Source organism: Watersipora subatra, chromosome 2 (assembly GCF_963576615.1).
Source record: "Watersipora subatra chromosome 2, tzWatSuba1.1, whole genome shotgun sequence".
NCBI classification, from domain to species: Eukaryota; Metazoa; Bryozoa; class Gymnolaemata; order Cheilostomatida; family Watersiporidae; genus Watersipora; species Watersipora subatra.
The window spans coordinates 8,993,064-9,137,242 of NC_088709.1; the positions used below are offsets into that span (position 1 = coordinate 8,993,064).

The window sequence follows — 144,179 nt, forward strand, 5'->3', positions numbered from 1 at the left end:
AACAATGTAACACCTGCAATAATCAAACGCTTTTGTATTCATGAACAATTGTATTAGCAATATGTACGTATTTGCGCAGCTATCACACTCTCTGTTTTGTCGAGACATCAGACAACCTAACATGACGAACCAGATTGTAGCGAAAGTTGTATATATGATAAATATAACGTTACACGCATTTCGTTTTTTTGCAAGTTTGGCGAGATATATTAACAGTAAAATCTTATTTGAAAACTCATCCGGCCTGACATTTTACATTATATGGAAATTTTTACGTAGTACGAAGCAAAACTTCACACAAATTATTTCCTTTATTTGGAATTTACGCTATGGAAGGTATACGGTAAAGGAGTGTCTACTGAATTTATCACGATTGTCTTTTGTATTTATACATATTGATGTTTGCTGTCATCTGGCTGAATACAAGTTAAATTGTTATTTTTTTATTCAAGAGTGGATTTAATTAATCAAAATAGCTTCTCAAGATCACTGCTTGGTAGGAACATAGATTTTAACCTTATCTAGTTTTATACTATTTTATTTAGATAAACTAATCTCTCTATTTATCGTCTGTCATGGAAGCTTTGCTAGTAAAAGCAGACCCAGAAACATATGCCCCGAGTAACAGTCTTTACCCAACTGGTAAGTAGAGAGTATAACCAAGCTATGTGTATGATTATTGTCTTTATGATTTTTAAATTGTGTAATCATCCTTTTATATCCATTTCCCCTTCATTCATTTAGTGTATAATTCTGTTAACCCATTTCATGTTCATTGATAATTTCTGTAGCCATGCTTACTTGTCCTCCCATTGGTCATTTTCACCATTCTCATATGTCATAGTCATGCTATCTTTGATCTTGCCATTTATTATGATTACTGTTTCTTTGATACCATATTTACTATAACTATGTTCCTTATAGTCTTGTCTGTCATAGTCATTTCTGTTATACCCTTGTCTGTATCATAACTACAAACCTTATTGTGATGCTTTAACCAGCGAGTTTACAGCAAACATTGGGGTAGCCCTATCGCCTAGTCTAATTATAATTCTGGTTGTAGATAATAAATTATCATTACGTTATATTTTAGATAATGAGGTTTTAGTAGAACCTGGAGATTCGTCAGTGAACATCTACAGCGATAGAGGTAATTATATTGGATGGATTTTTCATTGTTACCATGACAACTTATTATCCATGCAAACAGGATGGATTTTTATTATAATTCTCATATTCATTGTAGGAGTCACAGAAGTGAAAACCGAACCAGGATCTGATGGTTTTGCTGATAATCTCTACCCAACTAGTTAGTTGAAGATTTACCAAATAGTAGTGAAAACTGTTGTTTATTAAGTTCTTAAGTTATTATTAAGTTAAGTTAATATGATAATTATCAGTGTCTGGACAAGTAAAAGTTTGGTTCAGTGAAAGTTTGGAAGTGAAGTCCAAAGAAGTGAGGTTTGACTGTACTAAGTTACAAGGTTAATAATAATCACTATAAAATTTGTACAAGAAGCATGTCATTATCATTCTCTATTGATAGACTCTCTTCTTTATTGTAGTAGTTACAGGAGTGAAAACAGAACCAAGATCTGGTTGTGGTGTCGATAATCTCTACCCAACTGTTTAGTTAAAAATTTATCAAATAATAGTCACGACTGCTGGTGACTTTCTCTGATGTCAGATTCCTCCCAGTTCAATGAATATGATACATGTAATTATCACTGTCTGGTCAGCTGAAATTATTGGGAAGCGAAGTCTGAAGAAGTGGGTGTCGACTGTATTCAGTTACAAGGGTTAAGCTTAAGCACAATAAAATATTTCTAAAGTTTAAGGATTTTATTGGCTGAACACAGATTCATGAGAGCTGATAGAGTACGAGTCATTTGTAAGAAAGGTTTGACCTTTGACTGCAGGCAACGTACTGAGTTTTTAGTCACTTACAATTTATATCATAAATTTGTTTAGGATTATTTTATGCATAAGATTTATCGATGTATCTATATGTATCTAAGTTATTTATATTGTAGATATTGAACTTGAACTAGAACCAGAGAGTGGTTCAGTCAACATACACAGTGACGAAGGTAAATATGGCATCAATATAACGAATGTAATATCAGGTCCATCAGCCAGATGTTAAACACTTATGTAATCACATAGGTACTTTTCTTTTTACCATCAAATTTCTCTTAAGTTAGTCCAGACTTGGTTTTCTTTATCCAACTGGTTAGTTTAAGATTGATCAAATAATAGTGATAAGTGCTGTTGATTATCTCTGATGTCAGATGTCTTGGAGTTGAATATAGTACATGAAGTTACCTCCATCTCTTGTCTCACAAGCTGGTTTGTTATTAAAGCTTATGTACTTATTACAAAGTTATGTTCAAGCTCAATGAAGCTATACTGAAATTTTTTTGTGGATTTCATTGGTTGCACACTGACTCATTAGAGCTGGTTTTCCTAGTTGAAGCTTATTCACTCCTCTAATTCTAGATAAATACTCACTTATGAGATGGATAATCAATAATTATTCTTGTGCTAAACATTTGAGTACTGACTCAATTTTGCCAGTCTACAGTAATTAGGTTGTCGAGTCATCTCCTTTCATCGCAGCATTTGTATCAGCGAAGTTCTCAGTTGCTACCCATATCGGAAACTAGTTACTAGATACAATAAGCAAGCTGAATCTTTGAAAATAATATGTTCGAATGTATAGCGACAGCAACTGCATCTCTAAGTAAATACTGTATAGTCACGATATTTAGTCATTATTAGTACCAATTTGTAGACTAAAACTTACTGGTCACATTTGATTGGTTGATTCAAGTACTAAACAAATGGTTTTATGAGTTGACCAAAATAGTGAATTCAAAACGACCAAACCTTTGAAATTAACAACCCACCAATTCCGGCAAAAAGCTAATGCAGCCATTTTTGCACATGGTTGGCGGTCGGTGACCTCACCTGTGTTCACTCAGTAGCAGGAAGCATAACATCTTTTGACCCTTTGTTATCTTATTTAATTGAATTGAGTTGAGCTGCGCAAAAGTACCTGTCAATAAAGCTCTGATTACACTTTATAAATCTATCTATCAGACAAGACGGTTGACAACGTAGCTATGATGTATACAACATTATCTGCAAATCATGCTTTGTATTATCTTCAAATATATTATTTTATTATATAAGTTTTACAGTCCAAAATATTTTTATCTCAGCTTACACTTTTTATTAAAAACATCCATCCAAATTGTTGCCACTCACATTGTTTCAGCTTATATAATAAGACAAATAATCTACTGCAGAAAACTCAAACAAAATTTATCACGGTTTGTGCAGCACACATTCATGTCTCTTCTTTCTCATTTCTGGCAGTTTGAGGACCAACACGACTGCTCCGCATAATTTTCCTGTAACAATAAAACATGTAATAAATTTTGTTCATATATATGTCATTCCAACGCGTATCTACTGAAAGCTTTCAATTTGAGAGTTACATAGACTGCGAGTGTAATTTTAAAAATGAATAAAGCCAACAATTTGAAGCTTTGTTTCTAGGAGTTAAAAATGAGCATTGATCATTCAATTTTCCTCACTTTCTGCAAGTGAGAAGTCTACATAAATCTAATCTACTAGCTAAAACTGCCAAAGAAGATTTGAAGCAAATATTATAGCCCGACTAAATGATAAAAAAGTTATGACACGATGATTGGCGACAGCAAAGAGTTATAATTTTATTAATTAGTAAATGTATTCATGAGTACTAAAATTATTTCCTTTAGTATATTTAACAATTGTTCATCACTTTAAGTCAATATATTGCTAAATGGATTGTAAGATGTCATATTATCTCAAAGAAGAAGATTGCCAGAGTTGACCTTATGATTTTTACATTATGTAATCATCCTTTTATACCCATTTCCTCTTCATTTGTTTAATGTATAATTATATTAACCCATTTCATGTTCATTGATGTTTTCTGTAGCCATGATTACTTGTCCTTCCATTTGTCATTTTCCCCTTTTTATAACTCATAGACATGCTCTCTATGATCTTGCTATTTAATATTATTATTGTTTCCTTGGTAGTTAAAGATTTATCAAATAATAGTGATGAGTACTGTTTCTTAGCTCTGATGTCAGCTTCCTCCCAGGTAAATGAAGATGATAAATATTATTATTGCCTAGATAATTGAAAGTCTGAAAGTTGAGTCTAAAGAAGCGGGTGTCAATTGAATAAATAGATGATAGACTATCATCTATATTGTAGGAGCTGCAGAAATGAAAATAGAACCAGGATCTGATGGTGGTGCTGATAATCTCTACCCAACAGGTTAGTTAAAGATTTATCAAATAATAGTGATAAGTGCTGTTTCTTTGCTCTGATGTCAGGTTCCTACCAGTTTAATGAATATGATAATTACTATTGTCTGGACAATTAAAAGTCTAGGAAAGTGAAGTCCAAAGAAGTGAGGGTTGACTGTACTAAGTTAAAAAGGCTAAGATTAAGCACGATGAAATTTGTACAAGAAGCCTGTCATTACTATTCTTCATAGATAAGCTATCATCTTTATTGTAGGATCTGCAGAAATGAAAACAGAACCAGGATATGATGGAGGTGCTGATAATCTCTACCCAACTGGTTAGTAAAAGATATATCAAATAATAGTCACAACTGCTGGTGACTTTCTCCGATGTCAGATTCCTCCCAGTTCAATGAATATGATAATAACCTTTGTCTAGACAATTGAAAATATTGGGAATTAAAGTCTGAAGAAGTGGGTGTCGACTGTATTCAGTTACAAAGGTCAAGCATAAGCACAATGAAAGAATTCAGAAGTTTGAGGATTTTATTGGCTGAATACAGATTCATGAGAGCTGATAGAGTACGAGTAATTTGTAAGAAAGGTTTGAACTTTGACTGCAGGCAACATGCTGAGTTTTTAGTCACATACAATTTCTATCTTAAATTTGTTTAGGATAATTTTTATACATAAGATTTATCAATGTAGTGATGTGTACCTAAGTTATTTATATTGTAGATATTGAACTAAACCCAGAACCAGAGAGTGGTTCAGTCAGCATACACAGTGTTGAAGGTAAATATGGCATCAATATAATGAATGTAATATCATGTCCATCAGCCGGATGTTAAACACGTATGTAATCACATAGGTACATGTACTTCTCTTTTTATCATCACATTTCTCTTAAGTTAGTCCAGACTTGGTTTTCTCTATCCAACTGGTTAGTTAAAGATTCATAAAATAACAGTGATAACTGCTGTTGACTATCTTTGATGTCAGATGTGTTAGAATTGAATATGATACATGTACATGTACATGTAGTTACCTTCATCTATTGTCTCACAAGCTGGTTTGTTATTAACGATTAAGTAATTAATTACAAAGTTATGTTCAAGCTCAGTGATGTTATTTTGAAAATTTTGTGGATTTCATTGGTTGCAGACTGACTCATTAGAGCTTGTTTCCTACTTGGAGCTTATTCACTCTAATCCTAGTTAAATACTCACTTGTAGGATGGATAATAAATAATTATTTCTGTGCTAAACAAGTGTGTACAAAACATTTGCTGTGTAAATGTTTGAGCACCGACTCCATTTCTGTCAGTCTACGGTAATTTGGTGTTTGAGTTAACTTATTTCATCGCAGCCTTTTTATCAGCAAAGTTCTCAGTTGCTACCCACACCAGAAACTAGTTACTAGATAAAATAAGAAAGCTGCATCTTCTAAAACAGTATGTCCAAATATATGTCAAAAGCAACTGCATTCCTAAAAAAAATTATGTATAGTAAGTCATCTAGTCATTAGTAGTACCAATTTGTAGAATAAAATTTACTGGTCACATTCGATCGGTTGATTCAAGTACTAAAAATGGTTTCATGAGTTGACTGAAATAGTGAATGCAAAACATCAATTTATTTAAAATTAATCAACCCACCGATTCTGGCAAAGGGCTAATACAGTTTTTCTTGCACCTGGTTGGTGATTTGTGAACTCATCCATGTTCATTTAGTAGCAGAAAGCGTAAAGTTTTTAGAGCTTTTGTTATCTTGTTCGATGGAAATGAGTCGAGCTGCGCAAAAGTATCGGTCAATACAGCTCTGATTACGCTAGATTACATTAGACGGTTGACAACGGGGCTATGATGTATACAATATTATCTGCAAATCATGTTTTGTATTATATTCAACAATATTATTTTATTATAAAATTTTTACAAGCCACAATGTTTTCATTTCGGCATCAAATTTGAAAAAAATCACTAATCCAAGTTGTTGCCACTTACATAGTTTCAGCTTATATAATAAGACGAATTAATCTACTACTGCGAACTCAAACAAAACATATCATGGTTTGTGCAGTACACATTTGTGTCTCTTCCCCATTTATGGCAGTTTCCCGACTGACACAGCTGCTCCCCTAGTGAACCACATAAGCATCCTGTAACACTAAAACAAATGTAATAATTGTCATTTATATATATTTCGTTCTAACTCGTATCTACTAAAAGCTTTCAAATTGGGAGTTAAATAGATTGCTAGTGTAATTTTATAAATGAATAAATGTTTAACAAAAGCATAAGTATGTCAAGCCAACAATTTCAAGCTTTGTTTCTAGGAGTTAAAAATGTGCATTGATCATACAATTTTCCGCACTTTTTACATGTGAGAAGTCAGCATAAATCTAATCTTCTAGCTAAAACTGCCAAATAAGATATGAAGCAAATATTACAGCCCCGTGAGAAAATAAAAACAGTTATGACACGATGCTTGGCGATAGCAAAAAGTTATGATTTTATTGATTAGTAAATGTATTCATGAATACTAAAATTCTTACCTTTAGTATATTAACACTTGTTCATCAATCTTAGCCATTATATTGCTAGATGGATGCCATAAATTAATTAAGAAGCCTTCAACTTAACACTCAACGTCTTTTATTTTGTAGCAAAGACTCACTGTGCATCCGTATCATGCACGTGTGCGCAGGAAGTTACATTATAGTCTCAAACAAGAAAATATTATTTGATTCTAAACAAAAAAGTATATTTATAAAAGACTCAAAATGAAAAATAAATTGACCTTTATTCTCCTATCTTCTTCTGTAGCATAACACTGCTGACGCCTGTCAGCTCTAACCATACACTGTCTGTCCCAAACTTTGACCACCTGATGCTCAGAAAACTGTGAGTCTCCCTCGCTGGAACTGGAAGCATTGTTACAATTTTGTTGTTTGTCAATAAAACGTATCAATGCAGTAGTTCAATAAATTAACGAAGTCAATTATTCCAGTAAATGTCGCTGCGCGATGCAGTTATTGAGTAAAATCCCTATTTTCGAGATCACGAACAACGTGTGTTACGAGCGATAACATTTCTTATGATTTATGTGTACAATGTATATAAAAGTTTTGTGCTAATGATTGGCTAAAAAGAGATCTGATATTTATCGCTTGTGAACTCTTTTCACATGTATCAATCTATGCTTGAATTTTAGCGTTTTAAAAAACGATCTCATTCAAACACTTATATCTCTGGACAGGGTTAGTTTACCAAAACAAAAATTACATTAAATTGTAGCCGATGTTTTAACCTTTTATTGGTCTTAATTTCATTTGACTTTTTTGACATAATCACATCTTTAATATATCAACTTATATGACGGGGATAGATAAACCTGAGTATCACACAAAAGATTTCTTGTACCAAAATACATGTAGAGGTTGATATACTTACTTTACTGTATCAAAACTGTGGTTGTTGTAGCTTAAAGTAAGAAGTGTACAGAAATATCGATGTATTTAAATTTAGCCATGTAAAATATTCCTTTGTAATAAATATTTTACATCGGATAGTTGGCTTTGATAACATCAGTAGGTTTGGATATTTTTGCTGACCTCAGACCATAATTATGTTTGAGATTTTCCCCAAATTAGACATTTATGAAAAAAGTACTTCAAAAAATCTAAAAATTTAAAAAGTCTAAAAGATTCTGTCATAGTTGTTTTTTGGGTTTAAGAGAGACTTTTGTGACATGAAAATAGTTGGGTATGGTACTAGAGTGTTTGTGTGCCACAAAACTTATAATGTCCTGCAGCAGCAATGCTACAGCTTTCCGGTCTAGAAGTGCTAAGGAAAGTTTGCCAACTTTGTTAAACCGCTGCTCCAAGGCGAAAGTCATAATTGGCGTTTAGTTTTCGAAAAGGATTTTATGATTGGAGATTTTTTTTTGCATTTCATGTAAATATTGTGGACCAAAATCTTTACGAAGAGACCAAAATGTTCTACCCATAAGATCATTATCTACGACCACTGTAAAAACAAAGAGAAAGGTTCCCACAAAACAGGCATTATTTCAATGCAAGATGTGTAATAGTAGGTTTATTTCTCCCAGTCATCTAACAATTCACATGTGGACTCACACTCGAGAAAAACTGTTCCAATGTGAGATATGCATTAGTAAGTTTACTTGTCGTAGTAATCTAACCATGCACATGAGGACTCATACTGGAGAAAAACCATTCCAATATGAGATGTGCAGGACTTGCTTTACTCGTCGCGCTCAACTAACAAGTCGCATTAGGACTCACACTGGAGAGAAACCGTTTCAATGCAAGATTTGTGGTAGCAGCTTCAGTCAATACTCTACCCTAACAAGACACATAAAGACTCACACTGGAGAAAAGCCTTTTCAGTGTAAAGTGTGTGTTAGGAAGTTTACTTGCCGTAATGATCTAACTGTACACACAAGGATTCATACTGGAGAAAAAACAATTCCGATGTGAGATATGCAGTACTCGCTTTACGATTCGCAGTCATCTAACAAGTCACATGAAGACTCACACTGGAGAAAAGCCATTTTAATGTGATATATGCAGTACTCGCTTTATGAATCACAGTCATCTAACAAGTCACATGAGGACTCACACTGGAGAAAAGCCATTTCAAGTTGAGATGTGCAGTACTTGCTTTACTCGTAGCAGTCATCTAGCAAAACACATGATGACTCACACTGGAGAAGAGCCATTTCAGTTTAAGGAGTGTGTTAGCAAGTTTGCTCGCCAAAGGGATCTAACTGTACACATGAGCACTCATACTAAGGAAAAACCATTTCGATGTGAGATATGCAGTACTTGCTTTACGTGTCAATGTTCTCTAACTAGTCACATGATTACTCACACTGGAGAAAAGCGCATCTCAATTTTGGTCTTGAGATGCGCAGTAGTAGGTTCTCAGGTGGTAGGTTTTTCAAAACTATGTTGTTCAATAATTGACAAGCTTTCGTTAAGTCTGGTTGAACTAAAATTAACATGGCTGACAACTGCAGGTTTTTGAATATAAGATATTGGGGGGATTTTCTCAACCAAAGCCTCCGATGTCGGAAGCATCTGTTCAATTACTACTGTGATGAAATGTTTTTAGCTACGTGCGTAAAAAATTTTAGTTCAATCTTTTGCCGCTCTATGGTCATGTTTTCTGTTGTCATGTTCATTATGATATAATTCATTAAAACCATTTTTTACTGTCATGTTCTCTACATCTATGTCCTTAACCAGGTGTGTTCCTTGTAGTCATGTTTTATATGGCCAGAATCCCTTTATCCATGTTCTCTATAATAGTGATGTCTCCTATATTCGTGTTCCGTATAGCAATATCTTTATACAACCCCACAACCAAGTTCTCTATATACAAAATTTTACAACCATATTTTCCATAACCATCTTCTCTATGACTAGGTACTCCATCACTAAAATCTCTACAGTCAGTTGCTTTATAACCTCTCTATATTACCATGTTTTTGTATTCTTAATAGCAATCATCTCTGCAGCAATATTCACTTTTGTTATTTTTCTTATTACCTTGATATCTAAAGCTATTCTCTCTATAATCATGACCTCCATATCTCCATTCTTTTTTCAGTCAGTCCAACAAAAAGACACAGTTGGGATTAATAGAACTGCAAAAGTGATGAGAATCTTTGCATTTTGCTAGGTCTCATATAGTTAGTGTTTCATATTCTTCAAGCTCAACTTGTCTAGGTTTATTAGCAACCTGCTATTTCCATCTCACTGTTTGCTAGTATCTTGTAGAATGCTATGTTTTGGTATTTATATATATATGATATATAGTACTTTATTGGCAATAATTTCATTTCACAAATAGAAATGTTTTTTAAATTAGGCCATACAACAATAGTAAAACAAAAAAAGGGAAAAAAGGGAAAAAAGCAACAGTTAGCCATTTAAATTGAATAAATAGTCTGACAAATAGTGTTTAAAATGCCTTTCTCTGCTAAGAGAACGGATATTTGGTGGAAGATTGTTAAAGCAGCTGGCAATGACATTTTTAAAATGATTGTTTGTGATTGTATGCAATTTGTTCATATCACGTAAATTGAAATGAGTTAAGAAACTGTAATTGTCATGTAAAAAACGAGGACACAAACCAAGAAAAATCTTGAAACATTGAATTGAAGTAAAATAAATATTTAGCATAGGCAGAGTAAGAAGACGCAGAGATTTGGAAAGATCATTTGTTGGAATAATATATGCAGACATATGATGTAAATTTGCAATGAGTCGAAGTGCTCTTTATTGCAACAAAAATAAATCCTTAGTGACATATCTTGGAGCTAGATTATAATAAATGTGGATACCATAAATAATATGGCAAAATATAAACTGATAATAAAATGCAATAGCAGATTTTGAGTTCATGTATGGCCTGCAAAACTGGAGCAGAGTCAATGACTTTGTGACCTTACTACAAACAGTGTCGACATGATTATTCCAAGAGAGTCGATCTGTCAAAACAAATCCTAACAATTTTGTTTCATGTCTACAAGTGATGGATTGACTATTAAACTTAAGAGTAAAGCTGTTTCGAAGGTTTTCATCAGTATTATAAAGAAGAAAGTGTGATTTTTGTAAATTGATTGTCATATGATTTGTTGTACACCAGTTGCTGATAATTTTCATGATGAGATTGCAGTTCGTCTCAAGAAGTTGCACATCTTTGTGATAACTAACAAAAACAGTATCATCGGCGTAGGCAAAGCCTTTTGGAATGAGTCTAAGAAAATCATTTATATATATTAAAAATAATACTGGCACAATAAGTGACCTCTGTGGAACACCAACATTTATATCTAGTGTCAATGATTCCTTGTCATTCATGATGACCTTTTGGCGCCTTTTGTGAAAATAGGATTGAAGTATTTGCAACGATTTAGTTTTAAAACCAGCAAGTTCTAGTTTATGATATAATATTTTGTGATTGACACAGTCAAAAGCTTTGCTGAAATCCAAAAACATATCAAGCAAAACTTCTCACCTTTATGTTGATTTCAATCATGAAAACCGATTGTCTGTTATGGCCACTATCGAAACATAGATTTTATATACTTCATTTATAGTTTGCTTGTTTATTTAGGTACTCTTATATTTCCATTTAGTGTTTGTAATGATAGGTCTGCAAGTAAAATCGAACATGGTTTCAGGTTATTCTGGTGCCAGCTTGTTTCACTACTTAGTTGGACAGTTATCAAGCTTTCCCAATTCCTGTCATCAAAGGCTTTGCCATTAACCATTCAGTGTCTGATGTACATGTATTCTGGAACTGCGTCGCCTATGGCCTTGTTTTCTATAGCTATAATCCCTATGGTTACACTTACGATGGCAATGTTCATTACATCCATGTTCTTATACCCATGTCTCTATGACCAAATTCACAATAACCATGTTCTCTATATCAATGCTTTCCATGAATATGCCCTGTATAGTTGTAGTTTTCAGTGGCTAAAACCTCTTTTATCCATATTTTCTATGGCCATAGCTTCTAAAGTACAGGCCTTCATAGCCATGTTTTCAAGATCATGTTTTCTGTGACCGCAAGTTTTAGAATCTTGCTCTCCATGACCATATTCTCCATAGTTATGTTGTTTATAACACTGTTGCGTACATCGTGTTTGTAAATATATATACATATATATATATATATATATATATATATATAAATATATATAGCCAAAACGTAGACAGATACACATACAACGACAACAGAAAACATACATACTTTGAGAAATATATATATATCTCAGTGTTTGTGTTTTTGTAAACCCTGTGCGCAGTTATGACAATTAGAACCTAGCAATGAAAGATCTGCGCGACACTAGATTTGCCCTCCATTCCTAAAGATTTAGAGGCAGCGACCCTAACCATTATACTATGGCACCTGAGCAAAAATTGATTGTGAAGACGTTTACTATATCGGTTAAAATATTCACCCTTGAAGCGCTTGGGGTTACATGTAACGGAACAGTTAGTAAGCTGTCCGCAAACACGGAAATGTTATTGTTAATGGATAAATGTCTATCTGATTTTATCTCAAAATAAACTGGAGCATGCACATTGCACTTAGCAACGCTTTGGAAATGCATGGAAACCGGGAAGCAATTTACGCTTTACAAAAGGGGAGAAAACATCTGGGACGACGTCTCCTCTACCAAAGAAATTCGCTAAGGAGATAACCCTTCTAGTCGGTTTACCTTAAATTGTTTTGGTGGAAGATTCTCCTTTAACGCACATATATTACATAAGTATTGTTTCAGCTTATTCAGGTTCTTCAATATCTTGGCTTTCAAATAAGCCATGGTTTGACATGGCGAGACAGATATCGGTTAGTGTTTAATGGATTTCCCCAAAGCTCTACCGAAGAAATCTTGATGCGTATCTGCATTTATCTATTACAGTCTACTGTATAGCTGGTTATATCATTACAGTCTACTGTATAGCTGGTTATGTCATTACAGTCTACCATATAGCTGGTTATATCATTACAGTCTACCGTATAGCTGGTTATATCATTACAGTCTACCGTATAGCTGGTTATATCATTACAGTCTACTGTATAGCTGGTTATATCATTACAGTCTACCGTATAGCTGGTTATATCATTACAGTCTACCGTATAGCTGGTTATATCATTACAGTCTACCGTATAACTGGTTATATCATTACAGTCTACTGTATAGCTGGTTATATCATTACAGTCTACTGTATAGCTGGTTATATCATTACAGTCTACTGTATAGCTAGTTATATCATTACAGTCTACCGTATAGCTGGTTATATCATTACAGTCTACCGTATAGCTGGTTATATCATTACAGTCTACCGTATAGCTGGTTATATCATTACAGTCTACCGTATAGCTGGTTATATCATTACAGTCTACCGTATAGCTGGTTATATCATTACAGTCTACCGTATAGCTGGTTATATCATTACAGTCTACTGTATAGCTGGTTATATCATTACAGTCTACCGTATAGCTGGTTATATCATTACAGTCTACCGTATAGCTGGTTATATCATCACAGTCTACCGTATAGCTGGTTATATCATTACAGTCTACTGTATAGCTGGTTATATCATTACAGTCTACTGTATAGCTGGTTATATCATTACAGTCTACTGTATAGCTGGTTATATCATTACAGTCTACCGTATAGCTGGTTATATCATTACAGTCTACTGTATAGCTGGTTATATCATTACAGTCTACCGTATAGCTGGTTATATCATTACAGTCTACTGTATAGCTAGTTATATCATTACAGTCTACCGTATAGCTGGTTATATCATTACAGTCTACCGTATAGCTGGTTATATCATTACAGTCTACTGTATAGCTGGTTATATCATTACAGTCTACTGTATAGCTGGTTATATCATTACAGTCTACTGTATAGCTGGTTATATTATTACAGTCTACTGTATAGCTGGTTATATCATTACAGTCTACTGTATAGCTGGTTATATCATTACAGTCTACTGTATAGCTGGTTATATCATTACAGTCTACCGTATAGCTGGTTATATCATTACAGTCTACTTTATAGCTGGTTATATCATTACAGTCTACTGTATAGCTGGTTATATCATTACAGTCTACTGTATAGCTGGTTATATCCTTACAGTCTACCATATAGCTGGTTATATCATTACAGTCTACTGTATAGCTGGTTATATCATTACAGTCTACCGTATAGCTGGTTATATCATTACAGTCTACCGTATAGCTGGTTATATCATTACAGTCTACCGTATAGCTGGTTATATCATTACAGTCTACCGTATAGCTGGTTATATCATTACAGTCTACTGTATAGCTGGTTATATCATTACAGTCTACCGTATAGCTGGTTATATCATTACAGTCTACCGTATAGCTGGTTATATCATTACAGTCTACCGTATAGCTGGTTATATCATTACAGTCTACCGTATAGCTGGTTATATCATTACAGTCTACCGTATAGCTGGTTATATCATTACAGTCTACCGTATAGCTGGTTATATCATTACAGTCTACCGTATAGCTGGTTATATCATTACAGTCTACCGTATAGCTGGTTATATCATTACAGTCTACTGTATAACTGGTTATATCATTACAGTCTACTGTATAGCTGGTTATATCATTACAGTCTACTGTATAGCTGGTTATATCATTACAGTCTACTGTATAGCTGGTTATATCATTACAGTCTACTGTATAGCTGGTTATATCAATACAGTCTACTGTATAGCTGGTTATATCATTACAGTCTACTGTATAGCTGGTTATATCATTACAGTCTACCGTATAGCTGGTTATATCATTACAGTCTACCGTATAGCCTGTTATATCATTACAGTCTACTGTATAGCTGGTTATATCATGAAATCAATTTAATTGAGCACACGCTTATTATACCTGCTAATCTTTCATGGCTTCCCGTTTAACACTGCAACTAAAAATTGCGTGAAGCCAGACCAGGAGAGGATTGTGTGCCAATACATGAATAAAAGTGGTTAAGATCACAAAATCATCGCCAACTAGACTATTGCAATCAAGTTAAACCTGTCTAGGCACTGCTGGTGGTACAGTTTGAATTACACAAACATAAACACAGTACACAAAAATAAACTAAACCCAACTCATGTTACAGTTTGAATGTTATGAATGCTGTACATGTTGATTAAAAATTTTTTTTTTTCACATAAGAATTTTAAACAAGAATAAAGGAATAAGAGATAAGTAACTATAAGTAATAAAAAAATAATAATTTGCTATTATTTTGGTTGTGCTATGATCATGTGTTAATAACAAATTCACTGTTACAAAAGCCACAAGAATTCTTTAAGGACATTTTATTAATTCAGAAAGAGGTCGGTCTCTCAAAAAGAACGTAACTCGCCATAGATGTGAGACTAATATTTACATACACTTACGAAAATTTCTAACACGCTGATTTCTTCAAGTTTATTTTTGTTTCTGTTTGCGTTTCTAGCAGTTCTATGTTTTGGGAAATAAATCACAACTTTTTGACTTTTTCATAAGTTTGCATGAATCAGTATTTCTTGAGAATCTTACATTGAATTGTAACAAACCTGTAAATGCTCTTCTACTATGAACTAGCAAGCGTGATGAAGATAATTGACAGCATGTGTAGTACAATGCTACTGAAGAACCTTTCATTTTAGATTTTATTCGTCCATTTAGTTAACCTCAAAGTAGGATGAATTGCTAGCTAGCAACTATTACTGGCACAGTCTTCCCTCACAATTCCAGTGACATCTTGAAACCAAACTATTTACTGCAATCAGTTCAAGTCTAAGCATTTAAAGAGTTCTCTCCACCTTAAATTTGCTCATTCAAAGTATTAAACCATCTCGGTGCTGAAAAAACCCGGCAAGCTGGCATTTATATTTTGCATAATCAATCGCATCAATCACACATTTGTGTGATTGACGCAGCACTGGTTGAAAATTGCAAAAATGGGCACTCCAGTGGACATGCTTTCCCGAGTAAGCCTTAAGGCTTATCTCACAAATGAGTTGAGTTGATTTTCTGGTATTTTTTCAGTTACTGTAAAATTAAATTGACTCCGCACATCTAACCAGTAAGAATTGAATCGGCTCTTTACGGTTTGCATAGACGAATTGACACGATTCTCTGTTTTCAATAAGGAAAATGACTCTAGTTAAAGTGCCCCAATACCTCCATTTATTATGACTCTCTATTATTATTACTGTGCTGGCAGCACATCTATCGCAGCCAATGATATCCTAAGAACTTCAATCCATTATTTGATGTGCAGCAAAGTGAAAACGTTAGAGCAGTCCATTGCTGACAGTCACACACATTCCCACAAGACCTCGATATTACTGTGTATGTTTTATTGATTGATTAATATGTACTACAAGGTAATATATTATAGCTCTATAGTTTGCCTCGACACTAAAAATAAAATAACAGGTTTGAATAGTGGCTGCATTGGCTGGTTATGCCATTTTATTTGATAGCCTAGACAACGCTTCCCGGAAGATTTCAATTGTTTTATTGGAGAAAACTGAGAAACAGTGTGGAACAAAGAAAGGAAAGCAGTACTGCAGCAGGGTTCAATTTTATTCATGGTATTTTTAAAGTACGCATTTTGGTTTAATTTGTTAGAGAATGCCAAGCATAAACAACTTGCCCATTCTGTATCTAGACCAGCCATATACAGTCAAACATGGATAACTCGAACTTCACGGGACCGAGCAAAAGTTTTTGAGTTATCAGAGTGTTCAAGTTATCAGAGCAATGTCACAAGTCCATTTATTTATTTATTAGTAGATACATGTACATATACAAACTATAATATAAATCAAAAGCATAAATGGCTTGTTTCAAATTAAATGCTTCTAATATAAAGTTTAGAACTTTTTGATCAAAAAGTATAGAGATTTTTCTATCACTTGAGATTGGTTTGTTGTTTGAGGTGATGTTATTGCCAGGACGTTTTTTAGATTAAAATTGGCAAAACTTGATCGTTGTTGAAATACTCAGAAGAAAAGACATCTTTTTCTTTTGAGCGTTTTAACCAAGATCAATTTTACCGGGTTCTTTTTAAGTTTATGCGAAAATTACCTCACTTTTCTTTGCTTTCGAAGGGCCATCGCTAAGCAGATGTTTGGTAAAAATAAAGTTTCACTAAACCTTTAGAAAAGTCGTTGATAAAAATATTTTGCCGATGGTAGTAATAACGACGCCTATATTAATTACAAAAAGTTGAGGTTTACCTCAATGGCGTGGAATAAAGTGATTTTCTAAAGCGATAACAACCGTTTCGGTAGCCGTTGGGCAAAAAACTATTCGAGTTAACAGAGTCGAGGTTGAGTTATCTAAAGTAATTTATCATTATGTGGGAACGGACCAAAGAAACCGTTCGAGTTAACCATGTGCTCGAGCTATCCGAGGGCGAGTTATCCATGTTTGACTGTATCATAAGAAATTATTTTCTGAATGATATCAAATTTTCGTGTTATTATTTTATTTTTTTCTTACTGCTTAATTTGCTGTTGTCAGATAAGGTTCATGAAATTTATGTCGTAAAAATTGTATAAGAAACAAGAATGATAATAATATAAAGCTCTTCTGATAAGATTGAGAAAATTCTTTTAGACAAAACAGTTCTGCAGAGAGCTTAAAGTTTCAAAATATTCAAGTCGCTTGGCATGTTATCAAAACATGCTAAAAAACATTTCATGAACTTAACCCTGATGTCTAAAGCAGTTTAAGTAAAGGAAATGACAATGATTTTTTTTAACGATTTTTATGAGATTATTACAATATTTAATTCAAAGTTTGGATGAATATTGAAGTGTTATAGTCACACTAACAACATCGATGATGGGCAATATGTTGCTGTTATTATTTTTTCTAAATAGTTTTGTTTAATAGATTTTTTTTAAATCTATATAAATATCACAACTTCTTAATATTGTTAGTTACATGTTTTGAAATGTATATAAAATTGTACATTGTTTTTCTATTATTACTGTATTACTATATTAATAATATTAATTATTCTAATAATATCAGTGCATTTTACTTCTAATATTGCATTTCTCCTATTGCAGGGGGAGAGATATAAACATATTATATTTTAATTTCATTATTGCTGTTTGTTGTATATAATAATACCCACACCAAGTACATTACAGCTACCGTTGCAGTTATTTAGCTATTGCACTGCAGTGCCATTTGACTGCTAATATTGCATTTCTCAACCATCAGTACCCTTTGTTTTTTCCAAGATCACTTTGGTCGGGGGCTGTGTGACAGGGGAATTTCTAGTCATGTTATTATTTTATTTTTTTCTCTCTGCCTAATTTGATGTTGTCAGATATGGTTCCTGAAATTATGTCATAAAAAATCATATAAGAAACAAGAATGATAATAATATAAAGCTTTTCTGATAAGATTGAGAAACATCGTTTAGACAAAACAGTTCTGCAGAGAGCTTCAAGTTTCAAAATATTCAAGTTGTTTGGCATGTTATGAAACATTTTGCTGTCTACAAGAAAATTTTCTTCTAATCTAAAAAACATTTCATGAACTTAACCCAAAAGAATGACACTCAAATTACTTTCATCAAAAACTATATATTTGTTTTGAGAGCAAATGTAGTCATTGGCATTCAGACACACCTACTTATTGGTAGTTACAACAAACCTATATAGTTGTTTACAAGGTTATCTCAGAAATAAGTACAGTTGACACATACCCATAAACATGCCATGTAAGAAAACAGATTTTGGTAGAATATTTTTAGAACGAACAGTTCATTCAACTCACGTCTGACTAGAGCAGTACTAGTGAGATTCTCCATGCAAAACATCAATTTGTGCCACTGCTCTTTTGGTTATAAGGCAGGTTTGTTGATGACTGCATGTGATCTTCATTAATACACTAAATAGTCAACTAAATTTTCCATCACCTAAAAAACAGAAAAAGAACGACACTAGGTTATTACAATAAGAAGAGGGTCAAAGCAAATTAACTTGCAACTCTTGGTATTCACAATAAAATAGTTTATATCATTTATATAGCTTTAGCATAAAGATCTCCAGGAGACTTTTCTGATCAGCAAGCATTTTAGTCAAGCTTTCTTACCTATTCCATGTAACAACCATATACTAGCGGAATGCCTGGCCCCCAAGTGTATTACAAATCAGCTTGTGAACAGTGACAGGTAGTGTCATTGCCTGCCACTTGCAATTAGCTTGGCGCATTGAAAATGTATATTTGGGGTCAGCTAGTATCCTTACTGCTAAACTTACTAATAAGAGCCATGCTAACAAGCTTTAATCACGTTGCGTATTGCATAGCGGTGTTTTCACCCAGATATTCATTCTTATTGCCCAATGATTTCATCGACCTTGTGTAGCTCAATGGTTTAGATCCTCGTCTAGGACATGGAAGGTTCCAAGAGCAAATCTTATGCGATATGGATTCCTCATTCCAAGATTTGAATAGCTATAGCTATAGCTAGCTAGCTAGCTATAGCTGGACAAATTGAATTACACACGCATACACAGACACATCGGCTTTAGTAATACGTGTAATGGGTGATGAATTGTGTGGCACTGTGTGACGGTTAAAATCATTTCAAATCATTATGAAATTGCTCCCAATAGCTTAACAAATGCATTTTAAGTAATATCTCAACAAACCAGTGATCTTCTTTTACAATTAAAATCATACCTATTTTTGAGCTAATTCAAGTCAAAATAATACACAAATAATCTCAAACTAAACATGAATCGTTCACTACTACATGTATCTTGTATTCAGAAGAATGTTATAGTTTCCGTTTTATTTGATAATATGCTTGCAGATAGAGGCTTTCTGTTATGTTTTTATCAACAAAATAAAAGATTACTAACTAGCATACAGGTTGAACTTTTTTCCAGTGTGTATGAATGTGACTCCTGACCATTTTAGCTAGCTTTAATACACTTTGGACCGATGTGTTGACCCTCACGCATTTTTCTAGTTTGAGAAAGATCTCAACAAGCTAGAAAAATGTGTGAGGGTTAAATTTGGTCCAAAGTGTATTAAAACTAGCCGAAATTGTCAGGAGTCATTCACAATTGCTTGAAAAAAAATCTTCGACTTCTATCAGCTTGAAAATAATTTAAACTTAAAAAGAAAATCACTAGTTTGGAGAGATATTACTTAAAATGCACCTACTAAGCCATTGGAAGCAATTTTATGATGATCTGGCACGATTTTAGCCATCGCGCAGAATCAGATCTTTTTCACGGGTCATGCACTTTACTAAGCTCGCAGACACATTGGAGTATGTATCTTAAAGTTAAGCACAAAGGCTCTAAGTATAGACTTCCTCTGCTCTCACTTTACAGGATTATTACATAACCAGCTAAAACCAAGCAGCAAACAGGTGAATTTAGCAGGTTCTCGTATTTGAAAGATGATGTTTCTCACTCAGATGATTGAAAACTCCCAATGATACAAGTGCAAATATTCGCTGGTTAAAATTGTTATGAGGTTCTGATGTTAAATTTCTGGGAAGGTGCGCAAGCAGCACACTGGAGAGGCGGGGCGCAATGGAAAAAATCAAACATTATTGATTCACATGGGCTATTTTATAGCAATTTTATATACATGTAACTCAAGAGTATTATGAAGTATTATGTTAAGCATCGTTTGTTATAACAATACCATGAGTTGAATATATCAGAGTTTATCATCATTTTTCTAATACCTTTCAGAGGTCCCAATGCACCCCGATACTAGGGTGCAGTGGGACTAAATATTAAACAACTGTAGTAGCACTAAATAATAAACAAGTATATTTTAGATATTTTATTTTATTTAAACTATAAGTTGCACGGGTATATGCAGGCCTATGCATTTAAAGTTACATCTAAAGTTACATTAAAGTCTAGTTACATTTAAAGTTCACATCTAAACGTATTGAAATAAGTCAACACCAAATGAAAAATGTTTTGCCAGTCTCTGAGCCCCACCGCACTTAGCAGGCTGGGAATGATCATGATGACTTGGTCATCGTCAACTTTGCATCTTTCATCGGCAACTATGAAGTAGCACGTCCCAGTTTGTACTTTTAAGAATTTCACCTTTGAGATATTCTCGAGTAAATTTCTCTCTTGTACGATTTCAACATAGTGAACCAATCTCTTCTTTGAAGCATACCGTATCAACCCAAACCCCTCCAAAATCAATGCAATATTTTCTAGATTTATTTCTTCATAGTACTTTTCCGTCTCAGGCTTGCTATCATCATCAACCATCTGCATCGTATGGTTCAGAAGTTGGAAATCTCAATTTTATTTTTTGTTGTTGTTTAGTTTTTTGGATCCTTTAGCTAGACTAGTAAGCAGAATTACTGATTCGACACAATTTCTGCTGTTTCCTTTGGGAGATGGTGTCTTCAGAAAAGGATGAAGCTGCTCTGGTGTTACTGGTTGATCTCAATTAGCTATTAGTTTAAGGCATGTTTGGATCACCAGCTGAAGGCATTGTTTCCACTGCGCTATTGGATTGAGTTGCTGAATTTTTTCTGTCAGTCACCCTTACTACCAAAAGGTCTGCTTCTGTAAAAAAAACATCCAGGTTGTATTGCAACATTCCAATTTCTCTAAAACCTGCTGTTTGTATTCACAAATATTCTGGAAATGGGCCCTGTTTATTTGCATTCTTTGCTTTGGTAACATAACGGGAAAGTGTCAACTTTTTGAAATTGAGTCGGTAGCTGCTCCTTGCAATGTAGATTTTCCATCTAACAACAGTTGTACAACAGCTGTATTATGCTCATTTGTTTTTGATTGCGTGCCATGATACTCTGTAATAAAACTTTATAATATATTTCATGTATTTTTAAAGCAAATAGCAATTACTGCCCTCTGTTACTTATTGCTAAGGCCGATATGGCCTTGAAAGTGTACATAGTACAGTATTTCACTTTCCTTGCATTTCGGTAATTATAAACTAGCCATGCAAAAATTAAGATAGTTCATGTGGTGCATTGGGATGCTTGGGGTGCTCTGGGACATGAACCAATGCCGCCCGTTCCATAGTGCCTTGACAGTATTCAAAAGCCTCAAACTGTTCTTATGTAAAATCTTTACACGTGTACATGTCTAATTTAACATGAGTGTTCCCAGCTGAAGTTCAGAACGGTATGTTCTTCTCCCCATAAACTAACAATTCTCACTCTGCTGTACTTCTTTCATACTTATTAATCAAATTCAATTCAGCTTAAAAATTTACTTTTGCTAAAGAAAAGTGAATAAATACTCACCAAAATTTCCGCCTTCATGCAATGCGGACGAGTTTAATCTGGCGGAGCAGAGATGTCATTTCCTCATTTCGGTGAGTAGAAAAACAATTATACAAAGTGTTGAAGTTTGAATTTTGGTCCTGTCCCAATGCACCCCATGTCCCAAAGTGCCCCCGCTTTCCCTACATGCTTTACACTCCATTAAAAATTGTGTGCTTTAAAGTCTTTTAAAAAAAGAACTCCTTTTTAAAATTAAACCTTCAAACATGTTTACAGGCCAGATCCTTGCTTGCAGTGTTCATAGCGAACATAAAAATTCCAACTCCAGCATTTAGCTTCATTAATAACTATTTCATAGTAACCAATTATTAGTAAGTCTTAATAAAATGGCAAGTCAAAATGCTTTTCGATGCTTTCTTTTCGATTTTTTTTTAAGTGTTTTTAACTGAAGGGTCATGACTTTATTATAAGCAAAGAAATAAACCTCAACTGGTAACCATCATGGATGAGTAAAGCGTTCATGATACCAATAATTTTCCAGAGAATATTTCGTTAGTAATAGTTGATTAAGCAGATAGCATTGATGTGACTATAATAATATGTCCTAGACCTAGAATATATAATAATAGCTCATGGTTAAGGTTTGGTACTCTGGCAACCTATCATAACAAGAAGCTACTGTTTGTGGCACCCGAGGCTGAAGGTAATCATTCCCTATGTACAAGCAGTAAAATTAGTTGCTAACAATGGTTTCACAAATTCATTAAATTCCTACACATACATTTGCTTAGCTAGTGCACATTTCAACTATATCTCTATACTTTTTCAGTATGATGGTTGAAGTGTTTGCTTACCTCTTAACTAGTAGATTAATCGGACTACTTACACTATTGAGGTAAGTTAATTTTTCTTATTAACCAACTAGCTCTTAACAAATGCTTCTATATACTTCTATGAGTTATGGCTTGAGATAGTGTGGGAAGCCTCTACAACTGGGTTTGGTGTTGTGATGCCCCTATTTAAAGCTAAAGCTTGATGCCTTAAGTTTAGGGCTATTTTTTCATTAGAGGTGCAGCTGACTTTTTGATTTAGTAACAGGCAGGAAGGATTTGCGTGGATAGAGAATGTGAGTTACAACAAGAAGTAAATAGCATCACTTTCTTTGCATAGGTAATAAAAGTAAATTCTGAAAGGAACCTAGTTAGGGAGGTGCGATCACACCTGGCACAGAGCACTCAGTAGATGAGAATATATAGGCAAAGGTAGGAAAGCTGAGGCTCGACAAATTGAAAAATCAAATAAACATTCATTTTTACCATATTGGTGAGGCTGTATATATTGTATTAGCATACACTTCACATAATTACTTTTGCGAGTCGATTTACGCTTTTTTAAAGGTTTTTGCCATTGCTGTTTCTTTCTGTACACATGTAACACAAAAATATTGACCATAAATGTAAGGAAGATATTTGTGTAATGAAAGAATTATACAATTTTTGCACAGTATAGTTTTATTTTGTGTCGAAATCAAATTTAGATTTGCATCATCTGGTCTACCTTATATGTTTTAGTCTAGTCATATGCTGTCTACTGCGTAGTAGCTGTTGCATACCGTATATGCCTACACATTAGTCATTAGTCACGGATAGCTACTACGTGAGTTTCAAGTCTACCAGTGATATTTTTTATGTCACAAAAATCTCGGAACACTGGTGGCTTTAATTTTTTATCGTAGCTACAACATACTATGCACACATTGCTTTGCATTTTGACTAAATTATTATTAATAACCATTAAAAATTAATTTTTCAATGTTTTTGTTTAGTTTTTCAAGTGTGCAATAAAACATCATATCACAGCAATAACTATTATATTAATACAGCCATTCATAATAGTCTTACCTTTTGACAATGAGTGTGTAAGTTTTAGCAGAAGTAAGTATGATAGTGATTACAGATACTGTAAAGTTCACCGGAGTGACTTTGAAGACATCTGTAGAACACCTCAACAATCTCAAAATCTGCCAATCAGGTTTCTGAAAATGTTTATTTCAATAAGTCACGCACTCAGTCTTAAAAATGTTAACTCATACTGAAATTCTCGTCGACCAAAGTGCAAGATTTGTATTTTCTATAGTTCTACAAAACTTCCAAACGAAAATAACGCGAGACTGTAATAGTAGACTACTCTTTATTGTGAAACAGAATTCCTATGGATTTGTTATAATACTTAGGACTGAAAAAGTAGACGATAGCAAGTTCTAATTAGTAACTTCAACAAAACCTGTCAAATTCTGAACAGGTTTTTTCATTTTTAAAAAGAAATGAAACAAAAATAATTTAAAACTAGGTAATATATTGTGGCTGATCATTTAGATCCACAATGTACAAACTAAATATAAAGTACAGGATTGAGAAAGAGCAGCAGATGAAACAGGTTTCCATACCTTTGTTCAGGTTGCTTCTCAGTGTGAGAGTATTCATGGACTGCCATAGCTAATGATGAGCATTGAAAAATAGTTCTTACTGGCCTCCACACCTACTCACACTATTGAATCATTATAAATTTATGGATAGAAACGGAACTCTCTCTCCATTCAATTATAGACTTAGATAGCCCAAACTTTTAGGAAACAACAATATAAAACAAACAAAATAACAACAACAGGAATTGAATGATAAATTACTAAAATTAGTGATATTCAGTTGGTACTGATACTCTGCTTACCTTTCTAACTGTGAAGTACTGTTAAGAGATTACTACCAACAATGCGTCCGCATATATACATATGACACACATGGAAAACCATATTATGGTGCAGCAGACCCTTTAAACTGATGTACAGTAGGATTTCTGTCGAAGATGTGGTTGCGTCAAAAATGTTGATTTAATAAAATCCAACTGAAAACTGATCTTTAATTTTGAGTATCCTAAAGGATACTCAAAGTTAAAGATCAATATATGTATGTTAATACATATATTCTAAACTAACGGTAATAGTTTCAGTACTCTTGAATACATCTACTAATAAGTAAAATTATAACTTTTTGCTATCACGAATCATTGTTTCACAATTTTTTAATCGTTTCACAACTTAATTGTTATCGTTTCACCTAGCAATAACATTTGTTTAAAAAAAGATTTTGGCATTTTTAGCTTGTAAATTAGATTCATGATTAGAACTTATGTTCATTTATCACTTGTAGAAAGTGAGGAAAATCGATTGATCAATGCTCATCTTTAACTCTCAGAAACATAGCTTCGAATTGTTGGCTTTGCATATTTATGCTTTTGTTAAACATTTATTCATTTTGAAAATTACACTCGCAATCTATCAAACTCTCAAATTGAAAGCTTTCAGTAGATATCAATTAGAACGATGTATATATGAATGACATTTGTCATATTGTTACAGAATGTTTATGTGGTTCACTAGGGGAGCAGTCATGTCGGACTGGAAACTACCATAAATGGGAAAGAGAGACATGAATGTGTGCTGCACAAACCGTAATATGCTTTGCTTGAGTTTGCTGGTATAGATTAATTTGTCTTATTATATGCGCTGAAACTATGTGAATGGCCAAAACTTGGATAGACGGTTTTAATAAAAACTTCATGCTGCGACGAAGATTTTTAGGCTTGTGAAAATTATGTAATGAAATAATTATTGTTGAAGACAATGCAAAACATGATTTGTAGAACATATTGAATACATCATAGCCCTGTTACTATATGTGCTGAAATCTTTTCTGATAGATGAATTTATGAAATGTAATCAGAGCTGAGTGGCAGGTACTTCTGCATAGCTTGACTCATTTCCAACTGACCAGATAATCAGTTCAAAAAATTTGATGTTCCACCCTACTAAGTGAAAACAGGTGAGTCCACAAACCGCCAACCAGGTGCAAGAATGGCTTTAGTAATCCTTTGCCAGAATAGGTGGGTTCATTGATTTCAACAAAATTGACGCTGTTTTGCGTTTACTATTTCGGTCTACTCATAAAACCATTTTTTTATATGAGTTAACTAATTGAATGTGACCAGTAAATTTTTTCTATTAATTAATACATGATAATGACTAGATAACGTTTACTATACATGACTTTTGGGATCCAGTTGGTTTCGCCATATATTCGAACATGCTATAATTTTCCAAGATGGCAGCGCACTTATTTCGTTTGGTAGATAGTTTCCGGTGTGAGTATAGTAACTGGGAACTTAGCTTATACAAAGACCGCGATGAAATAAGTCAATTCGACAACCTAATTACCATAGACCGGTAGAATTATGGTCAGTACTCAGATGTTCACACAGCATTTAGAGAAAGCTAATATGACAAGTTTTTAATTTCCATTATTTGAGGCTTTTGAGACATTTGTAATATTGTATATGTAGCTAGATTTAAAATTTTACTTTAGCCAACATGAGCAATTTCAAAATAGAATATATGCCAATAAAGCCACGTAGGACTAAACTTTTATCGCATCAGCTGATGTGACTACAAGAGATCGAGACAGGTTGTATCACTCGTTACATCAATTTGGGTAAGTCTAGGCATGTTTTTTTGGCCTGAGCTTTTTTACCACAATCAATTTTTTTAGATTTTAATTTTCAAATATCTTGACAATGAAATTGCCTAACACAACAAACAACAACATGTCCACTGATAGACAAAAAAATACTTTCTTTTTAATATCAACTCAAAATATCGCAACCGCATCTTTAAAGTGATTATTGCTGTTTCTGGTACTACTTTTATCATACTGCTGTTTATAGGATTTAGCAGAATTGTACCACAATTGTACTGAGATTTTACTTTTTGGCCCACGCCCATCTCGCAGCAGGCCAATTTTTCTACACGGGTCATGTGGTTTCCTATAAATTTGCCACCTGCTTGGTCCAAAAGTTGTTTTCTCCAGTTCTTTTCGTACCTCAAAACATCTAGCTCCAAAACAATCCAACTGTTGGTAGAGCCATTGTAGAGTGTCCACTACTTGACTTTATTGTAATACTGTACAGATCGTTTATCACTATCTTATCATTTGTTTATGTCTGAGATGGCTTTCGATTCTATCAGTTAATGTTGCCTAACATCTAGCCATAGTAGGAAAAGAAAATACGATTTTACATAGATCTATAAAGTTTGCTGGTAGATTCATCAGGTTAAACCTGATCAATCGTTATCAGTGATCCTCACATCAATCCATTTATCATGACTGTCTTTGGTAATAATACTAGCTGATATTTGTTATCATCGGGCCGATCACAAGTTAAATTGTTGTCTCTTTATTTACAAGTGCATTTCATTTATAAAAATATTCTCCCAAAAATACTATGTTTTATGAACATGAATTTTCACCTAATTAACACTTTCCTTTCAGCTTGGTCTAACCATCTAGTCGTAACCTGACCATGTGACTCATATTTTCGGCCATATGGCACGAACAATTTCTACAATATTTTTCAACCATCACAGGTGACCAACAAGCCGTTCATGTTTATCAGAAGATGATATGTACTTCTTCGAGCTGAGGTTAAAAATTAAAGAAGTTTTTACGGTAGGCTTTGAGATATCAGGGCTCAAAGTGACAGCATTACGATGATAATGAAATAGACACGTAAGGACAATAGACATGGTTTTATTAAAGATGTGGTTGCGTCAAATTTGAGTTGATCTTAAAAGAAAGCAGTTTTTTCTCTATCAGTTGATATGTTGTTTGTTGTGTTAGGCAATCTCATTGCCAAGATATTTGAAGATTAAAATAAAAAAAAATTGATCGCGTTAAAGACGCACGGGCCAAAAAAACATGCCCAGACTTGCCCAAAATGATGTCACACGTGATTTATCTGTCAATATATTTCGTATTCACATCGGCTATTTGCGATAAAAGTCTAGTCTTTCGCGGCTCTATTGGCATATATTTTATTTGGCATTTGCTCATGTTGGTTAGAATAAAATTTTAAATCCCGCTGCAGATACCTTATTATGAATGTTTCAAAAACCTAAAATAACGAAATTTGAAAATTTGTCTTACTCACTTTCTCCAAATGCTGTGTAAACATTTGAGTACCGACTACCAATTCGACCGGTCTACGGTAATTCTGTCAAGCAAACTATGGAGAATAAGGTATTTGTATCAGCACGGTTCCGCCTCTACCCACACCAACGATATACAGCCTCCCAAAAGCTCCGCCCACATTATGTCTGTTGCCTATCTTTGGGGCGGGGCTGTATATCATTGCCTACACCGAAAACTAGTTTCTTACTGCCGTAAGTAAAATAAGCAAGCTGCGTCTTTGAAAAGAATATACATTGTACATAGGAATAGAGTTTTAAGGATGAGAAATCTGCTGCAAACTGGATTTGAACTCACATTCTCCAGTTCTGCTGACATCCATATACCGTATCCAATTCACTACAATATTCTGCAAATCATGTTTTGCATTATCTTCAACAATATTATTTTATTTAAATAATTTTTACAAGCAAAAGGATTTTCATCTCGGCATAAAGCTTTTATTAAAAATATTCATCAAGTCGTGGCCACTCACATAGTTTTAGCTGATACAATGAGACAAATTGATCTACTGCCGCAAACTCAAACAAAACATCATGGTTTATGCAGCACACATTCAAGTCTCTCTTTCCCCTTTATGGCAGTTTCCACATTGACAAAACTGCTTCGGCTGATGGGACGACATAAAAATTCTGTAATCAGTAAAACAAATGCAATACATATAGGTCATTCATAAATATGTCATTTTAAAGCGTACCTACTGAAAGCTTTCAAAATGGGAGTTTGATAGATTGCGAGTGTAATTTTAAAAACGAATAAATGTTTAACAAATGCACAAGTACGCAAAGCCAACGATTCGAAGCTTTGGTTCTGGAAGTTAAACATTTGCATTGATCAATCGTTTTCTTCACTTTCTACAAGTGAATAGTGAACAAGTGAAGTCTAATCATAAATCTAATTTACTAGATAAAACTGCCACAGAAAATTTGGAGCAAATGCAGCTAGATGAACCAATAAAAAATATAAAACGATGATTAGTGATAGCAAAAAGTTATAATTTGATTAATTAGTACATGTATTAATGAGTACTAAAATATTACCTTTAGTATATTCATCAATCTAAGCCATTGTATTGCAAGATGCTATGGATTAAAGAGAAGCCCTCAAGAACTGTACATACGTATCTCGCACGCGCAGGAAATTACATTTTAGCCTCAAACAGGGAAATATAATCTGAATGTAAAGTCAACAGGAAACTCTATAGGAGACTCAAAGTAAAAAATAAGTTGACCTCCATTCTCTGATCTTTTTTCGTAGAACTTTAACCACCTGATGCCCAGAAAACTCGGAGTCCCCTTCGCAGTAACTTCACAGCAAACTCAGAGTCACCTTCACAGTAACGTTACATTAATGTTTACGGTTGTTAGTCAATAAAACGTGTCGATCAATTAATTCATTAAAGTAACGATGTTAAAGATGTGGTTGCGTCAAAAAAGTTGACCCATAAAAGGCTAAAACATCAGCTACAATTTGATGTCATTTTTGTCTTTGTAGACCAACCCGTCCAGAGATATATGCGTTTGAATGAGTCCCTCTTTTAAAAAGCTCACAATCCAGCGGGTGCTTCTTTCGTGACGTCACAAGCAATATATCTGAAAAGAAACCACGAGCGATAAATATGCGGTCGCTACTTTAGCCAATCATCAGCGCGGAATTTTTATATAGGCCGTAATAAATGTTATCACTCAAAAAAGTGTTGTCTGTGATATCAAATTTAGGGATTTTACTCTATTACTAAATCGCATGGACATCGATATTTACTAAATTAATTTACATCGTTACTTTAATGAATTACTCGATCGACACGTTTTATTGGCGAACAACATACATTTAATTGTAAAATTGCTGTAAAGTTACTGCGAATGTGACTCAGTTTTCTTGGCATCAGGTAGTTAAAGTTCTACGGAAGAAGCTTGGAGAATGGAGGTCAATTTATCTTTTACTTTGGGTCTCCTATAGAGTTACCTGTTGAGTTTACATTCAGATTATGTTTCCCTGTTTGAGGCTAAAATGTAATTTCCTGCGCGTGCGAGATACGTATATACAGTGAGTTCTTGACGGCTTCTTTTTAATCTTTAGCATCTAGCTATGCAATGGCTTAGATTGATGAATATACTAAAGGTAATATTTTAGTACTCATTAATACATGTACTAATTAATAAAATTGTAACTTTTTGCTATCACTATTCATCGTTTTATGATTTTTTTATCGGTTCACCTAGCTACATTTGCTTCAAATTTTCTGTGGCAGCTTTATCTAGTAAATTAGATTTATGATTTGACATTAGATGTTCAATTTCACTTGTAGAAAGTGAAAACAATCGATTGATCAATGCAAATCTTTAATTTCCAGAACCAAAGCTTCGAATCGTTGGCTTGACGTACTTGTGCCTTTGTTAAACGTTTATTCGTTTTTGAAATTACACTCGCAATCTATTTAACTCCCAATTTGGAAGCTTTCAATAGATACGCTTTAGAATGACATATCTATGAATGGCATATATTTATTGCATTTGTTTTACTGATTACAGAATGTTTATGTCGTCCCACCAGCCGAAGCAGCTTTGTCAGTGTGGAAACTGCCATAAAGGAGAAAGAGAGACTTGAATGTCTGCTGCATAATAGAGTTGCCCCGTTTCTAATATCGGAATCGGTATTGGTGCCAATATGGGTGTTAAGTATCTGAATCGGTATCGGCCGATCTTTTCTTAAAAAATCGGAAATTTCAGATACTTTTTACAGATCAACTATTTAGCAGAAAACCATATTTTAGCCAGCTACACTAATGAAAAATCATCCGCTGCAAGTTCCTTATTGTTACCTAATGAATTCCGAGCCTGTCACACAATTTATTGCGTGTCTATAGCCTAATAAACATCCACACAGCTGAGGAATCTTTTGGTTTTAGTCAGGACGTAATCACAAAGTGTGGTATTTCCTAATTACAGCGATATGATTTATTGCAGCCAATCACGTATATAAGAACAATGATGAGATACAAAATGCGGTGTAATGTTTCTATTTACTAAAATTACGAAAGTAATTTGAGCAGTTGATGCATAAAGTTGTATATCTCTCTCTTGATCCTGACGATATGATGTATCGTTTGTATTGCATAAAATTGTAAGGTAATACCGAACAGGAATTGCGATCTGTATTTACGACATCACGGGTGGAGGAGATCAAGGACAAAAGAAGGAAGGGGATGTTTCCGGTGGAAGGAGATCGGCTGGAAATAAGGGAGGACCGGAGGCTACGACGAGAGCGGGATTATTCTGAGCGCGGTTCACGGAGGAGAAGCAACTGACATACGCATAGTCAAGTAAGATCATATAGCTTCATATGGTGTCAGAATATATCGAACCTACAAGCGTAATCGTGTAAAACGTTGCTGTTTGTGTGACGGTATTTTACAACGGCGAGCTCGACAAGGCACAGATTCTCTGGAAGCTGTTGCGTTGAGGCAAAGGATCGGATATTTGCTGAGATATCGCAGGAGTAGGTGTACTTTGTGTGGAGCAAAATTTTGTTGCCCTGTCTCTTAAAGACAGTATAGTGAATTATACTGTCACTCTCATATATTTTGTTGTTATCTAACTTGCTCCTTGTTAATCACGATCCATAGTATCTTCTTGATTGTGGTGTGCTGCCAATAAAACAGTATAGAGTATGTCTGCTAGTGGTAAAACCAAGCCTGAAAAGTTTGTAAAGCCCTTGAATTTTTCCTTGGGAAACCTGGCTACCGCTTGGAAAGTTTTTAAAGAGCAGTTTAATATATATGTGATTGTGAAGAAACTAAGAGAACTCACTGTAGACGAACAGATCGGTCACATGCTTATGGCCATGGGTAGTGACTCGGTACCAGTATACAATCGGTTCACCGTCGTGCCATCTGACAAAGACAAAAAGAAAACACTGGCCAACTGCATCAAATTTTTTGATGCGTATTTTGAGCCTGTTAAAAATGTTATTTTTGAGCGCTCAGTGTTTAATAAAATGACTCAGCAACCTGGCCAATCTCTTCACCAGTTCATAGTTAAACTCCAAGTTCAGAGTGAGAATTGTTACTACGGCGATATGCGAGATGACTTGGTAAGGGATAGAATAGTGGTGGGAGTGCGTGACATCGAGTTTCGCAAGTACCTGATTGATGTGCCTGATCTCACACTCAGGTTATGCATTCAAAAAGCGAAGCAATATGTATCAAATCAGGAGCATGTAACTGCAATGGCGTCTACGGCTGGTGTTCTGGGTCCCGGTAAAGAAGAGTATGCTGGGAATGTAGACTCGGTACAGCGATATAAACTCAAATCGTCTAAAAAAATGACTGACACTGAAGAAAAGAAGAGCAGTAACGCAAAGAACTAGCCATGCTCAAAATTTGGAAAGTGGAAGCATTTTGGGGGTCGTTGCCCGGCAGAAAGGTCAAGCTGCAACAAATGCAAGAAAAAGGTTACTGGGCAAAAATGTGCAAAGGAGCCCAGCAAGTATCTGCACTGGAGGAGAATGACGATGGAGTAGATAGTTTGTTTTTAGGAAGTTACCAATGACTAAGCCGCATAAACTACATTGACACCATTGACACCATCTCGGAAACAGAAAATGCCTGGTACATAGAGTTACAGATGAACTCAAAAAATGTGAGATTTAAAGTAGACTCGGGTGCGGCAGTTTCGGCTATTCCATTTAGTGTCTGCAATGCTTTTGGGTTGAAACTGACACCTACTACTCGAGAATTGTTCAGCGCGGGAAACACTAAGCTTACAGTACCTGGAGTGGCTATCGTTGAACTATCCCATGAAGGAAGACGCCACAAAGAGAGGGTTTACGTTGCTGAAGGGCTTGCTAGTCCTCTGTTAGGCAAATCAGCCATCAAACAGCTGGGCATTCTCAAAGTGTCTGAAATCGCAGAAGGTTCGTCAACAGGTTGGAAAGAGATGTTTCCGTCATTGTTCTCAGGCTTAGATACCATGAGATCCAGAGTTCATATTTGGCTGAAAGATGAAAGAACTCCTTTTGCTCAATCTACTCTCAGAAGAATAGCTGCAGCTCGGCGCCGGCCTTTACAAGAAGAGCTCCACCGGATGGAGAGGATTGGAGTTATCCAGAGGATAGAGGAGCCCACAGACTGGTGCGCTCCTTGTATAGTTGTGCCCAAAAAAGATGGGAAGATCAGAGTATGCATAGATTTTACCTGGCTGAATAAAGCAGTAAAAAAGGCTTATCACCCACTTCCAGCCACTGATGAGACAATAGCCAGTCTGGGTAAGTCGCAAGTGTTCTCGAAATTAGATGCAAACAGCCGGTATTGGCAGCTTCGGTTGGATGAAAGTTTGCAAAAACTGACTACTTTTATCACACCGTTTGGTAGGTTTTTCTGCAAGTGTTTACCATTTGGCATTTCATCGGCTCTTGAAATATTTTAAAGGGAAATGCAGAAGGCTCTGGAGGGCATTGAAGGTGTGTTATGTCAAATGGATGACATCTTAATTCATACGGAAACTGAAGTTGAATACGTCAGTAAAGTGAAAGAAGTGTTATCACGTCTGGCTTCTGCAGGCATTATTCTTAATGAAGAAAAGTGTGAGTTCTCTCGGACTCGTATCACCTTTTTGGGTCATGTAATAGACGAATCAGAGATACATGCAGATCCAGGAAAAGTATCAGCCATACAAGATTTCCCTATCCCTAAAAACAGGAAAGGCTTAAAGAGATTTCTTGGTATGGTCAATTATCTTGGTAAGTTTATGTCTACTGTACCTTAGCAGATGACACCATCAAGATGAGATCTCTCCTCAAGCTGAAAGATAATGATTGGTATTTGACGGCTGAAATGACCGAAGAGTTTGAGGTGCTGAAGCAAAAGATCTCCTCCGCCCATGAAGCAAAAGATCAGCTGGCATTACTCTAATGCCAGCTGATCTTTTGCATCTAATGAATAGAGCTTCAGCACCTGAGGTGCTGAAGCAAAAGATCTCCTCTTTTCCTTGCTAGTCCCATTTGATATGGAAGCCGAGACTTGGCTTTCCACCGATGCTTCCTCCTATGGTTTAGGAGCAGCGATTTTCCAGAAAACTGTTGATGGCTTCAAGCCTATAGCATTGGCACCGCCGGCCCTTACGGACACAGAAAAGTGGTATGCCCAAATAGAAAAGGAGGCTCTGGCCATGTGTTGGGCAGCAGAAAAGTTTTACTACTATCTAGCTGGCCGCGACTTCAAAATCGAAACGGACCACAAACCTCTGGTATCGATTATGGCGGAGAAAGAACTGTTCAAACTCCCCATTCGTGTTCAGAGATTTGGTTTGCGCATGATGCGGTTTTTGTATGATGTCACATACATCCCTGGAGAGAAGTTGATAGTTGCCGATGCTTTGAGCAGAGCCCCAGCAGGAACAGAAAAAAGTGTCAGAACCGGAGCCTTTACTCATTCAGGAAATGATGGAAGAGCTCCCGATCTCTCGAGCCAGAAGAGAGCTACTCGAAATTTCCCTCTCAACAGACCCCACAGCTAATCAATTAATGAGGTATATTCAAGAGGGTTGGCCAAACTACCGTGATCTGCTTCAATATCTAAAAAAGTACAATTCGTTCAAAGAGGAGTTGACTGTTGTGGGAGGATTGCTGTTTTATTACAACAGGTTGTATATTCCCTTGAGTGAACGAGAGAGGGTCCTGCAGGACATTCATAGGAATTCATAGGGGGCATCCGGGGGAGATCCGCTGCCTCAGAAGAGCCCAGAGTGCGATTTGGTGGCCAGGGATGTCTCAGGACATCAGAGAAATGGTTAAGCGCTGCAACACATGCATTCGCTTTAGGAAAGTACCCACTGAGCCATTGATTTCTACTCCTCTCCCAGAAAGACCCTGGTGGCAGCTTGCAATGGATTTCTGCACCATTGATGAGAGAGGTGATGAGTATTTGGTTATTAGTGACTATTATAGCCGATTCATGATTGCTGAAAAGTTTCCCCAAGCCACTGCTGCAGAGATGTGCAGAACTGTCAACAAAGTCATATGTACATTAGGGGTACCTCACATTATTGTAACAGACAACGGTCCACAGTTCATTTCTGAAAACTTCGCTCAACTAATGAAGAAATGGGACATTATTTATCAAACCAGTTCCCCTAGAAACCCCCAGGCAAATGGTCATGCAGAGAGAGTGGTGCAAACATTCAAGAAGCTTGTGGCAAAAAACGTTGAGATTGAATCTGCTATTATGTGCTATAATGACAGTCCTTTGCAAAATGGCTATACCCCTGCTCAGCTGCTCATGGGAAGAGGGTTGAATTCAATGGTATATCTCGTCAACAGTCCAGTAAATGTAAATAAGTTTGCGCTTATGAAGCTGACTACAGAGGTAGGCAGGCTCATACTTTCAATCAACGGCACAGGGCGGTTGAACGAGACCAAGTGCCTATCGGAACTCGGGTGGTTCTTAACGACCCCTCAGCCAAACCGTTGAGAGCTGTTGTGATGGCGTCCTCTGGCAGAGAAGTTGCGTTGAAGACTGACAATGGAGCCATGCTGCGCAGGAACAGAAAACTAGTGCAAGTTGATAAACCCATTGAGTCGTCCCCATCTGATGAGAGATGTATATCAAGAGAAGACAGCGCTCATCCTACACTGAACACTAGAAGTGAAGCGAGCACCAGTCAGGTAACCCTGGTAACCCTGTTACTTAGGAGAGAGAACTCGACAGATACTGGACCTCGGCAGTCGCCTGTGCCAAATGCACCTGCTTCCGCACCTATGCAGTTACAGACTCCTCAAGTGAATAGGACCGTTGAGCGGTCACCTCCCTCGAAAAACGGTTGTTCTCCGCAGACACCGACTGCGGCTCCCACTAGAAAGCGCAAAGAGAGTAAAGGGTCAACCGGTCTCAGTCTTCAGTCTCAGCCAGCACTCATCCCCGCTAATACTCATCGTCAGAGTGTACAGACCCATCAGACACGGGCCGGGAGAGTTGTAAAACCTCCAGATAAACTCAACCTTTAATAGGTTATTCTTTGTTTTGTAAATTTTGTCTGTCTCTATACTCACTGACTTTCATGTGGCTAACGTTGTTATTCTACTAATTTCGAGTTTTGTTTCTCCCCTCCCATGATGCGGCGACGTCTTTAAAGATTTGCATAAATCTTGAGGGGAAGGTGTAAGATAATACCAAACAGAAATTACGATTTGTATTTATGACATCACGGGTGGAGGAGATCAAGGACAAAAGAAGGAAGGGGATGTTTCCGGTAGAGGGAGATCGGCTGGAAAAAAGGGAGGACCGGAAGCTACGACGAGAGCGGGATTATTCTGGGCGCGGTTCACGGAGGAGGAGCAACTGACGTACGCATAATCAAGTAAGATCATATAGCTTCATAAAAATAACATTAGTGGCTTATCAGTATTTAGCCTGTTCTCCATAATCTGTGACAAGTGAGTCTTTTTTCAACACGACTGGCTACATTGTTAGCGATACAAAATGAAAACGCCTCACTGAGATAATTGAACCACTAACGGCAATTAAACGAAACATTTATTTGCTTTAAACAGGTACAGGCGCAGCAGTTCGTTCAGCAGTAGAAGAGAGACTTCATTATCACAGATAAAGCTGTACCACTAACAGTAATTATCATTATTAATAACACATTTCAAGAAACATGCACTGTTTTGTTACTAGAAGCACAGTATGGCAGAATGTGAATGTATATACATGTATATTTTTTCCATAAATACAAACAAATAATACATCAATATTTATATTTTCTTTGCATTATATTTATATTTGCATAATAAAATTAACAATTATCTATGCAACCCAAAAGATCTGAATCGGTATCTGAATCGGATTATTTTTCAATAAGAATCAGTATATCGGATCGGTATCTGAATCGGCTGGTGAAGTTAGAATCGGGGCATCTCTCTTGCATAAACCATGATGTTTTGTTTGAGTTTGTTGCAGTAGATGAATTTGTCTTATTGTATCAGCTAAAACTATCTGAGTGGCCACGACTTGATGAATATTTTTAATGAAAGCTTTATGCCGAGATAAAAATATTTTTGCTTGTAAAAATTATATAATAAAATAATATTGTTGAAGATAATGCAAAACATGATTTGCAGAATATTGTACTGAATTGGATATGGTATATGGATGTCCGCAAAACTGGAGAATGTAAGTTCACATCCAGTTTGCAGCAGACTTCTCATCCTTAAAACTCTATCCCTATGTATATTCTTTTCAAAGACGCAGCTTGCTTATTTTACTTCGGTAGTATTCGGTAAGAATACTAGTCATACTAGTCTTAATAATACCCATAATACCCATACTAGTCTTGAGAAACTAGTAGTCAGTGTAGGCAATGATATACAACCCGGCCCCAAGGATAGGCGACGGACATAATGTGGGCGGGACTTACAGGAGACTGTATATCGTTAGTATGGGTAGCGGCGGAACTGTGCTGATACAAATACCTTATTCTACATAGTTAGCTTGACAGAATTACCGTAGACCGGTAGAATTGGTAGTCGGTACCCAAATGTTTACTTAACATTTGGAGAATGTGGGTAGAACAAATTTTCAATATTCGTTATTTGAGGCCTTTGAAACATTCATAATAATGTATCTGTAGCTGGATTTAAAATTTTATTCTAGCCAACACGAGCAAATACAAAATAAGATATATGCCAATAGAGCCGCGTAGGACTAGACTTATCGCAAATAGCCGATGTGAATACGAGAGATAGAGACAGGTTGTATAACGTGTGACATCATTTTGGGCAAATCTGGGCACGTTTTTGTGGCCTGAGCGTTTTTACGGTGGTCAGATTTTTTCGATTTTAATCTTTAAATATCTTGGCAATGAGATCGCGTAACACAACAAACAACGTATCAACTGATAGAGAAAAAATGTTTTCTTTTAAGATCAATTCAAATTTGATGCAACCACATCTTTAATTATTAATAATATAATAATTAATAATTGTATGTTGATAAAACGATTTTCGTTCTGATTGATAGATGATATTAATCGGTGGTATATTTATCAATCAGTGTTAAGTGAAAACACTATTATTGTATTATTTTTACCATTTTTCTTACAATTTCTCTTCAACAATAAATGTTAGGCACCATCTCCATAACTGCAGACGTAATCTTCAGAAAGTGTAGACGTAACCTCCAGCATTGAAGGCGAAACTTCTTGTAGTTGAATCCTTTTGTAGGCGTAATCTCTGTAATCCGTCGCAACGAGTCAAACAATCACGCATGTTATTTTACGCTAAAGGGTGTGTTGAAACCTGGATAGTTTGTAGAAAAAATATTTTTGCTCGGAAAGCAAAGGTAGGAAAGCTAGTGCTTGACAAATTAAAAAAGTCGAATTAACAATTATATTTTAATAAAACCTAGAAATAGTATCTTACTTAGAAAAAAGAAATGTAGGAAAAGTTATGCTCGATAATTTGGAAAACCAAATTAATTTTATTCGTTTTAGTCCGTGTCCAGGAGTCTTCACGTGTTTGTCTTAGCGCTCAGGACATGGCATTTCTTTTGTACCACGATTTACACCCTTTCAAAATTCTAGTCATTGGTTTCTTTATATATAATACAAAAGCGTTGGCCAAATGTTCAGCGACATTTATGTTGGCATTTAGAAAAATAATCCATATAGATGTAGCATATATGAGAAGACCATTATATTAGTCGCTACAAATACTTCTCATTTGTTATTACAAAGATATATAAATTCATAGCGTATTATTAATAACCATGTATTGTCATAAAGTATTGGCTATAGAGGAATTTTACAAATTATGCACAGTAGGGGAAGGTGGGGGAGGTTGAGCCACATTTTCTATTTTTTAAGTTAATTTTTAAACTATTGAAACTATTCTCACAAAAATTTGAGATTAATGTACCCCACAATGTTTAGCAGCAGTGCGTCAAAGAAAAAACCTGTAAAATAATGCTTTTGGTTTTTACAATGATTTTAGTAAAGGTCTTCCCCTGGCTCTACCTGCCCCACACTTGGGGCAGGTAGAGCCATTCAATAATTTGTTATGGGGCAGGTCGAGCCACTCATATAAATGTAACCAAACAGTTGCAAACTTTAAATGATCCTGGAGAAGAACCTTATGCTGTCAATACAACAAGGTTGCTTATTACTAACATATTATTTTGGTAAATATTTTTAAAATATTGATAAAAAACTATTGTTACAGAATTAAAATATAATTTGTGTTAGAACTAGACTAAAATATTGCTATGTAATCACTTAACAAATGTTTGTTCGGAACTTTGCAATCAGTCATTTATTGAACATTGAAGCAACTAATATCTACTGAAAACATAACCTTGCTCACTAGTCAACTGGTTCTACCAACTCTAATAGGATTACCCAAGTCCATAACAATATCCTCTTTTCCAATGTTCTCATCCATGTCCTGTTTTTCAGGGTAGATAAAAAAGGCCACACTACCACTAGCTTTACGCATAAAGTTTATTTTGTACAGGTTGTTTTCTACACCGATAATAGCTCGACATAGTAGGTTTGAGTTTTTCTCCGGGTGGCATATTTCACTAGTACATGACTGTTTATAGTTCGTGTTTCCTTTGTCAGTTGAGTAGCTATATCATGAACTAGCTCGTCATCCATGCTGTCACTGTCTGTATCTAACATCTTTTTTGCTAGTTCTTCTGATGTGGATTCATGCCTTTGTTCTGTGATCTCGCCTTTGATAGAATTTTGTTTCTTCCTAATTTTCTGTTTATCAGAACCCCTCCTCTAGTCTGATTTTTTTCTGAGGTGTCAGTCAGTATTGCAGAACTTGTCTTTTTTTCTTTTACATCTAGATCGATTTCCGAGTCCTGCGGTAGGCAGAGGCATAATATGTTGGTGTATGACTTTTCTCTTAGAAGCTGAAGCCTGAATAGGAGTGTACTCTTGAGCGGAAGTAGTTTGTAGCGTATCATTATTAGTAACAGTAGCAGAGTCTCATGAAGACACTCGGAAATATGAAAAAAGGTGGTATGTAATTTCCACCTGCACTTATTGCTCAGCACAAAGTAGAAAGTTCGCCACGCTCATGGGATGCAATGGCTCCAACCTGTTTTTTACCCTTAGAGCTAATCACTTCAGCAAGCACCTGGACAGTTGCAATGCCTACTTCATCTAGATTATATATCTCCCAATTGGCTTGGGGGCAGGTTGAGCCTGGCTCAACCTGCCCCCAAGCCAATTGGCTCAACCTGCCCCTTATGCTCATGTTGAATTCAAATGCCAAAATAAATAAATATCTTTGGAAGTCGTTGGTAATTTAAGAAGAAATTAACATAAACATGCTGCTTCTAAATATATGTTAATGAGAAGATTGTAAACAAAAATGGGAAAAAAATACAGTCGGTTGATTATGGTAGACGAGAATTACTTTTTAGGGTGTTTTCCACTATTTTAGAAATATTTCATTTACCATGCATCTGATGCAATTGCCAATGGTTTTGAAATGGCTGACATTGAGTGTTGACCTTCTGGAAAAGAACACAACTTTTAATGTGTAATGGTTTTCAAAAAAATCACTATGGCTCAACCTGTCCTCCGGCTCAACCTACCCCACTCTCCCCTATAAATTTAATAAGTGTCAAAATCATGTTTAAATGACATTTATGGTCACATTTTATGCTATGGCTTAGTCACTTGATGTTCACTGGTGGTAGCTGTTGCATACATTAGGCCTACGTGTTAGTCAGTAGCCACAGATAGCTACTACGTGAGTTGCAAATGTACTTGTGATATCAGCATACGCAACAAAAATCGGTAAATGTGAGATAGTTTATATTGTTATTGTAGTTAAAACGTACTTTACCCACTGCTTTGTATTTTTTGATTAATATTTTTATTAAAAACAATTGAAAACACAATTATTTTGTTTTGTTGTTTAGTTTTATAATTTCCGCAATGATGTTTATCATGATAGACAACCGCTCATAGTAAACTTACTTATTTCAGAGATTTGTATGTAAATTATGTAAAACACTTTGACAAGAGAGCTTTGCCAATCAGATTTCTGACAGTTTTTTATTTCAAACAATAACATGGCAGTCTTGAGAAAGGTAACTCTTACTGAAATCGCTGTCTGACCAGGCACACAAAAATAGTCGTAAAAATGTGTACGCACTTTGTACACATCAAATGCAATACATAGACAGAGATATTGTGATAAGCCAACAAATCAATAATCGTACAGCACAATACATCATGAAATGTATGTTAATGAGTGTCAATATTGTCTAATGTGTAGGAATTCTTGCTCATATGAAAACAACTATAAAAATTCCTACGACAAGTAGCAATAATTGTATTTTGCTACAAAATCTTTTGACAAAAATAATGTGAGACTATTGATGCCATTATGTACAAAGCACAAAGTTATTTTTTTAGCTCAACCAACAGCTAATTAAATACTTATAATGATAGCCATGTATCGTAAAACCTCTAATTTAATGTCACCTTAATTTGAACGCCATCTTTATTTAACCACAACTACAGAAGAAGAGTTGAAAAATGGATTGCTATCCTTTAATTGAACATCATCACTATTTGACGGCCACTTTGACATTATTTCAACTTTACGAACCTATAATAGACATTGGTCAGCTGAGAAGTGGCCACGAAATCATACTAATAATAATTCAGTTACATCGATAGCAAAAGATTATCTTGTTGTCTCTGTTCGTATCAAAGTCTGTTTTCTAAATACAAAGATTTTTTTGTTAAAACCTTGAAGGCACTGTCATAGAAATAATTAATGACTGTCTCATGTCAATGTCAATCTAAAAAACGTCCTGGCAATAACATCACCTCAAACAACAAACCAATCTCAAGTGATAGAAAAATCCCTATACTTTTTGACAAAAACGTTTTAAACTTTACACTAGAAGCATTTAATTTGAAACAAGCTATTTGTGCTTTTGATTTATATTATAGTTTGTATATGTACATGTATCTACTAATAAATAAGTAAATACATGGACTTGTGACAGTGCTCTGATAACTTGAACGCTCTAATAATTCGAACACTTTCGCTCGGTCCCGTGATGTTCGAGTTATCCATGTTTGACTGTATATTTGTAGCATTTGATAGATTATTATTCCATCTACTACATAAACGGCAATCGTTGTCTGTCTGCTTGTGTGTGTGTGTGCGTGCGTGCGTGTGTGTGTTTGATTGAGTGTCCACCTTATAGAGTACCGTACTTTTTGGACTATTATCCGCTACTAGGTATCTAGGGTGCATTAACGGGAATCTCTGGTTAGTACACGCCTCTATGCATAACCTATTCATCGTTTGCCGTTCTCCCACAAAAATGACGTAATAATTACAACTCTATGGCTTTCTTTTAGCTTCATGACACGCGATGCTTTTTTGTCTTCGACTTATTAGGGCTGAATCGTTTTTGAAAAAACGATATCGAAAATAGACTCTCTCGATATTAGAATTGAGCGATCAAATTTTATTAACTCTATGAAACACGATGCCGTTTTTGTGAACCTCTATTTCTGGCTTTTCTTAAGGTTCAATTGCTAAATCGTTGTTAAGGTCACTACTTTTCACGCGGGCAATTGCATTATCTCGAGTAGGAATAGCATCCAGATTCTCTCACCTTCGATCAGATAAAGACACTACAATATTTTATTTTTTGCATAACATATCGTTGTACCAGTATCGCCGTATTCAGAGTTTTGATGGATAGCTGTTGGTGGAACAGTAACTTTTTTATACACACACTTCTTAGCAAGAATTGTTATTATTAATTCAACATATTCACAAATTTTATTTTGTTTTCTCAGTTCGTATTAACTGTATCATTACCGAATCATCTCATATTGTAATCGTAGTAAAACAGACTCAATTTAGCTATCACTTGCTAATTATTTCAATGTTACATCTAAACCTTTTATCGTCGTCTTATTCTTAAAATTTATTTGACCCGCACGAAACATTTTTCTCATGATATGAAGTTTGAAAGCTACAGTTGTTTGACAAAGTTTGATAAACTTTACAGTTGTTTTTATTTTATCTTTTTTTCAACTACACAAAACACTTCTTTCATGATATGTAGTTTGAAAGTTAGAATGGCAAATGTTGTTATATGTTAAATCAATTTTCTGTGCAAAGATTTGTTTACTACTCGAGCAAAGCCGGGTAGCGCAGCTAGGCTTGGGGCCGTGGCGTCTTTCGGGGATTCGCGGGAGACCTTTTTCGCCCTGAGTACAGCGAGAGTTGGCGAGTGCGAGGCGATTGATTGCAAAGCGATTGAATGCTAGACGATTGGTTGCGAGACGATTGGTTGCAAGTTCAAGGTGATTGATTGCAAGGCTAGTGCGAGGTGATTGATTGCAAGCCGAGTGCGAGGCGATTGAGTGTGAGGCGATTGAGTGCTAGGCGATTGATTGCGAGGCGAGTGGGAGGTGATTTCAAGGCGAGTGCGAGGCGATTGAGTGCGACGTGATTGATTGCGAGGCGAGTGGAAGGTGATTACAAGGCGAGTGCGAGGCGATTGATTGTGAGGCAATTAATTGCGAGGTGATTGATTGCAAGGCAAGTGCAAGGCGATTGATTGCAAGGCGAGTGCGAGGCGATTGATTGCGAGGCGATTGATTGCGAGGCGATTGATTGCGAGGCGATTGATTGCGAGGCGATTGATTGCGAGGTGATTGATTGCGAGGCGATTGATTGCGAGGCGATTGATTGCGAGGCGATTGATTGCGAGGCGATTGATTGTGAGGAGAGTGCAAGGCGATTGATTGCGAGGCGATTGATTGCAAGGCGATTGATTGCGAGGCGATTGATTGCGAGGCGATTGATTGTGAGGAGAGTGCAAGGCGATTGATTGCGAGGCGGGTGCAAGGTGATTGATTGCGAGTGCGAGGCAATTGAGTGCGAGGCGATTGAGTGCTAGGCGATTGATTGCTAGGCGATTGATTGCGAGGCGAGTGGGAGGTGATTGCAAGGCGAGTGCGAGGCGATTGATTGCAAGGCGATTGATTGCAAGAGCGAAGCGATTAATTGCGAGACCAGTGCAAGAACGCGATTGTCAACTGCTCGGCGGGTAAAGACTGGTCCGCCGAGGCGGGGGCTCAGCAGCAGAAACGCACGATCGTCAACTGCAAATATAGAGGGGGGTGAACGGATGCATGAATCTAGAGACATGAATCTAGAATATTTACTAGGTTTTACACACATCTAGCTGTAAGAAACATTGCAGATTTCCATTGTTCTCCCCAACATTGACATGTATATGTGCATGCATTCTCTGATCAGGATAACAGTTTCAGTAGACTGCATATTTGGAGTTGTTTTACAGTATGAAAGACAACTCTCAATGAACCTTATGCTGCATGTGAATCTGTTCCTGTAGACGAGTAATGCAGCTATAGTAACCTATAAATTTGCAGATTTGTAGCATATTATCTGTTAGCATCCATACAGTTATCTTAACTCGGTTTACAATGGGTCAATGCTCGTAACTCTTCTACTATTGCACATAAAAAGCAAGTTTTGGCTACAAGCTGTAACAAACATGTCAATGAGTGCAATGGGCTTTTATGCAACATCATTAGATGTATTGGTAGAACAAAAACATGCCTTCGAATTTAGAAGAAATGAAAAATGAAAGCTAAAACAAATTACTAAGCAGGTCACAGGCTATAATATAATTGCAGGTTAATTCCAAGCACTAGATATCAGTGGGTAGAAATATTTCTCAGTTTCCCATGCAATTTTATTTAGGCATCTTCGAAAAGTTGGAGGTGAGTTAGGAAATTTATTGCATACAGAAGGATTAATGTCTCACCGTATGGAGAAGAATGCAATATGTAGGCAACGCTCACCTCGCCCGTAAAAGAATATAATTTGTTTTTCAAAAATTCTGATGAATTATTGCAAACATACAACGTCAACCTCTATTTGAACGCCACCTCTATTTGATTGCCATGATAGGGGAAGGGTTGCAAAATATTGCATAATGGCATTCAAATATAAGTCTTGTGGTACCTACATGTGTACCTAAATGGAAAGTCCACTAGATTAAGTCTGACCAATTATCTTCATCCTCAAATCAATCTAAAGTAGGCGCTCCTACAATGTAAATTAATTCGTTCTAGGAACGTTTAAATTGTTGGGATTTTATGTTGTAAGCACAGTAAAATTCATGTAAAATGCGTAATCCGTTCCAAGATTTTTCCACACTTGCCCTTTTGGCATACAAAAAACTTGACCCTTTTTTTTAATTTGTTGGCTGTACCGTAACTGCAGCAATAGTAGTTTGCATTGACAACTTGTCTCCCTTTTATAATCAATCTCACTGGTTTTATAGACCATGATTATTGAAGTAGTTTTACAATAAGTCGATGGAGAGCACACATATTCGACGTTTGTTTACAACGATTCGCCAATTTTCTCTAAACAGCGAAGTTTACTCTGCAAAATAAAGCTAATAAAAAATGTTTTATATGTCCACAAAAAGCAAAGCAAACCAAAATAGTTCAAAAAAAGTGATCGTTCTTGCTCGTCGTTTATCTGTATCCAGAAGTCAAGGTTATAGGATAAACGAGAACTTTCGACGATACTCCAATGCGTGACAATCGGATTGGGGGACCGACAATGTAACACTTGCACCAATTGATCGCCTTTGTATTTATGAACATTTGTATTTGCATTATGTATGTATTTGCGCAGCTATCATACTCACTGTTTTGGCGACATATCCGACAATCTATCACGATGAACTAGATTGTTGCGAAAGTTATATATATAATAAAAATAACGTTACACACTCGTCGATTTTTCTTTTGCAAGTGCGGCGAGATAAATTAACGGTCAAATCAAATTTGAAAACTCATTCGGCTTGACACTTTGCGTTATCTGAAAGATTTTACATAGTAGGGAGCAAAAACTTCCCCTAAATTATTTACGTTATTTGGAATTTACGTTATAGAAGGTATACGTTATAGGAGGTATATGTTATAGGCGTGTCTACTGGATTTATCATGACTGTCTTTTGTAATTATATATGGATGTTTGCTGTCGTCTTGCTGAATACAAGTTAAATTGTTATCTCTTTATTTACAAGTGGGTGTCATTCATAAAAATAGTTTCCCAATATCACTGCGTGGTAGGAAAATTGATTTTAACCTCATCTGGTTTTATACTGTTTTTGTTTAGATAAACTCATCTCTCTATTTATCGTCTGTCATGAAAGCTTTGCTAGTAAAGGCGGAACCAGAAACATATGGTCCGAGTAACAGTCTGTATCCAACCGGTAAGTAGAGAGTTACCAAGCCATGTATATGATTATTGTCTTTATGATTTTTACATTGGGTAATCATCCTTTTATACCCATTTCCTTTTCATTCGAGTAATCTATAATTCCCTTTGCCCATTTCATGTTCATCGATGTTTTCTGTAGCCATGCTTACTTGTCCTCCCATTTGTAATTTTTCACTTTTTTATATGTCATAATGTCTATGATATTGCCATTTATTGTTATTATTGTTTCCGGTATACCGTATTTACTATAACTATGTCCCTTATTATAGTCTTGTTTGTTATAACTATTTCTGTTATAACCATGTGTGTATCATAGCTACAAACTTTATCACGATGCTTTAACCAGCCAGTTTAAAGCAAACATTGTTTTTGTAGCCCTTCTGGCTAGTCTAACTCTACAACTCTGTTTGTAGATAGTAAATGATCATTACTTTACATTTTAGATTTTGAGGTAAAGTTCGAACCTGGTGATTCATCAGTGAACACAGACAGCCATCAAGGTAACTGCATTGCCAAGATTTTTTTATTATATTATTAGAAAAACTTATTATCCATACAAAAAGCTCTTAATTATCATTCCCTTTAGATGAACTCTCATATTTATTGCAGGAACTGCAGAAGTGAAAATAGAACCAGGATCTGTAGGTGGAGGTGATAATCTCTACCCAACTGGTAAGTTTAAGATTTATTAAATAATAGTGATAACTGCAGTTGATTATCTGTGATATCAGGTTCCTCCCAGTTCAATGAATATGATAATTACCTTTGTCTAGACTATTTAAAATCTTGGAAAGTTAACTCTGAAGAAGTGGGTATCGGCTGTATTAAGAAAGAATTGTGAAATTTTATTTTATTGGCTAAACACAATTTCATGAGAGCTGATGGAGTATGAGTCATTTGTAATAAAGGTTTTACCTTTGACTGCAGGCAACACACTGAGTTTTTAGTCACATACAATTTCTATTGTAAATTTGTTTAGGATAATGTGTATACATAAGATTTATCAATATATCAATGTTTATCTTAGTTATTTATATTGTAGATATTGAACTTAATCCAGAACCAGAGAGTGGTTCAGTCAGCATACACAGTGATGAAGGTAACTATGGCAGTAGTATAATGCATGTGATATCAGGTCCTTCAACGGGATGTTAAACAGTTATGTAGTCAAATTCGTATTTGTCTTTTGCCGTCACATTTCTCTTAAGTTAGTCCCGACATGTTTTTTTCTACCCAACTGGTTAGTTAAAGTTTCCTCAAATAATAGTCATAACTGCTGTTGATTATCTCTGATGTCAGATGCCTTCGAGTTGAATATGATTCATGTAGTAACTTTCATTTGATGTTTCACAAACTGGTTTGTTATTAAAGGTTAAGTATTTATTACAAAGTTGTGGTCAAGCTCAATGAAGATATTTTGAAATTTATTTGTGGATTTCGTTGGTTGCACATAGACTCATTAGAGCTGGTTTCCCTACGTTTGAACATTTGAACATTTTGTAATAGCCAGTTTTTACATGAAAACTAATAGAAAGCGTTAAGCTTCTATTTACACTTTATTGAGTAATTCCCTTGCTTATCATGGACCTGTCATTCTCACAAATGTCCTTTTTAACATGATTGTTGGAAGGCGGTGAATTTTTTTAATTAGTCTTATTTTTAGCATAAAAGACGAGCTGATAGCTAAAATTAGAAGGTAACTAGATGCTTAAAATAACAAAATTGTATCTTTCCCTTTTTCACATGATCAAATTTGCCAGTCTGCTGCAAGTTGTTCAGCTCTGTCAGGCTGTATCCAATTCAATTTTATCGAAACATTTTTGAACTTAATTTTTTGTATGTTTAAATTCCTTTATTGGAAGCTATAGCAGTTTTTAAATTAAAATTTTTTAGTATACACTCATAAACCTCCTAGGTTTACCTAAGTAATAATATGTAAAAGCTGCTAGCAAATTCATTCTTGACAAAAGTCTTTAAAGATGTGTTTGCGTCAAATTTTAGTTGATTTCAACAGAACGGATTGATTTTCTTCTATCAGTTGATCTGTTGTCTTAGGCGATCTCATTGTCAAGATATTTGTCAATAAGAATAAAATCGACGTGATGTATATACAGTCATACATCAACTTACGAGCTTAATGCGTTCCGGGACTGAGCTCCGATGTCAATTCATTCACATGTTAGTGCAGTTTATTTATATGTAGAACAATTATATATATAGTGATTAGTTTCCATACTCTGAAAAACACAAACAAAAACACTTAAAACCACACATGCACACAACAACACACGCACACTACTTTTAATTCACATAATTCTGCACTAAAAAATTTGCATAAAAAACATGATGCAAATGTATAACCTGAGCAGTTGGAAAATACAGAGTGATGCTGTTCTCATAAAACACCTCCGACATACTTGGCCACTGACTCGCGTGCTCGTATCTCAAACATGGCTCGTATGTTAGTGCTAAAGCGTGCTTAAAAGATGGCTCGCATCTCCAGTTTCTCATATGTTGGGGCATTCGTAAGTTGAAGTATGACTGTAGTGACACAGTCTGTTTCTATCTCTCGTATTCACACTGGCTTTTGCGGTAAAATTCTAGCCGTACGCGGCTCTGTTGGCATGTATTTTCTTTTGTATTTGCTCATGGTTGCTAGGATAGCAGATACATTATTGTAAACGTCTCAAGTGCTTAAAATAAGGGAAATACAAACTTGTCATATTAGTTTCCTCTAAATTCTGTCTAAACATTTGAATACTGACTACAATTCTGCCAGTCTACAGTAAGTAGGTCATCGAGTTAACTATTTCATCGCGGATTTTGTATCAGCGAAATTCTCAGTTGCTACCCTTACCGGAAACTAGTTACTAGATGAAATAAGCAAGCCGCATCTTTGAAAAGAATATGTTCGAATATATGACGAAACCAGCTGCATCCCTAAAGAAAGTCATGTATAAACAACAGATCTAGTCATTATTAGTATCAATTCGTAGAAAAAAATGTACTGGTCACAATTGATTATTTGATTCAAGTACAAAACAAATAGTTTTATGAGTTGGCCGAACTAGTGAACGCAAAATGTCAATTTCTTTGAAATCAATCAACCTAGTGATTATGGCAAAAGTTAATAAAACCATTCTTGCACATGGTTGGCGGTTTGTGGACCCACCAGTTTTCACTTAGTAACGTGAGCATAAAATCTTTTGAGCTTTCATTACTTTGTTCAATGGAAATAAGTCGAGCTTAGCAAAAGTACCTGTCAATACAGCTCTGATTACACTTCATAAATCCATTTATCAGACAAGATTTCAGCAAAGATGGCAACAGGGCTATAATGTATTCAATATGTTTTGCAAGTCATGTTTTGCATTTGCTTCAGCAATATTATTTAATTTTTACAAGCCAAAACATTTTCATTTTTGCAGAAAGTTTTTATTAAAAATATCCATTTGAGTCATGGCCACTCACAGTTTCAGCTCATATAATAAGATAAATTAATCTACTGCAACAAACTCAAACAAAGCATATCATGGTTTGTGTAGCACACATTCGTGTCTCTCTTTCCCATTTATTGCAGTTTCCAGACTGACACAGCTGCTCTGCTGGTGGCACCACATAAACATCCTGTTATCGATGAAACAAGTGTAATAATTATGTCATTTATAGATATTTTGCTCTAACACGTATCTACTAAAATCTTTCGAATTGCGAGTGTAAATAGTAAGAAGTGAACTTAAATTTAATTTACTAGTTAAAACTGCCAAAGAAATTTTGAAGCAAGTATTATAGCTAGGTGAAATGATAAAAAAGTTATGAAATGATGATTGGTGATAGCAAAAAAGTTAAATGTATTCATGAGTAATAAAATTCTTACCTTTAGTATATTAACACTTGTTCATCAGTCTTAGCCATTATATTGCTAGATGCTATAGATTAATTAAGAAGCCGTCAATTTAACAATCAACATCGTTTATTTTGTAAGAGAAACTCACTGTGCATCCGTATCATGCACAAACAAGGAAATATAATCCGAATGTAAACGAAACAGTAAATCTATAGGAAACTCAAAGTTGAAGTTGAATTTTTTTCCATTCTCACATGTTCCTCTGTAGCATAACGCTGCTGATGCCTGTCAGCTCTAACAATAAGCTGTCTGCCCCAAAGTTTAACTACCTGATGCTTAGAAGACTTTGAGTCACCTTCACAGGAATTGGAAGCATTATTACCATTCTGTTGTTCGTCAATAAAAGGTGTTGATGCAGTAATTCAGTAAATTAATGATGTCAATTATTTCAGTAAACATTGATGTCAATGCGCTACTAGTTAGTGAGTAAAGTCCCTAACCTCCATATCACAGCAAACGTGTTTTACTAGCGATAACATTTGTTATGCCCTGTATAGAAATTTGGTGTTGATGATTGATTACAGAAAAGGTTTTATATTTATTGCTCGTGAACTCTTTTTCATATCCGTTCACCGTTTTGGGTAAAATATTAAACATATATATATTTGATATTTTACCCAAATTAAACATTTATGAAAAGAGCACTTCAAAAATCTTTTGTAGTTACTTTATGAGTTCGAATGAGACTTGTGTGACATGAAAATATTTGTGTGCGGTACTGCAGTTTCTGTGTGCCACAAAACTGTTGAAATGTTTTTGCAGTAGCAATGCTATAGCTTTCCTTTTCCGAAATGAAAATGAAAGTTTGTCATCTTTATTACGCCGCTGCTCTAAGGTAGAAGTCGTCGTTTTCTTGTCGGTTTCAAAAGGAATATTACATTTCATAAGTAAGATTTTTTGCATTTCAGGTGAATATTGTGGACCAAAGTCATTACAAAGAGACCAAAATGTTCTACCGATAAGATCATTATCTACGACCACTGTAAAGACAAAGAGAAAGATTCCCACTAATAAGACATCATTTCAATGTAAGATGTGTAGTAGTAGGTTTTCTTATCCCAGTCATCTAACAATTCACATGAGGATTCACACTGGTGAAAAACCATTTCAATGTGAGATATGCAGTACTTGCTTTACTCGTCGCAGTCATCTAACACAGCACATGAGTACTCACACTGGAGAGAAGCCATTTCAGTGTAAGGTGTGTGCTAGTAGGTTTGCTTCTCGTGGGAATCTAACAATACACATGAGGACTCATACCGGAGAAAAACCATTCCAATGTGAGATATGCAGTACTTGCTTTACTAGTCGGGCTCAACTAACAAGTCATACTAGGACTCACACAGGAGAGAAACCGTTTCAATGCAGGATTTGTGGTAGCCGCTTCAAGCAATACTCTAGCCTAACAAGACACATGAAGACTCACACTGGAAAAAAGCCATATCAATGTAAGATGTGTAGTAGTAGGTTTACCCGTCGCAGTTCTTTAATTCCACACATGAGGACTCATACTGGAGAAAAACCATTTCAATGTGAGATGTGCAGTGCTTGCTTTACACTCCGCTGTCATCTAACAAGACACATGATGTCTCATACTGGAGAAAAGCCATATCAGTGTAAGATATGCATTAGTAGGTTTTCTCGTCGTGATGATCTAACTGTACACATGAGGACTCATACTGGAGAGAAGCCATTTCAATGCAAGATTTGTGATAGCCGCTTTGCCTACCGCCATTGCCTAACACGACACATGATGACTCATACTGGAGAAGAGCGATTTCGGTGTAAGATGTGTGTTCTTTGGTTTACTCGGCAAAGTGATCTAGCTATGCACATAAGGACTCACACTCGCGAAAAACCATTCCAATGTGAGATATGCAGTTTTTGCTTTACTAGTCGCAGTCATCTAACAAGACACATGAAGACTCACACTGGAGAGAAGCCATTTCAGTGTGAGATGTGTGTTAGCAGGTTTACTCGTCGAAGTGATCTAACTGTACACATGAGGATTCATACTGGAGAGAAGCCATTCCAATGTGAGATATGCAGTACTTCCTTTACTCGTCGAAGTTCTCTAACAAATCACATGTGGACTCACACTGGCAAGAAGCCTTTTTAGGCTTAAGATGCGCAGTAGTAGGTTTACTCGTCGTAGTGACCTAACTTTACACATGAGTACTCATACTAAAGAAAAATCATTCCAATGTGAAATATGCAAAACTTGGTTTACTCGTCAAATTTATCTTACAAATCACATGAGGACTCACACTGGCGAGAAGGCATTTTGGGCTCAAGATGCGCAGTAGTAGGTTTACTCGTCGTAGTGATATAACTATGTACAACAGGATTCATACTAAAGAAAAACCATTCCGATGTGAGATATGCAGTACTTGTTTTACTCGTAGCAGTCATCTAATAAGACAGATAGGACCCATACTGGAAAAAAGCCGATTCAGTGTAAGATATGTGTTAGTAGATTACCTCATCTTAGTGATATAACTATACATACGAGGACGCATGCTGGAAAAAACCCAGTCTGGCGTAAGATATAAGTAGTAGGTTCACATGTGGTACTAATCTAACATGACACTTGGTGACACATACTGAAGGGAACTATTTTGATGCAATGTGTGCAGTAGTAGCGTTGCTCAACGCTGCCATTCAGCCAGATACACACATGATGACTCATATTCTAGAGGGACAATTTTATTTTAGGACACAGAATGTACATGTATGTATGTAATTGAATGCACACGTCTACTCTATTTATATATTCTACATAAGTATCATCATCTAATTTCGCTTTGCAAAAGTTGTTTTGTAAATTGTCTTTTTGTTGTGTGATTGCATATTGACTGATGATTAAATAGTCATTATCAAATATATACATATATAGTGACTATTAAGTCTTTTTAAACTGAGTTGTTCAATAATTGACAAGCTTTGGTTAAGTCTGGTTGTACCAAATTGAGGCGATTCTTTGGGCGATTCTCTCAACCAAAGCTTCCGAAGTCGGAAACATCGGTTCGATTACTACTGTAATTAGAACAGAATTTATGGAAATTATTTTGTTCACTGTCATGTTCTCTAGTTATATCCTTAGCAAGGTGTGTTCCTCATAGCCATGTTTTCTATAGCCAGGATATCTATATCCATGTTCTCTATAGCGATGTCCTCTATATCCGTTTTCCGTATAGAAATATATTTATACAACCACACAACCAAGTTTTCTATACACAAATCCTTATAACCATATTTTCCATAATCATCTAGGTTATGGAAATGGTTAACCATCATATAACTGAATTGAATAGTTATGGAAATGGTTAACCATCATATAACTAGGTACTTCATCGCTAATATCTCTACACTCAGTTGCTTCATAACCAGTCTCTATAACCATGGGTTTTGTATTATCATTAGCAATCATCTCTGCAGTGGCGCATCCACACTGTAAATCATAATGTGGCATATTTGTAACACCTAAGGGAATATATTATACTGTCACTAAATGTCTCACATTGGCCTCAATGGTGGCATGTATGTTCCCAATGTGGCATATCATTGTCCAATGTGGCATATCATTGTCCAATGTGGCATATCATTGTCCAATGAAAACAGTTATTAATACCAGATGTCGAATAACAAAGTTGCAATATCAAAGGTCATAGGTAGTTTAGCGAGTATGTAAACCATATTTCATAACAATTTCACTAGCCTGTGTAACCACACACTGATGCCATGATGTAGGATGCTCAAATAAACGCCCCCGCAAACGGTGATCGCCACATATTATCAAATAGACTGACACCATGGATTAAATACATGCTTTACAGGAAGGGGTTTATGAACACTCCAAACAATTTCAAGTGAGGTCAACTGCAGTAAAACTAACTGCAGGCTACTGGATAGAAATGGTTGCCATGGAGAACTAAGCTGAAACAAATATAGTAATTTGAATATACTCTATGGTTTATTCTTTTGGTATATACAAAATAAAATAATGATAGATCTTTTCCAAAATTAATCAAAACAGTGGTAAAATTTGACCTACAATTAAACTTTGATAAAAATAACAACAAGAGTTCAGCTTTCTAACCCAATCACAAATCAAACTTATACATAATTGATTAAATAGCCACCAAAGATTATCCAGCTTATAATGTCATGTCAGAACAAAGAATAATGATCAATAATGACTAGTTGACTTGATCAGGCTGAAGATATACTTACGAACCGAGACAAAAAACAAGAAAACATGGTATTTATAATAATATGATTTGATTAAAATTATTAACTCTTCTCTTCAATTTACATGCTCGTTTTACTTAGTGTTGCCATATGTGATTTGATAATATGTGAAAGTTTCCAATTATTAGAACAGTACTGACTGATTGACTCGAAAACCTATACTGCCTATGAAGCATATCTAGTTTACTGTTAGCTAAACGTTGTAGATATCTAAGAAATTGCAAGCCTTTTTGTTGTTAGGTATGGCACCATGCATACCAAAGAAGAATGCGAGAAGATAGAAGTAGACTTCTGAAGTATTTACATATTCCAAGTGTAGTACATGGTGCTACATTAACTGGGCAGCTATGAGTTCACTGTATGAGGTGTATTTACTAAGCTGCTGCTTGTTCACATATATAGCACATTCATCTACAACAATGGTGAGAGATGGTCCGAATTTCTAGAAAATAAAATAGTTGGCTATGTATTTCATATGCGTGAGTGCAGTTGATTCAAAGTCACACGCTTGAACAGGCCCAAACTTATCTCAGGACAAGTGGGGGCCTGTCCAAGCTAATTAATCACTAGGTAATGGTTACTTGGTTATCCTATGGTATTCAAATCACCACCAAAGACCGTAAAATCATCGCTAATCAGAGATGTTTATTGGTATACCTTGCAAAATATGCCAAATGGTACAATCAGCCTACCGGTACAGTGCAGAGCAATTTAGAAGCAGTGTGAAGCTGGACAGTCCAAGGGGGCAATTTCAAGTCAATTTTAATAGACTAGGATGTTTTCAGAATTGTTCAGGGTTTTATACTAGATTTGAGTCAACTTACCTCCTTGTTGGTAAGGGAGTAGAATCTGTGAGGTTTTATTCTCAGAGCCAGAGGCAGGTATAAGAAAGCCTTCAATACTTCTTCCTCGAAAAAAGAGTATAGTTTATCACATCAGGCATGTGAAAATTTGCGTCGGTGTTAGAGCTTTTAGATTATGGTATATATATGGACTATGTTCACCGATATTTTGATTGAATTTAGTATGGCCTATTCCATAGCCAAACAATTGATGCTGTGAATACCAGAAAGCTTTAAGAAACAAAAATTGTGAGGGTATTTCAGGGTTTGGGTATTGTGTGGGACAAAAGGTTTTTGTTTTGCTGTGACACAACTAAAATCATGCAGATGAAACCTCTAATATGTTGTTTTGACACCAACAGTGGTTCAATCAAAAGCCTTTGGTCGCTATAACTCGATGCAATACATAGTATAACACAACTACATAATATGATTTGGTGGTAAGTTTTGAAGGAAGCTTTTGATGACTTGCCTGGGGAAGTAGCTTGCATCTTTCTTCCAATTAGATAGACAGGGCAGACAGATTTTTTCTGATTGTGTAAGTAATGTCCAGAGTAGGAACGTTCAGGGATGCATAAAATGCTTTAATCACTTCTCTCCACTCCTGAGTGAGCTGAAATAATCCATAATCATACATATACTTTATGCAAAAAGAAATGATAAATCACAAGGGCTAATTGAGATTGAGGCAGCCAATTGAAATTGATAGGAATTTTAAATGTAACCTTTGAGATTGCAACAGCAGATCACAGTAAGGCAGGACAATCAAAAACACCAGAACATGGGGCACAACTCCTACAGGCTGTGTAACGCATATGTATGTTAATATTATTTAGTAAGAAGGTATACTATTACTCCTTTCCCATGGTTGCGAATGAATGGTATCAATTCTGATACAACACTGCACTGGCTGTCAGTTAGTGAAAAGGATTCCTGTTTAATTCAAATATTCGTGCATGTACACTATCCACTTACATAATGCTGGTCTTTGAGGAACGACCAGTGATCAAAAGCTTCAGACGCTGTCCCACTCATCCTCTCCTTCCTAGAACTTCTCAGCATAGCCTTTGTTTGTTAACCAGCATCGAATGCTTTAGAACTAACATCTTGTGACTCAAGCTATTGTACAAAAAAGAATGTATGCAAAAGTCAATCTAATGTGGGGTGAGGTGAGCATTTATACTGGCTGATGCATACAATGTACATATGCATAAATGACTAGGTCAAAGTATGTGTACTATCATGATGTAAACCTCTGGGTTAATTGCTTCATATGATTGCTACTATTGATTCATGGCTGAAATATTGATGATCAAGATCACAAAACAGAAAGCAGAGCAGATAACATAAATAAATTCTCTTAAAATCAGAAATAGGATGAACCCAAAATTTTAGATAAGTAGTTATACTAGACAGGTACACGCCTGGTAATCACTCTATTGCCTTCACACAGTGTTGAACCCAGTGTTATAAATCCACAGTATAATTCAGTGTTTTTAATTTCCTCTGTAATGATCTTTATTCACTAAGAGGTGAAGTGTTAATATATCAGTATATGCAGTAAGGTTACGGAAATTGGTTACCAGATTGGTTACCAGCTGGTTTAAAGATATTAAAAATAAAAACAAACACTCCTTCATTACTTTCGACGTTTGTGACTTCTACCCATCTATAACACCAAAACTCTTACAAAAAGCACTAACTTTTGCCTCAAAATAAGCCAAAATCAGCAATGATGAACGACATATAATAATGCACACAAAAAATTCTTATCTCAGCCATAGCAATGCCACCTGGATTAAAAAGGACTCTGCCAACATGTTTGACGTGACGATGGGTAGTTTTGACAGGGCTGAGACTTGTGAACTCGTGGGAACTTACATCTTATCTCTACTACCAGATAAACTAAAAAGTAATACTGGACTCTATCGTGATGACGAACTAGCAATATCTAATGACACACCTAAATATGTCGAAAACATGAAAAGACGATTTGCAATATATTTAAAGCAAACAATTGGAAAATAACAATCGAAGCTAACATGAAAATTGTCAACTTTTTAGACGTGACTCTTGACTTAATCAAAGGCTCATTTGGCCCATACACCAAGCCTAACAACACTATTTTATATGTACATAGACTGAGCAACCACCCCTTTTGCATAATTAAAAACTTACCACTTAACATTAATAAAAGACTGAACAGACTTTCTTCTAGCAAACACAGTTTTGACAAAGCGGAACAACCATACCAGACAGCTCTGACATACAGTAGATACAACCATATACTTACTTTTGAAAATACAACTTCAACAAACAAAAGAAAAAAAAACTAGACAACGACATGTGCTACCCGGCGTTGCCTGGGTAATAAAAAAGTCTGGACAAACAATTGATTTGTATTTAACATATAACAACATGTACCATTCTAACTTTCAAAGTACATAACATGAGAGAAGTGTCTTGTGTAGTTGAAATAAATTAAGAGAAAAATGAAAACAACCGTTAAGGTTTAAAAGCTTTGTCAAACAACTGTAACTTTCAAGCTATTAGCCTGGCACATTGCCAATGGAAAGTTCCAGTAAGTTACTAGGCTTCTAATGACGGTTTTCCATGACATTGCATCAGCATTGTTGTCCAGCTGCAGGTATTCTAATAATAGCTGTAGCCAGAATGCAGACGGACATACGACACACGAACATACTTTGAGAGAGATATATATATATATAGAAGTAGTAACAACAATAGACCCAGAAGAGTAATTTTATTTTATCACAGACCACATAACATAGGCTTACATGTTATAACAACTTTACCATTGATTTTAAAAAAGACTGATTTCACGTTTTTTGCTAGAAGTGTAGGCCCACACAAATATATTTTGTATAAGGTAATTTTTAAATTAAAAAGAAATGTTAAGGATTTTATCAATTAATTTATAATTATTTAATGTAATAAATATAAGAATGAATGAGATCATGCTTTTACGTGTGTGCTAATTAATATTTTGTGTATTATCACTACCGAGTCTTAGCGAAAGTTCATTCAGATTATAGGACTGCCACACTAAATGTAGGCAATGGTGTAGGACGATGCCTGATTCTTGAATGAGGTGTAGTTACATACGTTTGCATAATGATCAAAACAGCATAGCTAAACTTGTTGCCGGTAAACAGGCACACCAAAGAACTATACTATATCGTTGCATCATACATTATTAATAAAAACAAATAACATTATCGACAAACAAAATATACGCAGTGATATCGACCTTTGTGAAAATGTCAAACGTGTGTGGCTGGCATGGATGGACTTCATGTAGGATAAACTGATTGGTCTCATTGGACATCACTATCCATCATTGATTTTCAGTCATCATAGTAATAAACAACTAATCATAGATGATACTGAGAAAATAAATGAAAAGAAGCATTGACCCGAGGCTTTTTGCTCATTTAAAGATGCAAACTCGAGTCGATACGTCTGTGATGAGAGTAAAGAATCAATTAAATTTTTACTCTTGTAGTAAGATGTGCCGAGCCATTCCATTCTGCACCAAGTAAAAGATACCGCAGAATCAATTCAATTCAGCTCGCTTGTAAACTCAGGCATGATCGAGAAAACGTGTTAGCACAGGTGCTGAAGAAAACTCGTGAGTGTGAGGTGGAGACAGCTCTTACTTCCAGCACATCTGCTCTAGACCCAATGCTCCATGCAATACAGCCTGTTGAACGTAATAGGAGGGAGCTGAAACAAACTCGTTTGTACTTTACTGAACTCAACCAAATGCGCTCAGCCCAATGCTGCTTACGATACAACCTGCTGAAACTAACAGCAGAGAGCTGAAACCAACTTAATTGTACTCTGCTGAAATCATCAGTGTGCTGAACCTAAAAGTGCCTGCAACACAACCTGCTGAAACCATCATGAGGTAGCTGCACCCAAGACACTTGTGCTCTGCTGAACCCAACAGAGTGCGCTGTACCCCATGCTGCCAATGATACAACCTGCTGAAACCAACAGGAGGGAGCTGAACCCAACACACTTGTGCTCTGTTGAAACCAACAAAGTGCACTGCTGTGCAATGCACTGCTGTCGATGATACAACCAGCTATAATCCAACCGAAGGGAGCACAACTCTTGTAAAAACAATAGCTCTTCAGTTGTCTAATCCTTTGTTGCAATCTTGTCTGAGCTTGATGCTAGTCTGTTATTAACGGTTAGAAATAATATTTCTCCAAACGAACAAATAATTTTATTATAGCATTAGTAGTACGCCTTCTTGAGAGCAAAACACATGCTGACTTGCTTAAAGGTTGACTTGCAACAAAATTCACATGACCGTTATTTGATATGAAAAGATTCACCATGTCTTACTATGTTGTGTTGTAGGTGCAAAATATGTGAAAAGGTGATTACAAGCTCTTAAAAGCTCAAAAACGAACAGAAAATCGCGGCCACACAAGACCGCCGTAGTTTGGATTCCTTTTCCAAAATGGCTCAAATGTGATGTAGTTGTGAGAGATGGTTTCTGTTTACACTTTCTTGCAACCTTATTCGTCGAAATATTTTCACAAATATACTTCACGCATTCAACAAAACTATGTCTATTGTTCTTATGCGTCTGTTTCATCGTCATTGTAATGCTGTCACTTTTAGCACTGATATCTTATAACTTACTGTAAAAAATCGTTAAACATTTTAACCTTAGCTCGATAGAGTACACATATCATTGTCTGATAATCATGATGAGCCTATTGGTCACCTGTGATAATCGAAAAGTGCTGCAAAAATTATTTGCGATGTATTGGGTCACATTATCAGAGAACGACTTGACGATTGAATAATGCCGAAACAAAACTTTAAAGTAGCGATCATCTATATTTGAAACGGGGTCTTCAGTAAAACTCGAAGTGTTTGTCATAAACTAGCACTACAAAAAGTTTTATAGTGAGCTTTGTATTGGCCTTTCAATTCACGTGAGAACATAGGTGACAAGACGATAACCAAATGTCGTGGTTACGTCATCAAAATAAAGAGATTCAAATCTACGGCCGCTTTGTGTTTTTGAGCTTTTAAGAGCTTGTAATCACATTTCCACATATTTGGCACTTACAACACAACAGAGTAACATGATGAATCGTTTGATACTAAATAACTGTAATGTGAATTTTGTTGCAAGTCAACTTTTAAGAAATTGCAGCAGTATTTATATTACCTAAGCGGGTGGCCTATAGATGTACAGTTATTGTTCAAACTGGCCAATCACACCGCTTTTCCAATGGCTGATTTTGTAGAAAGATTTCAGCCTAAACTATAAAAAACTTATTGAGAAACAACTAGCCATGGCAGCGCAATAATATATACTCTAACAAAAATTCCATTATTTTTTACATATATTCTGTACAGAACGATACTCTTGGGAAACAGTAGGACATTACTTGACAACAAAAAATACTAAATGCAAAAGATTATTTTAAGAAACATACGAACAAAAACGAGAAAATAATACTTAAATGACATTCACATATAGTACATAATTGGAACAGAAGCGTACAATATTCTGACAAGCAATTATGAACATAAGTAAATTCTTTGAACATGCAAATTGTAAAAGTAAATTTGTTGAAAATGTTCATTGCGTACAAATTTATTTTAAATCTAAATAAATCCCGTCTCTCACCTCTTCTAGGTCAACCTCTATGGCAGAATTCATTTTTTCCATGTATTTGTATTTCTCAAAGTTTGTCTGTATTTCTGTGTATCTGTCATTGTGTATGTCAAGCTGTAGCTACTAGAATCTTGGAATTACAATTCAGCATTCTGATGAATGTGAACTCACAGAGATTGTGTTCACAGTTTTCATAACCACAAGTTCTACCATTGAGCTACACAACGCATAGTGATCTAACACATTATCATATACCGTATGCACACGTTAAATGACATTTTATTCCTCTAGGAATTTTCTCTATTTCCAAACTCTATGAGTTCTATTAAATCTATAAAACACATTACTTTTTTACGTTTCCGTGAACTTCTATATCCAGCTTTTCGTAAGGCTCAATTGCTAAATTGCGGTAAAGGTAACTACTTTCCCCGCAGACAACTGTATTAACTCCGTAGGAATAATCCCTACATTCTCTCACAATTCGGTCAGACAAAGACAGTACGATATCTCATTTTTACATGTGTGCCGGTATCGAGAGGTACCAGTATCGTCGTATTCAGAGTTTCGTTGGTTAGCTTCTGGTGAAACAGTAATCTTTGTTGTACACATTTTAACGCAATAATTGTTATAATTAATTCAACATATTCAGACTTTTTTTTGCCAGTAATAATTGTATCATTACCAAATCATCTCTTATTGTAATTGTAGCAAAACAGACTTAATGTAGCTATTACTTGCTAATTACATCCCATTTACAATTAAACCCTATTACAGCAATTTTTTTATTTATTTGACCTGCACGAAACATTTTCCTCATGATAGGTAGTTTGAAAGTTAGAATGGCAAATATTGTTATCTGTTAAATACAAATAAATTTTCTGTTTAAAGACTTTAATTAGTTGGGCAACGCCGGATTGTACGACTATTACAGAATATATTAGCTTGGTCGCCTTGTCTTCTCATCAGTCAATAGTAAGTAAATGCTCATGAAGTTGCTCCCCCATGGCACTTTAATAGCCCAACCCTTATTTCATCATTTGCTCGCTAGATTATCATTAGCCGATTGTTTAGGTTTGCTACAGGGTAGCTGTTGGGTATTACGCATATGTGTCTTTGCACCACTGGTTCCGTGAGCTAAGTCGTATGTGTTATTGTTGTTTTTTCTGTTATCGAAGATTGCGGAAGAAACGAGGATACCGGCCTCTTCCGGTTGATGTTCTAAAACTGTGATACGCATGCAATCATATTGTAGCAGCAATTTACATAGTACCCCAAGTAAGGAAGCAACTTTAAAACTCACAGAAATCAATACACCACACTATGGAGCAACTGTTAGCCCAAAAATTGCCGGCGGATGGCCCTAACCTTCCTGAAGAATGGCAGATATTTAAACAAGGTTTTGAACTCTTTCTCACGGCAACATAGAAGGACAACGCTGAGAACAAAATCAAGACGGCGTACCTATTGAAAACTATAGGTCGCAGAGACAATCAAATAATTATACAATTGTTTTAATTGGACTAACGCTACTGATAAATTAATTTACAGCTGTCATAAAGAGATTTGATGACTACTACAAACCGAAAATCAATCTCATAGCCAAGAACACACTCATTGCTGACATGCAAACAGGGGAATAAGATGATAGACAAATTCCTCTCTGAACTATGCGCTATTGCAAGACTATGTGACTTAAAGGAGCTAAATGACAGACTACTGCTGCAAGCACTCATATTAGGTATCGACAATGACAAGATAAGAAAGAAACTTTTTGATTTAAATGACACCGACTTAGACAGAGCTGTCGAATTATGTAGACATGAGGAGATGACCGCTATTGACTACAAACTTATGGTTGCGAAGTTAGAACCATCAACAGAACAGCCTAACTTGGCCAAACGTAGACCACCCTACCGCAACACCGCTGAGAGTAAGACTGACAAGCCCAGACTGACGGACACTTCTCGCTTCTGTAAATCAAACACCACACAAGACCGTCAATGAACTCAAGCTGTAAAATTTGTGGAGATGGTCACCCGCCGCGGTCATGTCCAGAATATGGCAAGACGTGTAACTATTGTAAGAACTTCGACCACTTTTCTGCCTACCGCAGATCTGGGAGGCATTCATCCAACCACATTGACGACCAAGCAGAGACCGCCAATCATGTGACTTAGAATTACTCATCAGACGATGACGCCGAATTACACAATGTAAGTGCTATATTTATATCAGTACGAGACCGGAAACTACTAGCCGCTCTTACGACCACACCGACTGAAACTGATTCTGAGTGCAGACTGGAATTTTAACTGGACACAGACCCTACTTGCAATACCCTAAATTCAAGTGACTATGACAAACTGGGCAGACCAAGAATAGAGCCCACTAAGACAATTCTGACTTTGTATGACCATAGCACTTGTACTCCTTTAGGCTGGACACATTTCCTAATACAAAACAAACAGGGACAGTACATGACTCTGAAGTTTCTAGCTGTTAAAACAAGGCGGCACAGTTTTCTATCGTGGAAGGCGTGCCAAGAACTCAACCAACTTCGATTGGTAACAAATGACAATCAAGAGAATGTTAACTCAACGACTATTGACAAACACATTAACGCATTACTGATGGACTTTGATGACATTATTACTGGACTTGGAAGACTCAAACAAGAGTATAAAATCAGAAAAAGGAAAATATAAGTACTTAAAGATACCGTTCAGAATTTCTTCAGCGCCAGAGGAATCTCAAAGACGACTGACGAAGGCTCTTGCAGGACTAGATGGCATAATGGTAGTTGCTGACGACATTCTTATCTATGGGACCACCAGAAAACAACATGACTGTAATTTACAAGCCCTATTTGAACGTGTACGGCTCACTGAACTCAAACTCAACAAATCCAAATTCTGTCAAGATGAACTACCATACACTGGACACCTACTCACAATAGCAGGGCTTCGACAAGATCCTAACGAAGTGGGTGCTATCAGTAGAATGAAACCACCTCAACCCAGCAAGGCGTGAAACGTTTTCTAGGGCATGTGACATATATGTTTAAACTCATCAACAACTTGGCTGCTGAATCTGAACCTCTGCGACGTTTACTCAAACATGACCACAGACATGACTTTTAGTGGACTGATGACCAAACAAATGCTTTTAACCGACTTAACCCTTTGAACCCTAATGGTTGGTTTCCAGCCTTTACGTGGCTTTTTTTACAAAAACTGTTTCTAACTAACGACTTAAATTAATCAAATTAACTTTTACACAGGAGGTTAAACCAGAAATTTCAGTTCCATTTTGACAGTTTTCTAATATCTCTACGGATTTTCTTTGCTTTCATAACAAATTTTATTAGAATAGCATCGCAAAAAAATTGATACGACTCATCTGTTGGTAAGTCATACATAATTTTGATGCAAATAAAGAATTTTATGAAACTAATTATAATTTTCTTATGTACGATGTACGCGGTATAACTAAATATGAGTTGTCATCCCATGATGCACATGACTCTCAGTTCGGTGTACATAATATCCAGTAAAACGCATAGTTTAGCAAGTATAACAGAGAGTACAGCTGAGTACACGCTGCCTTGATGCATATTCCACTGATGCAAACAAATGGACTAGAAATACAGGATGGCTAAACTATATAAATGTATGCAACATAAAAGTTAATAAAACAGTAGTTACTACTGAATCAGGGCATCAAATAACAGGTAATACACGATACTAGTCCGGCGTGAACAAACAATAAAATTTTGTGTTAAAACATATTGAAGATATGCCAGTTATTCGCATACATGTGTACATTGGAAAGCATAACAGGAAAACATATGTTTAGCTATGCGTAATGGATTTTTCCATACCATAATATGCTGGAGATGGCCTACTATAATAATTGTCATCTTCTGGAGTCAACTTCTTACACCATGACTCGTAAGCTTCTAGTACAGCTGGACTCAGTCTAATAAGTTGCTGACTAATGGCCTGATAGTGAGAGCTAATCTCTTTAAGATAATATAAAATGGTCTCATTTACCATCTGAATACCATAATACATTCCAGATATATGCTCTTGTCGACAATGTTCGTAATCTTTGGCTGGAACTACATTAAATACACCATAACTAGTATGGTGTGTTTTATAGCGCTTCAGTTACTTGATTTTATAATACATAAGCTGAGCATCTAGTGAGACAGCAAGAAAATCCACAGGGTTTTCTGTAAGCTCTTTGCCATTCCAATTGGTAGCTTCATGATCTTCTGTTGTCGTGAAACACTTCACTGCTCCTTCTCTGGTGGATTCTTCCTTGGCTATTACACAAATAAATAAATATAAAACTTTACAGACTACTTTCCAAGGTTTTGATCTAGTTAACCCTTTGCTTACAAAATCCGTAAAAGCCCAGAATACGAGCATTGTCTCAGCAAACGGATCCCGGAATAATTCGGCCTTCGATAGACCTTTTTTAAAATACATTATTTATTAAAAAAACAGCATTAAAATGAGTAATTTGATCAATTTCTGTTGGCTTTGTAATACTGTTTTGAGGTTATAAATAATCCCTAATACGCAAGCGCAAGCAATACACTTTGCAAAGATGTGATCTTTCATGGAAATCTATTCATCATGAACGCACGCGGTTGTTTAAGCTCTGCTAAAAAAGTTTGTTTAGAGGAAGACATCGACTGGTTTGGAAGTGAAGAAAAGGATATCAGGTCGAAAGAATGTGGGGTAGACGATGAAAGTGAAAAATAAGATCAACAGGGTGAATTGGATTGCAAAAGTGAGAGTGAAACGGCCGGCGATGAAACCGGGAGTATTTACGGATTTCAAAGAGGAGCTGACTTAAAACAAAAAAGTTACATTTTGCTGACAGCTTGGCACGAGTAAGTTTGAATTTTTAAACAGGTAAGTATTTTTAGTATGTAAAGCTTTTTATAACATCGGCTATTATAAATGTTATGTTTAACGAAACGAATAAATATGGCCTCCAAAAACATTTTGATGCTTCGGAGCCTGTTGATGGTAAAGATATTTGGCGAGTTATTTATTTAGTTTTGCATATACATATTTTCAAAAAGCCTACTCTGTTGTCTTACTGGTCCACAATCTTTTTTTAACTACACTGATTTTTAATAAAATTAAAAATATAAAATAAATAGAAGCAAGTTTATTTTCTACCGTGCATTTTGCTGACAATTTTGAACATCCTGCTAGCAATAGATTTTTCAAGTTAGAAGATGTTTTTGCCATGATATGCGACCGGTTATATTCTGTTTCGCTGCCTGGTAAATTCATATCTATAGAGGAAAGCTTGCTGGCTTGGAAAGGACGACTTGGACAACCAGTTTCTTTGCAAACTCTTGCAAACATATGACACCGTGCATATGCTTATCATAAACCATTCTCACAGAGTTATTGCTTTCAAAAATGTATTTGTTATCAATGTTTTATGATAGAAAGGTGGCAACATTGACACATCAAAATGTTGATAGAAATATTCACAGACGAATAACTTTGCAGGGACGATTTACAGGGAATAAATGACTGCCTGTTGAGAAAATTCTAAGCTTTCAAATAGATATTCATTTATAGCTCTACTCCAATTTGCATGTAAGTTATAGCGAAGTTTAGGCGACATTGTCAGGCCTCCATTTTTCGCTGGTCTTTTGGGTCATGCACTGAGAACTTCGAGTGGCGCTCCCGCAATGCATCGGAGCTCATAACTCCAATTTCAATGCTCTTTGACGACCAATTTTTTTGCAAATTGTTTAGAACCTATGAATTCGTGCAAGTAAAATTTATAAAACATTGTCAATTACCTTTATCAACTAGGAAAATACAATTGAAAATGGTTTAAAAAAAATTAATAGCTTCAACAAATTGAGACTTGCTGAAAAGCATTTGCAAGCTATCTGCATAAAAAAATATCAACTTGTAGAAAAATTTCTCAGCTTTCCTATGCATATTAATTTATGTAACTATCAGAATTGTGATGTAAGTTACTGCAGTTTTTATGCAGTCATGCCGAAGGCTCAAATTGCCCTAGTAATTGCCTCCGTACGCTAGTATTTTCCCGGTCGTAAGCGCGCCGTAGCCAAAGGGTTAAGAACATGCATTAGATATATATAAAGCAGGTAATGTCTGTAGATACCAACACTACACTATTTAAAAATATCAGAATAGTATTCTCATGCGCTAGATTGGTGAACACAGTAAAATAATTTTTATGTATTAACATGACACAAATATAAAATTTGTTAGCCCGTATGTGGCTTACCCCTTCAACCTACCTGCTTCAATAGAGAGCTTGATATCCGCCAATGCTCGACCACCTTCTTAACATAAATAAAGACAACTGGTTAAAAACGAAAGTCAATGCAAAAATGTAAAAAAGTTGTTAGTTCAGGTAGAGGAAATTAAACCAAATAAGTGAGGAAGTATCTTAAAGGTTGACTTGCAACAAAATTCACATTACAGTTATTTGGTATCAAAAGATTCGACATGTTTCACTCTGTTGTATTGTAGGTGTCAAATACGTGGAAATGTGATTACCAGCTCTTAAAAGCTAAAAAACGAAAAGCCGCCGTAGATTGGAATCTGTTTATTTATCTGACGTAGTCATTCCAGTTTGGTTATCGTCACGTATGTTCTCACGTGAATTAAAAGGCCAATAAAAAGCTTAATGTAAAACTTATTGTAGCACTAGTTTATGACAAACACTTCGTGTTTTACCGAAGACCCCGTATCAAATATAGATGCTCGCTACTTTACAGTTCTCTTTCGGAATTATTAAATCGTAAAGTCGTAATCTGATCACGTGACCCAATACTTCGCAAATAATTTTTGAAGCTCTTTTCGATTATCACAGGTAACCAACAGGCTCGTCATGATTATCAGACAATGATATGTACTCCTTCGAGGTAAGGTTAAAACGTTTAACGAATTTTTACGGTAAGTTATAAGATATCAGTGCTAAAAGTGACAGCATTACAATGACGATAAAACAGACGCGTAAAAACAATAGACATGGTTTAATTGAATGCGTGAAGTGTATTTGTGAAAATATTTCGACGAATGAGGTTGCATGAAAGTGTAAACAGAAACCATCATGTAACAACTCCGTCCCATTTGAGCCATTTTGGAAAGCGAATCCAAACTATGGCTGTCTCGTGAGGCTGCGATAAACTGTTCGTTTTTGAGCTTTCAAGAGCTCGTAATCACATTTCCACGTATTTGACACCTACAACACAACAGGGTAAGACATGGTGAATCTTTTGATACCAAATAATTGTAATGTGAATTTTGTTGCAAGTCAACCTTTAACATCTATTTACATACAAGATAGACAGATGTGCTAAACCTGCTGGGAATAGTTATTGTTTCACATACCTTTATACTTGCCAATAATTCTTTACGGTATGTGGAAGGATTTTAAAACATATCACCATCTTTTCTATTTTCTAGCTCAAATGATTCAACATATCATTGCGCATGCTGAAAATATTAATAACATTATAAAAATGGAGATTCTTAGAATTAATCTTTAATAAGTTTACAACAACAAAAATGTGCCAAATATCTAGAAAGTTCAAGATTATTGCATAACCCCCTACAAGGAATCACACTAATTTTGCTAAAAAAACATTGTGGTTAACAGTGAAGATTGACAAAATAGGACCAGGTTCCTTAGTAATAGTTAATGTGTAGACAAATAATCCAACCAGACATTTTCTACTGATAATTGTTGAAGTCTTGATACCTTTACGAATGAGAGTGTCACTCACCTTGATAACATACAGTCCACAGCTTCATCTTGGTAACATACAGTCCACAGCTTACACAATATTTCTGTTGCATAGCCGCCATCTCACTATCTGTCACAGCATAATCAGCAAACCTCTCATCAACAGAAATAAGCTTCCTGCAAATATTGTTGCTAAAAAGGAGTTTTTGGATTAAACTATTTATGCTAGAATGCAAAGGCAATAACTGTTGCTTTTTGTAAGATTTACCGACAAACCTAGTGAAGAATTTCATGCTTACCTTTTGTCAATGGTCTGTTGTCCTTTGTAAGAAAGAGAGTCCATTGAATGAATTTTTCTAAGTTTCCTATCTACCAGCTGCAAACAGAGTACCATATACAACTTGTATATAAAGCAATGCAAGCTACTGCAAGTTGCATGTTATAGATACACGCAGAGCAAGTATTCCTGTGCCTACAAAACAGTTATCTTATTCAAGTTACACGCTATATAAAAGATGTGTTGTTTTAAATTTTTAAAACAATTATAATAACTATGCACAGCCATGCAACACTAATTGTTTTCAAAATTAATATCTTGACATAGTCTTTCAGTATAAATGTGCAGCATAAGAATACTAACCAGTAGGGAGTAGTGACTTCGGTCAGAATCATGTCTTGGTACTATAACAATGTCAGCAGGCTGGTCTAATGCGTTAGTGAGACTATCATGATTTAGTAGAACATGAAACTGGCAATAAACATTTGATAAATATAAAAAAAGTTAACGAATAATACAATATGGCAAAATCTTTTCTGCTCCGTTAAGCGCTGCATAATAAGTTTATAAAATATAGATTTTGTTGATGTAGCAAAATTATTATAAAATTAATCCCATGATGAACTTTTACCGCTGATTAAATAAAATAGAGATATTTTGACAGCCTCACATCACATCAACTTTAGATCACAACCTCAGAAAGACATTCCTTGATTGTTGATTTCGACTTGGAAATCGCCAGTTTTATGCCAACATCTACCACCTAAAGTAAGTAAAATAAAATCTAAAACTTGGTCCAATATTTCGAAGGAAAATTACAATTAGAAATTTAACAGACTCCAATAGAAGACACTTTTGCAACACAAACTGTCATCAAGAACATAGTTGCTTATAAAACATCTGTTTAGGATCTAATTTTAGCAGCGTAACATTTTATTAAGAGCAGTAAACCTTTTTGGTATTTTTTCAATGTTTTATGTTTTTATCACTCTTTTATATACATGTATATACCTTACATTTCTAGTATCTAGAATAAATTTAGGCATTTCCAGCACCAGCAAAACACCAGTAACCATTTTTTAATGCCAGTAATCATTCTCAATTTTCAAGAAGAGTTTTGACTGCAAGCATGCAGCACGACACTGGCCCTACGATGCGAGAGGAAACTAGCACCCTAAAAACTCTCGTGAGAGAAATCAAGAAAGCGCGATTGTGCCGCGATATATGACATTATCAAAACCAAAGCCGTATAGCTTCAGAGTCCTGCATCAAGAACCGGAAACAACAATGCTGTTTCCAAACAAACCCGATCGACATACTGATCTCTGATGGAATATTTTTACCTCGCTCTCAACATCTCACTTTTTTGCATTTATTTTATTTCTTTACAAAAAGAGTTGTAGTTTCTTGTAGAAAAGTTTGTCTTCTTTCAAATGGTGTATGATACAACAATCAACTTTAAATTAACTGCCAATGAGAGTAATATTTGTTGGTTAATGCTGCGGCCTCTCCATTATAACTTATATAAAAATAGAGCCCCCATAAACGCTTCCGCCGGCCACGAAACTCTGTGAAACTAATCAACTATATACTACTATACTATAATACAGCTCTGATCTAAACAAGGAAGTAGCTTTGTTGATATTTGGTACTCTGTCTTCCAAGCTTCAGTTCATGATTAAGCAGTTGTTTATAGAAAAATGCAATGTCGCTGCAGATTATGTAAATTTTGGTATCTGATCATCTTTTTTTCTTAGTGCCAAGAACAAAAGTTAACTCAGTTTTTGTGTTTACCATTGAATGGAGTGAACTTGTACTCTCACTTGGGGTGGTAAGCTATAAAAATGCCTTTGGCTTGGCTGATCTAATAAGGATTTATTTACAGTGATGAGTAGCAGCGCTGCTATACAACTTGTGCAGAATTTTTACATGCCACAACTCACACATCCGCATTTCATCATGTAACTTTTGAAATAGATCAGTTGTAATAGTAAGTAACAATATTAAACCAATAATTCTTGATCAAATCAAGTCAGCTGTGACCTATATAAACAATTTTTGGCGCAAATGCAGGCATCGACTCATCAAGAGGCTCAGTTTTATCATCAAGCTGTATCAATAAATATAAGTTGGACAATTGGCCACGCTGTGTCTTTATATATTTTTACAAATCCCAAACGCATCGTAATCCTCACTATTACTACAGCATAAATTAGTAGAGTTTGACTAACAATGTCTGGTGTTAACCATTAAAAAGATTCATGTTTGCGCCGCATCCAGGAATCATGTCTGCTTTATGATGTGACGGATTAGGGGATAAAATGTGAGATTAAGTTTGAAAACACTTACAATGTATATCCAGAATGTTCATTGTATTCTTTCAATAAGTTTTAATATATAAAAACCTTATTTGGAAATACTCAGTAAGATGCTATTCAGACTGTACGAAGATGAAGTCTCACACCTAACACACCTAAAATAATAAAGCAAAATAATGCAAAGGGGTGAGCTTCCATGTCATATATGGGAGATGCTGGAACATTTTCTGATGTAGTAATGGTATCTTCTTGAGCCACTGACAACTGATCATCATTCAGTGTGTCATAAGATTTACTACAATAATAATAAAAGAAAGTGTAACAACAGAAAGTATCCAAAAGTGTTAACTAAAAATGAGACTTGAGATGTACTCACATGCATCTTATCAACAATAATGAAAAGTAATTCCAAAAACTGATAAATAAAATTGATTGAATGATAAAAGATTTAAGGAGATGGTTTTTTAGATTTATAATATTTTACACCTATGTTCCATTCAAACATGTGGATCGGACAGCTGTGAATAAAAATGCATGGTCGACTGACATTATCACAGAGCTTTGGACGTGTAAACAAGAAACTATTATCATTCATAAGACATCATCGTTTATAAATTCTGGTGAGTACAGTTAATAAAAAGCGCAAATATCAAAAAGCAATTTTCATCTTTTTGGACCATTAAAGAACCACCTGAAAGGCAAGCACTTCCCTACTGGTGTAGCCGTCATGGAAGCTGTGCGCGAATGGTTTAGAACCCAGCTGCCAAAATTTTATTCTGCAGGAATTGAGAAACTTCCGGAAAGGTGGAACAATGGCATAGAAAAAGAAGGGGATTATGTTGAAAAGTGAACGAAAAATTGTAGCTATATCTTATTGTAATAAAATGTTATGACAAAATTCCCACTACTTATTGACTGACCCTCGTACATAAAAAACTGTAAGGTCATTATTGCAGCAGAACTTACTATACTTGAGGAACGCTTAATGGGAATATCAAGAAGTCCGACACAAGACATCTCCCATGTAACTCAACTTACCCTACTCTAAAATTACGTCCAATAACAGAAATTGAACTAATCCACCTCATGTACCCCTTGCTACTCACATGCTTTATTATTGCTGATGAAGTTGCAGGTCATTTCCTTCTGTGTCTCAGCTCTGTCCTGCCATGGGCAATATCAAAAAGTCTGTTACAAATTGATATCTCAAATTTTGTGATCAGATACTCAGTCAAATGTGTTACATATTAGCTGTGCAGTCAGCTTTCTTTTAGCTGTGCTATAATCGCATAATTTTCTAATAACCCATAGCTATAGGCTTGCTAACTAAGTCAGTTCCTTTATGTGCTTCTTACCTGTTAGCTGTGTTTTCTGTGATACAAGACTTATCGTGATAATACAATACAACAACTACAATACAACAACTGGTGTCAGGAACTAGAGGTGGAACGAGACACGAGACGTCTCGAGTATCGACCTGTCTCGTCTCGTATCGGTCTCGTCTCGACTTAACTATTGCCAAACTCGAGACAGGAAATAGAACTAGAGCGCCTGCGCACGGTTGTTAAAACATGGTTTCTTGCGGTAGCAACAACTCCATATATTGTAATGGATTGCGGGCAACTGCCTTTAAAGTTATACCCAGTCCGTTACTACCTGTTGCTACTGATTATGTTGGCCACTGAGTCTAATCATGTAGTCCGGACAACGGCCCTGTTATTTTTTAGTTCGGTTCTGTGTCCTTAAAACAGATACCGGGTTGTATGTAATTACTCTTCGAATAATCCAATTTAATAAATTAGACTTTTGCGGGTAAAATGTCTGTATTTTATCGTATCGTGTCTAAACACCAACTGCCCTTCATAAAATTCGGGCCTCTTTTACGTATATACTACCAATCGCGGGTAAAACTTGCCCGGACACAGAGAAACGAACGAAAGGCCGTGTCGACCATAGTCCGTGTTCGGTTAACAATGACATTTTGTTAGCTCAATATAAGAATATACATGTGCATGTATACAGTAATTAATATAATTTCATGAGTACAATTTAAATATAATTCACATACTACAGCTAATACACAAACAAAACTTAACATTAATGAAACGATAAGAATGAAAGTGTTATCGTGTGTTCTTTTAGTTGCGGTATTTCTTTGTAGAGCGACGGCTATCGGTTTCATTACACATTACATTAAAAAGTAAGAACTATTCAATAGATGGTAAAAATATACATGTACAAAGCAATATGTTTATAATAATTATGATCAATCAAGCTCAAAATTCTTAGAATATATAACTTCGGTATTTTAGAGCTGTTTGTGACACTTTTGTTTACAAAAACTACATGCATATCACTTTTAAAATGTTGTATTTAAATCGTTTACACCAGGTGAAAATTCAATCTAATAATAGTTTTATTAATTTTATATATACCAAGTAGCTAGTACTTGTGTAGTGAAATCATCACCAAATGCTCATTATTTTACTGTCTCGTATCTCGAGTCTCGAATTTTTACAAGACAGTGTCTCGAGTCTCGTCTCGAGCTTAAAAAACCTGTCTCGTTCCACCTCTATCAGGAACAAACATTGTGTACTCACAGCCAGCATTCTTCTATTGTCTCGCTATGGATCCTAACATAAAAGCTTTGATCGATGCTATGCAGAAACAGCAACAACAGTTCCAGCAGAAAAACGCTGATCTACAAAAGCAGTTTATCTCCTTGTTTGAAGCTGCCAAGAGTGATAGTGCTGCATCAATAGTAGTAGCTGTCGCCATACTCAAGTTTGAAGCATACGACAGTGGTAAAGAAAAATGGAACCAGTACCTTCAACGTTTCAATCAGCACTTTAATGTGTATCAGGTGGTAGATGACAGTCAGAAACGAGCATGCTTACTATCTTGGGTAGGAGCTGAGACATACGACTTGTTGTCAAACTTATTTGGCGCAGAGGATATTACAAGCAAGTCATTTAATGAGTTGTCGGAGAAACTTAATGAACACTTTGCAGATACCATACATATTCAGGCAGCAAGATTTGAATTTTCTCAATGTAAGATGAAGACTGGTCAGTCCTATGTTGATTAGGCTGCAGAACTTCATGGACTCGCACGGCACTGTGCTTTCACGTGCAAAAGCACAGGCTGTGGCACTAGTTATGTTGATGAACAAATTTGTGACATAATCATTAAAGAGACGCCACATGCTGATGTACGTCGCCAGTGTCTACTTGATGCTGATCCCTCTCTTAATGATGTTCTTAAGAAGGCTGCAGCATTCATCAAGACAACGGAGGCCGATAAAATTCTCAAGGGGGAGACAACTTCTCCAGCTATTGAAGACACAGTAAACAAAATGTCAGGTCAGTACAAGCAAAGATCACGCCGAGGTCAACAAACCATTGGAAAGCAACAAGCTAATGCACATATCACAGGTATGTTGAAGTCTTGCCCTACCTGTTACATTAAACATGACAGAAAAAATTGTCCCTGCAGAGCATTTGTCTGCAGGAAATGTGAGGTCAAAGGTCACATTGAGGCTGTCTGTATGGCTAAGACAGCAGCACAAAGTCAAACAGAACAGTCTGCTAGGACAGTTGAAAACTCTGTGTTAAGTGTGCTCACTGATGCAAATGAACCTTATCATTCAGTACATGCAGTTTTAGATAATCTTTTCCAACGAGTCAATAGAAATGTTTGGATCAAAATTGTTGTCAATAGTCATGATGCAATGTTTCAATGGGACACAGGGGCTACTTGCTCTATAGTTGATTTGCAAGGCTACCAAAGTCTTGGATCACCCCACCTCTTACCTATCAGTACCCATCTTAAAGCGTATGGGCAGAGTGAGTTACAGATTAAAGGACAATGTTCAGTTAGTGTGAAGGTAGGAGATGTGGAAAAACAAAATTTCCAACTTTTTGTTGTAAACACAACACAAGGCTCAAACCTTTTTGGTCGAGATTTGAGTGACAAATTCGGTCTCTCGCAGCAGGGGCTAGCTATATTGACACAGGGTAGTTGTGATGTTACCTGTACTGTCACAGGAAGTAACCCTATTGGATTTAGGAACTAAATCGCTGCACTCTCTTCTAAGTACTCTGATGTCTTTAAGACAGGTCTTGGCTGATGTAAAAAGGTAAAAGTACCAGTACGCTTGAAACCAGGAAGCAGACCAAGCTTTTCTAAACCTCGTGTAGCGCCATTCTCTAGACGCCAAGCTGTAAAAAAAGAGCTAGATCGATTAGTTAAAGCTGGTGTTTTGGAACATGTGGACTTTAGTGATTATGCTGCTCCAATAGTAGCAGTTTCCAAACCAAATGGAAAAGTGCGTAAATGTGGTGATTTCAAGATGTTGAACCAACAAATATCAATTGATCAACACCCATTACCAAGCCTTGAAGAGTTGCTAGAGAAGTTGAGAGGCGGGGTACACTTTTCCAAGATAGACCTGGCAGATGCCTACTTGCAACTAGAGTTAGATGATAATGCAAAGAAGTTGTGTGTCATCAACACTCAATGTGGTTTGTTTCGCTACAACAGGATGTGTTTTGAATTGGCATCAAGCCCTGCACAGTTTCAGCGACGCATGGACTCAATGATTGCTGACTTACCTGGAGTTGCAGCATACTTGGATGATCTGATTGTCACTGGTAGCAGTAAGAGTGAGCACTGGTCTAACCTCGACAAACTCTTAGGTAGACTACAGGAGTATGGGCTCCGCATACAGAGAGAGAAATGCGAGTTCTTTAAAAATGCTGTTGAATACCTAGGTCACATAATAGACAAGAACGGCAAGACTCCCTCAAATTCTGCAATAGAGGCTATCGAACAGCTTCCACGACCACAGAACTTACAACAGCTACAGGAGTTTTTGGGCAAGATCAACTACTCAGGCTCATACATTGCTGACCTGTCTAGCAAAGCAGCCCCCCTCTACAAGTTTCTTCATGAAAATGTCGAGTTTGACTGGACTGACGAGTGTGACAAGGCCTTCCATGTTCTTAAATAAAGTGTCATCAAGGCAACCAAACTTACCCATTTTGACCAGAGTAAACCGCTGGTTCTAGCAACAGACGCATCTAACTATGGAATTGGGGCAGTACTCCTACAAGAGGAAAATGGAGCTGAAAGACCACTAGCACATGCATCAAAGACATTGAGCGTGCACCAAAAGAATTACTCACAGATAGAGAAAGAAGCGCTTTCTATCATCTATGGAGTGACTAAGTTTAAACAGTATCTATATGGGAGACGTTTTACGCTCATTACTGATCATAAACCCCTGGTTGCCATGTTTTCACCAGAAAAGAATATCTCCGTTTTAACAGCTCAGCGACTGCAGAGATGGGCCCTCACACTGATGGCTTATCAGTATGACATCAAGTACAAACCTACAGCACAGCACGGCAATGCAGATGGCTTGTCCAGGTTACCTATAGGGGCAGACGCGAAGTTTGACCATGATGAAGAGAAGGAGAGCATTGAGGTCTCACACACTATACAAGAGGAGCTTGATCACGGTCCCCTTGACGATGAGGCTGTTAAACAAAAAACCATGAAAGACACATCACTACAGATAGTGAAAGAGGGGATACTAAATAGCCTTTGGCCCAATAAGCTTACAGCTAGCTATGAACATTTGCAGCCATATTGGAATATGAGGAGTCTCTTTTTGTTCATGGGGAGGCTGTGCTTTTGCAACGTGATGACACTACTAGAGTTGTCATTTCACAGGCTCTGAAGAGTAAAGTGTTAGACTTGCTGCATACATCACACTGGGGTGTAGAAAGAGTAAAACAGCTCGCTCGACGATACGCATGGTGGCCTAGCATCAATGCAGACATAGAACAGCTAATCAAAGCTTGTGAACCTTGCCGAATCTGTGCTAATGACCCAGCCAAGACTTACCAAAGTTGGCCGTCCACCCAACTATCATGGGAACGAATTCATTTGGATTATGCAGGACCTTTTAAAGGTCAGATGTGGTTGGTTTGTGTAGATGCACATTCCCGATATCTGTACGTTGCTATGCTAGATGTAGGAAAAACTACTTCTAAGGACACAATTGCCATGCTATGACAGATCTTTGTACATGAAGGTCTTCCTCGGACTATTGTTACGGATAACGGCCCACAATTCGTGTCAAGGGAATTTGACCAGTTCTGCACCATGCATGGCATTACACATATAACATCTCCCGCATTCCATCCTGCATCAAATGGAGAAGCGGAGAGATTTGTCCAGACTCTTAAGCAATCTGTAGAGAAGAATTGTGCAGGAGGGGAGAAAATCAAGATTGCCCTACAACTGTTTTTAACTACTTACAGATGTTTGCCCCATCCCTCTTTGAACAGGAAATCACCTGCTGAAGTTCTACATGGACGACAGCCGAGAAATACTCTGACCTTGCTGAAACCAATTCAGAACAAGAAAACTCTTTCACCAGGTCAAGCATCTTCTACATCATCACGGTATGAAGTAGACTATTTGGTTTATGCAAGGAACTATAGCTCTGGACCTAAGTGGATACCTGGAACAATAATTAACAATCTGGGTAACATACTGTATGCTGTGCGAACAGACCGTGGTGTATGGAGACGACATACCAATCAGCTACAAGCTAGACTTCAAGTTAATGATACATCGACCAAAGACAATATCATCACAGCTTCAAATGATCTTAACATCCAACCTGCCCAATCTGTACCTGATGAGAGGCCAGTACAAAGACCCAGATATCCTACTCATAATAGAAGACGACCTGATTACTATGACAGTTCTAAGTTCTAACAAGGTCATGACTAACCATAAACTCAGAATAGTGAGGGAGATGTGTTACATATTAGCTGTGCAGTCAGCTTTCTTTTAGCTGTGCTATAATCGCATAACTGTCTAATAACCCATAGCTATGGGCTTGCTAACTAAGTCAGTTCCTTTATGTGCTTCTTACCTGTTAGCTGTGTTTTCTGTGATACAAGACTTATCATGATAATACAATACAACAACTACAATACAACAAAATGGACATAATTAAACGCTCTAGCTCGATGAAGAACTGTGTCCTTGAGACGTTTGAATGCTGCCTCTACAAAATTGTTAGTGTTGTTACCTTAAAAGTTGACTGTATCTCAAAACATAGCATAAAAATATGTTTAATTTTTTAAACTTAGCTTGAACGATTGCTTATCATCCTCTGATAAAAATAATGAGCCTTTTGGTCCGCTATGATGGTCGAAAAATGCTGTTTAAGGTGTTCGCGCCATATGGCGGGAATTGTAAGTCACATGATCAGATAATGTTAGTTTCAGTTCAAGTTTGATCTATCGCAAATAACAGATAGGCTTTCTCGTATTAAACTTGTAAATTTCAATTCGTCATAATCTCTAACGCGCCACATCGTGTTTGTGCAGCTGGCAAGCTGAGAAGCACCTTTTTTCTTGGCCAAGAGCAGAGAAAAGACCAGACCTTCACCGGGCGTGGAGCAACTGGGTGAAGCTGGATGTGACAAACTTTATTTATTCGCCTGCTTACTCTTACCTTTGATTTCGCCATTTCAAAGACGACATGTTTTCTAACATGTTTGCATACTTCATGTCACCAAAGCACGTGAGTAATTTATTTTATGAACCACTTGTATTAGTAGTAGTAACTCTTGTTATTTTTCTAGTATTCTCCTAATACTACTGTATTAATCTATATTTAATATTATAATATTAATGTCATTTAATTGTAATATGATATTATTAGTATTTTATCTTTTTAATTACGTGTATTATTTTTATTATAATAACAAAACTAATTCATACTGCATATATATCTGTAAAACGTAATATATTAATCTATAATTGATAAAATAATGTTGTTTCACGATTAATTTCGCCAAATTTCTTAACCCCACTCACTTATAGATATGTTATATAAAATAGTTAATGTCATTTTGTGGTATCATCGTTAATAGCATATTAATATTATTAGTTATTGTTATTAGTATTAGATGAAGAGTTTGTGCCAACCACTGAAGACTGGGAAGAGTTTGAGCGCTATGTTGGCCAGCGTCAAACGCTCTCCAATTACATGTAAGATAGAGCTGAACTAAACCAAACTTGACAAAATATAAAAAATATCCATAGAGTTAGTACTCACATTTTATGTTTACAATATCATGGATTCTGATAAGGTTTTGTAAAATCTGAGTCATGATTGCATGGCTATAAATTTATTCTTTTTCTGATCAAGCAAATATGATATAATAACAGGAAATGATGTTGTACAAGTCTTATTGCAAGTCAACTATTGTGTTATGATTTCAGACCTGAATCCTCCTTCAAAGTGGAGAAAATAAAAGTAAGTGTGACAGCACTCAAGCGACTATTTCACTGCCACGCCTGAGCCCTCCCCTGCTCATTCACGATGGTGCGAGAAAGCGGATGGATAGAGTTCAAGGTTACATGTGCCTCATGTCACCAATCGTACACTTGAGAAACAACTGCCAGGGTGACAGAGCTCACGTCATCAACCCCCTGCTGGCAGCTGCATCACTCTTTTCTGGCGGATGCCTTACGCAGAACCTCCGTTTCTATCGCTCCTGAACATCGCGATACCAAGCCACAGCGTTTGCCTCTACCAACAAAGAGAATACTTACATGGAGTGAGTGTTAATATCTACCCATAACCTTGGAAAATGTGAGTAAAAGCTTGGCAAACTAATTGAATAACGACATTTAGAAACAATTTTTTTCTTGAAATGAAAATATCACATTCTTCAAACGAAATATATTATAATTTAAAATTCTGATTCTTGATCATATTATAGCACAAAAAGGGGAAGAGGATTCTGCATTCTTAGACTAATGATAATGATACAAATTAATCTTGTATAATGAAGTTTTACAATATTTTACAGTGTATTGCTGAGCAGTCCACCCTGCATAACGAGGGATTGATGACAGCAATCGAGGGGGAGCTTGATTTGGCAGGTGACAGTAGATGCGATAGTCCGTGGCATTGCGCACTATACCGGCCTACACTATGATGGATCAGAGCTGCGGTTTAATAGTCAGCAGCCATCTTGTCAAGGTGAAACTTTGACAGTTTTTACTTCACAGCCTGACAAAAACCCAAATTTTTAGTAGTTATCAATACATAAACATGAAGTTGCTGATCTAGCTAAATAATTCATTCAAATAATGTGAAAGTGATTGTTGGTCGTAACTTTCTTTACTTTGCAGTCAACGGAGACCACCAGCTCTAACGCCATGGAGCTGGAAGGCTTCAAGCGATGCCAGTCCGATCTAATTTCCCACGGCCTGAGAGTGAGGTCCATTACAACGGATGTTGTTACAGAGGTTGTGTGCATACCACAAGCTTGTGTTTTGGCTTATGCCACAAATTCGTCGCGGTGAGCGGCGGCCTCTACCTGCCTGCTTGGTGTCTAAGATTCGGGCTCTTTTCCCACCAACAGATGATAAAGAAGAGTTTGCAGACTATGTGTTCAAGGACTTCTGCTATGGCGATGAAGAGACTCAACGACTTTGATTGAGAATTCTAGATCAACTCTATATCATAGGTGTTACCCATTTTTATTGCATTGTCATTTTATTATTTTACTTTTATTCAGGCTAAGCCACATGGTGACTACACACCATGTAGCTAACAAACTAATTTTTGTTAGTAAATTGCTGTTACATTGCTTCCATATTTAAAATCACATTATTAATGTGCATAAATCTGCCATCACTGATTTTATAAAATAAAAACAAATACATAGAGGAGTGCATATTGGTTTCACCGCTTACCAAAGTCGTTGAGTCTTAAAGTCGTTGAGAAGCCCTTAAAGACGTAGTCTGCAAACTTTTTCTTCATTATCCGTTGGTGGGAAAAGAGCCCGAATCTTAGACACCAAGCAGGCAGGTAGTGGTCGTCGCTCACCGCGACGAATTTGCGGCATAAGCCAAAACACAAGATTGCGGTATGCACACAACCTTTTCCGAGCATTTAGCGATGGCTCTCCTAATGGGAATAGATTATCTACCAAAACAATTATTGAAAAACAATAATTGCTGATCATCAAAATAATCTCGATCATTATATAATAAAATCATAAAACTAATACACTCTATACTGTAGTAAGTGCACAAGCCAAATATAACAGTTCTCCTTCTGTTCCACAAGTTCAGAATATGTGTGTTCAACCGATGCATTAAATGTGTAACACAAGAATTGTAGATAATGCTTGACACATTAGCATAGCTTTGGTGTTGTTGGCATCAAATGAAAATCCTACTCACTATGATATCGCAGGTAATTATTCCACCCCAACTCAAGGGGTGCAGGCGCCAAAAGTTTGTCCACACCAGGATGCATACACAGGCATTCATGCTCCCCGCGGTCATGGAGACAATGTGCAAACTCAGCATCATGGCAGCACAAACATTTAGGAAGACATGGCATGTCGTGACAGCGCTTGCAGACACACCACTCTGTAGCCGATGGTATTAGCTCCTAAAGAAATGAACAGATATGTCTACGCAACCATAGCTAATACATCAGATCGATGTTATCCAACAGTGTATCAGTGCAACGCTAGATTTAAATATTAAAACTGTTAATGTTGTCATTCGAGAAAAATCTGTAATTATTTTTTTGCAATATGACGCGATAATTATCATCATTAAAATCATATACATGTATAAAATAATAATATTCGTTCTATCACTCTCAAGCTAAAACTATTACTACTAGCTAGCTTGGCACATAAGAGCTGGCTAGTGACGGTGCTTACTTGCTGGGAGGTTTGATTCTGTTGAGGATCTTCTTCAGATAGAGCGTCAGGCTCGAAATGCCAGGGTCTTAACTCTTCAGAATTTGACATTTTTTATGATCGCAACTCGGACATGTACGCGTATGTTGAATGTCGGACGGAATGACCAAGCTGAAACCGTAAAGTAGCGAGCATCTATATTTGATACGGGGTCCTAGGTAAAACCCGAAGAGTTTGTCATAAACTATTGCTACGATAAGTTTAATATTGAGCTCTGTATTGGCCTTTCAATTCATGCGAGAACATCACGTGACAAGACAACAACCAAAATCCGCGGATACGTCATCGAAATCAAGAGATTCTAATCTACGGCGGCTTTTTGTTTTTGAGCTTTTAAGAGCTTTTAATCACATTTCCACATATTTGGCACCTACAACACAACAGAGTAAGACATGGCGAATCTTTTGATACCAAATAACTGTAATGTGAATTTTGTTGCAAGTCAACCTTTAAAGATCGAACATAGATGTTAGATATAAAAGAAATAATTCGGCAACACAGGCCAACATAAAATCATACAAGAAGCAATATATAATAAAGTTATAAGGCCATACAATTCAGGCTTAAATGAGTATAAACTAGACAAATGAAAGGACAATAACATTTCATGCAATTTCTTCTCATACATAATATCAATTGCAGACTCATGCCAAGCATTGAACTTTGTGGTATACACTATATGTATGACATGCAATGCAACACCACATTCAATTGACCGTAGCCCATGTATACACCTAAAAAGCTAAGAAGGTGAAGAGCAGAAGCAAGGAACAGTGAACAGTGAATTACTTGCAACAAGCTTATTTTAATAGCCACAACTTGGATGATGGGATGATTGGCCTGTCCGCAAGTTTGACAACATCCTCTTCAACAGTCATTTTCAAATGTCTTAAAGCTGAGATCGGAGAATGTCCATAAACAAAAAGCTGTTCTAGTGCTCAAGTGGTTTCTTCAGAGACACGATTCTTTCCATATGAAGCAGCAGAAGCTGTTTGAGGGTTTTGGGCCAAATTGAACTTCACCACTGCTTCACTAGATCCCCTTGAAACAGAAAATATTTATTTCTATTAACTAATCTGATGAATTCAGTTCAACAGTCGCTTAACAAGTTACAAAATTCTTTTAGAGGCATGGAATCAGGGGTAACAATGTTTTATTTAATTGTTATGTTACTGATTGATTTTGATAACCGATTTTGGTTTGAAATACAGGCATCACCTCAAAATGTATAAATCCTAAAGCAATTAATAAGAGAGACTCGCTATATTCTATTTTACATGTTTCCCTTTGGCTTTAAATTTATTGTGGGCGTGGCTGGACAACCAGTGTTTTTTATGTTGGAAAATTTTCGCTTCCTCTTCTGCTTATTTTTGCAGCTATGCTTGTTTTGATACTGTGTTTGATGCTGACAAACAGCTCCAAGCTGAAAAAGGTAAGTAATTTATTAGATCCACAGAGTGCAAACATGACAGTGTATACTATACTTTCACCAATCCCATGCCCTTGAGGTTCTTCTTTCACAACTGTATAGTGTGTCGGACTCGGGTCTTGTGCCCGTCTTGTGTCTTTCGAGTGTGGTGAGGTTAGAAAACGATTGAATCTGTTCTTGAGTCACAACCAGCGCTTCTGGTTCTACTTTGAAAGCTGGTGATAAACCTGGTTTAACAACACTAGAGTATTTCAATTCCTATTATACTTGTGCTAACTTACACGAAACAGGAGTCTTTCTGTAGGCTTCCTGATTTCCTTTATGCGCCATCTGTTGTTTGCCTGAAACGAAGTCTTCTAAGCCAAGATATCAGATTTTGATTTTAGTTCCTTCACAGAGAAGACAAAGGTCGTCTTGGAGGTTATTCGGACCACCTCGTGCTTTAGAAGATGGTAAGCAAAACCTTCAGGTAGGATATTCTAAGAACCAAAAGTATCATCAAATACCTTCATTGGTGAACACATCACAATCATACTCAGACCATGATTGATAGCAAAGATACACTATATATACACGTACATGTAGTTGCTTCATCATTACTAGTTTGACCAATGTAATGAGTAGCTGGCGGCAAATTCCCACCAACCTCTCCCAACATAATGTAATGGGGCAAATGAAAAGCATGAGTTTTAGGGGATTTTGACAAACCAGGTGTCACATTAAAGCAAGGTACGTTCTAAAAGATGAGCTCATTTATGAAGCGCCACATGTAATTTGGACAGAGTAGGCTTGATATAAAAGACTGATTCATAATATAATATGCTTGGCAGGCATATGATATTTATTCTGTGAAGCAATTGTTTGAGAAAAGGTTTTCCTTGGCTTGTATTTGGTATGAGCAAGCAGAGGAGAGTTCATTATTCAGTTAGATAACACAAAATGCAAGTAGAGTAAGTAGTTTGTGATTGATTTTGTTACAATGTAGTTTTATACAAAATTAAAAATCAAATGATTATATCTCTGCTCTAATCTTCCTCTGACTTAACTAAAATTGGCCATGCGAACACTAACTCAGAATATTCATCATTAAGTATTTTTGAAATTTGATGCTTTCCATATTTTTACTGTACTCATTCTTGTTGACTAGTATAATATGTATATATGTTATAAACATGTGTAAGTTAGTCATTGCACACAAAATACTACGTTGGCAGACCTTACTATAATAGTTCTAGTACAGCTTAGCTTCTTTGACTTGTTTATTCGAAGTTAATAATTTTTTATTGTAACATTACTATGAAAGATTTTCTATGTAGTATAATATGCCCTTTTAGTGTTCAGTTTTTATTATGGAAAAATGTTCAATTTTTATGTTGTACTTCATACTTCTTGCACGTTTGGTTAAAATCATTGTTCGAAAATAAATTTGCTGTTGTCCATTAATTTGCATAAAACAAGCCTGTTTATAATTTTTATGAACAGAAAAATTGGCAAGTGATGGTATTATAAATATAATTATCATTGTGAATACATTAAATTGTTTCTTTGGCCGCCCAAAGTTGTGAAATTGCAAGTTAACACAATTTAGTTGAGACATTCTAGTGCAGATAATAGGAGTTACTTACTAAAAAGTAGCTGAAAACCTGTAAATATAAAGTTGTCACTTTTACAATTGCTATGTGAGTTAGAGCAAAACCTGAGCTTTCTTGTGGTATACTTGATAGTGCTCTAAGGTTACCCAAAGTAGTTTTATTAACTGATAAACAAAGACAGGTAATAGTCCATTGTAACTCTATATAAAAGTAGGCGTGGCTGATGTTTGTTTGGAACTTTCGATGCGTTTGTATAGGCTCCGTTGGTGACGTAACTCTCCCTATACGACACTGGCCCTCGCATGCCGCTCGCTTTAGAAATGCAAAAAAAGAAACAAATATTGCCCGCTAGAGCAGGACGTTTAACACTGATGTCAAAGGTTTTTTAAAAGCCATACAAAACTATTTTCTTACGTCCTTGGTACTACTGATAACATATAATCGCCAACACAGCTACACAGTTTTCAAACCGAGTTAGGAACTGCGGTCTAAAAACTCACAAATTGTTATCTTTTTAGATCTGACCGATTGTTGGAAGGTATGCTCAGCCCGTTTGTTTGGAAGCTACGTTTATCTGTTTCTGGATTTGATCGCGCAACTTTTCTAAACACCGAACGGCTACCACTTGTCGTCGCAACGAGTCAAATAATCACGCATGTTATTTTATGCTAAAGGGTGTGTTGAAACGTGGTTAGCTTGTAAAAAAAGTATTTTTGTCCGGAAAGCAAAGGTAAGAAAGCTAGTGCTTGACGAATTGAAAAGATCAAATTAACAATTAATTTTAATAAATTTTATAAAATAATAGTATTTTTCTTGAAAAAGAAATGTAGGACAAATAATGCTCGATCAGTTGGAAAACTAAATTAGTTTTTATCCGTTTTACTCCGTGTCGAGGAGCCTACACATGTTTGTATTAGCACTCAAGACGCGGATTTTTTGCACTACAATGTACACCTTTTCAAAGTTCTAGTCATTGGTTTCTTTCAATATAATACAAAAGCATTGGCCAAAAGTTCAGCCATTTTTATGTTGGCATTTAGAAAGATAATTCATATAGATGTAGCATATGAGAAGACCATTATATTAGTCGCTACAAATACTTCTCATTCGCTATTACAAAGATATATAAATTCATTGCGTATTATTAATAACCTTATATTGTAATAAAATATCAGTTATAAAGGAATTTTACAAATTATGCACAGTGTAAATTTAATAAGTGTCAAAATCAAGTTTAAAATGACATTTATGGTCGCATTTTATGCTATGGCTTAGTCACTTGCTGTTCACTGGTGGTAGCTGTTGCATACGTTAGGCCAATGTGTTATTCAGTAGCCACAGATAGCTACTAAGTGAGTTGCAAATGTACTTGTGGTTTCAGCATACACAACGAAATCGGTAAATGTGAGCTAGTTTATATTGTTATTGCAGTTAAAATGTACTCTACCCACTGGTTTGTATTTTTTGACTAATATTTTTATTAAAACAATTAAAAATTCAATTGTTATGTTTTGATGTTTAGTTTTAGGCTATAGTTGCCGCAATAATGTTTATCATGATAGACAGCCGCTCATAGTAAACTTACATTTCAGTGATGTGTATGTAAATTGTGTAAAACACTTTGACAAGAGAGCTCTGCCAATCAGATTTATGACAGTTTTTATTTCAAACAATAACATGGTCAGTCTTGAGAAGGTTAACTCTAACTAAAATCACTGTCTGACCAGGCACACAAAAATAGTTGTAAAATGTGTACGAACTTATTACACATGATATGCATTACACAGACAGAGATATTGTGATAAACCAACGAATCAATAATCATACAACACAATACATCATAAAATGTATGCTAATTAGAGGCAATATCGTCTAATGTGTGGGAATTCTTGCTCATAGGAAAACGACTATAAAAATTCATACGACAGGTAACGATATTTGTATTTTTTTTACAAATTCTCCGGACAAAAAGAATGTGAGACTATTAATGCCATTAATTACAAAGCACAAAGTTACTTTTTTAGCTCAGCCAACATCAAATTAGATACTTTAGTAGGGCAGGAACAAAAACTTATCTTTCAGCTTTTTCTTTCGGTGGGTGCGCTACTCAAACACAGACGTTTCATAGTCAGAAATTTATGCTGAATTCAATTATAATGTTCCTACACTTATGTGTTCGCCCATTTATGAGTTAGAGAGCACTTTTGAAATGGGAGGGAGCAACTCCAAACTGCTTGGAAACCCTTACATATCAAACAAAGACAACGATTATATATTCTTGAAAATTAATAAATGCTTATATTTGAGATTAGATGGGTCAACTCTCAGCATTTCTTAACCTATGCCAAGGATGCAGCAAGACTGCTTGTTTCATTGTCTTGATCAGTCTGTGAATGAAACCCTAGTCAGAGTGACTAAACTTCAATATGAGACGTCCAAACAGTATTCAAACAGATGGTTGATATTGGAAGAAGAGAGCATTCAATGTGAAATTGCTCGAAAAGTGCTAAGTATTGAGAACTTTGATGAGAGTTCAGACTTGTTGTCATTATGCTTGTTATAAAAAGTATTGTAACAAACTCGTTAGGAAAAGAGCTGAGGAAGACATGAGAAAAAAGAGAAAGAATTTGATACCGCAGAAGAGGTGAGACTAGATTTTTATTACTTTACAAATTCATGATAATTACTCCATGACGATGGTACTTTGTGGGAGAAAAAGAAAACATTTTTATTTTTGTCTGCACATTTAGTCAGCAGCAAAACTGACTCTTTGCAGTTTTCATGATATGTTTTCGTCTACAGTTTGGACATAAATGTATAGATAAATTACATGTATGGTCCTTCCTTGGTTTTTTGCATATGACCACACAAACTATGTTAGATATAGCACGCTGTGCTATGCAGAGATCTGAAGTACTACTAGTATCTACTAATCTGAAGTAACACAGCATAGCGAGGCTCTTATGAAGAAGGGGTATTTTACTTATCAATCAAGACATCACTGTGCTTGCACTCAGTGTGATCACATCACTGTGATCACATTCAGCTCTATTACTTGTGATCAATCTATTGAGCAAACAGTTAAAAAAGACTCAAAGTTTCACGGTGGAATCATAGGGTTTATCAGGAGTCATCTGCCTCTCATCGCTGGACTCTATCTCATCTGGAACAAACAGTTGTACATACAGACATGAAGAAGATGCTAGTGCTTGGTGATTCGGATGCAGCAAGTTATGAGATGCGTGAAAAAGCATGGAAGGCTGATGAGGAAATGAGGGAAGTCATGAAAGACTCATGACAGCAAAGATAAATTTGTTTGCATTTCAAACCACCATGTTAGTACATATTACCAGTGGTACAAAAGCCACCTTTGAAGTGAAGCAGGATCTTAAAATAGCAAATGTGATAGGAGAGAAACAGCTTTCAGAATTTGTCCAGAAGAGGTTAAGCACCCAAGAGATTGATTTCAATGCATCCATCAAGTCAAACAAGCTCAAAACTTTCACCACATTTCCATCAGCTAAGAAGAAATCAAAAGAAAAAGTCCTAGAGTGTTCGCACAGACTGTTTAAGAATTTGTTAGTGATCAGCTAACAGCGTAACTTGGATTTAAGGAAAACATTATCATTCTCTCTTGGCAACATCAGCTGGTCCCTGGCTAACTCTGAAAGCTCTATATTAAAGACTGCTAAGTCGACTCTGATGGCTGCTGTTGAGAAGGATGTTGATGGTCAACCATCAATCTATGTTAACCAGGATCAGCTACCAGTCTTTGACGCTGTTGTGGTTAATGCTATGGCCGAACTTCAGACCTTGAAAGCTCCTCCAACTTTTGGCTTAGTTGCAAATCAGCTTGTGCAACAGATAGTTAGTATTGCAAGCATGTATCACACATGTCATGTTGATTTTGTTTGTGACACATACCCTGATATCAACACTCAAGGAGTGAGAGAAGTTGTAGAGGTGTTAAAGGAAGACAGAAAGTTGTTGTGTTTTCTCCGAACTAATCAGTGCCAAAATGGTCTGAATTTTAGCAGATGGCTCAAACGAGACAGCCCTAGTGAAATTTTTAAAGGATATATAGAGCACGTCAACTGTGAAGCAGAGACTAGATCTCGTAACAGCTTTTTTTCAAGAATGCCACATGATCACTGTATACTACACTATACACTCTCAAGCCATAACCTTGATGGGTCAATCGCTGTAAGCCAAATAGATAGTTTGACACTAGACCACGAGGAGGCAGGTACGAGCATGTTATCACACATCGCAAAGATAATGGAAAATAAACCCAGCTCAAAAGTTTTAGTCAAGTGCCTGTACACAGATGCTTTCCTAAGCTGTCTATCTCTAGGGGATGAGCTGTCATCACAGAAACTCATTTACAGCTGTGGTAAGAATCAGTTCAGAAACGTAAACAGGCTGTCTGTCTACCGTCCTCACACCCGAACGATGCAAAGCACTGCTCGGGCTCCATGCTCTAAGTGGATGCGACAGTGGAGGCGCATTCTATTCCAAAGGGAAGATAACTTTCTTCAAGCTGCTGAAGAACATTCCTGAGTTCTGTAACACTGGAATTAATGGGAACAGATTTTGAAGTTGATGGTGCAATAAGAGAATCTATTGAGACATTCATCTGCAGATGTTATGATGAAGAGCCAAGTTCCATCAATGAAGCATGGTATAATATATTTTGCTCACCGTCTCGCACATCACAATCAAACCTACTACCCACACTAGATGAGGTAAATCTCCATATATCTAGGGCTGCCTATAAGGCCGCGATATTGAGAAGAGCCAAGCAAATCATCATCAATGCCCAATCCTCCAGCAACATGGATGGTTTGTGGAAGGTGGGAAGCTTCAAGCTAGATAGATGACACAACAACCAGCACCTCCTGATGTGCTCATGGACATGTTTTGTCAATGCAAAACTGTGTGCTAGTCTCGTTGCTGTCAGTGCAACAATACAGATCTCAAGTGTACAAACATGTGCAGATGCAGCTGCTGTAGCAATAGAAATAAAGAGGATGGAGATGAAAGTAGTGATGCAGAAGACTCAGATTACTGTGAGTTAGAAGGTTAGTATTCAAGTGGTATTGTATCCAAAGGTGTGCTTCATGTTTGATAATAATACATATGTGTCATACCGTATAAAAGACTAATTGCATTTTCACTTGCATAATAAAGTACACGGTTCAACATAATAAGCATTAATGATGATTATATGTATACTAAAATATTATATTTACATGATCTGAGTCTTTAAAAATATTTTTCATTTTGTTTTGCAGATCTGTAATGATATAGGAGTTGCGGAATATCAAGGACAAACTGTAAAGCTGCCACAATATCAACCAATCTGGGAATAAATAATATTATATAATACAATTCTAATATTATTCTACTATTTGAAGAATAAATATTTTAGTGTTATCAGAATTGATTCCAACTTAGATTATTGCTAATTATTTAGTATTTATATGCCATTTTCATTATCAATTGTTGGTAGAACCACATAAAACATTACAGATATTTATTTAATCAAAATAATATAATACTTAAATTGCTCAAAAATGAACAATCTGAGAGGCGTAGAAACCAGATACAGTCAAACATGGATAACTCGCCCTCGGATAGCTCGAACACATGGTTAACTCGAACGGTTTCTTTGGTCTGTTCCTACGTAATGATTAACTGCTTTAGATAACTCGACTTCAACTTGGTTAACTTGAACAGTTTTTGCCCAATGGCTACCGAAAGGGTTGGTATCGCTTTAGAAAATCACTTTATTCCAAGCCATAGAGGTGAACATCAATTTTTCGTAATTGATAGGCGTCGTTATTACTACCATCGGCAAAATATTTTTGTCAACGACTTTTTTAAGGGTTTGGTGAAATTTGATTTTTCACAAACATCTGCTTAGCGATGGCCCTTCGGAAGCAAGGGAAAGTGAGGTAACCGTCGCATAAACTTCAAGATAAATCGGCAAAATTGATCTTGGTCAAAACGCTAAAAAAAAGTCTTTTTTTCTGAGCATTTCAACAACGATCAAGTTTTGCCAATTTTAATCTAAAAAACGTCTTGATAATAACATCACCTCAAACAACAAATCAATCTCAAATGTTAGAAAAATCTCTATACTTTTTGATGAAAAGGTTTTAAACTTTACATTAGAAGCATTTAATTTGAAACAAGCCATTTATGCTTTTGATTTATATTATAGTTTGTTTATGTACATGTATCTACTAATAAATAAATAAATACATGGACTTGTGACAGTGCTCTGATAACTTGAACGCTCTGATAACTCGAACACTTCCGCTTGGTCCCGTGAAGTTCGAGTTATCCATGTGTGACTGTATTTGAAATCAGCTCGAAATTCTGATGTAGAAGTCACTTTTATCACATAGCCCACCTTCAAAAGAAATAAATCACTTTTTGACAGCTTTTTCATGCCCTCCTGCTCTACTACTTATAACAATAACCATGTATCGTAAAACCTCTAATTTAATGTCACCTTTATTTGAACGCTATCTCTATTTAACCACCACTACAGGAGAAGAGTTGAGAAATGGAGTGCTATCCTTTAATTGAACATCACCACTATTTGACGGCCACTTTGACATTATTTCAACTTTACGAACCTATAATAGACATTGGTCAGCTGAGAAGTGGCCACGAAATCATACTAATAATAATTCAGTTACATCGACAGCAAAAGATTATCTTGTTGTCTCTGTTCGTATCAAAGTCTGTTTTCTAAATACAAAGCTTTTTTTGTTAAAACCTTGAAAGCACTGTCATAGAAATAATTAATGACTGTCTCATGTCAATGTCAATCTAAAAAACGTCCTGGCAATAACATCACCTCAAACAAACCAATCTCAAGTGATAGAAAAATCCCTATACTTTTTGACAAAAACGTTTTAAACTTTACATTAGAAGCATTTAATTTGAAACAAGCTATTTGTGCTTTTGATTTATATTATAGTTTGTATATGTACATGTATCTACTAATAAATAAGTAAATACATGGACTTGTGACAGTGCTCTGATAACTTGAACGCTCTGATAATTCGAACACTTTTGCTTGGTCCCATGATGTTCGAGTTATCCATGTTTGACTGTATATTTGTAGCATTTGATAGATTATTATTCCATCTACTACATAAACGGCAATCGTTGTCTGTCTGCCTGTGTGTGTGCGTGCGTGCGTGCGTGTGTGCGCGTGTGTATGCGTGTGTGCGTGCGTGCGTGTGTGTTTGTGTTTGATTGAGTGTCCACCTTATAGAGTACCGTACTTTGCCGACTATTATCCGCTACTAGGTATCTAGGGCTCATTAACGGGAATCTCCGGTTAGTACACGCCTCTATGCATAACCTATTCATCGTTTGCCGTTCTCCCACAAAAATGACGTAATAATTACAACTCTATGGCTTTCTTTTAGCTTCATGACACGCGATGCTTTTTTGTCTTTGACTTATTAGGGCTGAATCGTTTTTGGAAAAACGATATCGAAAATAGACTCTCTCGATATTAGAATTGAGCGATCAAATTTTATTAACTTTATGAAACACGATGCCGTTTTTGTGAACCTCTATTTCTGGATTTTCTTAAGGTTCAATTGCTAAATCGTTGTTAAGGTCACTACTTTTCACGCGGGCAATTGCATTATCTCGAGTAGGAATAGCATCCAGATTCTCTCACCTTCGATCAGATAAAGACACTACAATATTTTATTTTTTGCATAACATATCGTCGTACCAGTATCGCCGTATTCAGAGTTTTGATGGATAGCTGTTGGTGGAACAGTAACTTTTTTATACACACACTTCTTTGCAAGAATTGTTATTATTAATTCAACATATTCACAAATTTTATTTTGTTTTCTCAGTTCGTATTAACTGTATTATTACCGAATCATCTCATATTGTAATCGTAGTAAAACAGACTCAATTTAGCTATCACTTGCTAATTATATCAATGTTACATCTAAACCTTTTATCGTCGTCTTAATCTTAAAATTTATTTGACCCGCACGAAACATTTTTCTCATGATATGAAGTTTGAAAGCTACAGTTGTTTGACAAAGTTTGATAAACTTTACAGTTGTTTTTATTTTCTCTTTTTTTCAACTACACAAAACATTTCTTTCATGATATGTAGTTTGAAAGTTGGAATGGCAAATGTTGTTACATGTTAAATCAATTTTCTGTGCAAAGATTGGTTTACTACTCGGGCAAAGCCGGGTAGCGCAGCTAGGCTTGGGGCCGTGGCGTCTTTCGGGGATTCGCGGGAGACCTTTTTCGCCCTGAGTACAGCGAGAGTTGGCGAGTGCGAGGCGATTGATTGCAAAGCGATTGAATGCTAGACGATTGGTTGCGAGACGATTGGTTGCAAGTGCAAGGTGATTGATTGCAAGGCGAGTGCGAGGTGATTGATTGCAAGGCGAGTGCGAGGCGATTGAGTGTGAGGCGATTGAGTGCTAGGCGATTGATTGCGAGGCGAGTGGGAGGTGATTTCAAGGCGAGTGCGAGGCGATTGAGTGCGAGGTGATTGATTGCGAGGCGAGTGGAAGGTGATTATAAGGCGAGTGCGAGGTGATTGATTGCAAGGCGAGTGCGAGGTGATTGATTGCAAAGCGAGTGCGAGGCGATTGATTGCAAGGCGAGTGCGAGGTGACTGATTACGAGGCGATAAATTGTGAGGCGATTGATTGCGAGGCGATTGATTGCGAGGCGATTGATTGCGAGGAGAGTGCAAGGCGATTGATTGCGAGGCGGGTGCGAGGTGATTGATTGCGAGTGCGAGGCAATTGAGTGTGAGGCAATTGAGTGCGAGGCGATTGAGTGCTAGGCGATTGATCGCTAGGCGATTGATTGCGAGGCGAGTGGGAGGTGATTGCAAGGCGAGTGCGAGGCGATTGATTGCAAGGTGATTGATTGCGAGAGCGAAGCGATTAATTGCAAGACCAGTGCAAGAACGCGATTGTCAACTGCTCGGCGGGTAAAGACTGGTCAGCCGATGCGGGGGCTCAGCAGCAGAAGCGCACGATCGTCAACTGCAAATATAGACGGGGGTGAACGGATGCATGAATCTAGAGACATGAATCTAGAATATTTACTAGGTTTTACACACATCTAGCTGTAAGAAACATTGCAGATTTCCATTGTTCTCCCCAACATTGACATGTATATGTGCATGCATTCTCTGATCAGGATAACAGTTTCAGTAGACTGCATATTTGGAGTTGTTTTACAGTATGAAAGACAACTTTCAATGAACCTTATGTTGCATGTGAATCTGTTCCGGTAGACGGGTAATGCAGCTATAGTAACCTATAAATTTGCAGATTTGTAGCATTTTATCTGTTAGCATCCATACAGTTATCTTAACTCGGTTTACAATGGGTCAATGCTCGTAACTCTTCTTCTATTGCACATGAAAAGCAAGTTTTGGCTACAAGCTGTAACAAACATGTCAATGAGTGCAATGGGCTTTTATGCAACATCATTAGATGTATTGGTAGAACAAAAACATGCCTTCGAATTTAGAAGAAATGAAAAATGAAAGCTAAAACAAATTACTAAGCAGGTCACAGGCTATAATATAATTGCAGGTTAATTCCAAGCACTAGATATCAATGGGTAGAAATATTTCTCAGTTTCCCATGCAATTTTATTTAGGCATCTTCCAAAAGTTGGAGGTGAGTTAGGAAATTTATTGCATACAGAAGGATTAATGTCTCACCGTATGGAGAAGAATGCAATATGTAGGCAACGCTCACCTCGCCCGTAAAAGAATATAATTTGTTTTTCAAAAATTCTGATGAATTATTGCAAACATACAACGTCAACCTCTATTTGAACGCCACCTCTATTTGATTGCCATGATAGGGGAAGGGTTGCAAAATATTGCATAATGGCATTCAAATATAAGTTTTGTGGTACCTACATGTACCTAAATGGAAAGTCCACTAGATTAAGTCTGACCAATCATCTTCATCCTCAAATCAATCTAAAGTAGGCGCTCCTACAATGTAAATTAATTCGTTCTAGGAACGTTTACATTGTAGGGATTTTATGTTGTAAGCACAGTAAAATTCATGTAAAATGCGTAATCCGTTCCAAGATTTTTCCACACTTGCCCTTTTGGCATACAAAAAAAACTTGACCCTTTTTTTTAATTTGTTGGCTGTACTGTAACTGCAGCAATAATAGTTTGCATTGACAACTTGTCTCCCTTTTATAATCAATCTCACTGGTTTTATAGACCATGATTATTGAAGTAGTTTTACAATAAGTCGATGGAGAGCACACATATTCGACGTTTGTTTACAACGATTCGCCAATTTTCTCTAAACAGCGAAGTTTACTCTGCAAAATAAAGCTAATAAAAAATATTTTATATGTCCACAAAAAGCAAAGCAAACCAAAATAGTTCAAAAAAAGTTATCGTTCTTGCTCGTCGTTTATCTGTATCCAAAAGTCAAGATTATAGGATAAACGAGAACTTTCGACGATACTCCAATGCGTGACAATCGGATTGGGGGACCGACAGTGTAACACTTGCACCAATTGATCGCCTTTGTATTTATGAACATTTGTATTTGCATTATGTATGTATTTGCGCAGCTATCATACTCACTGTTTTGGCGACATATCCGACAATCTATCACGATGAACTAGATTGTTGTGAAAGTTATATATATAATAAAAATAACGTTACACACTCGTCGATTTTTCTTTTGCAAGTGCGGCGAGATAAATTAACGGTCAAATCAAATTTGAAAACTCGTTCGGCTTGACACTTTGCGTTATCTGAAAGATTTTACATAGTAGGGAGCAAAAACTTCTCCTAAATTATTTATGTTATTTGGAATTTACGTTATAGAATGTATACGTTATAGGAGGTATATGTTATAGGCGTGTCTACTGGATTTATCATGACTGTCTTTTGTAATTATATATAGATGTTTGCTGTCGTCTTGCTGAATACAAGTTAAATTGTTATCTCTTTATTTACAAGTGGGTGTCATTCATAAAAATAGTTTCCCAATATCACTGCGTGGTAGGAAAATTGATTTTAACCTCATCTGGTTTTATACTGTTTTTGTTTAGATAAACTCATCTCTCTATTTATCGTCTGTCATGAAAGCTTTGCTAGTAAAGGCGGAACCAGAAACATATGGTCCGAGTAACAGTCTCTATCCAACCGGTAAGTAGAGAGTTACCAAGCCATGTATATGATTATTGTCTTTATGAATTTTACATTGGGTAATCATCCTTTTATACCCATTTCCTTTTCATTCGAGTAATCTATAATTCCCTTTGCCCATTTCATGTTCATCGATGTTTTCTGTAGCAATGCTTACTTGTCCTCCCATTTGTAATTTTTCACTTTTTTATATGTCATAATGTCTATGATATTGCCTTTTATTGTTATTACTGTTTTCAGTATACCGTATTTACTATAACTATGTCCCTTATTATAGTCTTGTTTGTTATAACTATTTCTGTTATAACCATGTGTGTATCATAGCTACAAACTTTATCACGATGCTTTAACCAGCCAGTTTAAAGCAAACATTGTTTTTGTAGCCCTTCTGGCTAGTCTAACTCTACAACTCTGTAGATAGTAAATGATCATTACTTTACATTTTAGATTTTGAGGTTAAGTTCGAACCTGGTGATTCATCAGTGAACACAGACAGCCATCAAGGTAACTGCATTGCCAAGATTTTGTTATTATATTATTAGAAAAACTTATTATCCATACAAAAAGCTCGTAATTATCATTCCCTTTAGATGAACTCTCATATTTATTGCAGGAACTGCAGAAGTGAAAATAGAACCAGGATCTGTTGGAGGTGCTGATAATCTCTACCCAACTGGTAAGTTTAAGATTTATTAAATAATAGTGATAATTGCAGTTGATTATCTGTGATATCAGGTTCCTCCCAGTTCAATGAATATGATAATTACCTTTGTCTAGACTATTTAAAATCTTGGAAAGTTAACTCTGAAGAAGTGGGTATCGGCTGTATTAAGAAAGAATTATGAAATTTTATTTTATTGGCTAAACACAATTTCATGAGAGCTGATGGAGTATGAGTCATTTGTAATAAAGGTTTGACCTTTGACTGCAGGCAACACACTGAGTTTTCAGTCACATACAATTTCTATTGTAAATTTGTTCAGGATAATGTGTATACATAAGATTTATCAATATATCAATGTGTATCTTAGTTATTTATATTGTAGATATTGAACTTAATCCAGAACCAGAGAGTGGTTCAGTCAGCATACACAGTGATGAAGGTAACTATGGCAGTAGTATAATGCATGTGATATTAGGTCCTTCAACGGGATGTTAAACAGTTATGTAGTCAAATTCGTATTTGTCTTTTGCCGTCACATTTCTCTTAAGTTAGTCCCGACATGTTTTTTTCTACCCAACTGGTTAGTTAAAGTTTCCTCAAATAATAGTCATAACTGCTGTTGATTATCTCTGATGTCAGATGCCTTCGAGTTGAATATGATTCATGTAGTAACTTTCATTTGTTGTTTCACAAACTGGTTTGTTATTAAAGGTTAAGTATTTATTACAAAGTTGTGGTCAAGCTCAATGAAGATATTTTGAAATTTATTTGTGGATTTCGTTGGTTGCACATAGACTCATTAGAGCTGGTTTCCCTACGTTTGAACATTTTATTATAACCAGTTTTCACAGGAAGATGAATAGAAAGTGTTAAAGGTTGACTTGCAATAAAATTCACATTATAGTTATTTGATATCAAAGATTCACTATGTCTGTTGTTTTGTAGGTACCAAATGCGTGGAATTGTGATTACAAGCTCTTAAAAGCTCAAAAACGAAAAGCCGCTGTAGATTGGAATCTGTTTATTTCTCTGACGTAGTCATTACAGTTTGGGTATCGTCTTGTCATGTGATGTTTTCACTTGAATTGAAAGGCCAATAAAAAGCTCAATATAAAACTTCTCGTAGCTCTAGTTTATGACAAACACTTCGGGTTTTACCGAAGACCCAAAATCAAATATAGATGCTCGCTACTTTACAGTTTTGTTTCGGCATTATTCAATCGTCAAGTCGTAATCTGATCATGTAACCCAATACTTCGCAAATAACTTTTGCTGCACTTTTCGATTATCACAGGTGACCAACAGCTCGTCATGATTATTAGACAATGATGTGTACTCCTTCGAGCTAAGGTTAAAAAGTTTAACGATGTTTTACGGTAAGTTATAAGATACCAGTGCTAAAAGTGACATCGTTAGAATGATGATAAAACAGACGCGTGAGAACAATAACATGTTTTTATTGAATGCGTAAAGTATGTTTATGAAAATATTTACAAAAACCATCATGTAACAACTACGTCCCATTTGAGCCATTTTGGAAAGCGAATCCTTCGGCGGTCTCGTGTGGCTGCGATTAACTGTTCGTTTTTTAGCTTTTAAGAGCTTGTAATCACATTCCCACATATTTTGCACCTACAACACAACAGAGTAAGACATGGTGAATCTTATGATACCAAATAACTCTAATGTGAATTTTGTTGCAAGTCAACCTTTAAGCTTCTGTTTACACTTTATTGAGTAATTCCCTTGCTCATCATGGACTTGTCATTCTCACAAATGTCCTTTTTAATATGATTGTTGGAGGGCGGTGAATTAGTTTAATCATTCTAATTTTTGAGCATAAAAGACGAGCTAGATAGCTCAAGTTGGCAAAATTGTATTTCTATCAGCTTTTTAACAGGATCAAATTTGCCCGTCTGGTGCAAGTTGGTCAGCTCTAGGCTGTATCCAATTAAATTTTATCAAAACATTTTTTGAACTTCATTTTTTGTATGTTTAAATTTCATTATTGGAAGCCTTAGCAGTTTTTAAATGAAAAATTAAAAAGATTTTAGTATACACTCATAAACCTCCTAGGTTTACCTCAGTAATAATATGTAAAAGCTGCTAGCAAATGCCTTCTTGACAAAACTCTTTAAAGATGTGATCGCGTCAAATTTTAGTTGATTTCAACAAAAAGGATTGATTTTCTTCTATCAGTTGATTTGTTGCTTTAGGCGATCTCATTGCCAAGATATTTGTCAATAAGATTAAAATCAATGATATGTATGTACAGTCATACATCAACTTACGAGCTTAATGCGTTCCGGGACTGAGCTCCTATGTCGATTTATTCGCATGTTAGTGCAATTTATTTATATATAGAACAATTATATATATAGTGATTAGTTTCCATACTCTGAAAAACTCAAACAAAAACACTTAAAACCGCACATGCACACAACAACACACGCACACTACTTTTAATTCACACAATTCTGCACTGAAAAATGCGCACAAAAAACACGATGCCAATGTATAACCTGAGCAGTTGGAAAATACAGAGGAATGCTGTTCTCATAAAACACCTCTGACATACTTGGCCACTGACTCGCGTGCTCGTATCTCAAATATGGCTCGTACGTTAGTCCTAAAACATGCTTAAAAGGTGGCTCACATCTTCAATTTCTCCCATGTTGGGGCACTCGTAAGTTGGAGAATGACTGTAGTGAAACGGTATGTTTTTATCTCTCGTATTCACACTGGCTTTTATGTTAAAAGTCTAGTCCTACGTTGCTCTGTTGGCATGTATTTTGTTTTGTATTTGCCCATGATTGCTAGGATAGCATTTTTAATCTAGCTACAGCTACATTATTATAAACGGCTCAAGCGCTTAAAGAATAGAGAAAGCATAATATTAATATGCTTTATTATTTATCTTGAAGTGTTGACTGATCTTCTAAAAAAAGAATCACGGCGATTGACCAACCAGAAGCTGAGATATAGCCAGCCAAACACAGGTCTACCAAAAACATAAGTGTTTTGGTAATCATCAATATATGACGTATGAAATCGACTTATGTTTCATTGGTCAATTAAGCCAACTAATGCGCTGTCCTATAACAATCAGGGCATTTTAATTGGTTTAATCCCTGGAAGTATAGAACAATCAAATTGGGCCTAACAATCATTGCTCTGAGAATTCCGAACCAGTCCCTCTGACGTGTAGATTAGTTATAGCATAAAATAATTGCACGCATCTATTATTCAGCAACATTCCGCTATCTTGCTAGTTCAGCTCAGTTTTGTTGTTCTCCTACTTAGCTTCCCTATTCAAACTCATATTTAGCGTTGTTCAGATTTTTTTAACTAATAAATGGAATCAATTAAATCAATCATCAATCTCGGTTATCATTTGGAATTTTCTACAAGTTATATTAGTTACATCATTTATTCTATACGCAGTTATATTATTATTTTGTATAATATGCATTATGATTATTATATTAATCATAAAAAATAATCATAGATAAGATAATAGATCAATAAAAAAATCAAAAGTTATCGTTTTCTTTTCTGACAGCAAGCGCAGCACAGTCAAGTTATTCTTTTTAAGATTATGGCTGTAGTGAACTTACAGTTTGTTAATAGTGACGATAATCATGAAAATCAACTGAATGCTGCAGTAGATACACAGTAGAAAAATGATGAGTGAACAAAAATTCACATTCCCATTTTTTATTCTAAATAAACTGCAATCGCGGGTGTCGCATATAGACTATACAAGCGCCGTTCGTTGAACAGAGGATCTTCGGAGCATATCCGTGGAGATCGAGTTAAAATTTGAAGCACAATAGTCAAAATCTGCTCATCTGTTTTGAAAAACCATGGCGAGGGGTTGTGGGCAAATGCCTTTACCACACAATTTTTGCTTGATTTTCCTGAGAAACCAGAGCTAGTCTGTAAATTATTTACTATCGCAAGAAGCGTTTCACATCTCGAAGCCAAAACAATCATTATACGTAACGGCGGTAAGGGTGCGCAACTCCGGCACATGAACATTAAGTCGATTTTGTATGTCACAGTTTTCGGGATTTTCGAAGGGTTTTCCTCTGATTCTTTATTAGATAGACCTGTGTTTGGCTGGCTATATCTCAGCTTCTAGTGGGTCAATCTCCTTGATTGTTTTTTTAGAACGTCAGTCAACATCTCAAAATAACTAATAAGGCATAATAATATTACGCTTTCTCTATTCTTTAAAGTAAGAGAAAATCCAAACTTGTCATATTAGTTTTCACTAAATGCTATGTAAACATTTGAATTCTGACTACGATTCTGCCAGTCTACAGTAAATAGGTCGTCGAGTTAACTTATTTCATCGCGGCCTTTGTATCAGTGAAGTTCTCAGTTGCTACCCACACCAGAACCTAGTTACTAAATGAAATAAGCAAGCCGCATCTTTGAAAAGAATATATTCAAGTATATGGCGAAACTAACTGCATCCCTAAAGAAAGTCATGTATAAACAACATGATCTAGTCATTATTAGTATCACTTTGTAGAAAAAAATGTACTGGTCACAATTGATTATTTGATTCAAGTACAAAACAATAGTTTTATGAGTTGGCCGAACTAGTGAACGCAAAACGTCAATTTCTTTGAAATCAATCAACCCACCGATTATGGCAAAGGTTAATAAAACCATCCTTGCGCCTGGTTGGCGGTTTGCAGGCCCACCAGTTTTCACTTAGTAACGTGAGCATAAAATCTTTTGAGCTTTCATTACTTTGTTCAATGGAAATGAGTCGAGCTTAGCAAAAGTACCTGTCAATACAGCTCTGATTACACTTCATAAATCCATCTATCAGACAAGATTTCAGCACAGATGGCAACAAGGCTATGATGTATTCAATATGTTTTGCAAGTCATGTTGTGCATTTGCTTCGGCAATATTATTTAATTATTTAGTTTTTACAAGCCAAAACATTTTCATTTTTGCAGAAAGTTTTTATTAAAAATATCCATTTGAGTCATGGCCACTCACAGTTTCAGCTCATATAATAAGATAAATTAATCTACTGCAACAAACTCAAACAAAGCATATCATGGTTTGTGTAGCACACATTCGTGTCTCTCTTTCCCATTTATTGCAGTTTCCAGACTGACACAGCTGCTCCGCTGGTGGCACCACATAAACATCCTGTTATCAATGAAATAAGTGTAATAATTATGTCATTTTTAGATATTTTGCTCTAACACGTATCTACTAAAAGCTTTCAAATTGGGAGTTAGGTAGATTGCGAGTGTAATAAGTAAGAAGTGAACTTAAATCTAAGTTACTAGTTAAAACTGCCAAAGAAATATTGAAGCAAGTATTATAGCTAGGTGAAATTATAAAAAAGTTATGAAACGATGATTGGTGATAGCAAAAGTTTAAATGTATTCATGAGTACTAAAACTCTTACCTTTAGTATATTAGCACTTGTTCATCAGTCTTAGCCATTATATTGCTAGATGCTATACCCTAGGACACTTATGTATTCGCCTCATCTAACTTTCACATTTTCGCGGAGTCATTCTCTCGCGAAAATTTCATGTTCGAAACTAAACTATCAAAACGAACGAGTGAAAACGCGAAATTAAATAGCTTTGTTGGCAGCAACCGATCAAATCGCATTATCGACCTCGCCAAAGCCATTCTACCTGTGGTTCACTATTGCAAACTAGTCCCAAATTGAAATTTTTTTCTTATTGGTGAACCAGGCCTGTATTTCCTGGGGCGGCTGGCTGGCTGAGCCGCCCCAACTTTTTAGGAACTTTCCGCGGCTAAGTACAGTCAAACTCGGATAACTCGCCCTCGGATAAAATGTAACATTCCATCTCAAACACAATGTTAACTCGAACGAATTTGTTTGGTCCGTTCCCACACAATGATAAATTGCTTCAGATAACTCGACCTCAACTTCATTTATTCGAAGATTTATTTGCCCAACGGTTACGGAGACGGTTTTTATCGCTGTGGAATATCACTTTATTCCAAGCCATAGAAACAAACATCAACTTTTAGTAGTTCTAGGCGTCATTTTTATCATCATCAGTGGCAAAATATTCTTGTAAACGACCTTTATAAAGGTTTGCAAAATATCAAGTTTGACGAAACATCCGCTTGGCCAGGTGCCATCGAAGGCGTTGAAACCTCTGGATGAACTTAAAATAAAATCGACAAAATTGATCTTTGTTAAAACGCTCAAAAAAAGATGTCTTTTTTCTAAGCGTTTTAACTGCGGTCAAGTTTTGCCTATTTTAATTTTAAAACGTCTCGTCAGTCACATCACCTAAAACAAAACAAATCTCAAAAAATAGAAAAATGTTGACAGTTTTCAATAAAAAATTTTAAAACTTCACACGAGAGGCCTGGCTGAGGCCTTACATAAGAAAACCTGTTGGGGGCTTACACCACCCCCCTCCCCTCAACACCCCCAGGTGTTCATAACTAGTCACCTAACATTAGCCGCCCCAACTTTCGACCAGTGAATACAGGCCTGCGGTGAACTGAACCTGAGGAATCTAATTATGTTTGTTCCACTGCATTTATTTTCACATCACTATATTTTCGCACTCATCAGAGCTGCGAAATTAAGTTGCAGCGGAATTTGATTATGTATGCTACTCACAAAACTAAATACTAGCGAAATATAAGTGTCCTAGGGTAGATTAATTAAGAAGCCGTCAATTTAACAATCAACATCGTTTATTTTGTAGCAGAAACTCACTGTGCATCCGTATCATGCACGGATGCACAGGAAGTTACATTATAGTCTCAAACAGGGAAATATAATCCGAATGTAAACGAAACAGTAAATCTATAGGAAACTCAAAGTTGAATTTTTTTCCATTCTCACATGTTCCTCTGTAGCATAACGCTGCTGATGCCTGTCAGCTCTAACAATAAGCTGTTTGCCCCAAAGTTTAACTACCTGATGCTTAGAAGACTTTGAGTCACCTTCACAGGACTTGGAAGCATTATTACCATTCTGTTGTTCGTCAATAAAACATGTCGATGCAGTAATTCAGTAAATTAATGATGTCAATTATTTCAGTAAACATTGATGTCAATGCGCTACTAGTTAGTGAGTAAAGCCCTAATTTCGAGATCATAGACAACGCGTTTTACTAGCGATAACATTTATTATGCCCTATATAGAAATTTTGTGTTGATGATTGGTTACAGAAAAGATCTTATATTTATTGCTCGTGAACTCTTTTCATATACGTTCACCATATGCGTCACGAATAAAGCACTCCCTCAAATCTAAGCGCTCTAAAAAGTAATCTCAGTCAAACGCATATATTTCTGGACAAGGTTAATTTACAAAAAGTGACAAAAATGATATCAAATTGTAGCTGATGTTTTAACCTTTAATTAATCTCAGTATTATTCGATAGACTTTTTTGACGCAGTCACATCTTTAACATATAATTTTACATGATAAGAACAGATGAACCTGAGTATCACACAATTGGTTTTAAAGGTATAGTACGTTTCGATATTTTTACTGAACTCAGACCATATATGGTCTGAGTTCAGCAATTTGGGTAAAATATCAAACATATATGTTTGATATTTTACCCAAATTAGACATTATAAAAAGAGCATTTCAAAAAATATTTTATAGTTACTTCATGACTTCAAATGAGACTTGTGTGACATGAAAATATTTGTGTGTGGTACTACAGTTTCTGTGTGCCACAAAGCTGTTGAGATGTTTTGCAGTAGCAATGCTATAGCTTTCCTGTTCCGAAGTGAGATTGAAAGTTTGTCATCTTGATTACGCTGCTGCTCTGAGGTTGAAGTCGTAGTTTTCTTGTTTTCAAAAGGAATTTTTCATTTCATAAGTAAGATTTTTTGCATTTTAGGTGAATATTGTGGACCAAAATCATTACAAAAAGACCAAAACGTTCTGCCAATAATATCATTATCTATGACCACTGTGAAGACAAAGAGAAAGGTTCCCACTAAACAGGCATTATTTCAATGTAACATGTGTAATAGTAGGTTTTCTTATCCCAGTCATTTAACAATTCACATGAGGATTCACACTGGAGAAAAACCATTCCAATGTGAGATGTGCAGTACTTGCTTTACTCGTCGCAGTCATCTAATGAGGCATATGACAACTCACACTGGAGAAAAGCCATTTCAGTGTAAGGTGTGTGCTAGTAGGTTTACTACTCGTGGTAATCTAACAATACACATGAGGATTCATACTGGAGAAAAACCATTCCAATGTGAGATATGCAGTACTCGCTTTATTCGTCGGGCTCAACTAACAAGTCATATTACGACTCACACCGGAGAGAAACCATTCCAATGTGAGATGTGTAGTTCTTGCTTTACAACTCGCAGTTATCTAAAAAGACACATGATGACCCATACTGGAAAAAAGCCATTTCAGTGCAAGATGTGTGTTAGTAGGTTTACCCGTCGTAGTTCTTTAACTTCACACATGAGGATTCATACTGGAGAAAAACCATTTCAATGTGATATATGCAGTACTTGCTTTACTCATCGGGCTCACCTAACGAGTCATATTAGGACTCACACTGGAGAAAAACCATTCCAATGTGAGATGTGCAGTACTTGCTTTACAACTCGCAGTCATCTAACAAGACACATGATGACTCATACTGGAGAAAAGCCATTTCAGTGTAAGATTTGTGTTGGCAGGTTTGCTCGTCGAAGTGATCTAACTGTACACATGAGGATTCATACTGGAGAGAAGGCATTTTTATGCCGGATTTGTCGTAGCCGCTTTGCTTACCGATATCACCTAACACGACACATGATGACTCATACTGGAGAAGAGTCATTTCAGTGTAAGATGTGTGTTAGTAAGTTTACTCGACAACGTGATCTAGCTATGCACATAAGGACCCACACTGGAGAGAAACCATTCCAATGTGAGATGTGCAGTACTTGCTTTACAACTCGCAGTCATCTAACAAGACACATGATGTCTCATACTGGAGAAAAGCCATTTCAATGTAAGATGTGTATTCGCAGGTTTGCTCGTCGAAGTGATCTAACTGTACACATAAGGATTCATACTGGTGAGAAGCCATTTCTTTGCAGGATATGTGGTAGCCGCTTTGCTTACCGCTATCGCCTAACAAGTCACATGAGGACTCACACTGGAGAGAAGCCATTTCAGTGTAAGATGTGTGTTAGTTGGTTTACTCAACAAAGTGATCTAACTGTGCACATGAGGACTCATACTGGAGAAAAACTATTCCGATGTGAGATATGCAATACTTGCTTTACTCGTCAAAGTTCTCTAACAAATCACACGAGGACTCACACTAGCGAGAAGCCTTTTTAGACTTAAGATGTGCAGTAGTAGGTTTACTCATCGTAGTGACCTAACTGTACACATGGTGACTCATACTACAGAAAAACTATTCTATTGGGAGATATTCAGTACTTGGTTTACTCGTCAAATATATCTTACAAGTCACCTGAGGAATCTCATTGGCGAGAAGGCATTTTGGGCTCAAGATGCGCAGTAGTAGGTTTACTCGTCGTAGTGATATAGCTATACACATGGGGATTCATAATACAGGAAAACCATGCCGATGTGAGATATGCAGTACTTGTTTTACTCGTCGCAGTCATCTAACAAGACATATGAGGACTCATACAGGAAAAAGCCATTTCAATGTAAGATGTGTTTTACTAAGTTCACTCGTTTTAGTAATATAACTATACACATGGAAATTCATCCTAAAGAAAAACTATTCTGATGTGAGATATGCAGTACTATTTTTACTCGTAGCATTCATCTAACAAGACACATGATGACTCATACATGAAAAAACCCATTGCAGTGTAAGATATGTGTTAGTAGGTTCACTCGTCTTAGTGATATAACTATACACATGAGGACTCAAACTGCAGAAAGCCCATTCTGTTGTGAGATATGCTGTAGTAGATTTGCTCAACGCTGTCATTCAACGATGACAGCATTAAGCAACGACTCACATGATGACTCATATTTGAGAGAGACCATTTTATTTTAGGACACAAAATGTACATGGCTGTATGTATTTGGACGCACACATTTGCTCTATTATATACTCTACATATCATCATTTAATTTGGCTTTGTAAAAAAAGTTTTGCAAATTGTCTTATTGTTGTGGGACCAACTCTGTTGCATATTGACTGATTATTAAATAATCGTTATCAAATATATGTATAGTGACTTAAGTTTTCTTAAATTAGTTTGTTCAAGAATTGACAAGCTTTGGTTAAGTCTGGTTGAACCAAATGAAGGCGATTCTTGAGGCAATAGTTTCAACTAAAGCCTCCGATGTTGGAAACATCCGTTCGATTACTACTGTAATAAATTGTTTTAACAATGTTTATAGAATTTGTCGATGCAACCTTCCGCTGCTCTATGTTCATGTTCTCTGCAGTCATGTTCGTTAGAATATAATTCATTAAAATTATTTTGACTACTGTCATGCTATCTAGATCTATGTCCTTAGCATTGTGTGTTTCTTGTAGCCATGTTTTGTTTATGGCCAAGATCGGTATATCCATGTTCTCTATAGCAATGCCCTTTATATCCGTATTCCGTATAGTAATATCTCTATACAGTCCCACAACCAACCTTTCTATAGACAAATTTTATAACCATGTTTTCCATAACTATGTTCTCTAAAAATAGGTACTCCATAACCGTCTTCTTTATAAATAGGTACTCCATCCCCAAGTTTTCTATAAATAGGTACTCCATCACCGTCTTCTCTCTAAACAGGTACTCCATCACCATATTTTCTATAAATAGGTACTTCATCACCAAGTTCTCTATAAATAGGTACTCCATCACCATCTTCTCTATAAATAGGTACTCCATCACCATCTTCTCTATAAATAGATACTCCATCACCATCTTCTCTATAACTAGGTACTCCATCAACAAGTTCTCTATAGTCAGCTGCTTCATAACCAGTCTCTATAATTTGGATGTTTGTATTCTCAATAGACATCATCTCTGCAGCCATCTTCACTTTTGTTATCATCCTTATTACCTTGACACTCAAAGCTGTTCTCTCTATAATCATGACTTCCATATCTATGTTCTTTATCCGTTCAGTTCAACAGCAAGACACAGTTGGGATTAGTAGAATTGTACAAGTGGTCAGGGATCATGCATTGGGACAGGTAAAATTTAGTTAGTGGTTCATATTTTTCAAACTAAACTGGTCGAAGGTTATTACCAACACGCTTTCTCCATTTAACTGTCTGCTATTATTTTGTAGAATGCTGTTTTGGCATTTATGCTAATTTCATTCATGGAAACCGATTGTCTGTTATGGTCACTATCGAAACATAGATTTTATGTACTTGATTTCTAGTTTGCTTGTTTGTTTAGGTACTCTCATTTTTCCATTTAGTGTCTGTCATGACAGGTCTGCAAGTAACATCGAACATGGTGTTGCAAGTTACATCGAACATGGTGCCAGATTGTTCTGGTGCCAGCTTGTTTCATTGTTTAGTTGGACAGTGTTATCAAGCTTTTGCAATTGCTGTCTTCAAGGGCTTTGCCATTAAGTATTCGGTGTCTGATGTACATGTACTCTGAAACTGTGTCGCCTATGGTCATGTTTTCTATAGCCATGTTCTCTATAGTCACACTTTAGATGGCAATGCTCATACATGTACATCCATGTTCTTAAACCCAGGTCTCTATGACCAAATTCTCAATAGCCATGTTGTTTATAGCAATGGTGTTATGATGTGCACCTGTTATATGTGCATCTGTTTTATGTGTAATTGTTTTATGTGTACCTGTTTTATGTGCACCTGTTGGAGTGCAATTGTTTGAGTGCAAGACAATTGTATACTTACCATATTGCATAATGTTCATATCTTCAGCCTCAGCTGCCAATAAAGCAAGTCACAATTTCTAAGCCTAAAGTAAACCAGTGTTTCAAATGCTCAACATATAACAATTTGGCGACGAGGATAAAAGGAACTTTGTAATGGCTTCTGCTTCTGACAGTACTATTAAGCCGTTTTTTGTGTCTACTGGGGGTCCTACCACACAAAGTTGTCGTCAGAATAGTCACTTAAAAACACTGTCGTCACTTTTAAAGTCAATGTCGTCACTTTTAAAATCACTGTCACATTTTTCAAGTTGGTAACCAAAACAACCTCTTTCTTCACATTCGTTATTTTAATACAAATATCTATTTCGGTGGCATTGGGTTGCGTTAAAAACCTGAAACTTGCTCAGTTTGAACTTCTAACCAAAAGCATGTCTCAACCAGCGACCTTCACAAACTTATTAGTGATGTTTGGGAGCGTTGCTGATTACTCCGCGAAGAGTGACAGCCGTTTTAGGTTTTTAGGGCTACATTTCTTGGACTGAAAATAGACCGAGATTGTCTTTAATAATCACTGTAAGTCGCAAACTTGGAAACAGATTTGCTGTCAATGTCGTGGCATTTCATTGCTGTTTACTTTAATTGTTTGGCAGTCTATAAATGCTGGGCCACATGCTTCGCACCAAAACTAGTGAAGTTTCGGTTGAACATGTTGATTTATGAACAAATAATAAGTTAGTAAAGATACGGCTACACGTAACAAATTTTTCGTTGGTTCTAACCAAAATCATGAAATGATTGAAACACGCAGAATTATTCCGCGCTGCTAGAATCACACTAGCGAGCACGATTCCAGCAGCTTTTGCATTTAGTATAGTCCAAAAGACGTATAATTACACGCAATAAAAGTATAAGTGCAATTCAACATAGTACACACGATGCAACTGCTTAGATTGCGTTATTGTGTGTATTTATTGTTTGGATGCTACAGCTACAAATTTTTTATTTTTTATTATATTTCCTTTTTAGCAGCAAAAGTTTTGTGGTAGAAAATGTTGACATCTTTAGCGCAATCAAGTCAGTCGCATCGTATTTACTCTGGTGAATTTCCGTAATATTTTTCTTGAGTGTCGCTTTTTGTTCTCGGACTACATATATCTTTAAATTTGCTAGAGTCGGGCTCGCTCACCAACAATAGCGCAACTTGAACAGTTACATTGTGTTCTATGTCGAATTGCTTTCGTACATTTATTGTGTGTCGCGAGACATGTCTAACTATACTAACTGCTAAAGCTGCTAGAATCGTGCTCGCTAATAATTTGTTTAATCTGTTAAAAGTGTTTCGTCGACGAGCTCGGTGGGCATGCACAGCTCAAATAATTCTGTGAATTTCGACCGATTAATTCTGCGTTTGTCGTGATTTTGGCCAGAACGCAGAACAAACGAAAAATTTGTTACGTGTAGCCGTACCTTTAGTAATCCTACTTGCACAATCATCGTCACCTCGTCACCTACATTGATAAATGGTGGTCTTGTCTGTCACTTTTTAAATAACCCTGTAGTCGGGTCGTCTGAATCGTCACAAAACATGGGAGGACCCTCTCTACTGAGCCCTTGACTGGTGGTTCGAGGTGGAAGAAACGGAGGAGATCTCTGCAGTAGGCATCACAGTAGGCATCTCTGCAGTAGGCCTATCACATTGCGGCGCGTGGTGTAACAAATGCCGAGCGGAAGCGTACCATTCTGTTAGACTGTGCTTGGGAGGAAGTACAGGATATATATGATACTTTCTGGGTAGAAAAAGACGGTGATGCATATACTAAGGCTATGGCAGCTCTTGACTTATATCTCACGCCGAAGACGAGCATACCGTATGAACGGTCTGCATTCAGACGGGCTGGATTTAACTCCGGTGAAACTGTTGCCTCATATGTCACTAGGCTGAAACAATTAGCTCTTACCTGTGAGTTTCTAGAAAGAGACACAATGATTAGGGACCAGGTGATTGAGAAATGCCCTTCGCTAACACTTAGGAGAAAGTTGTTGAAGAGAGGTTTAACACTAGACTTGGACATTGTATTAGCTTTAGCAAGCACGGAAGAGTCTGTAGTTAAACAGGCAGATGAAATCCAGGCACAACGAATTAGTGCTATTTCCATTTCCAGTAGTGGTGGTAACAATACTGTGAATAGAATTTTTAGTAAATCTAGTAAAAACCATAAAAGCGTTTTCAATCTCGACAATTTTTTGGTTTGGCTAGTAGTGATGGTAACAGAATATGCTACAGATGCAAATCTCCAAAGCATCTGGCATCATCGAAAGACTGTCCAGCGAGAGACCGAATTTGCAAGGCGTGCAAAAAGAAAGGACATTACGTCGGCTCTAATTTTTGTGAGCAAGAGAAGAAAAAGATTGTAAATAGCGTTTCTGAGGAATCGTCTACACAACAAGAAGACATATACAGACACTTTGTTTGCTGTTACCGATACTAATATCAACACAACTTGTGAGGTGTTCCCACTTAATTCTTCTGCGTCCGGTAAGTTTTCAGTCAAATTAAATGATGTGACTGTGCAAGCACTTGTAGACTCAGGTGCTTCTTGTAACCTGATGGACAAATGCACAGCAATGTCAGTTAATGCTAAGATAGTTCAGACAAACAAGAAACTGTACATTTATAGTAGTAGTTTTAAACATCTTGATTTACTTGGTCAGGCTAACATTGATGTTTTTGTTCCTGCTGATGGCAATTTTGCTACTGCTGTATTTTACATTTTCAATGGTAATGATGCCACACTAATAAGTAAATGCTCGGCTGAATGTTTGGGCTTGTTGAGAGTCGGTCTTTTGGCTGGTGGAGTGAACAGTTGCAATTCAGGTGTCTCTACTGGCGTGGGTGTGGAGCCATAGATTAACAAGTACCCTCAATGTTTTGCGGGTGTTGGTTGTCTAAGGGACTTTAAGGTTTCATTGCACATAGACACAATGGTGAAACCTGTTGCGCAACCTGTAAGGCGCATGCCATTTGGTCATAAAGATTTAGCTCGAGTTAAGATAGATGAGCTTTGGGCTTCTGATATTATTGAGAGGGTAGAAGGGCCCACTCTCTGGGTTAGTCCGTTTGTGTGTAGACATGAGGCAAGCCAACAAGGCAATTGTGAGGGAAAGGCATCCTATTCTAACCATACAAGAGTTACTGTTTAATCTGAATGGGGCTAAAGTGTTCAGTAAGGCTGATTTGAAATTGGGTTTTTATCAGTTTCAACTAGATGACCAGTCTAAAAGTGTCACCACATTTTTCACTCCTTTTGGTTTATTCCGGTATAAAAGACTAATGTTTGGAATTGCCTCAGCAATTGAATGGTTTGAGACTGACGCATTGTAGACTAGCTGTAAAGCGTATTGCAGATTTCCATTGTTCTTCCCAACATTAATGACATATATGACTGCATATGTGTATGCATAGTGTGATCAGGGCAAAAAAATTCAGTAAACTGCATATTTGCAGTTGTTTTACAGTATGAAAGACAACTCTTGATAAACCTCTTGCTGTACATCAATCTGTTCCCGTGGGCGGGTAATGCATCTAGCGGTTTGGGGTCGTGGCGTCACTCAGGGATGCGCGGGAGACCTTTTTCGCCTCGAGTGCAGCGAGAGTATCCAGGAGCGGCTTTCCAAATGCATGAGTTGGCGAGTGCGAGGCTATTGATTGCGAAGTGATTAAGTGTTAGGCAATTGATTGCGAGGCGAGTGCGAGGCGGTTGAGTGCGAGGCGGTTGAGTGCGAGGCGGTTGAGTGCGAGGCGGTTGAGTGCGAGGCGGTTGAGTGCGAGGCGGTTGAGTGCGAGGCGGTTGAGTGCGAGGCGGTTGAGTGCGAGGCGGTTGAGTGCGAGGCGGTTGAGTGCGAGGCGATTGATCGCTAGACGATTAATTGCGCGGCGATTAATTGCGAAGCAATATATTGTGAGGCGATTGATTGCGAGGCATGTGCAAAGCGATTGATTGCGAGGTGGGTGCAGGCCTATCGATAGCGAGTGCAAAACGATTGATTGCGAAGCGAGTGCAAGAGCGCGATAGTTAACTGCTCGGCATTTAAAGACTGGTCAGCCAAGGCGGGGGCTCGGCGGCAGAAGTGTGCGATCATCAACTGCAAATATAGGCGGGTACAAACAGATGCATGAATCTTGACACATGAATCTAGAATATTTACTAGATTTTACACGAGTCTAGCTGTAAAACACATTGCAGATTTCCAATGTTCTCCCCAACATTATTGACATGTAGATGTGTATGCATATTCAGGGCAACAATTTTAGTAGATAATTTACATAATAATAATACATCAGGGCAACAATGTCAGTACACTGCATATTTGGAGTTGTTATACAGTATGAAAGACAACTCTCAATAAACCTCATGCTGCACGTGAATCTGTTCCTGTAGGCGGCTAATGCAGCTAGTCTACTATATAAACAGCAATCGTTGTCTGTGTGTGTGCGTGTGTGTCCACCTTATAGAGTACCGTGCTTTTCGGACTATTAGCCGCAACTCTTTTTTATGGTTTGTGAGCCATGCGGCTTATTTAAGGGTGCGGCTATTCTGTGGTTGTTTCTTTCACCACATCAACAGGAATCTCCGGTTAGTCCACCTCTATACATAACCTATTCATCGTTTTTACACAAAAATCACGGGATCTCTGGTTCGTGCGCCTCTTTACAGTGCCCAACGACACTGTTCCGTTTTAAACAGCAAAGTTGCCGCCGTGTTAAAAAGCACCATCCTGATTTCTGCGGCCTATACAAAGGTGACTATACAAGTAAGACAGCCTGTCTCTATCTTTCATATTTCCATTGGCTATTGTGATAAAAGTTTAGTCCTACGCAGCTCTATTGGCATATGATTTATTTTGTATCTGCTTATGATTGCTAGAATAAATTTTTAAACATAGCTACAAATACATTATTATAAATGTACCAACCGCCTCAAATAAGGGTAATTAAACATTTGTCAAATTTGTTTCCTCTAAATGCTGTGTAAACATTTTAGTACTGACTCCGATTCTGCCAGTCTACAGTAAATAGGTTGTTGAGTCAACTTATTTCATCAAGGCTTTTATATCGACAAAGTTCTCAGGTGCTACCCACACCAGAAAGTTACTAAGTGAAATAAGCAGGCCGCATTTAAAAAAGAAATATGTTCGAATACATGGCGAAACTAACTGCACTCTTAACAAAGTCAGGTAGAATCAACGTTATCTAGTCATTATTAGCATCAGTTTGTAAAAAGTAACTTCCTAGTCACGATTGATTAGTTGATTCAACTACGACACAAATGGTTTTTTGAGTGGACCCAAATACTGAACACAAAACAACATCAATTTCTGTCAAATTAGCTAATCTACCAAGTCTGGCAAAGAGTTTGATAAAGTCATTATTGCATCTGGCTGGCGGATTGTGGTGTGGAATTACCTGTTTTCACTTAATAGTGCGGAGTATAAAATTTTTTTAGTAGCTTTTAATATTTGGTTCGTTGAAATTGAGCCAAGCTATGCAAAAGTACCTGTCTCTACAGCTCGGATTACACGCCATAAATCCATCCATGAGACAAGATTTTGGCACAGGTGGCAATGGAGTAATGGTGGCTCTATATGTTCTGCAAACCATGTTTTGAATTATCTTCAACATTATTATTTTATTATATAATTTTTACAAGCCTAAAAAATTTTCATCTCAGCCAAAGGTTTTTGTTAAATTCATCCATCCAAGTCATGGCTACTCACATCATTTCATCTCAGATAATAGGACAAACTATTCTACTGCAGTAAACTCACTCTGTATGCACCATATCTAGTTATTCCTTTTCATCTTTAGTCCTAAGATGTGTAGCTCTCACTATGTTGTATACACAAGTTGGTAGTGATCCCCACTCTGCTCTTGTGAGTCCTTTTGTATATGTCCAAACTACTAATGATATGAAGGTGCATGATTTTTTCTGTCTTTACATACCATGTAGAACATCTCATGTTCCTGCAGCCTTTCAGACGATTTCGGACAATCCGCATTTGGATACTTGGATACTAACAAAATATTAAACTTTTATTATATTTAGATAACCTTTTGAACTTTGCTTGGATGTGAACATCTAGTAAAATTATCAACAATCAAAATACAATTAGCTACAAAAATTACCATGTTAGTGTCAGTAGTTATAAAAGGCCATTCTTAATAGACCTGGTTTTAGAAGGTCTGTAATCTCCTGCACTTCTGCAACACACTTGAAACCAGTCTGAAAAACAGAGTTTCACATATGTTGGTTTGTGCAGCACACATTCATGTCTCTCTGTCCCGTGTATGGCACTTTCCAAACGAACTCCAATGCTAGCATCACATAAACATCCTGTAAGTAATAAAAGAATTGTGATAATTATATGTCATTCAGCGGTATGTCATTTTAACATGTGTATACTGTAAGCTTTCAACTCAGGAGTTTAATTGAGAGTTTAAAATTACAAACTGAACACATGTTCAACTAAAGCATACCTACGAAAAGCAAACAATTCGAAGCTTTTTTCCTGGGAGTTAAAGATGAGCGTTGATCAATTCATTTTCCTCACTTTCTACAAGTGAGAAGTGAACATAAATTCTAATCATGAACAAGTTATAATTTTGTTTATGAGTAAATGTATTTATGAGTAATAAAATTATTACATTTAGTTTAGTAAATATGTAACAAACTCAAGGTTAAAGATAGATTTACCGCTATTCTCCTATTTTCCTCTGCAGCTTAACGCTGTTGACGCCTGTCAGAACTAACCATAAGATGTCTGCCCCGATCTTTAACTATCTGATGCTCAGAAAACGTTGAGTCACTTTTGATAGAACTAGAAGCATTCTCAAAATTCTGTTGTTTGGCAATAAAAAATGCCAGTGCAGTGATCTAGTAATTCAGTGCATTCTTCACCGACAACAGTTATTGAGATCACAGACAACACGGTTGACAAGCGATAACATTATGATGATTTATATAAAAGAGTTGTGCTGACGATTGGATATTTCATATGTGTCATGAATAAAGTGACCGCTCTAATCTGAGCGTTTTAAAAATTATCTCATTCAAAGGCTTACTTCTCTAGACAAGAAAAGTCGACAAAGACAAAAAACGACATCAAATTGTAGCTGTTGCTTGAGCCTTATATTGGTCTTAATTTTATTTCAATCACTTCAATAGTTCAACCACATCTTTAGGAGACAGTTACAGCAAGGTTAATGGGCAATCGATAGCTATTGGGGGCTAATAAAGTATGTAGTTATGATAATGATATAAAATTTATCACATTTTCATAACACTATATTTGATATTGTTGAAGAAAACATAGTCTATCAACAAATCTAGTTTGGTTCATCTATCAAAAAACAGCAACAACAAGTTAATATATAATAACTATGAGTAAGGTGTATAGGTCATCATGATTATATTTATATTATAATAGAGTGAGAAAGATAGGCTCTTATGACTATTTAATAATAAGTAGTGACAACAATAGGCCCAGAAAAGTAATTTTATCTTATCACAGAGCACATAGCATAGGCTTACATGTTATAAAAATATTACCATTGGTTGAAAAATTATCGTTTTTATGGTTTTTTGTTAGAAACGTAGGCCCACACAAATATATTTTACATAATTTTTAAGTTAAAAATAAATTCTAATGATTTTATCAATTTATTTATGATGTTTTAAGATAATAAATATAAGACTGAACGAGACTATGGTTTTGCGTGTGTGCAAATCAATATTTTGTGTATTATCACTACCGAGTTTGAGCAAAAGTTCATTCAGATTATAGGACTGCCACACTAAATGTAGGCAATGGTGTAGGACGATGCATGATGCTTGAATGAGATGTAGTTACATCTGTTTGCATGACGATCAAAACAGCATTGCTAAACATGCTGTCGGTAAACAGGCACATGACAGAACTATATAATATCATTGCGTCATACATTAATAATAAAAACAAATAATATTATCGATAAATAAAATATATGGAGTGATATCGAAGTTTGTGAAAGCGTCAAATTTATGCAGCTGGCATGACTGGACTGCGCACAAAATTAAATAGTTGGTTAAATTGGACACCATTTTCCATCATCGATTTGCAGTCAACACAGTAATAAATGACTAGTCATAGATCATACTGAGAAAATAAATAAAAATAAGCTTTGACACGAGACTTTTTGCTAATTTAAAAATAAAAATTTGATTCGATTCATCTATGATAAAAGTAAAAAATTAATTAAATTCGTACTCGTGTAGTGAGATGTACCGTTCTGATTCAGTTCTGCACCAAGTAAAAGATACCACAGAATCGATTTAACTCAGCTTGTTTGTAAACTCGGGCATGATCGAAAAAGCATGTTAGCACAGGTGCTGAAGAAAACTCATGGGTGTGGGGTGGAGATAACTCTTACTTTTGGCGCATCCGTACTAGATCCAACGCTTCCTGCAATACAAACTGCTGAACCTAACAAGAGGGAACTGAAACCAACTCACATGTGTTCTGCTGGACTCAACACAGTATGCTGAACACAACGCTGCTGACGAGACAACCTGCTGAAACCAACAGAAGAGAGCACAACCCTTGTAAGAGCGAAAGCTTTTTAGTTATTTAATCATTTATCGCAATCTCGTCCGAGCTTGATGCTAGTTTTTCAATAATGATTAGAAATAATAGTTCCCCAAACGAACAAATAATTTTATTATAGCTTTAATAGTTTTTTTTCAAGAGAAAAACACATGCTGACTTGCCTAAAACATTTCATCAGTATTTATATTACTTGAGCGGATGCCCTAGAAATGTAGTTATTGCTCAAACTGGCCAATCACATCACCTGCCTGAGTGCCGTTTTTGTAAAAAGATTTCAGCCGTAACAATAAAAAGATTATTGAGAAACAACTAGCCGTTGCAGCACAATAATCTAAACTCTAACAAAAATTTTATAATTTCTTACATATACTCTGTACGGAACAATACTCTTGGGAAAAATTAGGCCATAACTTTATAACAAAAAATACTAAACATCCTACGAAAGACTATTTTAAGAAAACGTACGAGCAAAAATGAAATAATACCTAAATGATTTTAACAGATAGTGCTTAATTGGAACAGAAGCATAGAATACTCTGACAAGCAATTATGAACATAAGTAAATTTTTTGAACATGCACACTGTAAAAGTAAATTTGTTAGAAACATTTCATTGCGTGGAAACCTATTTTAAATCTAGATAAATGGCATCTCATCTATTCTAGGTCAATCTCTATTCCAGAAGTCCCTTTTTCTATCTATATTTATCAATGTTTGTCTGTGTTTCCGCGTATCTGTCGTTGTGTATGTCAAGCTATAGCTACTAAAATCTTGGAATTAAAATTCTGTGTCTCGATGAATGTGAACTCACAGAGATTGCGTTCGCAAGTATTATAACCAAAAACTTTACTACTGAGCTACACAAAGTATATTGATCTTAAACATTATCATATACCGTATAGCTTATGCAAACGCTAAATGACATACTATTTGAAACTCTATAAATTCTATTAACTCTATAAAACACACTGCTTTTTTGCGTTTCCGTGAACTTCTATATCCAGCTTTTCGTTTCCAGCTTCTAGGTCCAAACACCCTAGGCGATTTTATTTCTAGGCTCATTTGTTAAATCGCAGTAAAGGTCAATACTTTCCACACGGACAATTGTTTATCTCCCTAGGAATTATCCTTACATTCTCGCACCGTTCGGTCAGACAAAGACAGTACAGTATCTTATTTTTAGATGCGTACCAGTGTCGAGAGGTATCAGTATCGTCGAATTCAAAGTTTTTTTTGATAGCTTCTGGTGGAACAGTAACCTTTTTTGCACGCACTTTAACGCAATAATTATTAATAATTCAACATACATGTATTCAGAATTTTTTCGAATTTCATGTTTAGAATTTTCTCACCAGTAATAATTGTATCATTACCGATTCATCTCTTATTGTAATTGTAGCAAAACAGACTTAGCTATTTAGCAAGTTTAGCTATTATTTGCTAATTATTTCACATTTACATTTAAACCCTTTTGTTTCATGCTAGAAGTGTGTGGATTATTTTGAGAAATATAAATAAACATTCATCTGTAGAAGCATCAAGTTTAGCACTACCGAAAACTCCAGCTTGCCTGATTTAATTTGTAATTGGTAGTTTACAGGTAAATGATAAAAAACAATAGTATGAGTGACATTATTTTCGAGCAGTTACACAGGCAATATAATGAGTATTGCATATGAGTAATATACTAGCAAGTATGATTAAGTATAGTTGTAACCAGATGCACTCAACATCCCTTCTGCCCTTAAGAGCTAATGTTAGTTCGTTACATATTCTTGCAACCACTGCCCTCTGTGGGGGCTTTCTGATACGCTGAGAACGTCTGGTCGCTGTAAAATTGTCATCGGCAGGCGAGTCCGGCGTTTCATTGGTACGGTCAGCAACCGGCTCGCTGTTGAGGAGTGTTTGGTTTTTTGCAGTGGCTGATGGTGCTGATACTAGTGGGCAGATATCCCTCCTATTCCTACGTATGACATCATCATTCGCATGCAGAGAGTATGATCGGTCACTGAGTTGTTTTTCAATGACACATTCCCTTCATTGGTGACGGTGACTCTGCCAATCTCGGACTAGTACTGGCTGTCCTTGTCGAAGTGGCAATAGATCATGAGCCAATCTGATATACTGCTGCTGATCTTTCTGCTTCTTTTATCATTTCTCTCCGCTTGCTAAATGTCGGGACGGCTCTCTAGTTGGTTCTGGTATCACTGATTTTGTCGATCGTCCCATGAGTTGCTGTATTGGACTCGTGTGTGCTGCCTCTTTAGTGGTGTTCCAGAATTTGAGCAGTGCAAGCTCGGTTTCAGAGCATCTGCTTAGGATTTGCTTTGCTATCTTCACTGCAGACTCAGCCTTGCCATTAGACTGTGCATAGTGCGGCGAGCTGGTGATGTGGGTGAAATCCCAAGTCTGGCTGAACGCCGCAAACTGGTATGATGTAAACTGTGGTCCATTGTCAGTTATGACTAGCTTGGGTATTCCCAGACGACCAAAACATTTTTTTAATGCCCTTATGACCGATAGTGTTGACTGATTGACAAGTCGCTCGTACTCAGGGTAGTCGGTGCTGTAGTCAACGATGACTAGATAGTGACTTTCCTGAGCTTCAAGCAAATCTACTCCCACTGTCGTCCAGGGCTCTTTAAGTACATCATGACTCTGAACTGTCTCTCTTTGTTAGGCAGGTGTGTCTTGCTGACTTTTAAGGCAGCTGTTGATGTGTCCCATGATGTCAGTTATCACTTTGTTCCAAAACACTTTGCGGCAAGCTCGACGGAGAGTTATGTTATGTTATGAGCCGTGTGCAACAGCCTCAGAAGTTATCTCTGCATACTCTTGGAAATAATGACTCTCAAGCCTTTGTAAATCATGCCTTTCTCGATAGCAAGCTCGTCTCTAAAGTGTTTGTACTCTCTGTAGGCTTGAGAAGGTTCTCCACTCCAACGAGTGTGGATGAGGTGAGCCAAATCTTGGCTTCTTCCATCAGGCAGCTCTGTAGCTGCACGTTCTGTGTGTTTTCGCTGCATGAAAACAGGTGCTCCGGCAGCTGTTGGTAACCAGACAAGTCGAAGTAAGAGTCACGGGAAAGTAAATCCGCAGTGTGCTGTTTTGAGCCCTTCGGCCAGATAACTTTTATGTTTAAGTACCTCTGTAGGCATGGTAATATTGATTGTAGCCTTCGAGCGACCTTATGGATTTACTTATTGAAGATAGCTCCGAGCGGTTCGTGGTCTGGGTGAATCGTCACATCTTGGTGTCTGAATATAAACTGGTCAAAGCGCTCGGCTGCGAACACAATAGCTAGACACTCTAGTTCCAAAGGCACATTGTTCTGTTTACAGGATGTGAGGCTCCTGGACATGTAGGCTACTGGCTTGCCTCCTTGCAGCAAGGCTGCACCAATGCCTGCCGTCGAGGCACAGTTTGGACCACCACAGGCTGTGTTAGGTCAAGGTACTGTAAGATGTCCGACTGAATGAGTAAAGTTTTAAGTTTGTCAAATGCTTCGGCTTGGTCCAGTCTCCACTCAAATGTCTGTTCCTATTTGAGTATTTGCCTCAAGGGCTCTCTGACTCAGTGGATAAGTTGTTAATGAACTGCAACATGTATGTGACATGTTCAAGGAACCGTTTAACTCCTTGCTGCCACCGTGGGAGTTCCATCTGTCGGATAGATCGTATTTTAGCAGGGTCAGGCTATGCCTTCTGAGGACATTAGGTGTTTGATGTATGATAGTCGGTCCTGCAGAAATTTGCATTTATTCTTGTTGAGTCTCAGTCCAATTTTCTTTGCTCGTTTGAACAGTGCAGTGAGATTTTCATCATGTTGTTGGCGAGTCGCACCATTGACTAGTAAGTCATTGGCGACTACTGTCTACTGGCCCTTCTGTCAGTCTTCTCTAAAACTCTTCGGGCGCTGACGCAATGCCATAGGGCATGCGGAGATACTTGTATTGGCCTATCGGTGTCCAGAATGTGGTTAGTTCAGTTGAGAATGGAGACAGAGTTACTTGGTAGAACCCTTTTTTGGCGTCACATAGCGAGAAGTATTTATCTTTGAGGAGTTCAGGCAGCACATCATGCAGTGTAGGCAACACTGCGTGGTTGCTTCAAACTGCCTTGTTGAGGTTCTGTAGGTCAATACAGACCTTGATTCTTCCATTTGGTTTTTGGACAGGCTGTAAATGGCTGATCTAGTCTGTTGATCCATTTACCCTCGCGATAATACCTCAGTCCTCAAGTGCCTTGATTTCTTTGATCAAATCTTCTTTCATAGCGAAGGGAACTTTACGCGGCCACACTTGTATGGGACAGCTGCTCTCTTCCCGGTCAATTTCATATTTTCTGGGAAGTTGTCCCAGTCCAGTAAAGATGTCACTAAAATCAGTAGCTTATCGAGGCTCTTGTCAGTTGCTGATATTGAGTGTATCTGCTCACCCAGCTGCAAAAGGTTCATTTCTGGCAGGTGCTCCACAAGAGCAGATTGTGTTGTGGGGTGTCTACAACCAGAAACTTACAAACAGTGTAGGTTTTGTTGTCTTCCAGTACTGCTAACTGCGTCCAACCTCAGGGAGTGCATCTGCTCTGATCATACAAGGTAAGGGCCGTTTTAGTAGATGTCAGTTCTGGGCGTCTTAGCCTGTCAAAGTCTTGTGTGTTGAGAGTGTTACAAATTGCAGCCGTGTTTAGCTAAAACTCTATCTCTCGTTCTTGGTCATCTTTACCTAGCACTGTTGCGGGCGGTAGCAAGCAATTTTCGGTCTTTTACTTCCGTATTTATGTAGTTAAAATGCTCAATGTTTGCCTCGTCGTCACTTGATGAGTAGTTCCAAGAGACTTGATTTGCGGTTTCCATGGCTTTTGGTCTGCGTTTGGCCCTGCACAGAGCAGCAAAGTGGTTAAACTTGTTGCAATTTTTACGTAGGCGCCCATATGCTGGACATGGTCGAGGGAGGAGGTGTTTTCCACAGTTTCTACAAGTTAGGGCTGAGTTAGTTCGGGTCTTAGAACGAGTTAGTCTCACAGAATTTTTGTAAGGGGCTTTGTGGTTGATGGCATTGGCTTTCTCATCTCTGGTCTGTCCAGTCATTGTTTGGTAGTCTTTTGTGGTAGTCTCTTCTTGTCTACATAATTCGATTGCTTTGGCTAGGTCGACGTCAGACTGCTCAAACAGTTTCTTGTGAGTTCTGTCTTCATCTATTCCAAGAATTAGGGCCTGTAGTACCATTATGTCATATATGATGTCAAATTCACACAAACTAGCAATGCTGTGTAGGTCTGAGATGAACTCATCGATGGTTCAGTTCCTCTGTTTACATGTGAGTAATGAGTGTGTTTTGGCTATTACTTTGACACACGGTTTGCAGTATTTGGCAAACTGTTCAATCATTTTGTCATAGTTAACCTTATCCATGCTAGCAGTCCAGGTAAAGGTGTCATATATTGCAATTCTCCATCTTCCTATTGTTCTCAATAGTAGGACAGCTTTAATTTTAGCCTCTGCGTCTTCTTTGGATGTAGCTACTAAAAATAATTTGAAATCTCTTTTAAATGTTTTCCGTTGAGCGGGTAAGGCAAGGCCATCGGCGATTGGTTTGGGTGCTAATAACTGTTCCATGCACGCTTGATTTCTTTCTATTAGTTCCTCAATCGGGCACCAAGTTTCGTGTTAGAAGTTTGTAGATTAATTTAGGAGATAGAAATAAACGTCCGTTTGTAGAATCATCAAGTTTAGCGCTACCGGAGACTCCAGCGCGCGTGATTTAATTCAAAATTATTAGTTTACAGGTAAATGATAAAAAACAATAGTATGAGTGACATTATTGCCGAGCAGGTACGCAGAAAATATAGTGAGTATTGCATATGAGTAATATACTAGCGAATACAATAAAGTATGGCTGTAACCGGATGCACTCAACACCTATTATTTAGTAGTTTTCTTTTTTTATTTGACCTGAACGAAACATTTTCCTCATGATATGTAGTTTTGAAAGTTAGAATGGCAAATGTTGTTATTTGTTAAATACAAATAAATTTTCTGTTTAAAGACGTTTTACTAGTCGGGCATCGCTGGATAGTATGGCTGTTACAGAACATATTGGCTTGGTCGCCTCATCCTTTCATCTGTTCATTGAAAGTAAATGCTCTTTGAGTTGCGATCCCATGGCCCTTCATTAGCCTAACCATTGAACTCGAAACCCTTGGAACGGCAAAGGTCATTGGCGAGTATCGAAATCCGGCCAATGTCATGTTCAGTTAGCGTTTGAGTTAATTTCATTGTGTTCAATGTGAGAAAGAAATCTAATTTCAGATTTAACAGCTATTGAAGATCACGAATACACCGCTAAATCAAAGGAACAGACTAGTAAGATTATTACCAATAGTTTATGTAAGAGCCAGAAGGGTGTAGGTGAACAGCGCTATTGCTATTCTATGAACTGCAAAAACCGCAGGAATGGACTTTCAAAAGACAGTTACTAGTCACTAGCTACTGGGTGAGTGAGAGTCGATCAATGTCACTACTGAGCGTACGAGTTTGACTGTATATCGTCGGTGATTAGATAAATTCATAAGCTAGTGATTGAACGGTTTCTTCCTTCAGAACAAAGGTTTTTTATTATTTAAATTTGAAATTTTTATTATATTAATATTTAGGAACTACAAACCATTAAGTTATTTCTAAATAAATATTTTAAAAAAATGTTTGTAGTGTCTATAATATTATTTATTGTTGTACCTGGATATAGCTAGCAGTAAGGAGATTAGAGTAATAATACTATTTTTATTACTACTGTGGCTAACTAACTACTACAGTTTCATTTTAATTGTTAGATTTCCAAACAAAGCAACTGAGAACTTTCATTATTCACAATGGTATCGCAACCGCAGGAGAGTGAATAAGCCTGATCCTTGGGCACTTATCTGTAACGAACATTTCAATAATTCATGTTTTAATAGAGCAGGTTAAAATGTTCGACCGAAGTCATTTAAAGGTAATATTTTTCAATGATGAATGGTGCTTTTCAATGATTGAACTCAAAATGATATTGTCAAGCACAGTGCTACAAGGTCGTTTAACTTAACGTAGGGATATCTAAATTTTTTCAGAAACCTCAAACAGCACGCAAAACAGTGACAGCTGCCACAGCAAGTGATTATGAATATGTCTGCAGCTTAGCAGAAGATGTTGATGTGAATTTCTTTAGTAATGCATCTGTGGCAATGGTTAGTACAGTACATCTTTGCAATATTTCTGCAATTTCTTTGTTGTAATTTCTATTGAAATAATCTCATGAATGCAATCCATTTTTGATTCATGTTTGTTTACTAAATTTCTATGAAGTTTTATGCCTAAGATGTGTAAATGACTTCCAGGGAAAATTGCCACATTTTCATTTTAAATAGCGGTATGGTAGCATTTTGACCTGTTTTATTTTCACTTATTTTATTAGTTGTATTGTTTTATCTTAAGGGTACTATGTTTATGAGAATAAGACAATCATTTTGGTTGATTTTGTGTAATTGTTATATTTGATACTTTTGTTTAGGTAGTTGAAATAATAATCCTACTATTACTCAGTTTAAGGCTACTTTTCGCAAACTTATCAGCAAATGTGGTGCAAAATCAGATGCTGGTAAAACAAGTAATGTTACTGCAAAAAACGCGATTCTTATCGTACAGGTTACTCCAGAAGTTGATCAGTTTGTGGAGCTCATAATGATTTCAGATGTCACATTTCTGTTGTAGGTAACAGTATAGTCTATATAGCTGGCTATATTGTGCAAAAGCTAATTAAAGTGCTGTCACGTGACATTGGCCGTCAGTCGCTGGTTACCACTAAGTCAATTATCCAGTACCGACATCTCTATACTTTACTCAAACTACAACACAATGGAGGATTGGTGCGTCCATCAGACGATGTCATCAGGATCCTGCTAGTTGCAGATCGATACTTTCATATTAATGAAAAGCCAGATCAACTCCATTGTGCGGTGTATGCTATTCGTACTGTAGGATCTAGTGATTTGCTATGCCTTGGTAAACACCTTACGGACACAGCAGATGGCATATCCAATCAGTGCGTCGTTGATGAAAAACCTTATTCTGTCGTTCTATGATCTTCGACAGCATCATGATGCTTATATCGTACATTCAAACTGTAAGTTGCATCTTTGCGGCATAAAATACTAAAGCAGTACTTTTAAAAGGCCAGTAACAATGTAATCACTGTAATATTCATCTGTAGCTTTTGTTGTGCGGTTATTTCTAATCTGATTTAGTTCTAAGAAACTGTGATGCCATTTGGCTCAATATTCAGGGGTATACAAATGTCCTTTTATACAGTTTCTGTAACGTGTATGCATAAGTTTAATAATCTGATTACACTAATTCCTGCATTTCCTTGTTTGCATTATTTTGATTATCTTCTATTACAACTGCTTTTAATTTCTGTTTAGTTGTTGCAGTAGTTTGTTCCATCTTTTACAGATGCTGTATTATCTGTATCATACATTCATGAACTATTATCACCTAAATCTTGAAAATGGTTTATGTTTTGGGAGCTTATGTGTTGTTTTTATTGAAATACTTCATGGGCTAAGTTACTCCCTTATGGTTTATGCATATGTAATATAAATTTTAATATTGTGGAACAGTTGTTATTTGCCTGAACATATTATTTGCTGAGTTAATGCATCTGTAATGCAACAGTTTGTATGACTAATACAGTCCACGAAAATCTATTTTACATCTGCTTATTGTTTATAATTTATTATATGATATGATAAATGAAAATTTGTCATTTATATGTGGGATATAATTTATATCCCACTCCATATGTTATAAATAGGTGTTTTTCTATCAGGGCACTCTAAACGTTGTGTAGGAGGAGTTTTCATTAACACCCAGCTGGAAAATAACTATTCAACATCTATTTTTCTGTCATTTTTCACTGTTTGTTTATAAACGGAACTAGTATACGATTAGCTTTCCAATGCGGCACATGAATTACGTATCATTATCAATGTAAAAGTCATGTGATTGCCATTTCAGGGATTTTTAAGTTTATTGAGCCTTAGCCTGGGCTAGCCTGTTTTGACAAACTGTTTTTGTGGAGCTGTTCCCCCGTCGATCGGGCGAGCAACACAACAGCTTGCCACAAGATGTACTGCACCTGAGACATCAGCTGCACTTATAGGGAGTTGTTCTCTTCCATCTATGCGGCTTGGTTGCGACGTTATGTCGGTCGCTCTATTGGTAATCATAACGAAGTTTTTGCAAAATATTATGTAGAAAAAATAAGATTACAACGTTTAACCAGCGTCTAGTCTCTGCGGTAAACTTTAGTAGAACTTGAGAACTTAGGCAACACAAGCGACTCGGTAACTGGACTTTTGGGCGACAGTCACTAGGGCGACAGACACTTAGGCGACACTCTCGGTTCGAAAGGCGACAACTTCAGACGGAAAGGCGACACGGCAGACAAACCGGCGACAATTCCAGACTGAAAGGCGACAAATTGGTGTGCTGTTGGGTTGAAGGCAAGGTAGTGTACTGACAAGCTATGAGATGCTGTCGTCGGGTACAATGCTTACGTATATTTTTGAAACACAGCATTGACGGTGTTATTGTTTTTATCTACAGACTATTTTATAAATCGAAATAGCAACATGTATTTTTAAACGCCATTGGTGGGATTTCTCTGATTATGATAGCCCAGACAATTAACAAAATATTAAAATTTTTTCTCTAAAAATGCATCTACTTTACTCAATTAAAACACCAAAACTTTGTATCAGCATGTTTGTTCAAAACTGTTCGAAAAGTCACGTTTTCGGCTGAATTGTCGACAATCTTGTCTTTGATTGTTGAAATTTAAGAGTCATCTTGTCTCTGATTGTTAAAACTTATTATCTAAGTAAACTTAACTTATTAAACTGAGTTAAACTTATTAAACTGAGTTATCTTACCTTGGAAAAAAATAGTTTTATGGTTTCGATCATCGCAATTCACAGTAGCTGGTAGAAGAGTTTGCTCTTTGTGTGAGATGAAAAGACAACTCCCTATTATTTTGATTTTTCATTTACTTGTGGAAATAATGAAATAAATGATTTCTTTATCCTTGTTTCTTTACAATTATGATAATTAATCAATGTCATTATAATGCAGACTCAATAGGCTAAATTGCGGTTCCTACCGATCTACATGTATGTTTGCTGAGATTTTATTTGAGTATGAAAAATGAAGGCTTTTTCTGACATTGGTGTCTAAGATATATCCATATTTTACTAACTTTTTCAGCAAGTTGCAAGAAGACTAAACAGCATCACAGAAAGCTTATGGAGAAATGATCCATTCCAAAGCATAGAGATCAACCGGTCCTGATGCCATGTTACCCTTAGAGTCACTTGAGATATTTGATCGAATTACCCTTGTCACAGATCCCGATGGCACACACAACATGTAGTTTGAGACAATGAGGAGTGATCAACACATCAAAGACCTTTGTGATATATACTCAGTTGCAGGTTAATGCTACCATGTGCCACATCATATACTATATTTTGCATTTTAACACACACTATGCATCTTTTTTATACACAACTATTTTAACAAAGGACAGACTTCAGAAAATATGGGAAGATATTACATAGATAGCCATCGGCTTGAACTTTAATGACAACTTTATTAAAGAGTGGTGTAGGGAATTTCCTGCAATTAATTTTGTGTATGATTGGAAGAGCAAGTGCATTCGAGTACCTAGGAGTCACTGTGTATAATTATACTCTTGTAATTCAAATTATCTTTTCATTTAAATTTTAGAACTAGTTGAAAGTAATATTCAGGGGCCAATTTATAACCGTGAACATGTTCTTGTCATTCTAGATAGGAAAGAGAAGTTCTATCGGTAGATGGGTTTATCTACCTAGTATTAATCAGAATAAAGTCATTGTCAAAAAATTAATGCTGCAAACTATCGATATACGTATTTTTTAAAGTTATATATGATAAAAATCAGCTTTTCTATTTGTATAAATATACTAAAAAGCAAAATTAATCAAAATGTATCAAGCTAAACTCATACGTATGTATTTATTTTCATGCTGCCATCAGAACAAAAATATACATTAATTTGAGAGCTACTACTGAGGGTCCTAATACATGATACATGAGCCAAAGATAGTATAATGACTCATCAACAGCGGTATGCTAGTGACTCAAGAATGTGTCGCTGCAAAGGGGTTAAAAAAGTTGGTACCTCTATGATGTCATAAATTAGGCGGTAAGGAATCTCAGACTCTTGCCACACTGATAAGCAACTTGCCAGTTTTTTCTAAGCATTCAAAGAATGAAGTGAAAAATAAAATAGTGACATGCTAAATAACATCTGAGCGTGTGGAGTTGACAAACTCTAGAGGTAAATTTGTGGAAAAGGATGAACAGAAAAATAGTTGGGCGATTAAAGACAGATTAATCTCAGCCGTTTTTTTTAATAATAACCATTTCAATTAAATAAATATTTAGTACATTCATTAATACAATATGAAATTCTACTGTGTGTAAAAGAATAATGTAATCAGATTAATGAGGATATAATCAGGTAATACATGTAGATGCCAAGGAAATAAGGTGGAGCAATGCGTAAAAAATATACTAATGTAAGATTTTCGATCTGGGCATCAATAAAGTTGGTGCCTTGTTAGTGTTCACTACTAATTCACAACAACATAACAGGCCATAATATTTTGAATTAATCCTGCCCTCAGAATTGTCGCCTCAATGTCCAGTATTGTCACCTTTTTGTCCGCTGTGTCGCCCTTCCATCTAAAGTTGTCACCTTTCGAACCAAAAGTGTCGCCTAAGTGTCTGTCGTCCTATTGACTGTCGCCCAACCGTCCATAATTCAAGCGACTCAACATGTCGCTATTTGTGCGCTCAGTCAGTTTTATTTCTATTTTTGTATCAGTCAGTTTCATTTGTTCTTATGGGTTTTATTTTCAACCTATTTTATTCTTAAGTTCTATTAGCGTTTACAACATAAACTGGTCTCTGGTTAAACGTTGCAATCTTTTTTTTTATATAGATCTTTGCGCAAAATCCGTTATGATTACCAAGGAAGCGACCGCCATAACATCGCAGCCAAGCCGTATAGACGGAAGAGAACAACTCCCTTTCAGTGCAGCTGATGCATCAGGTGCAGTACGTCTTGTGACAAGCTGTTGTGTTGGTCGCCCGCTCGACGGGGGAACAACTCCGCAAAAAACTGCAGATTGTCAAGACAGGCTATAGCCTGCGCATGGCTCTCGTGGGGATTGGCATGGCTCTTTCCCAATCCCCCACGAAAGCTATGCCCAGGCTAATTGAGCCTAACCTTGATTTTATGGTTTGCTCGCTAGATTTTCAAGGCGACTATCTAGGTTTTCTACGGACGGGTATAACTAGAGTAGCTCAGAACCTGCATCCAACCTCAGAACCTCTATGCATGCATGCATGCACAGAGGTTCTGAGGTTGGATGCAGGTTCTGAGCTACTCCAGTTATACCCGTCTGTTTACTACAGGGACCATCTCTGTGTTTCCGATGGTTTCCGCAATCAATTTCGGTCAGGTATAATTGCAGTGGCTCAAAACCCTGGTCAGTTTCTGGGTCGTTTTGTAGAGGTGGAGCTTAATCTGGAAATGCAAATGTTTTGCCGGCACTAAGCGACGAGGTTTTAAGCAAGTGCCAATGTTTAGTCGGTTAGAAATTGAGTCTGCGATCTTTTTATTTTTTGTAACAAAATAAAGCATAAACATCGTTTTAGGCAAATATTTAATCAAAAATATGAGATTTTTCATCAAACTAGCATACTGTATTCACTTAGTTGTTTATCGTAGTTTTCTCGTGTTAAGACGAAATAGTAACATGCTCACGGAACAGAAAAAATATTCTCAAAAATACATCATTGAGTATTCTGTATTCGTTTATACAGTGTGTATGAAAAATATCTTACATACATTTTAATATGATTGCACTTACATGTATGTAACGTGGTATTACATAAGTTATTGAATATTTGTGAATATGTTCTAACCAAATAAAATGCACATTGAAACAATTGTCTACTTTGCTACCATTCTGAAAGCTAAAGAAGATTGTATTTCAATTTAGAGTAACTATTTATGTTAGCGTATCGTAAGACAAAGATTGTAAAAAGGCAGCAGAAGACATTAGTCTATCGTAACTTTACTGCAAACACTGACTTCTCCAACAACTAACTTTATTTAGATTTTGAACATGACCGCACTCTGTAGGTATTCATTTGTCAATTTGCTTATATATTTATTATTTATGTACAGCATTGTGTGACCAATAAAATTTTCTTTGATTTGTTGGGCAAAAAATATTTTCTTACTGTTGGCATGATGATGTATTTTCTTGCTCCAATATAAATAATGCATGTGGCAATTGTTGTGCATCATTGTTAGCAGCTCTCCCGTTACCTCCACAAGCACAATGTAGCCAATTCTTGAAAATCAGAGGGCAGCACACACAAAACCTTCAGCATGATGTATGTCTATTGGCATTGCTGACGTTGTACAACATACATTGTTTGAAAAGTCGATGCGCAATGACAAAATGTCTGGTGATGGACCACTAGAACAATGATGGGAAGTAGGTTGTTTCAGTTATCGGACAAATCTATCATGATAAATTGTAAAGTTTAATAATTTTACTTTATTTGATATGAAAAGAAAATGTTGCACATAACTTAATTTCTACCACATCAGCACCAAAGCCATAAAAGGCCTTTAACAAGCACAAATGAGAACAAAACAACACAGTATAAAAGGGCTACATATACTACATGTAGATATGTGAAAATAAGTGAATATAAGTCTGGGTTATTTAAAAAAAAAATCAGTGTTGAAAATCCTGAATGTTTTTTGTATGCAGGTATTTTTTAATTTGATCAATATATTCACTCAAAATTGAGCACAGTACAAGCTGAAACAGTTCGAGTTTTTGCATGTAAAAGTACTCCTATCTAGAATGAGTTTGTTATCTATGGCTGCAGATGAATTGGCAATGAGGTGAAGGGCACGCCAGATGCCCTCTGGCGTGCCCTCCCTTCATTGCCAGTTCACCCACAGCTATAGGGAACAAACTTGTTCTATGCCTATCTAGATATTGCATGTATTAGACAGCCTCAGGAAGCATTTTCGCTCTGTCATTTCTTACTTCCTGCAAACTCCTCTTGGAGATCCTTGATCTAAAATAAAAACAATCATAGCATGTGTATTTACATCTCCTTGAACTTGTAAAGTACATACTGTGAATGCAGTATTCTAGTGGCATTATTTGCGACGATTTTTGACTTTGACAGGAATATTATTTGTTAATTTAATGAAGTAGATTGGAAAGTTACATTGGACATTGTGATTAGCTGGAAGTTAATTTGGCGATCTCAACAAACCGGGCAATTCTGCTTTTGCTAGTTCCTGAGTTTATTACTGTTTTTACAGTAGTTTTATTTCACAATCATTTTCTGGCTTCATATATCTTCTCCGATGCTACACTGCTCAACCGACTTAGCCCACAGAGTTGACTTGTAGAAGACAACAGCGACATTAGTCCAAGTACTCAGTCTATGAATCGGATGGTGTTGTGGCACCTTGTTATCAATTTCTCAAAGAGTTGATCAAAACTCCGGAGATGCTCCCAAATCCTGATTAGAGATTTGCAAATCACATCAAATCACCAATCATGAGATTGGCATCAAAGCACCATGAAAATGGATTACCCAGCTTGTAAATTAAATCAAATTAAAACCATCAATTACATAGTGGATGATGGTTTTAATTTCATTTCATTTGAAAGCTGAGCAGTCACCCTTCTAAGTGACTTGGTTTGGAACAAAACGCATGCCAGCAATTTGATAAACTTTACAAATCTGGAATCAAAGATTTGGAAGCATCGCTGCACAACTCTCTCCAATTCGGACACTGAGAACTTACACTAAAGTGACACGAAAGCATCATGCAACAGGGTTCTAATTTTAAAACTGAGTTACTGAATATTAACACCCACCGGACTGTTAGGTATGAAAGTAACATCAGGTGTCTGAGTTACATCCTATAATGCTGTCGTTTGTGGCATTTCGTAGATGCTCCCCACATCTATGAAAGCTCGCATAGCCTCTGCTCTTACTTCTACCCGTCCTGAGCAAGCACTGTGTTTCCTCCTTATCTTGAGCTATAAATCAGAATGCTCGAGGCATTGAACGTTTGGCTGGGTGTGAACAAGCAACTTAACAAATATCACAGTAGGCATCAAATAATTTGTTTCTAAAACCTAATCCTGCCTACACAAGGAGTTCTTCTGCATTATCCTACTCTAACTTCTTGTTTTCTAGCTACTAGTCTAGGGCTATAAATGGCTTGAAGATCCGCCTGCCAATGAAATTCCACATTTAACCATAATTAATATTGCACGATTTGCCTAAAATTTTATTGTTGGTTATGTGAGTGAGTACCTCCGTGTTACTATCAGAAGTATTGTCTTGAGGATGCGTTCTCTTTGTTGGATACTGTGACTAAAAATGTAAACAATACGTAAACCATGTATATCGATGCCATGTGACAACATATATGAATTTATGCACATGTATAGTATATTTATATTTGTGGGCATAATCTAACTAAATTCAAATTGGCAAAAGAGTCCAAACAAAGGCCTTGTTGCCAGGGCTCCAAAATAAGCATTCATTTTATCTTGTTTTTAATGATTGTTTTTGCAAATTTTACGTGTGAAATATTAAATGTAAAATAAAATATTACGTCCAAGTTTAACCAAAGGTGTGAACTGTGATATAATACTATCTGGCGCATGTGTGAGGCCTCGGGATGAGAAATTCTCAAGAAAAATGAGACAGATTGCCAAAAACTTCACTGGCTATTGGGTCAAGGATATGGTATCTGAGCATTCCAATCAAGTCCTTGTTTCTTTGCAATTCTACCAAATTTCTATGAGCGTGTAAATGAATTAAAATAAGAGAAAATGTTTTTGAACTTTGATGTACTGTGAGACCAAAAGTAAAGTATCAAATACAGCTTAGACGTGTCGCAACCCTCACAGTAGTGTAGACTTAGATTTACTGCATTCTCTGATTTTGGGCTTACAAGAATATAAATGTGCACGCGTGCTTTTGTTACAAGATAGCTATTTCAGAAATAAGACAAATTAAAATCCATAAAAGTAATAAATATTATTTATCATCTCTATGTAAAATCCATAATATACTATCTGTGCATTTGCAAAGACATGGAAGGATAGCCCTGTCTAAATATATTGAACATACAATGACCGAGTTTTGCTGTCCAAAAATATCCCTTATACTAGGCTGAGTAAAATATTCTTGGTGTTTAACCCTCCGCTGTTCTTTGTACTTTTCCTTCTGGTTTTGCTGTCTTTCAGGGCCGTACATGCAGCCACACTCTTTTTCTTCGCCATACTCTTTTTTTCACTATACATACATAAATAGCCTTGACTGTCATGAATGACGCTCTTACCTCTCCAGATATCTTCACTTGGCTAAATTAGAGCAGATAAAATTTTAAAATTAAGAAACATGGTACAGATCTTTTAGATTCATTGGCTGAAGACGTTGTAGGTTTTTAGCCTTACTTGATTGCTAACACTCAATTGAGAACTCACTGCTGCATGTATATGATGCTTGATACATTCATTGCTCTCTTGATTGTAGTTATTAATACAAACAATGATTTTTAATGTCATTTCAATTGCATGCCAATGCTTGTACACTGAAGCCCGTGTATATCTTCTAATCAAGGCTGCACTATAAGCTTGATTGTAATCCACTGCATGTCTGTATATACACGAATATCCACTTCGTCAAATTAAGCTTAAGAGTTGAGTGTCTATAGAGAGTAATCCTTTATTGCTGAGAGGTAGATGGTGTGTATCCAGTGTGAGTTGCTAGTGAACTGATGAAAATTGTGTCAACTCTGCTTCAAGTAGAGCCTGTGACGTCATAGATCACATGGTACAAAAACAAACCAAAAAGGGCTTCATAAAACTGCAGCATAAAAACATATAAGCTACTATTGACTAGTGCTGGGACGATATCAAAAATTCGTTTCGATACGATATGATGGCGTGGTGAACCGATATATCGAAATATCGGTTGTGTTATTTGGAGTTGTCTGGTCTGTTAAAAAAAGCAGCCATGGAAGGACAACTCCCTAATGAATCCATGTACCAGTATAATTCTTTGAAGAATCGGGTATCAAATAGAGTGGAATATCCTTCGTTTTTCGTGACGTCATTCTATCGTTGTCCGCCATCTTTATGGAGAATTTTTATCGTTAAAAACACGAAGCTTCTGCAATTAATTATTGCAAACAATGCTTTTGTATGCAAATTTTTTATTTTAGTATCAAAACAACATCGAAAAATACTATTAATCATGTAAATGTTATATAAACATGTGTACTCACATGCGGTTGATGCCAAGCAGAAAGCTCTCTCAATCTCCCCACACCTTTATACTCCCGTAACCTCTCGTACTTCCCGTAACCTCTCGTACTTCCCGTGACCTCTCGTAACTACCTGTAACTACCATGACCTCGGGCATTAGCGTAGCCCGCGGCCCACCAGCTCGATTATACAACATGCCCTTTTTCTTTTCTTTTTTTGTATGGGCCACTAACCTTCCAGAAATACATTGGGACTCATTCATCAACTCACCTTGCTGGTGAAGTTTACCTTACGCTTTAACCCAGGTCTTCCTCCATCGACACCTCCTGCGTACTATCACTCCCGAGCAACCCGGGGCTGCTGTCGTACTCGGCCGCACTACTCTCCTCCCTCTCCTGATCCTCCACTCTCACTGTTGTATAAATCAGTGCACTCTTCCCGCTACTGCCAGCTCCATTGCCAGTCTGCACTGACTTTTCCATCACTCTGACCTCCGCCGCTACCAATACTTTTACCGTGACCGCTGTCACTACCAACACTCCTTCCACCAACATCTCCAACACTACTTCCACCAACCCTGACTAGCCCGGAGTCCTTTAGTTGGGTCAGTAATGACTCCTCAACCTCATCTCCGTCTCTTCCGTCTTTACCTCGCTCTCCCCAATAAGAGGCAGGCTCGACAGGCTTCCTGTGGGAGGTCTCCACCTAGGCCGTAACCGGCTGCACAGGGGATGGCACCACAAAGCTGGGAGTTGGCATTGGCCCAGACCTATCTAGCTCAACCTCATCTGCAACCAGTGCAAGTCTGCTACTAGCAACTCTCCTCTGAACCTCGGCTAACTCCTGCACCACTACCCTGAATGCCTTGACATTTTCCAACTCCATGACTGCTGCCTCCCGTTTGGCTTTCAGCTTAGCTAATTTCTCTTTCGACTTCCTCCCCACCTCCCTTTCCTCTCTTTCAATCTCCGCTACCTTTTTCTCATGACCTTCTCTGTCTAACATTCCCTTACTGGATATCTCGGCTAAAAAAGAGCAAACCTTTTCCATTACAGACACTGGTTTAGCTACTTTCTCAGCACCTTCCCTTACCTCATCGTGACTCTGTTCTCTATCACACCCCATAGACACTTGCACATCTCTGGTGCCTTGGGCTGTCCCCTGTTGGCTACCAATTTCCACGTATTCGCTACTCTTCACTTCCTTGGTTTTGCAAGTCCACCAATCTTGCCCTGTGTGACCTCTCTTAACTTCGCTCTCTCTGTCAGACTTATTTGTCAGGTTTTGCAACTCGACATCATCTGAAACATAACTTGACCCAGCAATAATGGTTCTTGACGAAAACGGCTTAACTGGCTTAATACTTCTACACTCCTTAACAGCCTCCAACTTACTTTCGCATACCGCGTTTACAACAGCAAATAATTTAAGCTGCCTTAACTCAGTTATGCCCAAGAAGTTTGTTCTCAATCCTTTCACCACGTATACCTCTGTCTCCATAAATCTATATTTACTTTCCAACTGAACACCTGCTTTACTGACTACTCTTAGCTTACGATAATCTATTCCCGCCAAAACAGTAGATGGCTCCTCTAGCCGTAGGTTCAGCCTTTCGGCCGTCCCCTCGGTTACAGTCGACACCTCTGCCCCAGTATCAAACGTAAATTCAACGTTCTTCCCATTGACCTTCAAAACCTCTACAATTCTCCTTCCTAGTCAACTGTCATCCTCATACTTATCTCTAGAACCAGAGAACCTAACACTTCTGCCCTTACTACTATCTTGGTACCTCTCCTTGTACTTCTCCCCTTCAAACCTATCCATACTGTTGTCTCTGTACCTGCCAAATTGGCCTCTAATTTTGAAGGGCTTTCTCGGCCCCTGTACCTCTCCCCACTTCTGTCCCTGCTACCATACCGCTCGTAGCTATTATCTCGACTACCTCCTGACCTCCTACTACTACCTCGCCCGTCATAACCTACTTCTCTCCTATCCCTACAATAACGGGATACATGTCCTCGCTGTCCACAACAAAAACATTTAATGGAGGGACAACTCCTCATCTCATGCCCACTACGTTTGCAATTGTAGCATACTCTACCTTCACTGCCTTCCCTACTGCCTGCTCTATATCTAGAGACATGCCTCTCCCTGCTATTATCTCTATACTTTCTACTGTCACTGTCCTTGTGATACTCCCTGCTTCTTGTCCCATATCTACTAGTACCTTGCTCTTCACTACCATAATATTCTCTACTACTCCTAGGGCTACTCCTACGGCTAGATGAGCCATCTACTGTTTTGGCGGGAATAGATGGTCGTAAGCTAAGAGTAGTCAGTAAAGCAGGTGTTCAGTTGGAAAGTAAATATAGATTTATGGAGACAGAGGTATACGTGGTGAAAGGATTGAGAACAAACTTCTTGGGCAGGGGAAGATCTACCTGCTGAATCATAACTTCTATCTCTAGCATTACTCCTGTACTGCGCTCAGCTATCAAACTCTGATACCTTTGCTACCTCTCTCTTAACCTCACTCTTTAACTCGGTACTTCTATCCTCATTTCTCAAAAATCTATCAGAGCTGTTGGCCATTTCACGAGCCCTCAATGCCTCCTGCAATAACGCCCAAGTAAGATTGGCATTCTTCATTAACTCTCTACTTACTTCTCTATCTCTCAACCCGTTAACCGCCACAATAAGGGCAAAACTTACCCTATCATTATCGTTAGTCACCTCTGCATATCTGCTCAAACTCTCTACGCGTTGTAAAAACTCTCTATCACTTTCCCCAAGTGTCTGCCTAGCCGTAAGGAACTTATGCCCCTTTACGAACATACTCTCCTGTCTACCATAATAATCCTGTAAAACCTCCACTGCCCCTTCATAAGTAGAATTTACGCCATCTACGTCAAACCCTGCACCCCTCAATACTTCTCTACCACTGTGCCCAATAGCTCTCAATAGTGGCAATAACCTACCTCTACCTCTCATAATAGGGCGTCTATTGCCACCTTCACCTTCGTAACCTCTTCTCTCAACAGCACTCTCAATACATAAATTCACCTCCTCTATGAATCTCTCCCACGACCCATCACCGTGCTCTCCAAACACCAGCTTCGGAAACCCACTCTCCATCTCTACCCGATACAATATCTCCCTCGCCACAAATAGACTCTACCCCACTCGTATAATTACACCTCACCAACACCGCTACTTCACCTCACAACACTACCCTCCCTACCTCACGTTACCTCACCTCTGCACGCCCGTGAAAGGGTCTACTCAACCGTTTTAACTTACCCGCAACCAGAAAATTTATCGCTAATGATAACAAAACAAGAAAAAAAATCAGAGCTTCGTCAACTGCGCCATGTTATATAAACGTGTGTACTCACATGCGGTTGATGCCAAGCAGAAAGCTCTCTCAATCTCTCCACACCTTTATACTCCCGTAACCTCTCGTACTTCCCGTGACCTCTCGTAACTACCTGTAACTACCATGACCTCGGGCATTAGCGTAGCCCGCGGCCCACCAGCTCGATTATACAACAGTAAACATCAACAATACTTACACAGTCAGATGGTACAGACCATATTATAGTCATCAAATTAATAATAACAATCAATCTTGCCACAATCAATACTCATAGAATGTCTATTCTTCAGACCTGAACTCTTGTATATAGTATCAATCAATTTATTTTTGTAAAAGTTATCCTGCATTACTTACTTGAAGTCATCATCTCATGTAAAATCTCTTTTAATTTTTACAATAATAATCTCAAAGTAAACATGAATTGTTCACTACTATTTTGCATTCAGGATACTTTCACAGTTTCCATTTTATTTGATAATATGCCTGCAAATAAAAGCTTTTTGTTATTTTGTTATCAGCAAAACTGAATATTACAACTAACATACTATTAATCAAGAGAATGACGATAGTTTTCTACAAAGATGGCGGCTTTTTCGTAGACGAGCGCATTGCAAACAGGGCGATGACGTCAAAAAGCCGATGGATCTATATTATCGTCGATATCGTCAAATATCAACGATATCCGATATTTCGATATGGGCAGAAAGCACTCGGTACAGTCGGTATCAGAAAGTGATATCGACGATATACCGAAATATCGTCCCAGTGCTACTATTGACATGTACTTCTATTGCACAACAACCAAGCATAGGCCTACATTTCACAATCAAGGTTACACTTCACAATCAAGGTTACACTAAAATATCCGAGGTATAAAATGTTCATTTTCAACACAAGATCACAAATTAAGCAGTGGAGAAAAAGTGCTTTAAGGATATAAGATTACCTTCAAAAAGTCTTTCATGCTTGTTGAATATGCCTTCCTCTTGGTATGTGTAAAACTTGTTGCCATATTCGATTTCATGGGCTTTGATGGCTTGTTCAGCCTCATCTAACAATGAGGCAAGAAGGAGCGGCATAATGCTTAAATGCACTGCAATTAAAAATATATTTGGTAGGCCTTCAGGCTCCTCGTAGAAGTTGACTGTCATCAGCGATCATGTCATTCAGCTATCAAGGCTTCGATAACCTACCGACACGATTGCCGACTACAGGCACTGGAGGCCTGTAGGTAGGCCTATATAGAAGATAAAATGACGAATACAAAAAGTCAGTTATGAATATATGATGACCCACTGAGGTCTTCTTTTAGGGTTGAAGCAATATGAACATGCAGTGCATTTCAATTAATTTTTTAAGACAAATTGCAAGCAGTAAGCGACTCTGACTACTGAGGACTACTGATCACAGGCAGGCTGTCTAGTCCAAAAATATAACTGCCCTGCATTGCAGGAGACTACAAAAACTTGCTTTACCTTGCCTCCTCTCCTACACTTTTTGTGAACCAAACAGATGAGATAAGGCCTAGGCCTGGCAGTGCTACTGACAACGCACCATTGTAGTAACAAGTTCAAATAAAATTTGAGATACACAATTAAATGGTTGTTCCTTAGGTAGCTACATACTGTCGTTGTTTCAAAATGTGCTACAGTTGAGACTTGGTAGTTGTTGTATATTGCTTTATCAGACTCACTACATGTGTTATACATATATCATTACTGTATAATTATTAGGCTCACTAGATTGTGAAGAATAAAGAGGGTTTTCCGTTTCCTGCTACAAAACATGATGGCTGCGAAAAATTAATGTTAGAACACAAATCGATAGTAATTAATGTCATCACCGTATCATACATGGTGGCAGCGTGAAAAGTTCGCGTGATGGGTGATGAGGAGGATGTTGCCAATCAAAGAGCTGTAATTTTCCAACGTAATGCACCGAGAATCGACCCCCCAGGTGAACTTGTTCTAGATGGTGAGCGTGAGGTCAATTTTAGGTTTCGGAGCAGGTGGCAATCCTTCTATGTGTTGTCTAGGTTAGCTGAAGAAGAGGAAGAATATCAACGTGCCTTATTATTATATACCTTGAGTGACAATGCTGCACAAATTGTAGAATCGAGTGAGATTTATAATACTGATGATTCATTGACTGCCATTTTGAACATTTTGGAAAAATATTGCATAGGGGAGAGAAATGTAGCTCACGAACGTTACAAGTTCAATGTGCGAAACCAGTTACCCGATGAATCTTTTGATACTTTTTATGCAGAACTGCGAGCTTTAAGTGACAGATGTTCATATAATTACCGTTCAGCTGCTAGAAACACTGAGAGTGACTCTCCCTACAACGAGATGCTGAGGGACAGAATAGTTTTGGGTGTCAAAGACGACACTGTACGCAAAAAGTTGATTTCACATGGAAACACATTGACCTTAGCTCAAGCAGTGAGGATTTGCCATAGTGACGAGGTTACCTCTTCGGTGATGCAGGACGCACAAGAAAACCCAGGAGCAAAAACCAGGACCAAGCCCACCAATCCATGAAGAGAGAAACCTACCCGTATATAACCAAAGATATGGTGGACAATCGAGGTGTTCAAGATGGGGAAGGGAACCATCACACCCAAGGAGAGATTGCCCAGCTAAAGACGCCGAGTGCAGGAAGTGTCGAAAAGTAGGACACTACCAGAAGCAGTGTCGTTCTAGGACAATTCAGGAGGTCAGAGAGACCCCAGGAGACCTATTATTCAACGGTGAGTTCCACATTGGCCAGTTAACAGTGGATGCCTGGAAAGCAGAAACAGAGGTAAATGGCCACAACACAAGTTTCAATCTAGATACTGGAGCTGATGGGACGGTGATTAGTGACAAGGTGCCCTGGCTGAAAGACATACAACTCGAGAAGACTAATTTGCACCTTTTTGGGCCAGGAGACCAGGAGCTCCACGTCCTAGGATCCTTTGATGCTGAGCTCAAATACAAAGCATGGAAACACAAGGAAACTGTGTTTGTGATTCGCAACCAGGCAACCTCGCTGTTAAGCAGAAAGGCTTGCGATAAGCTCAAACTCGTCACATATAATGTAAAGGAACAAGCTGAAGTTACAAAAGACATGCTGAGCGAATTCCCAGAAAACCTTCTGGAGATGCCCGAATCTGCTTGGATTTGACTGGATTAAACAAAGCTGTAAAATGTGAAGTGTTCCCCGTGCCATCAGTAGATGAAAGCTTGGCTCTTTTGGGCGGCAGCAAAATATTTACTAAACTTGATGCCAATAGCGGATTTTGGCAGATCGACCTCGACCAAGACTCCAGAAAGCTTACTACCTTTCTGACACCTTTTGGGAGATATTCATTCAACCATCTGCCGTTCGGCATATCCAGTGCCCCGGAGATATTTTCACGAGCAACGAGCAAGCTCCTTTGCAGTTTGGAAAATGTTATTTGTCACATGGATGACATCCTGATTCATGGCAGAGATAGAGCCACCCATGACGAAGCTCTGAGGAGAGTTCTGCTGAGACTTCAGGGAGCAGGGCTCACGCTAAATCAGTCAAAGTGTGAAGTAGGAAGATCGCAAGTCAAGTTTCTGGGACATATTGTAGATGGAAATGGCGTTCGCCCGGATCCTGCTAAGACTGTTGCTATTCAAGACTTCCCTCCCCCAAAGAACCAGACTGAGCTGCGAAGAATCAATGGGATGCTCAACCAAATGGCTCAGCTCATCCCCCATCTCGCCTCAATGAATGCCCCCATGCGTGAGCTGCTGAAGGAGGGCAGAGAGTGAATATGGGACAAGCCCCAAGAAGAGGCATTTCAGAAGATTAAAGGCCTACTTACTTCCACTCAGGTCATGGCCCACTACAATCCCACTCTGGAGACAATCGTGAGCACAGATGCTAGTCAGGCTGGACTTGGGGCTACAATGTTCCAAGTACAGCCAGATGGTAGCAGAAGACCAGTTTATTATACATCTAGATCCCTCACAGAGACAGAACGAAACTACGCTACTATTGAGAAGAAAGCATTGGCCATGGCCTGGGCCTGCGACAAGCTGGACCAATTTCTTCGAGGACTGTCTTTTAATGTTGAGACGGACCACAAGCCATTAGTCAGACTCATGGGTATTAAAAACTTAGATCACGTGCCCGCACGAGTACTTAGGATGAGACTCCGCCTTATGAGATACGCACCGACCGTGAAGTATGTTCAGGGGTCACACAATCACATAGCCGACGCTTTGTCTCGGGCACCAGCAGAGGAACCTTCATCGGTAGACACCCTATTCATCCAGGAGGTTGAATCAGTTACGGCTGCTGTGCTGAGTGAAGATCCTCTGATCCTGGAGATGAGAAATGCCCAACAGCTAGACTCTATATGTCGAGAAGTCCTATCATTAATCAGAAAAGGTTGGCCTACATACAAGTCGGATGTCACTACGGCTATTCACCCATATTGGGATGTTAAGGGCCATCTCACAGAAGTGGATGGGGTCGTGGTTCAAGACCAAAGAGTGGTTGTACCTATGGACTTAAGATTGCGGACTCTAAAACGGATTCACCAGGCTCACCAAGGAATAGTGAAGTGCCAAGCCCGAGCCAGGAGGGCCGTCTGGTGGCCAGGGATCTAATCACGGATCAAAGAGATGGTCCAAAATTGTCACACATGCCGAATCAACACACCAGCACCAGTAGAACCCTTGTGTCCCTCAAGCTTCCCAGATAGGCCATGGTCGAGAATAGGTGCTGACCTTTTTGAGTTTCAAAAAAGAACTTATCTTCTCGTTGTGGATTACTACAGCCGCTTCATTGAAGTTAAACGACTGGAGTCCATGGGGTCAATAGCGACCATAGGCAAGCTTAAAGCAGTCTTTGCTGTGCACGGCACTCCAGACGTAGTTATTTCAGATAATGGGCCGCAGTTCAGCTCCAGGGAGTTCAAGGAGTTTGCCAAGAGCTATGGGTTTCAACATGTCACCAGCTCACCAAAATATCCAAGGTCTAATGGAGAAGCTGAGCGTGCTGTTGGCACAGTCAAGCGCATGTGGGAGAAGACTAAAGACCCTTATCTGAGCCTCATGACCTATACGGCTACTCCGTTAGAAAATGGCTTTACACCTTCAGAGCTGCTAATGGGCCGCCTCACTCATACGACCCTCCCAATTATGCCTGAACAAAAGTTTATACAACACTCCGATGACTCCCTCGTAGACAAGGAAACATCTGTTAACATAAGAACTAAGCTTAACCATGACGTCCGACATAGAGCGCACCAGTTGCCCGAGCTAAAACCTGGATGCCCAGTATACGTGAGAGACATGTGTCAAGAGGGATGCACTATAGGACAGTCTGCCCCTCGATCGTACGAAGTAAAAATGGATAAGGAAGTAATCAGACGCAACAGGAGTTCTCTAGTTGACGTCAGGGAGGAGGGCCCCGTGGTATCTACACCAAAAGCCCCTCTTGCCGGTTCCACGGAGTACAGAGGTGCT

General features: G+C 36.9%; 2 protein-coding genes across 5 annotated transcripts; both read left to right on the forward strand.

The window, feature by feature from the left end:
* The first annotated feature begins 1,582 nt into the window (after window positions 1-1,582).
* Window positions 1,583-53,681, forward strand: LOC137386786 (zinc finger protein 26-like). Of its 4 annotated transcripts, XM_068072932.1 has the most exons (4): window positions 1,583-1,604; window positions 4,624-4,647; window positions 47,608-47,664; window positions 51,381-53,681. In XM_068072932.1, the coding sequence occupies exon 4, from the start codon at window positions 51,506-51,508 to the stop codon at window positions 52,589-52,591; it is 1,086 nt and encodes a 361-aa protein (XP_067929033.1). In that variant the 5' UTR covers window positions 1,583-1,604; window positions 4,624-4,647; window positions 47,608-47,664; window positions 51,381-51,505; the 3' UTR covers window positions 52,592-53,681. The 4 variants fall into 4 exon arrangements, with proteins under 4 accessions (XP_067929033.1, XP_067929032.1, XP_067929035.1 ...); XM_068072931.1 differs by lacking the exons at window positions 1,583-1,604; window positions 4,624-4,647 and adding an exon at window positions 4,280-4,338; XM_068072934.1 differs by lacking the exon at window positions 1,583-1,604 and having other exon boundaries at window positions 4,603-4,647.
* A 43,601-nt stretch (window positions 53,682-97,282) lies between these two features.
* LOC137386784 (zinc finger protein 84-like) lies at window positions 97,283-107,658 on the forward strand. Its single transcript, XM_068072929.1, has 3 exons — window positions 97,283-97,335; window positions 97,706-97,762; window positions 105,219-107,658. The coding sequence occupies exon 3, from the start codon at window positions 105,284-105,286 to the stop codon at window positions 106,679-106,681; it is 1,398 nt and encodes a 465-aa protein (XP_067929030.1). The 5' UTR covers window positions 97,283-97,335; window positions 97,706-97,762; window positions 105,219-105,283; the 3' UTR covers window positions 106,682-107,658.
* Window positions 107,659-144,179: the final 36,521 nt, after the last annotated feature.

Bases quoted from the DNA above. Each gene is read 5' to 3' on its own strand.
- LOC137386786 (XM_068072931.1), top strand. From the start codon at position 4,287: ATGAAAATAGAACCAGGATCTGATGGTGGTGCTGATAATCTCTACCCA. The intron at 4,339-47,607 runs GTTAGTTAAAGA...TTTATATTGTAG, and splicing joins TGATAATCTCTACCCAACAG to ATATTGAACTTAATCCAGAA. The intron at 47,665-51,380 runs GTAACTATGGCA...TTTGCATTTCAG, and splicing joins CAGCATACACAGTGATGAAG to GTGAATATTGTGGACCAAAG.
- LOC137386784 (XM_068072929.1), top strand. From the start codon at position 105,284: ATGACCACTGTGAAGACAAAGAGAAAGGTTCCCACTAAACAGGCATTA.